This window comes from Plectropomus leopardus, chromosome 11, assembly GCF_008729295.1.
Source record: "Plectropomus leopardus isolate mb chromosome 11, YSFRI_Pleo_2.0, whole genome shotgun sequence".
Lineage (NCBI taxonomy): Eukaryota > Metazoa > Chordata > Actinopteri > Perciformes > Serranidae > Plectropomus > Plectropomus leopardus.
Window position 1 is genome coordinate 29,309,969 of NC_056473.1, and position 144,179 is coordinate 29,454,147.

Sequence of the window (144,179 nt, forward strand, 5' to 3'; positions counted from 1 at the left end):
ATAGCAGTCCTCCAACATCTGAGGACAGAGCAGGACAAACAACTTGGGGAAAACACTGGGCATGGAGATCTGGTAAAAGATAATTATTATTTATTTAGAGATGTTGAATGCATGTGCATGACCCCAGTGGGATCCAAACATTCTCTACTGAGAAGTTAATTTCTCACAGATCCAACATTACAGGCACACAATGTGTCTCTGAGCAGCAGACTAGGATGAATTACTGAAAGGGAAAAAAAAAAAAATCTTTTATGGATTATTAACATTCATAACTGTAAACTGGCTATTATACACATTGGGACCCAAAAGCCTCTATTAATGACTCATTTAAGTTTCAAGTTATTCATTATTAAATTCACAACATATATGGAAGCAGTTGTTCCCAGTGACAATTTTGAGTCTCCTTCCAACAATGCATATTAAATATTTTAAATAAGAAAACCACACAAGTAAAACCAAAATAATGATTTAAGACAAAAAAAGCAAGGCAAAATAAAGAGATAAGCAACAAGCAAGAAAAGTCTGTGGGGTTTAAAGATGTTACATTATTTAATATCTGAACTGTTCACTACTTCAAGACACACACCCTCATAAATGTTGTTTAGTTTCAGGGGTTTTAAAGGAAACAGACTGCGGCCATTATCATGAAAAAATGCTTCTGCCTGATACTGGGCTTGATGCAGAAAGTGAATCTAATTGTTGCTCTCACTGTAACTGCCTGAAATGCTATCCCCACAATCCAGCTGCTGCAAAACATCATTCAATATTGATCATTAGTGGATAAAAAGCTATTTTACTTCATCTACCATTTATATTTGATGAGCATCCTTTGGCCGTGATATGTGGTCTGACTTCATAACACTTAATGTCTTATTGTGTTGCACAGTTCACTTAAACAGGCGGCTGAATTTTCACTGCAGAGGTGCAACATGTAAGACTTCAGGTTCAACAAGTTCATTAGAAATTAAAATTAAAGGATGGAATGAGTTCTGTTACTTTAAAAACTTCTCCCCCAAGTAAAGGTTAAAGCACTCTTTTTGTGATCATGTGAGTTTGTTGAAATCCCAGCATTGATTGCCATGTGCTTTTGTTGCTTAAACATGACCACGTGCAGCATAATCCCACCGCGCACTTGTGTTGACATCACGGTAGCACCATCACAGAACAGCAGAGGCAGAAGGAATCCAAAAGCGTAATTTGTAGATGCAGAGGTCAACTACAAGGCAGCAAAATGTGACATCTTGGGATGAGAACATGTTGATAATAAGTACAATTTTTGGCAATAGATGTCCCTAAATCCTACACACTGGGCTTTTAATCAGTTGCCACTAAGGTAGATGCAACCTTATTCTTAACAGTGCCAAGGGACTATAATGCTATGTCATACCCCATAATGACATCATCCTGTATTTGATTGCATTCTTGTGCATTTTGTGTACTTGGTGAACCCAAGTCGACCCAGCTGTGTGCAATTGCTGCTGTCTTGCACCCTCTAACGTTGGCCCAGTGAGTGTTTACAATGCCTATCATTGCCAGGGTGTCAGCTGAGTGAAGTGTTACCTCTCTGCAGCCCTCCTTTGGCCGCAGACACACCAGCAGCTTTTTCTCTGCTACAGCTCATGATTTATCATTTCTATCCTGATCCAGTCTCAGTTCAGTTTGGTAGTACACACACACACACACACACACACACACACACACACACAAAAAAAAACAAACTTTGTTGCAGTAATAAGAGCAAATGTAATTCTTTACCTTCACTCCTGTATAAGTAACAGTTAACATATAGTCATGGCCTGATAAACTTTTTGCCTCTTCACTGTTATAGGACTAACAAGGCTAATACAGGACAGGTGAAAACAAATGTGAAGTGAAAACAAATGCAGACTTACTGATAAAGGCAACTTAAATAAGTCTTACACACCTAGACCAGTCCTCCCCAAAGTATGATGAAATCAAGACACAGAAGACTTGTTTTTGTTCATGCCTGGAAACACAAAAATGAACCAAACATCTTAAGATACAATGTTAGTCAAATGTACAAAAAATAGCAAATTATCAGTTTGATTATCAACCAACTAAGACACAATGTTTGAGTTTGAATCAGATCTTTTATTCTGCTGCTACCAGTATCATACTGATCATGAGTTCCCTACGACTTATATGATTATATAATCTTGTATCTCCATCTAGTGGGCTAAAACTGTTAGTACATTATCAGACTTGAGAGAGAGATTAGGGCTACAGACTGCACTTGGGAGCTGCAGTTATAATAAAAAACCTAACAAAAAAAAGCCACTGGAAAGTTGTTTCACACAAGTATTTTCATTTGTATCCTTTTACCTTTTGTCTTAGATTCATCTCTTAAAACTTGTGTTTTGTGGACACTGGCTTCACTGCTTCATTATTTGTTTTGCCGCAGACCCCAGACTAATTTTTTTCTGCATGTGTAAAAATGATAATAATTGCAAATGTATTGTCAATGTATTTTCCCCTTTTTAATTTTCTTGTCTCCCAACCTCATTAACATCTAACAGACCACTGTGTCTGCTTCTTTAAAAAGCAAAGTTTATGTTTAAAGGGTGCTTAACAATTAGTTGATCACCAACTACAAAGGTGATAAACCAATGCTAAGCACATTTTTGGGTTGTTAGAGGGGCCTGCTCTGGGTTTAAACCGAACAGAGAACTAGGGTTGATCAAAAAGAGTCAAATGACGTAATGATTATCACATTTACATTTTTTATTGTAAAGGTGATTTCTTAGAAAATAGTCACATGATACAGAGGCAAAGAAATAAAGAAAGAGGCCTGGAAACAGAAAACAGTGAAGGCAAGGAAGTAAAAAAAAATCTACAGAAAGTAGAACTTTGGTGATGACATTCTTATTAAAACTAAAAAACATAACCTGTGAAGTAATAATAAAAATAAAAAAGATGTTGCAGTTCACTCTCATTATGGCAGCACAATGAAAAGCACAATAAAAACAATCAAGAAAATAAAGTGTGTTGTAATCAAGGCCCCAGTAACAGTCTACTGCATGTTGAGCTGTCCTACATTTTTGAATACTGTAGAAACTTCTGCAGTGTTTTCCATACAAATCTCTTTTACAGCCACAACTCTGCACCAGTGCAGAACAGCACATGAGTAAGACGTGACACTTGGCTCTGTCCGTTTGTGTTTTCGGGAACCAACAAAGGCAGATACAGTCATTTAGCTATCAGTTTTAAGACAACATCTATGGCAGAGAAAGCTTAATGTCCAATCGAACATAATCTATGCACATGCTAAAAGAAGAATTGAGAGCTATCGCAGGTTTAATGCTACATCAGCTGAAACAACAGATAAACAGCATTACAGTATATAAAGACTAATTTTAACAGTATAAAACATCTCCATTTAAATGTATCTGTTTATTAGGGAAAGTGGTTTTTAGTACTTATATAGTAGTGTCATTTATAAGTGTTGGTTAGATAGTTATACAGTACATCCATAAGTCTTTAGAGACTTCCTTTAGGAGCATCTATGTCTTGCAAAAAAAAGGAGTAAGAAATCCTACATCTTCAGTTTTGTCTGTTTATGATTTTAGCTACAGCTGGCGACTTCAATTATTCCATAGGCTCCAAAATTAGTCCATTATTTTCAAATTATGAGGAACTTTTTGGGGAGGGAGCTTCCAGTGGTGTAGTGTAAGGTGGGTACATGTTCAAGTTTTGAGAGCTGGATATTGTTGAAACAGTGGACTTACTAACTAGATTACTAGAAAGAGTAACCAAGACGAGTTTTATTTTGTTTTGGTAAAGTTTAAATAAAGTGTTTTTTATGATGAGTTAATGAGGCAATTAAACCTTGTCACTCTTCCGTGACCAAGAAAACGTTGAAGGTACAGTTGTATTTCTCTGTTAAATAAGGAAAATAGGTATGAGAATATTACTTTTCCTCACATATTGTGGGTTTCTAGTGTGTATTTATTAGTCTGAAAAGCTGGAAAAAAGTAGCACACTCGATGTTGAAGCCCCAGGTTAGCCCCTCACACTTATACCACCATATAACGTGTATTCCAGAGAAAGCAAAACTACTGTAAACACATGAAATTTGCATCTATGGGAAAGCTACTGTAGTAATTTCTTTTTTTTGCAGGACACAGACATTACTCTCTAATACTTCCATTGTGGTCTAAAGTAAATGTCAGCCCTGTTAACTAAATGCCTACATTGGCTTTACTAAACAGCATATTATCACTTTCTCTTATTCTCCTCCTCCCTTCCCCTCTACTTGCCAAAACTCACATCTCCTTTTTAAGTATCAAATTAGCTCGTCATCTCACCCTCACCTCACCACCTTGTACACAAAATGTTCCTCATCATCATCTTAATCAAATAAACCCATTTTTTCATATATTTAACCTGCTGCTCCCCCCACTCTGTAGCTCAGTAGTGCCCCCTAGCAGGGATGAACGTTACAGGCACGGATCTCCTTCCTGTCCTTACAGCTGGCCATCTGATTGCCTTTGGCTCTTTTCTTCACCATCATGAAACGTTCCTGGATCCCCCCTCCGCATGGTTTGGTGCAGTCCGTCCAGTTGGTCCACGGCTGCATCCTGCAACCTGCTGGAACAAACAACGGACAGCATCTCAACTCTGCTCTCATGCAGCAGCTTTAATAATAATAATGACAATATCACAGATTATTACCACCAACCTGGCTGCTCCTCGGCCGCTGCATCTCTTCCCTGTTTACCCCGTCTCCTCCTCTTTCCTCCTCCTCCACCTCCTCCTCCTCCGCCTCCTCTCTCCTCCTTTGTTTTCGTTCGGCACTTCCTGATCTTGCATTTCTTCCTCTGGATAGTCTCGGGACAAGCGCTGCCCCCAAACTGCGGCTCCAGTTTGATCATACGGGTACGGATAGTGTGTCCTTTACCGCAGGACTTGTTGCACTCGGACCACTCGGACCACTCAGAGACCATGCAGTCAACGGCTAGAAGGTGGACCAGAGGAGGAGATCAACACAAAACATCACAAAAGGAGCCAGTGAAATAGACGCAAATGTCACAATTATAAACAAAGAACAAATATAAGCAGTAAAAACATTTTGGGGCATAGTTATTCTAATGATTGATAAACTCAAAATCCCATTCTTTAGTCTGGGATCAGTGGTGCAGGTTCAGGTTTAAACATTTTCTATAAGTTTCATAACATTTCAATGTCAAGGAAACTTGGGTTCATAAATTCAAAACCTTACTTAAGGAAAAGCCTGTTAAGTATTATGAGCAGAATATACTTATATATATAATGTTGGGTAGTTTCACCTTAAGCAATGCATCATATTCGATAGGAATCATATTTTTTTGGCGATGTCGCTGTCCTGTGGGAACCACATATCTCTAAAAAGTCAACTTTCATTATGTCAAAAAAACAGCCCTGTTTTAAACCTTAATGCACTTTGCAACTGATCTAAGAGGGTTTGTATTGAGTTTATTCAGCTTAACAAGCAGGAGAGTTTTCCAAACACATAAAGGAACATTTTATCCTTCAGTTTTCAGAAGATACATGAAGTATCTACAGATGTACCTGAATCCTTCAAAAACTGAAGCCGCCATAAATGTAGTGGAATAAAGACTAAAATACTTACCAGCCGTGACAGAGGGAATATTGCTGGTATTGTTTTTACCTTGTGAGTCTATATTTGTGTGTCATCATGGTGAAATGTGTTCCTGGAACTACCAAAGATGCCGTTTTGACGACTTTGACAGGTGTTCATATTTCTTTCCGTCTGTCCATCTGTGGACAGATTTTGTCAGTGTGATAATGCTGCAAAAATGCAGTCATAAAACATTACAGGTGTGCTGAGAGATCAAAATGAAGTCTAAAATGAAGTCTAAAATGAGTGTGGTCTGAGCAACAGGGTCAGAAGTGAGGGGTAGAAGGTAGAAAAGGCGCCACTGGTCCCCCACTTGATCTTCAAAGTCACCCTTCGTTATGATCTCAACTATATGTGTAAAATTTATGAACTGCATCTTGTACCTTTATGATCGTGTTGACAGAATCTGTCCACAGGCAGATGTGTTAACACCTGGCAAAGTACTCAAATCACCTCTGTAGTAATTCCTGCTTCAATTGGTAGTACCTAGACTATATTTCATCATGATGACACACACACACACACACACACACAAACACACACAGGCTAATGAAAAGAAAACAAAGCCAGCTTTCACAACGTTGTCACGGCTGGTAAACATTTTAGAGCTGCAGACGCCAATTAATAAACAAAAAGCCTAATGATGCACCTGAAAATGGGAACAACGAAACACGCAATAAATTAAAAGTCTTTAAAATTATGAAACATATGAAACAAAACCTTCTCAATTGTCATGACACAACGTTTATTTAAGGAAAAAGTATCAGGGCGAGCAACTTAAGCTAAAACTAAGTTAAATGCACCAGAAATGCCCATTTCTATCGTACTGAATGTACAGCACAATAAGTACAGTCGTTCAGAGTGTCTCTCTGTTTCACCTCTGTATGACAGTCAGGACAGAAAATCAGGTGTTTTGTACTTCAGGGTACTTACGGCACTCGGGCAGCATGCACTTCTCTGTCTGCTCCAGCTCCTCTGTGCACCCTGCAGGATCAGACTTCAGCATCCTCTGACGTGTCCGTACGCCTCGCCCACACGTCACACTGCACTCGCTCCAGTCAGACCAGGGTGACAGCATGCAGGGGATTGTGTCTGCAAACACACACAAGCACAAGCACACATACTACAGTTACTGCTAATTATCAGGTCAAACTCTGGGTACTTAACGTAATAAAGCTTGAACCTGATTCATCGTCATGTGCATCATCTCTTTGCTAACTCATTACAGTGAACTTAATTAAATCAAGTAAAAATGAACAAACAAATGCTAATGAAAAAAGCATGTAATAAGACAGTACCACAGAGATGAAAGGAAATGAATGTTACTTACGGCATTCTGGCATCATGCATTTCTCCACTTCGGCCACGTCAGTCTTACACATCGATCCGTCTATAGGAGGCATCTTCACCATGCGCTCACGTCTTCTCATCCCCAACCCACAGGTGACGCTGCAGGGGTCCCACTCAGCCCACTCAGTCACCACACAGCTGCTGGGTGCTGCGGAGACAGAGAAAATACCAAAAAAACACCATCAGCTGCCTCATTTCAGAGAATGGCAACCATCATTACTCTAACTTCTTTATTTTTCACACCACAGAATTAAGCATGTCAAAGAGGTTATTTTTCAAATTATGAAAATAATAATGAAATAAAGAAATTAGAGAAAGGTTATGTTCTGCCAGAAATTTCATTTAAAAATATAATAATAGATAGGTACATGAAAATGTGGTGCATATTTCAAATTACAGCAGTCTAATTATAGCAGAGGTTATGCAATTTAGGTTACTCAAAATATCATTGACCTAGAACCTGCAAAGTATTACTGTATGAAAATACAGTAATACTTTGAAAAAATGATTTACTCTTAAATTGTAACATTGCTTTTACTATTTGGTGTTATTAGAAAGGGCATTTTTTTCAAACATGTCCACTACTTGCAAACCAAAAAAGGTCCAGAAAAAGCTATAATAATGTAGTTATTGAGGTAAAATAAAAATGCACTTTACTTCTTAAACCTGTAGATGTCAACACAACACAAATGTGGAGTACAACTCATGAGAGAGTTTGATGAATCATATGTGAAAAACTGTAAGAAATTGAGGGCACTGTTCATTTGGTTACATCACTGAAATATATCAAGTCACTTACGAAACTGAAATCAAAAGGATCATTTTCATTGATTATTAAATTCTTAACAGAAACACACACATACGGTGCACGTGATAAAATAAAGAAAGGCTCACAGCATTCATCATTGACGACACACTTCTCTGTCTCCTCAGTCTGGAGCTGGCAGAGCGAGCCGTCCTCAGGATACTGTTTGACATATCGCTCTCTAGACCTCATCCCCATTCCACAGGACACGCTGCAGGCCGACCAGCTGATCCACTCTGACATCATACACGTCGATGGCTCTGTCCACAGGCAAAAGAAAAAAAAACATGCAGCAACAGATGCTATTAGAAGAACATCCTGACATCTACATCTTTTTTAATTTTCTTTTTTCATGCTTATTATTAGAAAACAGTTTGGAAATGCTCTCATGATTTGCAGGTGCACTTGCCTTGTGGCTATTCCTCATTGCAAACATTACATAAGTAGGTCCACTGCTGCAGGTTACAGTTTATTCCAATGAGTCATATAAACAAGCAAGTTTTGGTCAAATCATTTTGGCTGCCACAGCAAAATGTTCGGTGTGAATGTTTATCCATTTATTTACTTCTGGAAAGAGTATGTCCGTAACATGAATGTGATGAGGTGTGAGAGGACACCCAAGTAGGACATTTATTAATTTATGTATAAATAAATGTTTATTCATTCATTTATTTATTATCAATTGTAATATATTTTTTAAAAATTCATTTAATAATGTAGTTTTTAGTGTTTATATTTTAATGTAAATATGTATTTATCGCAGCATTTATTTATGGATACAATTTTAAAATGTATAAAAGTATTTTTTCTTCCTCCAGGCTGGATTATATTGACCCACAGACTGTAAATTTTTTTTATACTTTATATATTTTTTAATGAATTACAAAATCAATTTATTTATCCATTTAATAATTTAATCATATTATTTTTATCTTTTATCTTTTAATGTTAACATATTTATTGCAGTACTTTTAGGGATATATTTATTTGAAAATGAATAAATCGGGAGGATTATGATGGTATGATAACATGTAGGATGACATGGAAACTCCAAACAAAAGGAAATTAGTCAGCTTCAGTAACTGCTATTGTACAATGGCAAAATGCCCTTAACAGACATCCACTCTACTGCCAGGATGGATGCTGGGACTTTTAGATCTGTGAACTGAGGAGCTATTTCAGCTTCCATACTGAAGTCAACACTTCAGAAAGTAAAGGGCTTGACAGAAATACTTGAACCAAGGTCCTGTGGTTACAGGACACTCTGCCTGCACACCACACCAGAATCCTCTCTCACAGCTGCTTGGATTTCAGACTGTTAGGTCATCTCAAAGTTGAAGGTGCCATTTTCACTAAGCTCTTCCTTCGAAACGGCTTCAACTCGCTTTTAATAAGGCAAGTTGCCTGAGGGACGGTCCTATTCACAGCATGGGCCTGAGGGAGTGAAAGTCAATATGTATGACCCTGGCTTGTATCAGCTGAAAAGTGGACTGCAGCTCCTCTAGTTTAACAAGGCTCCACTCTGGTGTATTTTATCTCTATTATCCAGCATGGCACTTCAAGATCTCCCTATTCTTCACTTACAGAGAGTCACTATACAGCACAAGTCTAACTGCCCTTTACTGCCGTCTCCTTCAAACACCTCTCCTGAGAATGGAGCCCACATGCAGATAGTATATTACAAGTGAGACAGGAAGAGGTGATTATGCGAGAAGAGACCTTGTAAATAACTTTTTATTGAGAAATAATAGATTTTTCTTTGACACACAGCACTTGACTCTCTTGCACCTCCACCTTCCAACAGTCTGAGAATAGCATTGCTTACCGACTGTGGCCTAATAAAGCAGAACTAAGTGAATCATTAATAAAAGATACAAGTATCCCCTGCTTTGGACAAAGCCTCCAGAGAACCAAAGTGTTTCCCAGGAATATTAATCATCCTGGGCATCAGCCTCCGCCCTGCCCCGGCATGAACCTTACAATTATCAATCTCCCGCCGCACGCTAACGGAGCACTAAATGAAAACAAAGGAGAAGTGCTCCAGAACAAAAAGCTATCTGTGCTGCTGTCTGATATATGGATAAGAAGAGCGGTGATGGGTGGACGTGTGTGTGAGAAAGACAATCCCTCAGCCTTGAATAGTTTGAGCTTCACTCATCCGATGACTGGTAGACATCCTGAGAACGAGTGGTGAGGAGTGAGGAAGGGGGAGACAGATGCTGACTGCGCTGCCTCTCAGCATCTGTTCCAAACTGACAACTTCACCGGAAATTGGACAAACGCAAACTCCTAAGGATTTGCGCTTATGTGTGTGTGTGTGTGTGTGTTTGTTGTGGGACTGTGGGTTGCTACTCAAATTGACAATTTGGAAGGTAATCTTGGCAGTTGTATGCCTCCGCAAAACCAGACAAGATACAGTTTACATCCATGTCTTTCCAGAGTCATATGTATGTCGGTGAACAATCTTCAAATATGAATGTTGCTGCAAAGAAGGTTAATATTCTAAAACATGGATGCTTTTGTAATAATTTCTTTAGGAATTCTTGACTTTTGGCCGAAAGCATGTCCTGTAAGGTCACAGTGATATGTGACCACCAAAATTGAATCAGTTCATCCTTTAGTCCAAGTGGATGTTTGTGCCAAATTCAAAGAAATTTTCCGAAGACCTTCATGAAACTTTGCACTCATGAGAATGAGACAAATACAAGTTCACAGTGACCTTGATCTGCGACTGCCAAAATCTAATCTGTTTATACTTGTATCCAATTGGAAGTTTGTACCAAATTTTAAGAAATTCCCTCCATTGATTCTTGAGATATTGTGTTTATGAGAATGAGATAGACTAAATTGCCAAATTTAAAGAAAATCCACTCAGGCCTTCTTGACATTTTGTGTTCACATAAATGAGACAAATGCAAGGTCACCGTGGCCTTTGACCGCCAAAATCTAGTCAGTTTATTAAGTCCATGTGGAAGTTTGTGCTAAATTTGAAGAAATTCCCTCAAGGGAAGAGATATTACACTCACCAGAATGAGAAAGACATGGTCACGGTGACCTTGACCTATGACCACCAAAATGTAATCACTTCATTGTTGAGTCAAACCAGACATTTAGCCAAATTTTAAGAAATTCCTTCAAAGCATTCTTGAGTTGCGTTCATAAGAAGTCTAGGACTAACAGACAAATGAACAGATAGCACGAAAACATAATGCCCTTGTCCAAAGCTGTCACCGGCTCAGAGGCATACAAGGTTTCTCCTTTGACAACAAAAAACAAGCAATAAATAAAGAAGAGAAGTAAAGTTGACTCTAACTTGTTTAAAACACATCTTTCATCAACTTTGATACTTGGATTACCATCATCCCTGAATCTCATTTTTGTTTAATATGTTTGTGTCTTTGCATCTACTTTGTTTCTGCGTCTTAATTGGGTTCCTGAACATACACAATGCTGATGTTGTTCCTGTAATCTTTAATAACAGTGAAAGCACAGAGCGTTCATTTCTTTTAGTCAAAGATAAACACAATCAAATCCTTGTTTAAGCATCCTGAAAGCAGGACGCTCAGCCTCAACAGCTGATCCACTTAATCTTATGTTTCAGTGAGGTAATTGGGGTATTCAGTCACAGATTTTTACAGTGTGATGAAGGATTTACTTTATTTTATGACATTTCCTCTTGATGTAGCCATATAAGCTTCAGGTATGTGCACGCTTCACTGTCTTTTTACAGCCGGCTTCTGCTTCCACAGTCAGCTACTGGCTCTAAATTTCCTTTGTAATCAGGGAGCTGCCACCCATTTCCTTCTGTTTTACCTGTTTTACCTTTCCTTCACACACACTCTATGTACTCTTTGCAACAATAACCACGATAGTCGTGTAATGGCTTCGCAATTAGATCTCTGGTTAAAATAACTCCACTGGGCCGTGAAAAATATAAATGAGGCAGCAGCTTTGTGTTTCCACCACATATTCCATCAGTTTAAGCCAAAATGAAGCATCCGCAGTGACTGAGTCTCAGTCAGGATGAGATAAATACCTGAGCTTTAATCTGCTTATTATTTTGAGGGTTCACTGATCACCCCTCTTGTTGATATGACATGAATGCCATGACTCTGAAAGGATTACAGAAAAGTAAATGCAATCTTTGTTTTTTTATGCTTATTTGTGTAATGAAGTGCTGCAGAACACAATATTTTATATTTATGCAACAGAATTCATTTTTTGACTGTTTGGAGGCAAAAATTATTTAGTTTATAGTTTGTCTTTTAAAGAGTTTAATGAGTTCAGAGGATACCCTAATACAAAGCCTGTGTTAGTGTTTGTAGTGAATAGAGAGTTGGATGGCAACAAGACAATGGGGGCTTGGTGAGCCTGCCTAAAATTACTGTCAGGGGAGCAATGTTTTTCAATTTAGAGGGGTATTTACTATGATTATAGATATAAATGAGCTTAGCTACATCAGATTGGCTGAAAGTGCTGCTTAATAAGATCTGATTCCAGGCTCGTTTTTGAGGTTTTAGCAGCATGTTTTGTGTGGACAACAAAAGACAGTGTTTTCTGCTGCAAAACTTTGGCAACAAGGCAAAGGAAAGGTGTGTATATATTACAGTATATTATTTGGATAAACTGATTAAAAAATAGTATAGCAGGTTTACTAAAAGTAAGAATGCAAATGATCATTTGTTTGTCTCACCTCGTGTGACCTTGAATTTGTCAAGAAAACTGTTTTTTTAAATCTTTTTTTCTGTGTTACCATCTTGGCAATTGCTAATTAAATGCACTTTAAATAAAATTCAACTTAGGCCACTGGGAATGACAAACCAAAGTTATAGATCAATTGAAATACCAAGGTTGTTACAAGCCATCCTAAATTTAAATGTGACTTAACCAAATGTCATGGCAATTCACTCAAGTCATTATGTTCTGGACCAAAATGGTGGACAGGCTGCTGTTGCCCTAGACCATTACTGTTACTAACAAACAATATTTATGTTTCCTCCGTGTTTTGCAGAATTTTCACTTAAGTACTTCAGCTGTCACCTCGGACTGATCTCTAATACTTGTAACAAATGGCATGCCCCAGCTTTTCATGAGTGTTAATGCTCTTTAGTGAGATAATGTTTCTTTTTTTGGCTGCGTTTGGAGGGAATTAAAAAGCAGTTACATTCACTCTAATGAGGGAAATAAAGAATTACCTCCTCTCCGACTTTGGCTGTGTTACTGGAAGTGCTTAGACACAGCCAGATAAACGTTATTTATTGGAGGAAATCTGGCTGAGAATGCTTGTTCTCGTGCAAAGCCTCCTCTATTTATAGCTGCATGATTCTATAAATGAACCACTTCCCCAGTACAAGTGCAGCTGACCACTTTCATATCAACTAAAGTAAAGTGCCTTGCTCACGGACTTAACTACCAACATTTCCCAGTAAGTTAGGATACACAACTGTGGCCAGCCAACATTTGTATGTGGGGCCCATGTGTATAGTAACTGAGCTGAAATATGGGCCCTGTATGAGACTGTCCACAGGTTCCATAACGGCTCCATGCCAACAGTCCACATGGCTTGGTTGAGCTTGGACAACCTGGGTACAAAGTGGGTAGGGGCCCAAAATATGCATCTTGTCTGGGGCCCACCTGGGTAAACCCACCCATGAGACAATTGGCATGGGACCATTACAGACAATCCACTGCCCCCTCTGCAGACAGTAAAGCATGTCGTGTCGTGTCGTATCGTATCGTATCGTATTGTATTGTATCGCATCGCATCACATCGTATTGTATCGTGTCATATCGTAACCCAGTATAGGGCCCACTTTTCAGCCCATTTACTACCAACATGAGCCCCACATACATGCCCCACATATGTTGGCTGGGTGGTCCACCACTCTCCAAACTAATGTCTCACACTTCGCTGTGTGTGTGCATGTGTGTGTGTTTGTATGTGTGTGTGCGTTTACCCTCCAAACTGCATCCTGGCCCCATGCACGGCTGGAAATCTTGAGTGTGGGGACAAGGTACGCTGAGGTCCAGCTGGGCCTTCAGCATCCTCTGCCTCATCCTGCGGCCTTTTTCGCACGTGGCGCTGCTACAGGCCGACCAGGGAGACCAGCCTGAGTAGATACACGTCTCTGGTGTATCATCTGAGAGAGAAACACACGGATGTTCAGCTAATATAAACCAAAGCAAAGAAAAAGAGTATTCTTGTGGACACATTTTAAAACTTTTTCATGACTTTTCAAGGAACTTTAAAAAAAATCTACTGATCATTGTCAACATATAAAATAAACAGTAATGTATGATATACTTTTGTGCAAATGTTAGTATGAAAACTAAACAGCAACCTTTTCCAATCGCCAGAAGTTTGTTATTTTTGTTACATTACATTATGCAGTTATTCAAGGCAATTAATTTCAGTACACATGACAAAACTCCATTACTTTTACGAAACTTTCAATGATTTTTACTTATTCCATAAACTTTCTAGGCCTGCAAAATGAGATTGTGAAATTCCATGACTTTTCCAGGTTTTCCTTGACCGTGGGAACCCTGGAGTTTATTTTCATTGAAATCTTCTGCTCATGCAACGACTGACTATGATCAAATGATCATTGTTACTCATTATATTTGCTTACAAAACTCCCTCTTTTACTTTATTTTGCCACAGCAGTTTTGTCCCAGTAAGAGGAGGGGTGAGGGACGGGGGACTGGGCTGACATTGATTATTTGACATTATATCCAAAGGTGATTACTGCAAGTACCGGACCACAAGAGGCCACAAAGTGACATCTGAGGGGGAGAGGAAGGATGGAGTTGGAGAGAAAGAGAACAGTGTGATTTGTGAATGTCTTGCCCAATTATCAGTGGTAGCAGAGCTACGAGAAATAGCAGGGGTACTGGCTTCAATTAAAAATGCTCTCTGGGGGTTCAGAGAGGCAGAGAAAACGAGTGGAGAGGCGAGAGAGAATATACTGTCAGGCCTCAGGGACAAACCTGAGTGGGTCCAATTCTCTGGGATAACTTGTAATGACAGAGCAGAATGAGGGAACAAAGGAGCTGAGACGCACAGAGGAAGGTGAGAGGAGAGCCGGGCTGATGTGTAAGTGAAAGCAGTGAAGCTCCGGGCGGACCAAGGGGACCAACCTCATCTCCGTAGTGTCATCTCACACAGAGAAGAGGGGAAACGAGGGAGAACGAGAGGACAGGTAGAGTAAGAGAGGAGGAAAGAGGAGGGTGGAAAGAAGCAAATGGTCTATAACTGACTGAGGGAGACATTTATTAGGCGGCAGGAGATGCTTGTTAAGTGTCATCTTGTAACTTTAAGGTCGCAGTGCTGATCCCTGTGAGCCCCGGGTTATACTAGAAAAGAACTCACTCGTGTAATGTATTGTCTGAATATGTTGGAAATCAAAAGTGTTTATAACCTGTCCAACTGAGCACACCATGTGGTAAAAAGAGAGTGGGGAGACGTGATTTAGAGTGGTGCAGTAATGAGTCCTTAAACCTGGAACTGCGTTTGCACTTATGCACTTTTGGTTCCCTTGTCTCAAAGTCAATGTTTTTTTTTGTATGGGTTTTTGGTTAGATGTCTGAAATAAGGTCTGTGGTTAATACAGGCTTTAGAGATTGTCACCTTTGTTCAACAACATAAAATACCCACTCATGAGTTCTGGAGCTAATACATGTCTTTCCTAAGGCGGTTGCCAAAAAGTGGCGAAATACTACAGAATGGAATCACACTGAACATCACTATGCAGCCTTGTTGTTGTGGTGACGCTGAGGTAATTCGACCATGGTGTAGTTTTTTTTATAGTCTCCATCCATGCACTGTTGCCCCTCTTATCCGAGGCCGGATTCGCAACCAGGGCAGCAGGCTGAGCAAAGCACTCCAGACATCCCTCTACTCAGAAATGCTTTCCAACTCCTCCTGGGGGACCCCAAGGAGTTCCCAGGCCAGACGAGATATGTAATGCCTCCAGCGTATTCTGGATCTGCCCCGGGGCCTCTTGCCAGTTGGAAAACCTTTGGCAGAAGGCGCTCAGGAGGCACTCAGGAGGCATCCTGATTGATGCCCGAACCACCTCAAATGGCCCCTTTCGACCTGAAGGAGCAGCGGCTCCACATCGAGATCAGATCGCAGACATTTTTTATAGTCTATAGTTAGCTTTTTACTTCTGGGAATTGTATTTATGCTGTAAAATCATAAAGGGGCTGAAAAATGAAGCCAATGCAGAGGTACCAAAAACTGCTGTTCCTCCAATGGCTGCTAGAGGCTGGCTCCAAGAGTTAGTCAGTCCCCATAGACCCCCATGATAAAATGTGTTAAAATGTCCAACTTTGCAGCAGAAATAAATATCTTTACAGCCTCGTACCAAAAAACCCCCCCAAAAAAACGACAACAAAAACAAAACAGATTTGGTATCTGTATCTAATTTCACTATTCATGGCATCTGTACTGGGGTTAAAGTTTCAATATAACACAGCCATTTTATTAAGGATTAAAAGTATATATTATTAGGGGCGTGGCCAATTTGAGTGGCTACCAAGGAATAACGGCGGTAAGGTAACGTAAGCACAAGTTATGCTTTGGTTGAGAGCTGTTTAATTGTAGGGAAACGAAAATACGATCGGGAACACATGTCCTTGTTGTGTTTATAAAAACTTGAGCCAGACAGAATTATTTTTCTTACAGTTGTATAGAGACAAATTCGTTTTTATATGAATGCCATTTTTAGGTGACATGGTTTTGTTTTGTCGTGGTTTCTTTCTATATTTGTCTCCTAACCATCAAACAAATATCACAGCGAATATGTGAGCAAGAAATTGAGAAAGAAACTGAAACATTCTCTGTGGTTATTTTCTACATTACAGAAAAACTCAAAGGTGGTGGCTACAAATCAGATTTCATATGCAGTGCTGCTGAAACATCATTGTCTGGAGTGACAGGATCTGTGATGCATCACAGAATATAAAGTACGTTTGATAGGGTCAGGACTCGCTCTGCAGCAGAGTGGCGCCCACCCACTCACAGCAGGGTGGAGACAGAGCCCTGCCAGATGTGGGTTCTGACTATCTGACCTGAACCCATTTGAGACTCTACGTGAACCAGTTGCGTGTGTAATGAGCTTTGTGTGTGTCCTTGAGCATCAGAAGACACGGAGTCCCCGCAGTATCTGCTCTGTCGATTTATGGTTAAAGTGAATGTTTTGCAAACACAGTAAATTGAAGAGTTCAAAGACCGTAAAGGAATGCAATATCATGTTATGACAGGGTTTGAAATATTACTTAAACACTCCATCGAGCTCTTTAGTTGATCCATTGTTTTTTGTTTGGAGTCTTTTCCTGAAGAACTGTAATCAGGAAAGGGGGTGTTTGTGTGTGCATTTACTTCACCTTCCTCCTTCTCCTCCTGTCCAATATCAGCTACGATGTCATCTATGGTGTCTGGGACCACGTTACACTGCTCCCCCTGCACACGCAAGGAAAACACACACACAAAAATGTATGCAAAGATAGTTACAAGACAAAACAATTTTGAGCCTTAAACTTTGACTTTTATCACAGAATTATCTTACATAAACCACCACTGGCTATGCACGAGTTTTGTGTCAACATGGCTGCAACAGGGATGAACTGTCTGAGGAAAATCAATCCACTTTTCTGATGAATATTTTGGTAAATACTTTTTGATTATTTTCAATCAGTTAACCTCTACAAACATACATACATAGTTAAACAGCAATCATAAAGTTATTTTATTCGACCATGAAAACAATGAGATAGTAAGTATCTAAGAGGTTCTTCTTTCAAGTAAATAACAAACGTTTTTTTGTTTTTACTCAAAACCAAATTCAGTTTACATTTAGCACGATATTACATTAGTTACATACTTGAAATGACCCCCCCCCCCCAGGTTTTGTAAAAAAAAAAATAAATATAATAATACAATCAAAACTTGATGACTTAAGTTTCATGTAGTTAATCTACGTTAAAGGAATACTTCACCCACAAAATGAATATGTCAGTTAGTTATACTGTGACACCTTGAATTTGTAAAGAAAATGTTGTCATGAATGCCTTCATGGAAAACGTTACACATTTTGATTTCTTGATTGATTGGGAGCAACGTTTAACAAGAGCAAAACTAAATCGAAACATCAATTTACAAACTCCCACACAACTTGATTTTCACCAAAACCTTACTATTGAAAACTAAACTGAGATTGAAACATATCTATGCTCCACTCAAAGCCACATTTCAATACCAAGGTTTTAGGCGAAAATGCTTGTTCATATTAATACATTTGCAGCTTGCCATGGAGGCATGTGAGAAAAAAAAAGTTTTTGTTAGAACTTCAGTTTAACATGGCATGACTAATGGATTTACCAACGGTCTTTTTGTGGATGAAATATTTCTTTAAATAGCTGTAAGCTACATCTGAGTACATTTGCTGGTGACACTGTAAATTCTAATTAAAATTTCAGTGAATTTAACATTGGCTTTTGAAATTACAATTTCAGAATAAAACTTCAATTACCTTAGGATAAATTTAATTTACTATAAAATATGTGTAAAAATGAAGTTTTTACCTCCTACTATAATGGTGTGTTGGAGCTGTACTTCTTTTCATACATAAATTATACAGTTCTGTAGGTCACTGAAGTGATGTTTAACTGTGGGTTTGGCAAGTTAAATGTTTACAGTATGTGTAGCCCAGAAAGCTATAACGGTACTAAAAAGCAGAGTACTGAACACTTTGGCTGCTTCCATCTGTAATGTGACCAGTCTTGCAGGTCTGAGTTTTCTTTTATGAATAATCAATCCATACACATGCATACCTCCTTTTACAATGACATTGTACCTTTCTTGCAATGCGTTCCACCACCAGCCTGGCTACAGGGGTAATTGCACCTCCCTCTGGGTCATAGAATGGGCTCTGTGGGTGGTCCAAACTGGTCAGGGGTCGGATCTTCTCCTGAGGAATGGTGGGTTTGTTCGGTGACTGAAAAAATCCAAATAAAAGGGGAAGAGAGCAAATTTGAGAGTATGCAAAGGTTAATGCTACTATAATTAGTGTTTTAATATGAACGATGGATCAAATGACTCTGTGTGTATTGGAAAGGCTGTACTGATAATCTCACATTCACTTGACTCTGCAGTCTTTCAGCTCCATAGAGCGTTTTAGCGTCTGTCAGCTCATTGCTTTGGTTTTATGGTCTGCAACTTTACAGTTTTAGTTCAGTCTTAAGGCCTTTACACTCCAGTGGTGTACTGAATCAAAGACACAAATAAAGTGAAAACTTTTGCTTGTGACTATGAACTAAAAGGTTTTGATGCAAACAGCCGGCAGCAATTTGAGACAGCTAAAGGGATCTTTTTGACCCAGAGCAGCAACTGGCAGTCTGTCTGAGGTAAATTGTTGTAGAGCATGAGCTACTGTAAGCTTTTTTACAGACTTTTCTTTGAGTATAATGTTAAGAGCGCATTTGAATTCAATCTGGCAAACAGTCACATAGTGTTTAAAAAAAAAGTACTTTTGCGGCATAATATTTACATTCTGCATGAAAGTAATAGAGACAAAAACAACAGACTGAAAAAATATATTGACGTGCAAATGAATTACATGAAAAAACATCCTGGCATGTAAAGGCCATTACTGCACTCATCCACACTGTTTTTCTGCAACTGTGTGCAGCTGTTTTAGCAAACAAGCTCCCTGTACCAACTTTATGCCATGTGCTCGGCACAAAGATGAAGATGAAGTTAGCTGAGCAGATGAGGGAAAGATATTCCCACAGGAGACCATGACAAAGTAAAAAATTGAGTGCATTACAAATGTATTCACAGGTGGACACAAACACACATTTCAGATGAATGCTAATGTTTCTTCATGTCTGCCTGATGTGTAAAATATCAACTTTTTACTAACACTGTCATCATAACAGATTTATACTGAGAGGCGTCAATACATTAAAGCTGCATTTACCGCTGGTTTTATTGCAGCATCTTACATATAAATGAGCTGATGCCTCTGAACACATTAAGCCCCAAGTGACTCTGCTGGTAAATACATATATATTTCTGAGCAGAATAAGTTAATATATGCGTGGACATAAATTTAACAGCAGAGGCTACATCTGCTGTACAGAAGATATTTGAGAAAGTTTTAGCACTACTTTGACCTTTCAGTTTTCACTGTTTGCAATGTGGACATGGAGGTGAGCATGGTTTGCATTCAGCTGTAGGACAGAGAAGTGTGTGGATGACCCATGAGAGCAGTGCCAGGTTGGTAGATTAGCACAGCTGGAGCTCGTCGTCTAATCACACTCTCACTTTAAATGCAGGATGGACCTCTGATGACCTCCACATACTAGAGACAAGCAGCAAAGCCAGCTGTCAGACTTTCTTTAGTGTATGACTGAGAATTTATTTGATGAACTGTGTTGGGAGTTTTGCAGCAACTGGATTTTATGCACCACAAAAGCCTTGAACCAGAAGCAAATGGTGACAAGTTGTGCTTTAGTGTTGAAGCATGTGAGCAGTGATTAAAAAAAGAGCATTGCCTGAAAGCGGACCAGTGTGCCAGTGTTGTCCTGAGAGAACTCAAGGTGGCAGGGGAGCCATCAGGGGCTGTCGTGGTCACCCTGATTCATTTGCTGGCCACCCCAGTGCCCCCACCCCACTGACATAACTTGAGGCTGACATTACCTTCTCTGTAATTCATTACTCTTTACTCTCACAGCGCAGAGAGTACTCTCGGCACAGACGGAGTAGCAGAATTTAGGTGTAGTGAAGGTGAAACTTAACTTTTCTTTCTGCTGGGTATAAAAGTTTGCTTTCACCCACAAACAGCTGCTCCTCTCATCTATCTATCTGATCGGATCCACTGATTAATCATCCTTCCAGCAAACTCCACAATCTACTGCTGAGGAACTGTTCTATAACAATCAGGGAGATATGGACGCGGTCAAATAAGATGCTACCGGTGCAGATCAGGTCATGATTTAAAAGGGAATTATCCTCACGATCCCACATCAGCGTTGTGCAAATCATGTGCTTGGTGTTGGACTGGTTTGTGTCCTCGAGGAAAACATCTGTTCTTGTATACCAAGTATCAAATACACTGGAGAGAAGAAGTCTTAGTCCTCCACTGAGAAATGGTAAGAGTAATCAAAATTAAACAGCTAAAAATGAAGACATGGGAATTATTTGTGGGACAAGAATACTAATCCAATAGCGGCATATAGTGTCTGCATGTCTGTGAAACAGGCTTTCAAAAAGAGAGCAACATGATTTCTCTTGAGGGAGGGAACAGTGGAGCAGCAGTAATTTACTCATGCAAACTAAAATTAATAAACAGAAATAAAACTACAATAGCTGCATTGATTTTACACCCCAGTCTAACCAAAAAGGGTCAGGTAGGTCGGTGTCAGAGGCCTGAAAGAGTCACCTACAGTCACTGCTTTTTATGTAAGCCATCTGGTCCAGGGCCTCTGTCCCGTTTGATCTCACTATGCATTATTTATAACCATTTTATCATCCCTTGAATGAGAGACTCATGGCATTGTACTCAGGTGTGAGTGAAAGCACATGTGTCCAAAACTCTACAGAGAAAACATGAATCATTCCCTTTGTTCTTACAGGTTAACTCACACTATCGTTTCAAGTTTCAAACCAATTTTGGGTTTAATATATGCAGGCGTACTGAATAAGACAAAAGAAAGACATCTACAAAGAAAGTATTAGAGCGGATATGAAGTTACATTCTCATCTACAGTGCTGTAACAACAGTGTTGATGATTCTCTTTGTAGTTACAAGTTCATTAAAAGTTTCTTCTCTGACTTTTTGGTATAAATCTGGACTGGCATGAGACCAAACAGAAGACATCCATCACTTGTTGGAGACAATTACAAACTACAAATGTACTTGTAATGTCTTCAAACAGAAAGAAACTTTCATGTCATTGCTTTTTAACAAGCCGAGGATCTGGAAGACATATACTCCCATTTCTTTGTCTGTACATTATGAGATTCATGCTTTATTTTATGGTATCCTAAAAACTAGAATTACCACCTCGTGGTTATATGCCTCCCTCAACCAAGTTGCAGTTTACGTCCATGTCTGTAGAGACTCATGTAGCCATGAGAGTAGACAATGCATCAAATAAGACTGTTGCTGCAAAGAAGCTGCAAATTCTAAAATGTGAATAATTCATAAACATCTTCCCTCCTGGCAGCACAGAAGATCTATCCATACAGTCAGCACAGTTTCAAGATTAGTGTCACCAATTCAGTATCTGACCAAATGTCTCCCCTTCTGCTCCCAAGTTCTGAGGCTTTATAATGGCCAGAAAAGTTTTTGCAGAACATTATGATGTCAAAGTGAAGCTGACCTTGGACCTTTTAGACAGAAAGTGTCATCACCTAATTATTGAATCCTATTAGACATTTGACTGTAATTTTGTCATAATTAGAAAATTTGTGAGTCATGGCTAAAAATGTGTCTTGTGAGGTCACAATTAAATTTCCTGCAGGCTTTCCTGAGATATCGTGTTCATGAGAATCGGACGAACGTGAGGTCACAGTGAATTGTTTTGTTTTGACCTGAACTGTTTCATTAGATATGTGCATGATTCATTTGGATGTGCTGGGACGCATCATCAGCGATGTTATTTGTAGCCTGTTCACTGAACTCGTAAAATACTTCCGCTTTGACAGCACTGTTGGCCTAAGATTGTGATGCCCAAAGCCACCTTTCAAGTCTGCATATTACACCTCTGAACAGTATCAGATAGCAGGTGGATATAACCGGTCGCAGTGTTATCATACGCCAGCGGACGGCTGGATGACACCTGCTGCATCAGTTGAGATCATGGATGAACAGAACCTGTCCCATCAACATGAAATGCTGCTGAACAGCATCAGGTGAGATCGCAGCCAGACAGACAGGCAGGATGGCTCCAGGTGGAAACGCTGCTAATAACAACAATAAAAGGAGTGCAAGGGTGCCTATAGACCATCTAACCATGTGCCTCTTTCCTCTAATCTTAACCATCCATGTGAGATTGTGCATTTGTTAACGTTCTTAACATCCCACTATGTTGACATCATGATAGCAGCATCCCAGAACAGAGCTGACACAGAAGGATACCCAGAGCGTAATATGTAGATGCAGAAGTCCATTGCAAAGCAGAGGTATATGATGACTTGGGATAAGAACATGTTATTTCTTGTGTTTTAACATCAGGCACCCTCAGCTAGGCTACTTAGCCGGACTCAGGCCCCAACTTGCATTCCAGCTTCAACGGCCCACATATCAGCCCTCTAAATCCAAATCCACCTGGTTGCTTTCTCTGTGGCTTTGCTTATTGATTGAATGAGGCAGGTACTGCGCATGTTCTCAAGTCTTCTGGTATGGACAAAGTGATTGGCCATGAATGCAGCTAACTTCCTATTCTTTCCTCTAAATCAATGCATATAATTTATCTAATTTGTTTTTAGGAATCAACAAATTAACAACGGTCAGTAGGTAACTAGCTAATAGAGATGGAGGTTGGACTGATATTAGTCAAGCTAAAATTGCAGTTTAGAGTGTTAGAGCAGACAACACAGTTAACATTACTGAGCTAATGGCATGCTCCATTTACTCTTTTGGGTACCATTATAACCTCCATGCTTTTTCTTCTTTTTGGCAAGCAGGCCACAAGGACACCACTATTTCATCATCATTTCTCCAGCAGTCCTCCATAACGGCAACTGCAAGCTTCTACTTGATTTTACACCTCTCAGGTTTCTGTTACTGTCAACACACCTTTGAACTAACCAGTAAATTCAGGATATATTACCTCGTATGTGACACCACTGTCAGTGCCTGCATCCCAGGGGATGAGGTCTGTCTCCAGCCTCTGGACCCAGCCACACTCCTTAGTGCAGAGGTCCTCTCCTGACAGCCCGACGTTCCAGTCTGGGCTGGGCCCGAGCATGGTGAGGAAGGACATCAGGTGACGAGTTCGGTCCACAGAAAACTCTGCTGATGGAGCTGCTCGCCTGGCGACCGAGGTGAGAAAAGGAAAACCATTTTTTATAAATGTCTTCAATGTCTTACAGGACATTTAACTCCATAGCTTTGTCAATTTCTTTTTATAAAGCCTCTCCAAAACCCTTGAATTACTGGGCAGTCCCCAAAAGCAGCACGTGGCTCCATTTTCCCACAATTTCTTCAATACAATGTCAAAATCAAGGTTTCTTTCATATAGACTTAATGACTATTGATTTCTTTGTGACCGTTTCCACACAGATCTTCCCATTTACTATCTTCCTTTATACTCCAGGTTTTTTTTTCCATGAATTTAATGTATTTTTAAATACTATTTGGATGAAACAGGTCTTGTCATGATGCTGGGTTTTGGTTTGTACTGTTGTTTTTTTTGTTTTTGTTTTATGGATTCATCTGTTTAGTTTATATCTGGTTTTACTTTGAAAGTCTAGCTCCTCATGTGTCATGTCTTGTGTTACTTCCCTCCTGTTTTCTGCCTGGATCTGTTGAACTGGCTTCATGGTGCTGACTATTTGTCTCTTATGTTAAGTTTTAGATTTCGTCACCGTATTCATCCATGTGGTAGTGGTGTCATCAAGAGTGGTGTTGGTTTATTTTGTTTTTCTCTTTCTTTTGTACCTTAAGTTTTGTTGCCTGCGTTTGGGTCCTCATTTTGCACTGCTATGCAACAGCCCATAGTATGTTTTGAATATGGTCATCCAAGGAAAAACATTTTCCTATATCTCAACACTCCTCTATTGCAAATTTTAGTTAATTAGTTGCATAACTGCCAGCTCTGATGTCAAGACCTCTGACCCCTGTCACAATCTGCTAACTGCTGGGTAACTGAAGCTCTGAAATATCCAATTAGTGGCAGGAAATTAGCTCATAAAGACATATTCACTTTGAATGTCTGAAACCTATTGAAAATAATAAAACATTTGAAGATAATAATAGGGTAATTTGAAGTTTCTTTACGAAAAACATTCCTTGTTATCTTAATTATCATGCCTTACATATCCAAGACACAAGTGCAAACACATATTTTAGACCAACTTGACAACTTTGCATGCAAAATTGAACAAAATTAGGTAATATTTCATCCTCACACTGAGTGTGTGCCTGTGTGAATGTTCTCATTAGTAAAAATAATAGAGGCACAATATATCGCAAATGACAGACAACGCTAGGAGGGGTAATTAAACAGATGTTTGGAGAAAGATACAGTATATTAGTGTGCATGTGTGTGTGTGTGTGTGTGTGTGTCGCCGTTCATGCAGTGCTGAGGGCTAGAATAGTGATAAGTTTCTAATTGCTCTTGAACTAATTCCAAAGAGTGCACAGGATGCCAGACTGTGTGACTATTCGGCCTTAATAGGCTTGTATTCAGCCGGGCTTTTAAGAGCTGTATAAAGAAAGGAATCATAAAACAATTAGGAATATGTATTTTCTTTTAATGCATACATTATTGCACAACACAATAGTATCTGCTCTCAGCTATATTTTATATTTCACAGAGTAAATCAGAATTGGTAAGGTTTTCCAACTTTTATGTAAGCATCCAGCAAATTAATTTTGCCCATAATGAAGACTAGGTCTGTGTGATCCATTGAAAGGTCACATTATTTAAGATTTCTGTAACAAAGAAATTAAATTTGTGTCCCATATTGTGTCCTTGGTAATGCAGCATGTCCTAAATTATGTAGACGTAGCATTTGTAATATAATGTAATTCATGGATCACTGAGCAAGAATTGCATACATCTGTTTTTGACTTCAAACCAAAGACATTATGTTATGCTTTAGAAAAATAAACAATAATCTTGGTTTGAAGGAATGCACAGGATGCTTTTCAACAGAAAAAAAGACATATTGTTTTATATTTTGAGCCTCCAAAATATAAACTTTTCATGAGCAGAGAAAATCAGTCTTGTTTCAGCTCAGCCATCAGACTAGAACGTTTTATAGACCCAAGGTTATACAATTTCCTTAACCGACAGAGAGGCGTGTAATCCGTCAACTGAAGGTTTTCAGCCACAGAAACTTACAATATAATGAACTTTGTGAAACACAATGCTGCTGCTGAAATGGCAAAGTGTCCATTTAATTTCTTCTTTTTAGTTATCAGAATTGTGACCAAATAACAATATTAATAATAATAGTAATAATAATACCCTGGCACCTACACAAACACCAACAATACACAATGTACTAATTCCTCAGCAGAAATGGATGCTAACTCCTCAAGTTTGACCTTTGCTATTTCACAATTTCCTGTTTTTATTATTATTTTTTTAAATTACAAATCTGATTTTTCCAGTCATATCTGAAGCAGAAGTACCTGTTCCCTGTAGTGAAAGTGACACTGAGTGATACTTACAGGTTGAGCGGCTGCCATGCCGGCCACTGAGCCTTAGTTTTAATGACAGTCAGCACTTCATCCCCCTGTAAAGAGAGAGAGACAAAGAGAGAGAGAGAGAGAGAGATACATGAAGCAATTTGTCACTAAATGGATGACTACAGAGGAAAAGAAAGAAACATTGACAGAGAAAAGGCCGAAATTGACAAATTGACATGACTGAGGGTGAGTACTCTCATTCAAGGACAGCAAAGTGTGTTCCACTTTCCAAAGGCTTAAGAGCCTCTTATCAGTCTCTTATCAGGACAAAATGGCTCTGTGCTGTATGATAATAGCTGTCTGTTATTCTAGTGGGAAACAGCACTCTGCACAGCGGCCATCACGCTCTATAGTCTCTGTAGCATCACGACCATTTTATGCACTGCACAACACATTATCCATAATAATGCATCGGACGTAATTATTAAGCCAAAAGCAGGAAGACAAATGATGGATTTAGTGCGGCGCAGCAGTTGATTAGAGTGGAATTGGAAAGTCCATATGTGCCCTTTCTGGTTTAATGAGCCTTTATTGTGTTTTCTCCACTTCTCCATCTTTTTGTCTCTTTCTTTTTCAAACACACACATATGCACAGTAATCTGCAAACACACAAAAACACACAACAGCTTCAGTTGGGATATGGCAAAAAAAAAAAAAAATCCTTTTTTCTGGTTGAATGAAGGTTCCACAGTTGCCTTGAAAGCCTCCCCTCTTCCCTGGGGCACTGTGGAGAAAACAAGTGTGTGTGTGAGAGTGTGTGTCTGTTAGTGGGTGTCTGCATGTGTGGATGAAAACAAGTTTACAAGTCAGTGCCCATCCTTCTCTTCATAGCAGCCCGGGGCTCTGCGGCCTCACCGGCCTCACGCCTCACTCCACCCTCTCACAAACACACAAAAGCACACACACACACAAAGATTGATACAGGTTGACACCCATAGGCAGAAATGCATATGCATATAGACGGACAGCGGGACAGAAACACACAAACTGGCACAGAATCAATAAAGACAGACAAATATATAGACGAACCAATGAGCCACGGACTGAAATCATCACAGTGGCAGGCAGAGAGGGGCAACCCTCGAAGTTGGATTTTCTGGTTAAAGTTTCTTTTCACAAACCTCAGTTCATGATGTGATTTCACATCTTCCTTTAGACTGTGTGCTTGAGTGCTTACATGCTGCAAGCTATGGCTTTAGAACATTAGAGCAAGTGGGAGTAAAATAAGTATTTCCAAGAACTTATTCATTTATTTTATTACCGAGCTGTCGCTAGATGACAGTATTTGTCATTTGTTCAAATGTCTAAAATGACCCAGCTTCATGTTTCCATCTTAAGTTATTAAAGATTCAAAAATGTCTTAGGGAGGAGGTCAGCTGGTTCAATAAAGCATGAAACTGAGACTGTTGGCCACCTGTTTTCTGCCAGTAGTCATAGTAGTTTATATTGGATCAAAAGACACATGTCGCTCTTAATTTTGGAATTACATTTATTGTATATATTTTGGAATTGCACCTTACTGTTATTATTATCTTAGACTTCTACATTTTGTGCCCTTCCCACTAAAGGAGGCAGGTTGGGGTGATGGATTGGTCAATACTCTCCCTGGATATGTGTGTTCAGAACCGTGTGAACTTTGAGTGATTTTAAGGTACTTCCTCTCCATGTTTCTTTTGTTAAACCTAACGACAGTAACTTGCCTAAACCTAACCTCCGTATCATTCGTAGGGAGCTAGTTTGTATAATATCACTCGAACTGTTGTGCATTTATTTTCATAGGATATAATATGACAGGTTCTACGAGTATACTTCTGTTCTATTCTATGCATTTGCTGTTACACAGTAGAAACCAGGACATCAGTATCCATCAACACAACATTCCACACAACAACAAAATTAAGTAATTTTGGTGAGCATGTCAAAATACTGAATTATAGGCACAGTAAGACACTTAACCACAGCTGCTCATGTTTTTTGGACCTCGGTAGCTCAAATGCAAGAAAACCACTGATTACACATCTCCCACTTGCTAGATAAACACGTCGAAGGTAATTCTTTTCATCGTTCCCTCCACCATCTGCCATCACTAGAGAGTCTTCACACTTTGGTTCAATTTTGGCAAAAAAAGCACCCTATTCCTTTGATACAGTCCAGCACATTTTATTGCAGCCCTCAGCTGGAGTCAGGTAATACAAACTGCTTTGCGGAGGCCAGCAGGAGATGCAAATCTTTCTGTAATGGTCTTGTTTGTTCGCGGTAATTATCGTAATGGCACAAAATGACTGTGATTCACCATTGCTTAAATGCACATTACATTTTCATGAATGTTTTCAAGGAGAAGAGAAAGATTGGGGGTGGGGGCTGGAGTTAAGCAAGAACAGAAAAGAGGAGGATATACTGAAGAAAAGAAACGGCAAGCATGGGTACACAAAGACAAGGAGGAGAGGAGAGGAGAGGAGAGGGGAGGAGAGGAGAGGAGAGGAGAGGAGAGGGAGGGGAGGAGAGGAGGAGAGGGAGAGGAGAGGGAGGGGAGGGGAGGGAGAGGGGAGGAGAGAGAGAGGAGAGGAGAGGAGAGGGGAGGGGAGGGGAGGAGAGGAGAGGGGAGACAGATCAAAGTTGAAATGAAGAAATGGAGAGAGAGGAGAGAAGGGACTGAGGTGAATTGGAGAAGTAACAAGAGAGAGAAAGGGACTGAGGTGAATTGGAGAAAGTAAAAAGAGAGAGAGGAAAAAAAATGCACTGAAAGAAAAAAGTAAAATTGGAGAGAGAGAGAGAGAGAGAGAGAGAGAGAGAGAGAGAGACAACTAAAATGAGACCGTTTGACCGTTTGACACCTGCTGTCTTTTATGTTTTGTCAGACAGTACAGCAGCAGGTGAATCAGCAGTGAAAACGAAGGGGAAAGAGCCGCAAACACCTGATAAAGAAATTCCAAACATTAGTAAGTGACATTGCCGGCCAACACTCAGGCAAATGTTGCTGATTTGAAGGCCTGAGTAAAAGAGCGCTGTGACTCACTGTGCAGCATCTGAGCCGGTCAACCTGATGGTCTACGTTCTAGACCATCAGGTTGATGGAAGGAGAAATGTGTAAACGTAAGAGAGTCTAAGACAGAGGGATAGAAAGATGCAGAGACCAAAAAAAAAAAAAACAACAACAAACAGATGAAAACCAACCCGAGCGCACACAGCTGGGCTTTTAACTGATACGTTTTTGCAAATAAATTTCAAATTAATGTTCAATGGAAATGGCAAAGGCTGATTAAATATTTTTTATCATCATAGACAAAGAAACCTAGCACAGCTTATTCAACTGCTGATTAAGAAATTATGAGATAAGCAGTGATTTAAATGCTTTTGTTAAAACAAACATGAGCAAATTGGCTTGATATCTTTTTAAAAAACATGGGGAGAAGTTACAGGTTACAAGAGAATTACCTGAAATTGAGCAAAATAGAGAAAAAAAAAACCCCAAACCCCAAAATGTAAAAAATAAATATACAGACAAAATAGTTAACAATAATTGTAAAAATAGTAATTATAAATGTAGTTCTTTGTGCATTTTTTTGTATTTTTTGAAAGAATTAATTTTTTAAAAGTAATTTTCAGGTCATTTTCTTTTTCTAATTTCCTGCAATTTGTTGGGTATCTCTTGCTAAGTTTGTTATTGCCTTTTACGGTATGTTATCAAAAGAAATAAAACCAATTTTCTCAGGTTTTTCAAAGGTGTCAGAACATAATAAATAATAATAATAATAATAATAATAATAATAATAATATAATAATACTAATAATAATAATAATTCATTGTGTTTGGTGGTGATTTATGATTGCAAATGCTATATTTGCATGACAAAAGCATCCCAATGTTGCTTTGTGTGTGATATTTCTCGAATTTGGGGTACATTTTTCCTCACAGCTGGATAGAAATATACTTGCGTGAACAGGCCAGAAGAAGAAAACAAAGACGGCCTGCATCATTCCTTCCCAAATCCCCTCAATGGTCTCAGTTCTGCCCACTTATCGCTGGCTCACTTTGGAATGAAGTTTGGCCTGGAGGGACTCTACGTGCGGCAGCGTGAGGCTCTGTATTGTCCTTCCACAGTCAGTCTAATAATGGAAAATGAGCCTGGGGACTCAGGGAAAAGGTGTCTAATAAAAAAATCAACACTGCACTAATGCAATTACAATTGCATAGGGGCTGCAGAACAGACGGGCGACTGGACCACTATGTTGTTACTCATTCGGGTAAAATTCACAACTGAGATCAAATTGGAGGAACACACACAGACATACTTTATCTATGCATATGTAAATGCTCACTTACACTCGTGCAACACTGAGAACACACACGTGGTTTCATCTAAAGGTGACTACATCATAAAACCACCTGTCCTTGAGGAAATAAATTGTATTTCCCCTCATCTAGCAAGATGTCTTCAGTCATTTGTCAAATATTACTTCACAAACACACACACAACAATATCAGCTCAGCGGGTTATTTTTCAACCACCTGTGACATGGAGACGAAGCCAAGAGCCATGCTGTATCATCTGTCCAATTACGTTGTAATTTACTTGTCCCTCAAGCTAGCCGCTGTAATTGTACTGTACAAAATAACAACCTGTGTTCCCCTGTAGCAAAACCGTAAATAGATTTGAAATAAACAAAAGCCTGCATTTTCTTTCCCCTAAAGGCTTGCTAGTTGCAAAGCACAATTCAGTATCTAATGATGTAGCATTTAATGTTTTTTTCTTTTATTTTTTTTCATTCCAAGGCATCTGATTAACCCTGACATTAAAAAGCTTGTCATTTGAAATCTTTCTAATTCTTGTTCAAACTTGATAATTCAGCACTGCTTCCCCTGGGGATATGAGTGTGTTCATTCCTGTCTCCCATCATGGCTCATATTCCAGCCATTTGTGTAAAATTTTAATATGTCACATTAAACACAAACTTAGAGCTCCAGTGTTCAAAACAATGCAGCACCGCAAACCATTAGAACCAACTTTTTATTAGTCTTTGACGACTGTGTTTCCATTTGTAATGATGGCAGCAACGGCGCTGCTGGCAGAGGTAGTTGGGATATCAGGATGTAAAAACATGGTGTTTTATTGGATGTAGCCAATTAAAGTCCTGGAGGTTGTGTAGAAGAAGAATTCCCTGGTGGTATAGGATTTATAGATATCTGCTGCAACAGCAAAAAACACTGTTTTTAAAACCCAATACTCATTAAAGCCCCTGAAAACTTGTTTCTACTCTTAAGTGTTAAGTTTTTCTCCGTGGCATTAAGTATTCATAGGTTAGGGAGGAAGTGGAGGGCACAGGAGGCAGTTGACCATAAGCTGATTCATGGCCTTGGTATAGTGTGCTGGTTAGAGGGGTAGCTTTCTGAAACCTTGAGACCGCCCAAGACACTGGAAATAAAGGGACAGTGTCCACTCAGGTGCTCTTTGGGTGCACTTTTTTAAACCTCCTTAGGTGCTTACTACCTGACAAAACATTTAGGTTCACTAAATTGATGGGGAGGAGAAGCCACATAACATAGGTCACAGGTTTCCCTGCTAATCAGGAGCTATTGGATGCACCTGTGATGTTCTCCCTCAGCTGCTGGCAGTCAGCCTGGCTGGGAGACTTTTTAGGGAGGTTGTGTTTTTGCTGCTCAGTTGGTTGTGTGTCTCCAGAGACAAAACACCTTCAGTTGGCTTTCTGTGTTTTTTTTGGTTTATTTCCTTGAGTGCAAATCTGAGTTGAGTGTGTGTTGGAGGTGTGATTCTTCTTTTGGCCATTCATCTTGTTTCACCCTTAGTCAGTTTATTAAAGGTTCCACAGTCAAACACTTTTGAAGCTTATCCAGCTTGTGTGGGGTCAGACTGATCAAGTCTGTATCAAACAAGGCAAAGGCAGCATAATGGAGAGTTATTTTGTACTAGCATTGAGGGATCTCTGTGGAAAAAAATGCTTTTGATTTTCAAGTGTTGCTAAATCCAGCCGGATGTAAGGAGGTTTAGCCTGATTCAAACCACAGAGGGCCACAGACTTAACACGTGTAGAAATCATCGCTGATATCAAGCTGATTGAGAATTTTTTATTTTTTTAGGGCCTTTGAAAATCTTTTTGTGTTTTGTACACGTGTTGACATATTCCTGCAACCATTTCTTATGCATTCTGTTCGTGTTTTATGATGGTTGTCACAGCCACAATACTGTATGTGCACCTCTTTTTGTGCACCCTGCTGTCTGCGTCTCTGTGACACAATGATTTTGTGTGTGTGTGTGTGTGTGTTACCATGAGCATTTTCTCCAAGATATTATAACCTGGGGGCTTGGTAATCCATCACACCAGTGCCAGGTGTAATATGTGACACATTCACCTGAGGAAACACTGTCACATTAGTCAGCATGGATCACTGTCACGCTTCACCCTGGCAAACCTCCCTCTTCTGTTTGTTACAAAGAACCAAACAGCTGCAATTAATAACGGTGTTAGGAGGTTTTTACACCGTGGATGCATCAGGCCCAGAAGTAGTGGTGCAGGCCGTGAATATTTTTATTTATGTGAGGAAAAATCTGAGCAAAAGCACACCCACAGATCATCCCATTTTAAAGTCCTCTTGCTGATATAACTTGGTGATTTGTTTATCTGTTTACCGAGCCATTTAACTTTGAGGTAGTTTGGGAAAATGGATGACTCTACTGAGTGAGCAAAGAAGTCATTTTCATCAGTAATGTAATGTTAAAAAGAGGAAAATAGCTTATGACAGATGAGAAAACACAAGAAAAAAAATCTTTCAAGCTGAGATATGAAATTAGATGTTGTCATTAGAATGAAAATAAATCAACAGGCATGAAAGAAGTTTTTGAAAACTGAGCTTTTGATATAGAAGAAATGTGGAAGCTTCGGCAGAAAGCCTTTTGAATTGGCATTTGAAGTGGATCTGGAAATGAAGATGACGTTTTAAAGACTGCTATCCGGCAGACCGCAGCCACTCATCCAAGACACCTCAAAGGCTTTTAGACCAGGCGCTCAATTTTAAATCTGAAACATCGTTATCGTCGAGATCTTCCAGATGTTTTGAAAGAGGAGTTGGAGAGAAAAGGGAAGAAGACAGTAGGGGGTGGATAGTTTTCTTAACCTGTGTAATTTACTGCCATGTCTTGTGTAATAAGGTACTTATGCCATTAGGGGGCTTCTTGTCCAATCTGTCCATTTCTCTGCCCTGCTGTGTGTGATTTAGAGCTGGTGGTGACTGTGATTTCTTGCCATACCTCTGTAATCACTCAAGTCAGGTAGACCTTTGATTATTTGGCCCCATTGTCCAGTCGTTGTAGAAAAGAAAGGTCATGCATTTCTGTCAAGGATGCAATGTCGCCTTTACTATAGCAGACTACAGATTCTGCAGTCTGTCCTTAGCTGTAATTTGAAGGCAAAAGTCATTATGTGCTCAACTGAGAACTGATTCTTCGCCTGTGGCAGCTGAGGTAATGATTCTGAAATTGCTTCTGGCAGATCATTTTGTGTTATACTATAGTAGACAGGCTGATCGAAAAAAACCTCCATGTGAAAAAATACAAACCAAAGAAAAAGATCTGATGACTTTATGGTAAAATGGCTCTTTCATAGGGAAGCACGATATTGTTTTTTTGTTGATATCCAATATCTCGATATTTTCTGATTCATTTTGGCCGATTTCCGATATATATATACATATTTTTACAACTCACTGCTGAAAACATCAAGTTTCTCTTGTAGTGGAATTAACATATTGCTCCTAATATTCTCTGGATAAAACAAGAATGTTAAATTAAGTTACGTGTAAAACATGCTAAATTTGTTTTGATGTAAAACATTAAATCATGCCATTTTAACAGGCTTGGATGATGCTCTCCCTGAAACAATCCTGTCAATATGCAAAACCTATTTCAACTAATTAAAGTCACATAATTCAAGTGTCATAAAATATTCATATTGGGCCCATGCCGATACGGTACTTTAAAACACTGGTCATGAATCCTCCAGATCTGCTGCACTTTAAAGTTTGCCCGAAAAAGAAGGCTATTTATGCCCGTTTTAATTATAGCATATAACCTATCACAAATAAACAGTTAATTTCAATGTCTGTTCATATTATAACGTATATGCAGCCTGGTCTCATTCCAAACTTGTCAAACAGCTCTGCTCTGTCAGTGCTTTTGGCGTAAGGGCGCAACGCCAAAAGGCACCTTTTGCATCATCTGTAATGTGCTGTTATTCTACGTCGGCAAACGGCTGGATGGCACCTACCGCATCCACCCGAGACACGCCACAGGTGCATCACTTGAGAACATGCATGGAATTCATCAGGACGGTGTCAGGTTGTAATGTTACCAGTAGCAATGTAATATAAGGAACATGAAGGTACCTATAGGGCTGATTGGTCTCACAAATCCAGACTTTGATGCCAGAGTTGGGTGTTCGCTTCCCGTTTGAATGTGATGTTTTTTCCACAACTTATCATGTGCTTCCTTCCCTAATTCTAACCATCCGTGACTTTATCATTGCCCAAGTCCAAACCCTGAACCTGGTGGGTCGAGTCAGGCCAGACTGGAATTTCAACTGGGATGGTTTCACGCCAATTTCCTGTTGTTTTCTTTTCTGCTTTATGGACCTTATAGTCTGTGCCATGTCATGAATAATGTATAAGCTGTGTCACCATCAACCCATTATAACTAATGAAAGTGTTGAGATTTAGAATTAGATTAAAAGTGACGAAACATTACAATTAGGGGGTCATTTGCTCACATACCGTACACAAACTTTAGTGCTCTGCAGGAGACGCATGAAACTGGCAGTTCTCCTGCATAAATACCAAGAGTTACTTAAGAGAAAATGAGAGAGAGAGACAAGCGGGCTGCAGGGTGATTTGCTTGGCCGTGTTTGCCTCTGCTTGCCCAGCAGTGGGAGAGATGTGCGTAATATGAGCGGTGATCATCATCTGCGCGCTGCATTGCTGTGGTCCACCGTGCGTCTCAAAGATGAAGATGCACAGAGGGGCCCAGCCCGCTCTGCCAAAGCTGTCGTGTGTGAGATGCAGAGGCAGCGACAGACTCAAATAATGGAAGGAGGAGAAGTGCTGGGGGGAAACATGTCAGCCCTTAGTTTTGTAAGAGATGCTGAAAATATTTGTTGAAGAATGTTTTATAATGATGAAATTACTGTTTACGTGAATGGAATTTTGGTGGGTTGTTGCATGTTTTAATGTTTTCTGTGTGAGTGTGAGAGCATTTTGTAAACAAAATGTTTCATTTTTAGAAAGAGACATTCAGTTTAGGTCTGTGTATAAACTGTGTTTAAAAAGTAACCTAAGAGGATGGATGTGTTAAAGCAAATGAAAAAAAAAACTTCTTAAAAAAAAAAGTAAAAAAAAAACAAAAACACTGTCATTTTCTACACTTTTTGATTGGAAGCATCAGTTAGAAGTCTGGAGCAATTTCTCTTGGAATCCACCAATTTATCAATGCAACAAGGTCAGAAAACATTGACCTTCACAGAAACCAGCCTGCTTTTTTTTCTTCAAATCAGCGAGTGACTTTTTATTATTGACTGACTGACACCAGCCTGCTGCAGCTGCCCTGCTGGTGTGGAATAGAAAACTACCAACAGTCAGGGTCATACTAGAGTCTACAACTCAAGGCATGTTACACAAAACTATAAAAAAGTAATTTAAAAAACTTTCTAGAAAAAGAAAAAACGCAGCTATTTATGTAAGCAACATGCATCAGCCAAGAAGACATCGTGGAGCGAGGAAGGAAAGGCGGCTAAGGTCACAAAGTTGGAAAAAGAAAAGAGCACCAAAGAAAAACAAAAAGCACAAGTATGGGTGTCAGAGAAAAAAAAAAGTGGTGTGGTGATGTGGCAGAAGGAAGCAGGGTCAGGAGGGAGTGTGAGAAGTAGAGTTTTGTGGAGAGGAGAGCAGAGAAAAGGAAGGAGAGGGAGGTCAGGGTGGGAGTGAAAGTCCAGTAATTGCTTTGACCTTGAGCTGAGCCGAGGTGTAACTCAGTCAAAGCGAGTGATGAATTCCATGCCCTGGGCTCTGTCGCGGGAATAAAGTCACTGCTCGCAGGGATTTTTGTTTATGACCACTTGGAAAAAAACACAGAGCGAGGACAAAGAAAGTCCTGGTGGGCAGGTTTCACAGCCACCCAGGGAAACTGTTAAATGGAAAAGGTGGACTGGAGGGGATGCTTAAAGGCGAGAGAAGCAAGGGAGACTGCCGTCAAAATATCTGTAGCACATCTGGGGCAGATGGACTGTTTGACCTGTCAGACTGATGATGTTTATGACCACTGATAGACTGAACAGTGGGAAAAGACTTGAGAGAAGCACTCACACTACTCTCCTTTGTGCTCCTCTCGGGTACAGCCGCTCCGGAGTTTTCCAGCAAAGAATACATTAACAGGTTTTTCCTGCTCATTAAACTTTCATGAGGCTTATAGCCGCTACAGGAAAAATATGTCATTCTGAAATGGCTCGCACTATGACATCGTGGATGAAAAATTCTCGTTTCAGAGACTTGCTATTGTTCATACTTCTTCAGTGGTAGAAGAAGTCTGGATCCTTGAATTAAATATTTCATTGGTTAAGAGATCAATATCTCATTGGTGTTTATTCACAAGTTTAATCAAAATTGTAATTAACAAAACAAAAAAACACCACCAGTTACAATAACATAGTGTATGAAAAATGATCTTTTAAGAGCCTTGCTATTGTTCATACTTCTTCAGTGGTAGAAGAAGTCTGGATCCTTGAATTAAATATTTCATTGGTTAAGAGATCAATATCTCATTGGTGTTTATTCACAAGTTTAATCAAAATTGTAATTAACAAAACAAAAAAACACCACCAGTTACAATAACATAGTGTATGAAAAATGATCTTTTAAGAGCCTTGCTATTGTTCATACTTCTTCAGTGGTAGAAGAAGTCTGGATCCTTGAATTAAATATTTCATTGGTTAAGAGATCAATATCTCATTGGTGTTTATTCACAAGTTTAATCAAAATTGTAATTAACAAAACAAAAAAACACCACCAGTTACAATAACATAGTGTATGAAAAATGATCTTTTAAGAGCCTTGCTATTGTTCATACTTCTTCAGTGGTAGAAGAAGTCTGGATCCTTGAATTAAATATTTCATTGGTTAAGAGATCAATATCTCATTGGTGTTTATTCACAAGTTTAATCAAAATTGTAATTAACAAAACAAAAAAACACCACCAGTTACAATAACATAGTGTATGAAAAATGATCTTTTAAGAGCCTTGCTATTGTTCATACTTCTTCAGTGGTAGAAGAAGTCTGGATCCTTGAATTAAATATTTCATTGGTTAAGAGATCAATATCTCATTGGTGTTTATTCACAAGTTTAATCAAAATTGTAATTAACAAAACAAAAAAACACCACCAGTTACAATAACATAGTGTATGAAAAATGATCTTTTAAGAGCCTTGCTATTGTTCATACTTCTTCAGTGGTAGAAGAAGTCTGGATCCTTGAATTAAATATTTCATTGGTTAAGAGATCAATATCTCATTGGTGTTTATTCACAAGTTTAATCAAAATTGTAATTAACAAAACAAAAAAACACCACCAGTTACAATAACATAGTGTATGAAAAATGATCTTTTAAGAGCCTTGCTATTGTTCATACTTCTTCAGTGGTAGAAGAAGTCTGGATCCTTGAATTAAATATTTCATTGGTTAAGAGATCAATATCTCATTGGTGTTTATTCACAAGTTTAATCAAAATTGTAATTAACAAAACAAAAAAACACCACCAGTTACAATAACATAGTGTATGAAAAATGATCTTTTAAGAGCCTTGCTATTGTTCATACTTCTTCAGTGGTAGAAGAAGTCTGGATCCTTGAATTAAATATTTCATTGGTTAAGAGATCAATATCTCATTGGTGTTTATTCACAAGTTTAATCAAAATTGTAATTAACAAAACAAAAAAACACCACCAGTTACAATAACATAGTGTATGAAAAATGATCTTTTAAGAGCCTTGCTATTGTTCATACTTCTTCAGTGGTAGAAGAAGTCTGGATCCTTGAATTAAATATTTCATTGGTTAAGAGATCAATATCTCATTGGTGTTTATTCACAAGTTTAATCAAAATTGTAATTAACAAAACAAAAAAACACCACCAGTTACAATAACATAGTGTATGAAAAATGATCTTTTAAGAGCCTTGCTATTGTTCATACTTCTTCAGTGGTAGAAGAAGTCTGGATCCTTGAATTAAATATTTCATTGGTTAAGAGATCAATATCTCATTGGTGTTTATTCACAAGTTTAATCAAAATTGTAATTAACAAAACAAAAAAACACCACCAGTTACAATAACATAGTGTATGAAAAATGATCTTTTAAGAGCCTTGCTATTGTTCATACTTCTTCAGTGGTAGAAGAAGTCTGGATCCTTGAATTAAATATTTCATTGGTTAAGAGATCAATATCTCATTGGTGTTTATTCACAAGTTTAATCAAAATTGTAATTAACAAAACAAAAAAACACCACCAGTTACAATAACATAGTGTATGAAAAATGATCTTTTAAGAGCCTTGCTATTGTTCATACTTCTTCAGTGGTAGAAGAAGTCTGGATCCTTGAATTAAATATTTCATTGGTTAAGAGATCAATATCTCATTGGTGTTTATTCACAAGTTTAATCAAAATTGTAATTAACAAAACAAAAAAACACCACCAGTTACAATAACATAGTGTATGAAAAATGATCTTTTAAGAGCCTTGCTATTGTTCATACTTCTTCAGTGGTAGAAGAAGTCTGGATCCTTGAATTAAATATTTCATTGGTTAAGAGATCAATATCTCATTGGTGTTTATTCACAAGTTTAATCAAAATTGTAATTAACAAAACAAAAAAACACCACCAGTTACAATAACATAGTGTATGAAAAATGATCTTTTAAGAGCCTTGCTATTGTTCATACTTCTTCAGTGGTAGAAGAAGTCTGGATCCTTGAATTAAATATTTCATTGGTTAAGAGATCAATATCTCATTGGTGTTTATTCACAAGTTTAATCAAAATTGTAATTAACAAAACAAAAAAACACCACCAGTTACAATAACATAGTGTATGAAAAATGATCTTTTAAGAGCCTTGCTATTGTTCATACTTCTTCAGTGGTAGAAGAAGTCTGGATCCTTGAATTAAATATTTCATTGGTTAAGAGATCAATATCTCATTGGTGTTTATTCACAAGTTTAATCAAAATTGTAATTAACAAAACAAAAAAACACCACCAGTTACAATAACATAGTGTATGAAAAATGATCTTTTAAGAGCCTTGCTATTGTTCATACTTCTTCAGTGGTAGAAGAAGTCTGGATCCTTGAATTAAATATTTCATTGGTTAAGAGATCAATATCTCATTGGTGTTTATTCACAAGTTTAATCAAAATTGTAATTAACAAAACAAAAAAACACCACCAGTTACAATAACATATATCTATATATATATATATATATATATATATATATATATATAATATATATCATGGCTAACTTAATTGGCGTAACATCTGTGTGGTCATTAAAAATAGTGTTAGTGTAATGTTATTATTTCAAGGCTATAGGCCTGAGCACTCGCAGCCTTTGAGCCGGGTTGTAACAAGTGAGGGCTCGTTCGGTAACTTACGTGCACCATGTTGGTATGATGAAGTCCAGACTTTGTGCATATTTGGCCTTATTTGGTTGTGTTGCAACCTCATGTGCCAACTGAGGCCTTGTCCATTCTGTTAAGTTTTATTGTGCCTTTGTGGCAGGCACATGCCTGATTGAACCTGCTGATTCGGTGATTTGGTTCAGCTGTGCGCTAGTTTAGACGTGTCCACTGTGGTCTCTGCTTTTGCTCTGATTTGCTGGGAGACATGGATGAGTTTGGTAAGTTTGCCATTTTGGATTTATGTAAGCAGCTGTGTTGTAAAGCGAGTCACTGTTTAAACCCTGAGTGCTGTGTTTGTGTAACCAAGCTGTGTTTGCTGATGATTTGTTTGTGGCCCATTTTTCATGATCAGAGTATATCATCGCTGTTCTGTCCCAGCTAGGTCGTATGGAGTTTCCCCTTTGGGTTAGGTCATTTCTGTTTTTTGGTAGTGTTTTTGCAACATGGTTAGTGTCAGTTGCTTACAGGCAAATGCCTCTGGAGCACATCTGCAGGATTTTGTGAGGTTGCCTGCTTGTAGGTTGCTTTACAAGCCTGCTTTTCAGTAGATAAACACCTGAAGACACATGAAGACCAGGGGTGAGTTTTTGTAAGTTTTGGTCAGGCACTTAGGGGGTGGCTCTGTAATTGATGTTTTGGCTCTGAATTGGGGCTGTTTGAGCTCAGCATAAAAACTGTAATCTGATTTTGTTGTATGGTTTGGGCAGTTTATTTAAGTTTTTGTCAGTCATGGCTCGAGTGCAGGGCTTTTGAGAGTTCCAGTGGTGGATTTAAAAGAGTGCAGACGGAGGAATTAAGGGTTTTCAAAGGTTTGGTTCCCCGTGAATCAGGAGAACCTTAAGGAGGTCTGGCACTCTATGTTTGCAAGTTTGGAACAACCTAATGAACTAACGAATCATCCTGCCGCATCATGGACGCTTCACAGGTTCTATCTGGTCGGATTGGATATTACCGTAGGAGACGATTAGGACATTTAAAAAATGGTGAAATGGAATGAATTGATAATATAGTGAAAAAAATCCCAGTCCACATGTCTCTGTGTATTTGTTGACCTCACAGATCACCACAATCTACAACGCTGCCAGATTTGTTGTTGTCTGAAACTTTTGACTCCGCCCTCTAGTGCCATCTATTGGTTGAATCTATATTATCATAAGGAATGCATGGAGGTTTGAAGGCAATGACGTTTACTTTTGATTTTTTTGAAATATGTATAAATGAGCCCTTTAGTCTGAATATTTGCGAGCGCTCTTTTGAGTCTCATGCGTAGGCTACTCCTGCAGCTTGTTAAGCAATCTACAGATTCAGCGCTGCCAACACTGAAACATTTCCACCTATGCATTTCCAAAATGATCCACAGAAAAACCCTGACTAAGCTGACACAAATAGAGTTGCATTGTCCTGTCATGGTGCAACTGCAGTTACAACTTCTACTTGAGTTGTGTGGTCCTCCCCACTACACGTCTCTCTCGGGAACCAGCGGTAATTATCTTGTCACAGGGCTAGACTGGTGTGTCGAACACAACTGATTACACAGAGGCTCATTGGAGCAAAATATAACTGGCTGCAGTTCCCCTAATGAAGAGAGATGTGAGTCGGTGTCAAGCAGCTGTCACGCAGTAAATGCCAACCCACATGTCAGCGCTGACACAGGCACTGAGGCTGAGATGGGGGCCCCTGATTACACCTTATCATCCAATATCCGGCGTTTAGGTGTTAAACAACGATGGAGTGACAAGGATAACACGGAGTAGAGGAATACAAGGAGGGAATGGAGGGAGAAAGAAAGGACAGCAGGGACAGAGGGCAGCATAGACAGATAATAGGAAACTCTGTGTGTGTCTGTGTGTATTTTGTGTCTTCTGAGACTGAACACGGTGCATGCAAGCAAATGCCACTCATGTCAAGTATAGGTCTGTAAGTTGGATGGCTTCCTCATCACAGTACGGAGCTTGCCACAGTCATAATTGGTGGTTAAATTATTTTTAGCCATGCTGGGCTGAAATATCTCTCGACTAGAAAAAGTGCACAAAGAAAATCTCTGCACGGCTGCCAAGCAGCTGCTCGGGATGATCGTGGCCACTCTAAACAATTAATTCCAACAGACGGAGTGCAGTTCATTTCGTAAGCTAATAAAAGTCAAGTCTTGTCTATTTTGACAGATGCACGGCGTGCTGCACAGAGTGGATTGAGTGGATTGAGTTTTGTCTGTGCACAACATAGAACAACAAATAAAACAGACCAAAGGAAAAAAAAGAATCCCTTTTAAACTACTACAAATAATACAAATATTAACGAAAAAATTACAAAATCTGAAAGTCTATAAAATCATGCAAAATGCTCCTGGTGTAGTATGACGATGTGTGGCTGTTTCCTTACAGTCAAGATGGCGGCAAAGATAAGAAAAGCAATTGACTTATTCGTCTCGTATCATGCCTAACTTTGGCTGCTTCTAACATTCAGCAATGGAATGAATCTGCACAAGCTCCTGTTCAAAATGAAGGATTTTTTTTCTGCTCACAGTAGTCTCTGAGAAATAAATCAGCTTTTTACTTGGAGATTACTACATTTTGATCTGTTACTTTTAAACCTCCCTTAGGAGAAATAAGTAGCAAAAGAATAAATCAGCAGGAAGCTTCTCAGAGGTTTCTCAACTCTGAGAAAAAGACTTAAAAAACACCCACAAAATTTGGACAACTTTTCTTTTGGATCCTTCAGTTATCTCAAGAGCTGATTATTTACAGATAAATAAAGATAACTGCAGTGAGAGAGTAAAAAGAACATTTTTTAACATCTTTAGCTAGGATCGAGCTGAGACAAGAGGAAGGGAATTTCTCAGAAGCTGCATTTAAGGTCAAAATCTCATATTGATGTTATATTGAGCTCAGTTATGTCTGGGAGAAACAGGCTGGACAAAGAAGAGATTTGATTATGAATTTCCCTTGGAGAGAAAAAACTTTTTTTATGGATGTCAGTTTTTGAGCCAAGACAAACTGTGTCCTGTAACAAACGATAAGACTTGTTTGTTTTAAGCTGAGCCGATTTCCGGAAAACTTGCAGTCCATATTAGCCAATTAAGAGGAGTGAGGTGTCAATCGTCAATGACGTTATAAAACAGTTAATAAAATAGGTTTTTAACAATTGTGAATCATTGCCACCATGAGAGATCCTTGAGTATACAGTCAAAAATATGCACTTAAAATATTAGGCTAATTGGACCAGTAGTTTGTGGGATTGGCAGCACCTGGTTGTGATAATAAATTAACTACTATTAACTTGTCAAAGCCTTAATTATTCCAACCATTAGTCTTGCTAGCTTGTAAGTTAGACATAACTTGCATGTAACTTGATTGCAATCAACATATTGATACTAAAAACCTGTGCAGTTCTGAAAATAAAGTAAACCAGTCGTAGGTGAAGGTGTACACTCGGGTGAACACGGCTGTACATTTTTCTGACAGGTTTGGCTGAGCGACCAACACACACAGCAGCAAATGAGGTGAAGTGCAGAACTTCTCAAGCTTCACTTGGGATTTAACTCTGAACCAAGGAGAGAATAAGGAGGTTGAAAAGGTTGAAATTATGATATTGTAAACAGGGAGGGAGGCAAGAACAGCTGGGAAGGGAGGAAAGGACTGATAGCAAAAAGGAGGATATGAAAAAAATGTGCAGAAGAATGGAGCAGAAGTATTAATATCACAAAAAAGTATGAAGAATATGAATGAAATGTGCCAAAGAAGGAATGTGTGTTGGTAACAAAATAATCGCACAGTTTACCATACGTCGTGCCGCTGACGTGCTGGGGATTAAAGCTTCGGTCCACACGAAAGAAGCAGCCTCATTATCAAGCTCCCAACATATTGTTACCTAGTAGGCATGTGAGGCTAACAAGCTACTGTGCGTCCCCTATTTGCTGTCAGTCAGGAGTGTATTTCTGTGACTAACTAACTACAGGAGAACTGATCTTACCATCACTGTCTCTGTGCGCGCAAAAGCCCAAACACACCCCTTTTGATCAAAACTTAATCTTTCCTCTCCACTCTAATGAGATACAATGGAAACGAATAATTAGGATGAAAATCTATGGCGGGAAGCGTAGTAATAGCTTCAAAAAAATCTTTTCATTATCCCGAAACTGGAAGACAGACTCGGATCTCGCCTGAGGGCAGCAGCTTGGGAGATAATTGGGGATTCATGATGTGATTGTGATTATTGATGAGAGAGGAGAGGGGATGGTTGGCCGCTGTTAATCCTGACCCGCCTCCAACAGAGCTGCCGCTGACACAAACAACAGGTGTGGACTTGCATCTTAGTGTTCATCCAGGCTTTTAATGAATACAAATTCCCAATTAGGAGAGGATAGAGGCACAAATGCACAAACACACATAAACACAGGCGCTGCAGATGCATACATATAAAGTGACAGCTGGAGAAGTGAAATAGTGTTCCCTATGGAAACACTGAGGAATGTGCTGGATTAGAAAAAGAGGGAGTGAAGGTATGCAATTATTTCTCTGCAGGATCAATATTTACCACGTAAAATACAGATAATAACCATGTGGGGGTGCAGATATAATTTCAAGACTGGAGGAGACACAATGAAACTGCATGAATGCTGACATTAAACATTTGCTCTCGACCTTGGAAACACACAAAGCAATCTCACCACAGGGTCTATTTAGTATGTGCTGGAACTCTCTCTGGTATTGTTCAGTCACATGCCCTGATGTCAAGGATTTATATACATTTTTTTCTGAACATTTTAGAATGAGGGCTTTAGAAGTTTACATTGCAAGCTCATCCTACTGCTGACAAACACTTCCACCATATGCTGTATTTATATCAAATCAAGCAAATAACACATTAAGATGAACTTGGAAATTGTACTTTCTATACCGTACCATACCCTTGAGGTATCGACCAAAATAACAATAACAGTCCCAAGTAGTATTACAATATTACAATTACATTTCTAGTCAAATTATTTTAGCAGGTTCTCATCCCACTTTGTCACATGGTGCTGTTCTGTCAGTGACCTTCCTACTCGTGATGTTTTAGGTATCTTTTATATTAGTTGTTTATGGATGCCATTACAGTGATGTCAACAAATGCACATGTGATGGGATGATGCAGAATGATCCCTATGTTTACACAACAGCGTGGACTGTCGGCATGGTTAGGTTTAGGCAAGAGAGGCACATGGTGAGGTGTAGAAAACAAAACACACATTCATATGGGAAACAAACTCTGGACTCCTGCACCGGAGTCAGCGTTTTGTAGGTCCCATCCACAATCCCTCCCATCTGCCCTATAAGAGCACACACACTCCTTACATTATGTGGTTACCGGCAGCGATATTACCTGACACTGTCCACCCAAAGTGTGAACATTTTCTATGAGGGAAGGAAAAAGAAAAGCAGTAAATCCTCACATTGGTTAATGTTAATTCTATTTTTGCCAGACAAATGACTTCAATAATTAATCGATTATCAGAATAGCTCATTTCAGCTCTACTCTCCATTAAATATTAGTCCAACAAAAATGTGAAACTCTACAATAATTACTTTTTATTAATGCGCTATCCCTATTTAATCTCATTATTTGGTTGACCTGACCAGACTTTCACAATAAAAAAACCATTAAATCCACCAAACACCTGCTGCTTCTTATAAACCTTATAACTATGAGTGCACGGTGATAACTGATATCCAAAGCAATGGAATCAGGCAAGAAATGTCTCAGCTTTTCAAGAATTGCAAGGTTACAAAGCTTTTCAAAGGTATTAACACCTGAAGCAGAACACCAACGATTTAAGTGACAGCTGAGTTCACTTCATGAGCAAATGCAAGTTTGACGACTACTTTTATTCCAATGTTAAAAAACGCAGACGACAGACTTCAGGCTCCAGCTCATAGGTTTTTAACACATCTCCTTTCATTTCGGCAATGTCTTTACTATCTGACAGCCTTACTGCAGAATATGCTTTTTAAGTTTTACCGGTAAAAACGCAGTGAAGCATTAGAGTGCGCTTAGTGTCTGGCCAATTACGTGTATCTGCCACTCGCTCAGACAAGGAGAAAAATGTGTCAGGGTCTTTCTCGCTGGCAACAACCTTGAAGTTGTGCCTATGTCAGTGTAAGATTCATCAGGGCCCACACTTTCTCTACCGCTGCCTAAATCACTTTGTTTGTTCGAGTTATTGTGTGACTCTAATGAAATTTAAGTAACCCTTTTAATCCGTAGGGCCCGCTTTAATATTATACACACTCATATCACTCTGCGCTCAAAATGACAAAATGCAATGTTCAAAATCAAGCTTTTAAAAATAAACATTAATTTGATTTTCTACTTTCATTGAGTTTATTTCTTTAACCAACATCAGTCCTAAATGTAAGTATTAAATATTCATTTATTTTTCAGAAATGTAACCCTTTAAATGCCAGGTTTTGTCATGATGCAACTATGTTTTTGGATGAAAAAAATCAACAAAAAAAAAACAAAACACAAAAATTAATTTATTTTCTATATACTATATGCAAAGCAGATTTTTTTTATTTTTTATAAAAAAATTTAATTATTTTAATGATTAATTTTCATGATATGTCGATGATTTGCAGTAACATTGGTAGTACATATGCCAAATATGGTAAAAATGACATCATCAGGTGGAAAATAGTAAAAATGACAGATTCCAAGGCAAAGGCCAGAATGACACGAACAAATAATACAATGCATGCTTTTATGCTTTGATGGCTGCGGGATCAAAAATAGCTGTTTGAATGGGGTTCAGTGGGGCATTTTTGTGCAATTAACAGTATGAATGTAGCAATTTTGTTTCCACTGTGTATTTTAGACTTATTGTAAGAGCTGAGCTGGAAATTCCAAGACTAAACACAAATACACAATTCTGCCAAATGTATGCTATATGCATGAACACAGTCAAAATTCGCACAAAATGAAGAATGAAGAGCACATGAAATGTGCCAAACAGTCCCTAAGGGTCAAAACAGCCGCTCCTGTGTTCAGTGATGTTTAATCACTGTTTTCTTTAAGAATGGCTTCAGTTTGCCATCACTGTATGACATTCGTTCATTCTCTCCCCAAACCTGTCTCAGTTCAAATCACTCATCAAAAACCTGTTTAAAACTGCTTTTAACATTTGCTTAATATCATATGAATTGTAATGTTGTGTGTATTTTATTGTAATTTAATAAATTCTGTTTTACGATCTTTTTTACTTCTGTGAAGTGTCTTTGAGTTTCTTGAAATGCGCCCTATAAATAAAAATTATTATTATTATGATATGTGGTGAGGGAGTATGTGGTGCCTTGATATGTGGTGAGGGAGTATGTGGTGCCTTGATATGTGGTGAGGGAGTATGTGGTGCCTTGATATGTGGTGAGGGAGTATGTGGTGCCTTGATATGTGGTGAGGGAGTATGTGGTGCCTTGATATGTGGTGAGGGAGTATGTGGTGCCTTGATATGTGGTGAGGGAGTATGTGGTGCCTTGATATGTGGTGAGGGAGTATGTGGTGCCGTTATTATTATTGAAGAAACTCATCTACCACAGAAGCCATTATCAAAACCTGTAACTGTGGTCCACCAACTTTTTACAAAAAAGGTGGGACCCACATAAAATGTAGGCAGTTACAGTCCGCAGCCCTAACGTAACAAACAAACGCACCTTTTTTTGAGGTCACTTCATCATCAGACTAGCAACTTTTCTAAAAATTCTGTGCCCTTTGTTCTCCTTCTCTCTCGTCTTCAACTTTTTCCATTTTCTCTTTTCAGCCCAGCTTAGGCAAAATCCCCTTACCACGCTTCCCTCCTAAAAAAAGAACCAAAACCCTGACAGAGAAGTAAAATGACCAAACAAAATAAAACCAAGTAAGACATTGCCAAGGACAAGACAAGCCCCACGGTGCCGGGCAGCCTAACAAACTGTCTCGCTACAGCCTCAATCTCCTCCATTGATTTGCTGACAGGGGATCTTTAGCTGCGAGTAAAAACGATCCATTCTGGACAACACTTTCTGTCAGTACCATGCATTTTGAAATACCTTATTAAACATTTACGACTGGGCAAGAGTTATTACAACCGCAATTCTATTAATCTAATTCATCACTTATACATCACTGGTTTATCCGTTTGGCTCGGCCGTCGCGTTATCTTTACAGACAGACTTTCAATGTGGCCTTTAAAAAAAACATCAATTTATAAGATCAGTGTGGTCACATATATTCAAAAAAGAACATCATGACTGCTAATGTTTGATAATTCAACAGACAGCTGATGTGTCACGCAAACCATTAAGGAATTATAATAGAGCCAGCCGTCATCTGAACAGTGAAGAGGAGATGGCACAACAGAGACGGTGAAAGCAAAATATCCTCAGTGCATCTGAGCGTTAAGCCGAGCATAAAGTCTAACTATAAAGTGAGGAGTTAAAGTCTTTCAGCATTCGATGAAAGAAAGACAGAGGCATGAGATGTGCTGTGAGAGATGTCGTCATGCTGTAATTGAGTTGTAAACCCTCTTGGTCCACTGTTACCAACAACCTGCTGTAAAATCCTATTTGGATTACACATTAATCTGCCAAAGGGATAAATATATATTTCTCCCATGTAGTCTTATAGGATTCTGCTCTAAAATACCCTTTGGAAGCTCCATATGGCAGTAAGAGGAAACTGATAACCAACAAGTTTCAATTTCAAACCTCTGAGTGTTGATGTCTATAACTGAGCATTAATGTCTACCATCCAAGCTGATGTGTGCTGCTTTACACCAAAGGCGATGAAGGAGAAAAATATCTCATGTCAGTGAATCCAGCTGTCTCTGGAGTGCTGCTCAGCGCTGTTTACAACAGTCTGCATTCGACTTTTCAAGTTTGGATATGTTCCTTTCTCTGGGGGCAGAAAGGTCCATACCAGACACCAGATTTCAATTTGGGCAAAGAGAGAGCATGTTACAGAAAAAACAAGAGTCTACAGCCATCGTAGCGACTTGATGAGGCTGAAATTAGGCAATGTGGTGCTTTGAGTTAAATGACAACATCTGAAACAGAGGTTGACAGATTATTGGCCTGGACGATTTTTGGGACCGATATTTGGCATTTTGCCAATTATCTGTATCGGCGTTTTATTTGAATAATTGTTGCTAAAATTAATTAACTATGAAATTGAGACAGAAAGAGCAGAGCTGAATGAAAAGTTAAACAAAATATATATTAAAGATCCCAAAAAACTCAAAGGTGGAGCGGAATACAAGGCCAGAGAAAAAGAAAAAATCTCGATGTTGCACGACGTTTTAAGATGACACGTTTTTCCAAAATAACATTACCGCTGATGATGTCAGTGCCACTCAAAATCCTGCTGGCTGCTGAAGTGATAACACTGACAGTCTGCCGGACAGATGAGCAGAAGCAGGCTGACGTTCGGTGGAGAGCAGCAGTTAGACGGGGGGAGGCTGCTGCTGAGGACCAGCAACATGACAACCACGGGTTTGCAGGCACAAAAAATATTTCACAATGTCCATTTCAACTGATTTCATCATTACAATACATTTATGAAAAAAGACCATTTTAATGACGGTAAACATGTTAAATTTAAAAAGAAATCCCAAGACTCCCTTAAAAATCGAAGCATTTTGTGAGTTGTTGAGTTAGGTGGAAACTTTATAAACTTTGTGAAATGCTGTCTACAATCAGATTGTATTTAATTGTGCCTTGTAAATTTGTCAAACCCAATACATTAAGTTACTTCTTTCTTTGTGTAAAAACATTGTCACTATGTCAAAGCTTGTTACAGTATCACTGAGGATTATCAGCTGCTCAGATATGTGCCGCGCATGCAATTATTTCTTACTCGGTATAATTTGTTTCCAGCCTGTATTGCTTTCATTTTCATGCAGACGCCATGAACAGAACACAAGGTATCATCAGTGACTCCTTCAGCCGTCTTTCTTCTTATACCTTATGCATGAAAACAACAATGCGCTTCAGGCTTTTTCAAAACACTTAAGCATAATATCTCATGACCTGGTCATCATGATGTGATTACAGTCATTAAAATTGGGCCCTTTGTAAGAAAAGCTACATTTCTGCTCCCACAATCACTGCTCCTTCTGTATATTCTGTGTGGTTGAGATACATATGAATCAATTTCGAGTCATTGTGCTGTTGCCTTTGGTGTTTCTGTACTGTAACTCCCGTGGAGATAAAGGTGAATGTATGTCTGGGTTAATATTCGGTTGGCATTAATTGTACACATATTTTTAAAGCTTATTTTAATGTATTGTTTTTTTTGTATTGTCCCTTTTTTCTTTGCAAAAAAATGCTTATTACTAAAAAGCAAGACCAATTTTCTCAGTGCTTCATTCATTCATTACGAAAGGTCTTTAAATCCATAACTCTAATCCCTCTTGCTTTTCACCGCACAGCAGGCAGCCTCCACACCACTTTTACATTTGCTTCGTTCTCCCATTAAAGTAGCTATCAAATGTCCAATAACTGCAACGCAACACAATAAATGTTTGCTATTACTATTATGTCAGACACCTTCAGAAACGCACAGCATTGATGGTGGTGTCAGATCAAGGATGCTGTGTGTTTACTTAATGACCAGTTGAAAAATTGCAATTCTCTTAAAGAAAAAAACAAACAAACAAAAAAAACCCAAAAGACTTTCTACCTTACAAAGAAGCCATATGGAGAGAGTTCAGTCTGTGTCAACACATTAACACACCTACACATTTGCTGGATTCAGTTTGCTTCCATTTGAAGTGGAGAATTCAGCAAAAACAAAAGTCATATTTTTCTGCTTCTAATTAACCAGCAGGGCCATGAGATGTTTGTGTCTTCAGTCTTATAAACGCACTTAGTTACACAACAATATAGAGATCTGTGATAGCAACAATTTCTGTATTGAGTAACCTCCTTCATTTTTCATTTCACACAATTTTCATTTTCATGCAAAATACATGGGCTTGAGAAGCTGCTATGTCGCACTTGACCCTCACTCACCATGTCAAGTCTCCTTAGTGACGGAAAATAACAAAATATAAGCCAAACTCCTTTGGCAATGAAAGTGAGCGGTACAAATGTGACGCAGTGGGGCTGATTACCGGTTACTCATTTGCTCATAGATGTCAGATGTTGGTATTTCTTTTATATAAGACAGTAATTCTGGTCATTAAGGATGTGAATTATCTCCCATAGCACAAATTTGAAAGTCTGATTTTTGAAGAACAACTTGAGCGGCAGTGCCCACTAGTCACAGGATATTGTTATAAACCGAACCTTTGGGAAAAGATGATTTAACCTGAAGTGGTCCTTCAAGAAAAAAAAGTCAACGTGTTAGCTTGTTAGAAAAAGCACTTTTTTTACTTCCTGAGGGTAGGTGGAAGGGGGTGGTATCTGGTCAGAAACGGGCTTTCAGATCTCGAGTATCTTTCTGAGAGGCTTATCAAACGTGAAAGCAGCAGAACAAAAATTGGTAAAATTGGACTTGCTCGACAGAACAAACAAAGCTACCCAAATAGACAGCATGTTCCAATGGGGAACTGAACTGTGTAACTGAAAGTTGAAAGGAAAAGTGGTGAAAGAAACACCACAAACACAAGACAACAATTCCTCTCCCCCCATGATAATGTAACACTATGGTGATATTTTCCCGGTAATGGAATCGTTGTTCCATTGATTTGCCAGTTCAAACAGAGAGACTGAAAGGAAATGAGACAAAGTTGACGGATGTGGTGCCTTTAAGAGAACTTACAGAGCTAAACAAAGTTCAGAAGGCCACTATCTGGCCTTAGTTGTCATGCACAGGGCTTTATAGAGAGGGACCAAAGGATTAAACATGTCACTTGCTAGGTTGGCAACATGCTCATTGCTAACCGAGATCAGAAAAACAAATATATAAGTATGGGCTAGACTCGACAAAACAAGAACAAAACCATAGCCCATTTGCACACTGGTCCAGAGAAATGTAATTTCACTCCACAGTGTGTGTTTTTACAGATGTGAATGAAATGACAATTAATAGACTTGAACTTGAAAGCCAAATCCAAAATCTCAAAGTAAAAGATAATAGCCTTCGATAGGGCATCAATTTCCACACTTAATTGCCATAAATGTCCCTGAAATCAAGGTGTTTTGAGCTTTCGTCTTTAAATCTTTATGAATTTAATTTTAGCTATTTTTTTTTTTTACATACATTTTCATGTGCTTTACTTATCGGCATGATGCTTGGACAAAAGGTCTTCACCTCAGTTTATGCTACTTATACTCGAAATGAGTGTTCCCATCATCTTTCCATTGACGGCAGATGCAATTGTGCTAAAAATCCCGTTTACACATTTTTCCCAGTGACATGGCAGAGGATGATAAAATATCAAAAAATGCAGTCATTAATTGGTACTAGAAAGCGAAGGTGCAGAGCGCAAATAAAATAGAATAATCTATCAAACTAAAGAGGACGTATCTTGGCTGTCACTGTCTTCATCGTCCGCTTCATTCGTCCAGTTGTCTCCTCCTGAAACTTTCAGCCAATTAGAGCTAGTTGTGAAGCGCTGTCCGTCTGTCAGCCGCCAAAAGCTTTCAGAAAATCCCCCAGGACTGACTCTGTGAGCGTGATGTATCTGTGTGTGTGTGTGTGTGTGCATGCCCTATTGTCATCAGCTGCTCTCTGACTCAACTACCTCTCACTCTTTCACAGCGAGAACTCAAGATAGCACTACATATTACTACTCCCACGTGTGCACAAATCACAAAGATACACAGAGGAAAAGACACACGCACACACTCAGACACACACACAAAGCCAGCGCCGGGCTGAGCTGTCTCTCATTTTACACCCACCTCTCGCTCTTTCCGAGACAAGTGAAGTTACGTCCAAATATAGTGCAGCTGACAGCACCCTTCATTACAACCTGCTGTATGACCAGCTTGACAAATGCTGTCAAATCCCTGCGAGGCCCAATGAAGTGTATGCATAGCACAGACATACATGGGTGTGAAATACATAAAATGTGCAAAATAAAAATGTGCGAACTATATAAATAAACAAGCAAAGCATCTAGAGAGCAGCAGGATTGGGGTTAAAAGGGTAATATATTCCACTTGGTTTTTATCAAAGATGATATGTATCTGATTAAAAAGAAGATGCCTTGAGGCAGGGAGAAGTGCGAGGCATCAGGTTTGTGTAAGGCAACAGCACGAATTCATCAAGACAACCAAAAGATATTAGGATGAGAGTCTATTTCTGTTTTTATGATGAATAACAAGGACGTAATAAAAATAAAATTACTCCCCATGTTTCCATCAAAAAACGCTGTTGGCATCAGTGACGTTATTTATAAAGGCTTGCCAAGCTGCCTATCACTTCATATTTCCCAAAGGGATAATGTGATGTGACACACATGCTGCACACTCACAACATATAATTCTGTCCAACTCTGTCCGATTCTGTGTTCATAGTAGAGATTAACATGACAAGAACTGAAATAAAAAGTAACCTAAAAACACTCTATAATGGGACACACTTTAATTTTCATTGAAGAATCAGAACTAAACAATCATGTGAAAGATGAAGAAATGGAGAAACGATTCATGATTAATGTTGCAGTGCAGTCTTATTAGATGCCTCTGTGGAAGCACACATTGTATATTCTTGATTGGTCAAACAGTATCCTCTGCCTCAAGTTATGTCTTGGCAATTGGTGATGTCTGCTTGAGTTGTTGCACTGATCAACATTTTAGTGATTTCATGCATCTGCCCATAATTTTAGATGATGTTTATAGTTCTTGAAAGAAAGAAAAATAGCAAATTCAATGACTGAATGTATTCGAAATCCTTGTGAAAACGAAATTTTCTCATTTTTTTTTCAGAAATGTAAGCTTACCATAAAGTATCATTATCAAAAACTGCAAATGAAGTGCTGTGGTGTGCTTATGACAGACCTGAAGTGAACATTTGTACAATGCAATTACGTACAAATTCAATGCAATGATGCAAATGATGCAATATGATGGTCTGACTTAAATAAATGTATATTTTCACTGAACCACTAAAACTAAATCAAGTATATTTAAGAGTAAGAATTTGCATATATGTGTATATCATCTGGTCAAAAAATGGAAATGTATCACATTTTAAATAGTGTTATTGTTTGCAGGCATTTTTCGTGGTGTAAATAAAAACTTAAGATTTCTGGAACAGCAGGAGGAGATGAAAAGAGTTTAACTCAGAGTGTAAAATGCAGATAAAGAGAGAAAAGGAGCTGTGTGGGGCCGAGTACTTCTCCCGTTCACTGCATACACGTCAAACAGCGACGCCGGCTAACTACCAAACCGAAGGAGAGAAAACTTCCCCGCTGAGGCATTTGGAGCAGAGCCACAAATGCATTTCTCTTTTGGACGAGTGTAGATGCTGTGACGGCTTGACAAAACATCTCTGGTAGCAGCGGCGGTTTGTGAACATGCACACAGAGACACACTAAGAGAGAAAGAAAGTAAATCAATTAGCATTACTTCCTTTGCTCTTAAGCTGACAGGTGTCATCCGTGTGAAAGGAATGGGAGGGAGACTTTGGAACGCCCTCGCAGCGCCAGTGTTTTCTTTCCCTCTTCAGTGGTGCGATCCGGACCTCCACGACAAGCAATAAAGATGTAGGGAATGGTTTATGTGTGTGTGTGTGTGTGTGTGTGTTTGCCTGTCTGTCTTTCTGTCTATCTGCAGCAATTTCCTGTGAAGTGTTTTGAGTAGAAAGATGAAAGTGAAGGATAGCTCTCTCTCCTTCGTCTCGTCCTCCACCCTTCTTAGACAATCTGTCTGAAATAAGGGCTTTCAAAACAGGGGAAAAAATAATAAAAACACAATAAGAGCAAAAAGAAAAAAGAGAGAAAGAATAGGAGAGGAAGAAAAATGAGACCGTCGAGAAAAGAGAAAAACTTATACGCACTTACAAGGGCATGAGCAAAAAAAAAATACATTTTGAGTATTTGTGAAAGCGATGTCAATTAGTAAGTCAGCGAGGTGTTTGGAGGAAACACAGTGATGGAAGAGGAAGGATGGACAAGAGCAATGCAGACAAAGAAGGAAAGAAAGGGTGAAGAAAGTTGACTAACGTTCTTAAAAAGTTAAAATTTAACAGATTTATGGATTCAATTCATGGAAGGATGAAAGAGAGGAAATGAATCAAATGAAAGAAGCATGAAATAAAACGGATGCCAGGAAGGAGGAAGGTGAGAAGGGTGGAAAGAAAAGGAGGAAGATGGGTGGCCTATGTTTGCTATCAGAAGGAAATATACATCATCTTAAGAGCAAGATGCAAAAAAGTTATACACAGAAAAAAATAGGTAGGAAGAAGGGGGGCATTAGTAAAGAGCAATAATACTGTAAGAAAACAGGGATGCAACGACTGTGAAAATCTGGGCTGATATCAGCAGGATGAGGGTTTCTGGAACAACTTCATTAAGGTGAAGAAGGGAGATAAATCAAGGGCGTAGAAACTCCAGCAACACTTGTAGTATTTAGAAGAACTTTATTGCAAGACCTTTGGCTTGTTACATTTATCGGGGTCCCTGAAACGTGTCGTTCTTGCACTAAAGTGTTGCTGGAGTTTCCAGTGTTTGAAAATTATAATTTGCCCAAAGCTGAAACCAATAGTTTTTTGTTTTTTTTTGGTTTATTTTGTTTATAATGCTATTTATTCCCCCTTTCTGACACAAAGATTAAGACAAAAACATCAGCCACTGCCATCCTCAATGCCATCTCATTTGCTGATAGCTGTCAACAAGGCGAATATCGGCCTATACTGATGTTCAGACGATAAATCGGTGCATCTGTTATTTATTTATTTTATTTTTTTATTTTATCTTTATTTAACCAGGTTGTTCACACTGAGATTAAGAACCGCTTTTCCAAGGGGGACATGGCCAAAAAAAACATCTCTGGAAGAGAAGACTGAATAAATTTGACTGTAGAAACTAAACTGTAAAAAGCAGATGCACTTCCTGCCATCACCAATCTCCCCACTCACAGAGAAGGTCACAGTGACACATTTCTCCCAGTCAAACTTTTTGTCAAACTGAGACTTTGTAACAGAAAGAGGAGTCGCTTTGTACAGAGGAAAATATCAGCTGCAGCTTTTCCCCAGAGAGGCCTGATAGGTACTCGCCCAGGGCAATATATGGTCAGGCCTGCGGCTCAGGGCAATGTTTGGAAGAAAAAATCCACAGCTGTGTGTCCACCTGTCTTTATACTCCTGCCTCCTTTGTCTCCCTGCTTTAAAAGGAAAAGGTGAGCTACTGACTGACTGCTCCCTACAGTGCTAAAAGCTGAGCCAGTTGTTAAACCTCCACACAAAAGATCCCAGGTAAAATGGCTTTTCATAACAGCTGTAGCCATGACAGGCAGTACCCCGAGACCCTGCTGAGCGACGCATGTGGCAAGAAGAGGAACCAAATTTACAAATCCTTTTGGAGGTGACTAACAGTGCACCGAGGAGCGAGCAAGCTGCGGTAGACCTTGAGATTTTGGATGCAGAAATAATTATGCAGGCAGAGAATTGCATTAACTTCATTAAAATGGAACTGACTGGGCCTGTGATCACACTTCACCCCTTTAAAGTTAATAGAGATGTCGCGCTGGTCAGGAGCTCTTGACATTTCCCCGTCTGTGTGATCACACCTGGCTGAGAGCATGTGGCATTTCAGAGGGACTAATAATAATTTAGCTACACACATTTTTTGTCCCATTTCAGTGTGCTGTGGCATCTTAAGAGTCGTGGATTTACTCCTTGGTCAGAATCTCTTCAAATGTTCCAACCTGCACTCGTACGCTCCACTGCACATGGCATTTCCAAACAACCAGAAATTTGATGTGCTGTATAATTTTGATTCTTGAGCAAGAGAGTGGCGACATTAAAAATATACTTTTAGTTCCTCTGGGCAAAAGGACGCAACTCTCTTCTTAACCAACTGACACACTCAAAATGAACTCAGGCAAACTTTTTTTTGGCTTGATAAAGGCTAGACGTGTTGTGTGTAGATATTCCAAAATCTGAAATCACACAAGCTGGAACACGCTGTATGACAACAATACATCATGAGCTTTTCTATAAACATATCAGTTAAGAGTTATTTGCGATGAATCGTTTCTGAGGAAGGATCGTGAATGGCTTGCAACACACTCACTGGGCCTCGTGCAAGAACTTGCGCAAACAGATTTGTTATTAAGTTGCAAGAACAACAGATTTCAGAAAAGTTGTTGGCTTCACCACTTTCTTGTGTTTATTGTTAAATTCACAGTGCGCCAGGCCTAGCTTTTATAGCTTTTGTGGCTCCATCGGGAGCTGTTCAAAAACTGCCTCATTTTATGTCTTGGATGTCATTTGGGCTAACATTGAGCACTGTCGGTTGGGTATGACGACTACAAGTTTGAAAAAACGAAAAAAAAAAATCTGGAGTGTGAAGTTTCACAAACATAGTGCTTCCAGACCTCTGTTTCACACTCCTTATCTCTGCTTGAGGCTAGCAGCTTAGGTTACAATCGCCACTAATAGCATCATTGATTCACACCAGAATCTTTCACCAAAATGTTGGCAGCTGACTTGCATTGTGGGTAATGTAGATGCCAGGTTTCAATCAAGTCTCAAAGAACAGTGCTAGGCCTGAAAGGCCATTAAAAATAATGGTCAAACCATGGAAATACAACTTCCAGGTCAGTCACACAATGCATTGGGCCCAAGAAGACTTTTCCTCATAGACTTTGTGAAAAAGATGTCTGTAAATCAGTGGATACATTTTATGAGCACAGCAACTGCTGTGAAATGACTCGTTTCACTATTGGGATTTGATCCATTTCATCCAGTGACATTTGGAAAGTCTGGAAGAACCACAAGATTAAATCATATTATCCCAATTCAAGTAAGCGGAGAGCCATTTGCATTGTCATGTTTTTGCATCGACCACCGAAGTTCTCATACACGCCTGGCACACGGGAGTCGTCTTAGTTTGTTCGATCTACAACCTCATTCCTCAAAGCCACTCGATCCTACACACTAGACCTTTAAGATTTTTAACTACTCGGATGTTTTTGTCACAGAAACTGGCTCACAATTTGAGGCCATCAGTTCTGCTACTAATTAATTATAAGCAATGTGTACCTGTACAGATCAATCAAAATTAAGTTGAAACTAACACTTTTCAGTGTAGTCTTCACCACTGCAGCTCGTCTGGTCTATAAAGAAGGTGCACCTTATTCTGACAGCTTCAGTGAACTGACAAAAGCAACTTAGGATTTCTTGGCACGTTTAAACCTGTTGCTGAATGCTCCTTAGTCAGTAGTTCCAGCATTTAGAGAGATTTACAAAGAAGTCGGAGCTGTGGCTCTCAGCTGGTGTGCAGCAACGTGCAGTGCGTGCTGCAGTATGAACTGATATGTGCCTGAAGCCTTTCAAAATGAGCTTATCATACATATTTTCGACAAGCTCATGCACGTTGGGCCCTGTCCAGCAGGCCTCTATGCTCACATGCAGGGAGAATTTGATGGACGACATGATGGCCAAGTTAAACAAACAAGCAGGAGACGTTAGATTTTGGTCATGATTATGCAAAGTGATGCATGCGGCACCAATTCGACAAACACCTCAACTTTGACTGCAGTTTTCTCTGTGTTTACACTGGTATGATGGAGCAGGCAGTTGTGTCAATACAATATTTGCTTACAGAAAATACCCGTGAGTACTTCAGTGGTTATTAAATGCTGCCTCAAGACTATGTGAACAATATGACGTCCTGTTCTGCGGCTCTGACAAGTTTGAAGAAGCCCCTCTCTGACAGAGATGTTCTGGCTTGTACTCACATCATTGAGAGCTCTCAGGCCTCGTCTTCTCTGCCTGTCTGTCTGCGTCTCTGTCTGCCTGTCTTGTGCCAGGCTTAGGCCTGTGTTAGTTAGGGGAGCCCAGGTCGGCGCTGGGCTGGAGAGGTTGGTCTTAAGGCTTTGTCCACACATCACCACAGCTGATTGCTCCTCTGGATGGTTGGGATTCTCAGCTAAGACAGGGATTACTGACCCATGTCGGCTTCCCACCTTTACAGCAACCACTTCGATGTTCACCCTGTCTGAACTTAGACACCCTGGAGAATTGAAAAGCTGTGAATGTGTATGTGTGTGCTACAGTTTGCTTGTGTCTAAAACCTTGAAAAGATAACTTCAATATCTCTTTCAGCAACCATAGAAAACTGTTTTATCTGCAAGGTAAAGTGTGTGCACGAGGACACACAAAAACTCCGGCTTGAACTTGAAGGATTCTGTAATGCTGACGAAAACACATCAAGTTTGCTTCCATTTAAGGGACAAAATTCTTTGAGTTATCACCTTAGACGCAGGCTGCTGATGTTTTGAAGAAAATTTAACTCCCACAGGCCATCTGGCACAATGTCGCTTAGTTTTGCACTGGTGATTTATCACACAGTTACACCTCAACTAGAATATTTTCAGAAATTCAATGCTCTCATGGGACTTAACAATCAGAAGTTAGAGCACATTAATTCAATACTTATTCACTTATGCTCATTCTTATACTTAAAGCTCAAACATAGCCCGCTGAAGAACAGCACATTGATGATACATTTGGATTTTGTACGGATTAATCAAACTAAATACGATGTGTTACTTTAGATGCATTTCCATTCACTTCTTTTAATACACGTTCTAAATTATAAAATAATAATTTAAAAAAAGACATGAGTGGAAACACCAAAAAATAAGGGGCAGCAGAAAGGTTGGTATATCCATAAAAGATATGCAATTAAGTGCAAACCAAACAGATTCAGCCAAAAAATGATGGCATAGGTAATTGCAACCTCTCTATTTCATTGCTGAATGGCTTTTAACACACTTGTATGTTACCAGAACTTGTTCAAGAGCACAGAGCTGCAATGGAGGTTGCTGGTTGCTCAGAACTCTCTATTTCCATTTTCCACTGCGCTCTATGTTATTATAGATCCAATGTTTTCCTTAAGGAGAATTAGTGAGACTTTAGTAATTTCAATTACCGGCCTCTAGTGCAGAAATTATTAGTTGTTTCATCACATAGTTAAGTGATGAACAATTTAGAATAATGATAAATCATTTATGTCAGAAAATTGAAAAAGCCAATTATTCACCTGTTCCTGCTTCTCAATTGTGATAATATGCTGACGATGTTCTTTTTTTATATCATTTAAAATTCAGTTTTCTATTGTAGGTCAGATATAGTGAGAAATTGAGATTGACATTTTATAACATCTATGAGCTATATCAGGAGTAGGCAACCTTTTTGGCATGAAGTACCATTTTAAAATGTCTGCTAAGCAGTGTGTCAGCGTTAAGGTTAACATTATTATGACACAACATCAAAATTTAAATAAACTGGTCTGCAACTTTATTCCATCCATATAGGCGACATTAAAAGCATTATCTAAAAAAATGCATAGGAGGACACCATACACTGCAATCTTTACGGAAACATCCAGTTAAAATCACAACCCTACAGACCTTACACAAATCTTGTTCGTCAGCATTTTATTCCTATTTTTTATTTATTTGTATTTTTTTTTTTTTTACTTGTCTTTTATTCTTGGTCCATATTGCTTCACAGATGGAATATATTATACCAGCTCACTATTTTGCCAGTTATAGTTTTAAGTAAAGGCACATTTCTCATGTTAAAACAAGAGGCACATTGTGTGATCTATATTTTGCCATATGAATGGCACATTGCACAAGACAGAAAACCTTTTTGATTCATGGATAAAAAAGGAAAAACGTTTAAAGACTCCCCATTACAAAGTCCAATAACTCAATAGCTGACATTCCAGCGTACAGTGTACAATCGAGCTGTTTCATTATATAGCTCAATAGCTGACATTCCAGTCTACAGTACACAATCAAGCCATCTCATCCCGCTATGAAACAGGCTGAAGTTTCCATTGTGTCAGGGTAGTTATTAGCCCCAGAGACAGACAGAGCCAGCCAAGAGAGGAGTTAGGGCTGTCCGTCAGCCTCTAATGTCTCCACACAACAGCCCAAACCTAAACTGACAGGCACACACCACACTGACAGCCCACTAACAACACACTATTGTTCCCTCGCAAATGGCCAGGACACACCTTTCAGAACCAACAGAGAGAGAGAGAGGGTGGCAGAGAGAGGACGCACAGAGACAGCTAGATAGTATGGGTCTTCGGCAGCAACATACATGTAACACATAAATGCTAATGTCTTTGTATGAGAAATTGAAATACCTGACATTTTAAGCATTGATGTAAAATTCCCGTGAATCCGATACCATAAATCAGTCCTGCTCAGTGGTATACAACACTACCTCCACTGGCCTATAACAAAGAGACATTAAACAGTAATTTAACACTAATTCCATTCATTATGTGTACAGCTATAGTTCAGTAGGGTCACTCATTAATCACAGGATTGGCAATTACATCCCCACAATCTCCTGTCTATTAGAGTACCGTGGGGTTAAAACTGAGAGGGAATGGCTGAAATGCATGCTATGAATAGGATTTTATTGTCTCACAGTACACAATACCCAGTCCTACAAGGATGTGAATAGACATACCGACCCATTCTCATTCCGAAATGTCTTCACAGCCATCCAACAAACATCAAAATTTCAGGCAGGAGTCTGGTATTTGCTTCCTGTATGAATGTTTTTCTTTACACCTAACCATGTGTCTTTTTTTCCTAAACCTAACCATTGTTGCCAGCAACTGTGTTTGTTGATATCCTGGCATTGGTTGCCATGTGCTTTTGTTGTCTAAATATAACTATGTGCAGCATAATCCCACCATGTGCTTGTGTTGACATCACAGCAGGAGCATCCCGAAATGTCAACAGCAGACGCAGAAGGACACCTAGAACATAACATGTAGTCACGGAAGTCCACTGCAAAGTGGCAATATGATGATTTGAAATGAGAAATTGTTGTACATACACACAAGCACACCCACGTACATCTTTCAACTGTGTCCTCTCATGCACACTTCCCTGTCAGTGCTATGTTTCAATTTTTCGACACACACAAACTAACATACATAAAGAACCAAGACAGCAGCAGAAGGCATCCACTGGATAGCACCCTGCCTCTCGGGGTGCTATCCAGTGGATGCCTTCCAAAAATATCTAATCCCCTAAAGGCACACTTCCCTCAAAAGAAGACTGCTGATGTTTTCTTAAGTAATCTGATTTCAAGCAGAATTCCACACCACACACTGTCAATGTGCATCTAGTTTAATAAGGAGGATAATGAGAGGGTGAGAGTATGAAGACGCCCTGTGTCTCTATGTAAACGCTCAGCCTGATGTGGAAATGAGAATTTCATGATATTGCACATTCATCAACTGCCATTTTGACACTGTGTGTGTGTGTGTGTGTGTGTGTGTCATTTTGGATTCTTATTGCCTCAGCCTGTCATTAACCTCTCAGTATGTTGTAATAGCCCCTAAGAAATGGCAGGGGGGGCCGAGCACATATAATGATGATGATACACTCTATATTCACAGATGAAGGTTGGAGGCTGAATTTCTTTCCTTTTGTTATGCATTCATTTTTTTCGCCGCTTGCACTTGGTTTTAGTCCAACATGAGGGTCAGATAACATTTATAAAGACATGGTACATGATACCCTACCTTCTGTCGAATCTCTTCTTCCATCTTTATCGGTGAGCCGAACTCAGCGACCTGACGGACGCCCTCACTGGCATAGCCTCCGTACTCCCATAGCACGTAGCTTCTGGAGTGAGAAGCACCAATAAGAGCCGACCAGTGGTTTGCTCTCCCTGGAAGACATTTTTTTGTTTGAGTTTAGTCAAGAAGGGAGAGACAACTTGCTGAGTAGCTAGCTGGGTGCCTGACATGCCTTAACAATGTTTTAAAATAGTGAGGATAAACTGAACTTTTTCAGACAATCAGTCAGCATTTTTCTTTTGCTAGGAGCAGTTAAGTTGTGGTTTTGCATTTGCGAGTCTAATGCTGGGCTCCATGTACCCGGCCACTTCTCATTCCAAAGTCATCAAATAGAACCACTTTTGCAGTGCTTTCAGCATAAGATCCAGATGACAAAATCCATCTTTTATGTCCACACGATACGCCATCAGCTGAGAATGTGACAGAACTGTCTGCAGTGTTATTGTATGTCGCTGAACCTGCTGCAGCAGCATGATACGTGAATGTCGGCATTAGTTGAGAGCATAGCTGGCTGAAACTGGTCACATACGCATGATACGCCGCAAAACAGTGTAAAGTTGAAATGCTGCTGGTAACAGCATAATATAAGGAGTACAAGTTATTTTGTGTTAATTTAAGCACAGATTTGTATGTACGCACGTTTGTGAATGAGGCCCATTGTCTTTGTTCACATGTGTGACGTTTGCTACATCACACATGCAAAAGCAGTTACACGGTGCTAGACAGAACAAAAATAGATGCATATTTTTACATCCGTTTTTGTTCTGTCTAGCGCCATGTAACTGCTTTTGGATGTGCGCGCTGCTAGATGTTTTTCTACCTTTCCCTCATTTACCATCTACACGCCTGCCCTGCATCAGCCTCGTTAGTCCTTCCCTGCTCCTCAGTTTCTCCCAGCCATTCAGCATTCAACCTGCATGCTCTTCTGCTTCATCACCTTATTCCCCTCACCTGAGATTCTTCGCCCTTTATCTCCAGCTGCACTTCATCCCCTCGTCAGCCATTTGTGTATAAGTCCTGGTTTTTAGTTCAGTCTTTGTTGGATCCTTGATTTGTTTGTGTGATGTTCAGTTTCTGTCTCCTTGGAATAAAAACTGATCTTTTGAGCTCTGTTTGGCTGCCGTCTCCTGCATTTGGGTCTACCTGCTCCGCATCTCATGACACTTTTGCCTCTCAGATTTAAAACTGAATTGAAACTATACGCTAAAGTCCAGTTCACTCATCAAAGAGTTGGTCTGAATCAAACTAATGCCCCCCCTCTGACCAGCCAGACAGCCAAACATCATTCAGGATAGTGTGGCGGCCAATCAGATGTCAGGTGTGGACACCTGGACCCACCCCTGTTATATCAGCCATCATGCATTAGTGCATGCCCATGGTTTGAACTCACTTGGGTAGTCTTTGGGATGCACTTTCTCTGACCAGTTGCCGTAGAAGGTGAGCCTGTACTTGGCTGTTCCGCAGGCGCAGCACTCGATAGCAGGAGCTTCTGTGGCTTCACCGAACACACGCTCTGCAGGGTGACAGGACGTGGACATGTCAACACACTCATACAGTATGTTAAGATTTAAGGGTAGAAAAGATGCACATGCCAAATAAAAGCAGTTCAAAAGCTAACTAAGAAACTGCTGTTGAAAAGCTTTGACACAGATGCACACCTGCATAAATTACCAGATAACTGACGACGATTTAGACCCAGTGAGAATGTCACAAAATTACATCCCTGGAAAAAACTGGTATTTAAATGACACATTAGCCTTGACGCAGACTCATAAATATTCAAATATTGGCCTGGACTAGTGTTTTGCAAAGATAGGTCAAGGGGAGTACTTGAATATTTATGAGTCACCAAATTATTCGGAAGAAAATCCTCACTTGACATCTAAGTTATAGCAAGATGAGTCAAACATCGGAGGCGCCTAACTTATGTCAGCAAATTGAAACAGGGCAGCTTGATTGGCTTGCATAATAGCCTGGAAAATTAGATTTTGGTGAGAAGAGGAAGATTTTATGAAGGTAAAATTCCCCTGAGATGAAGTTTGAAAAAAACCATTAGTCTCTGGCTCTGGTTTTTATTGTACAATAAACGTGTGCATCGGAGCTAAAAGAGTCCTGTCTTCTCGCTGTCACACAACTATTTACTTGGGGAGCGGACAGCTTTCCAAATCTGGTGTGGCACTTTTTCTTTGCTTTGAAATCACAGGTAACATAAAAGCTTTGGCGCTGCTCTGTGGCAAAATACAAAGGATTATTTAAATTCCACACAGACTCCCAGGAGATCCATGGTGCGTTGTCTTCACAGATTTCCCTGCTGCCTCTGTTGGCCGCATATTTTTTAAACATGGTATGAAAGAGCTGTTTCAAAAAGAGGGGGGGAAAATGACAGAAAAAGGGGATAATGGCAGCATGATGGGCGGTCAAGGATGAAAAGATAAGCAGCCAACGAGGGAGAGATAGAGATGATGGGCAGCTGTCATTACCTCTCTCACAAAGTCGAATCGTAAGAGAACCTTCATCCTGGAAATAAATGATTCTCTTCTGGACAATACTGGCCCTGGAGAGACACAGAGAGAAAAATCGAGTAATTATGAGAGAGAAAAGTGAGCGAAAGTTGGACAGTAAGACGGCTGCAAAAAACTGCATTAGACGGATAATACTGTGGTTTTTTTCCCTCAATATCTGATCCATGTAATCCTCAGTGAGAGGGGAAGGTAATGGGTTCCCTGATGTTTCACAGTGGACACAGAGTGCACATCCTTTCTCAAAAACAGTGCTGTGTTCTCAGGACCTCATGACACAATCACAGCGCTGCAATAAGAAATGTAACAGAGCAATCATGCCCACGGACATGAAGAAGAGAGAGCTGGAATTACACTCGGAAGCAGGAATATAGATCTTTACCTAGACTGCGGACAGAGCCGAATTCTAACTTATGAGCTCATATTTGCTGGAAATGAAACTGTCCCAATGAAAATAGGTTGTTTTACCAAAAGCAGTTACACGCCTCTTCAGTAAAAATGAAATGTGTGCCTCATATTGCGCAGATAGAGCTGTAAAACTTTGTGTGATGCCGTTCCTATGGAAATTTGGAGGAGACAAAGAAGGTATAAAAACTGATGAAGGAAGAAAACGTTGGCCTCGCAAGACTTTTGCAGTCGTTTTACATTCAGTTGCAATAGAGTTGCATACGCTCACAGCACTTTTACACTCGCTTTGAATAGCTGTGTCAGTCTGCACCTGCAGTTTTCTCAGGTAAAAAAAAAAAAAACATAAATTGATGAAAATGGTGTGACATTTTAGCTGTTTGTATATATTTTCAAAAATCCAAAATAACACAGAAACTGAGCAATTTATCACTACTGCCTGACAGAAATCTGTTTTTTTTCCTCTACATCAGGTTCTTCAACTTTTTTAACTTGGGAGACAAAATTGAAAATAAGTACACCGCAGGGACCCAAGCTCATGTATGCATAATTTTTGCATTATCCTAAAAATATTCATTAAAATAATGACATTTATTTAACACTAAATCATATCTGAAGTTGAAAACCATGTTTTACATTTGTTGAATTCACATTAGGGACTGGGGTTGCTTCTGAATAAAAAAGGCACCTATAACAACTTTTCTACCATCTTTCAAATGTTCTGCCTCAGTTTAGCAGAGTTCAAGTTCAGTGCCTTGTGTGCCATTTATTGCTTTAAACTCTTGTCTCATAGCCTACATATGCAGAATCTGATTAAAGAGATTTACAACACAAAATTGTCACAGTATTGACATTGGGGTATTTATTCAAAAAGAAAAAAAAAGATATTAAATTTTTTTCTTTTCGCCCAGCCCTAGCCACAACCCAGCTGTTTACTACACAATAGATAGTTGTGTTTTGAAATATATAATAATTATACTACTATTTCTTTGTTAGCAGGTCTTTGTGTTGCAACAGCAAAGTCTCCATAGTGTCTCTTAGAGACATAAAAGTTGGATATAAAAGTGAGCTCAACAACAGAGACAGAGGAGGGACTAGCGACATTAAGTAGGAGTTATCGGTTATATTGCTCCTATAAATCTTACACAGACCGAATGCTGCAATATACCCTGCAACATGGGTTGACTGCTTGGGCATGAAATTGAAAAACAAAAGTGAAATACACATATTGAGCTGTCCTGGACAGCTTTTTTTAAGTCAATTATGTAAGTTTTAATGAAGCAAATGGTTAATTGGTTCATTTATCAAAAAAAAATCACTTAATCCTACAATCAATCTAGTGATTTGGAAATAATATTCAAGCCTTTCCAGTGTGAGCTCTCAGATACACACCTACAGTATACTGTTGCACCTGCTGCCTGTTTTTATTTTAGATATCTGTTCAATTTGTGTATCAGTCCAATCAGCTCTGTTTTGAAAATGTGACAATTTAAGGCCACCGCACCTCAGGGAGGACAGACAGAAATAGAAATGTGTGTAGGAGGAAACAAGTTTTAACGCTGCTGCATGCTCTAGTCCCAAAGGGGTTATAGATTACTAACGTGTCTTAATATATCTCGCAATAAAGTTAGAGTTGTGAAAAAGTGTCGACCTCACATCTACCTTGAAATCGTGCAACTACTGCTGAGTTCCTAACTCACATTATTTCCACTTCTGTTATCATTTTTAATTAACTACACTCAAAGCCATAACAAAGCCTGTGTCAGAGCTCTAAATCTATCCACGGGTGTTTTAACTTCTACTAAATATTTCTAACAAGTCCTGAATAACCCTGAATTTCCATTTTTCATTAAGAAATTGGGATTCAGCACCAGGCTTCTCTCTTTATATCTCGACCCTCACGCTGGATAGGAAGCTTTTCTCTGGAGATGTCCCCTCTCTGCAGCTGTTCTGTCATGTAGCACATCCACAGAGCTGCTATGGCAACATGCCTCTGACACCTGCTGATATGTTGTAAATGTTTTTTTAGCAAAATGTAAAGCAGACAACCTATAAGATAGCATTTTACTCTGCATAAAAAAACAACCAACCATGCAACTTTTGCCTACAGCAGAAGAGAAAATTGGCCTTGGTGACAGGCCCATCTTGCAACACTTTATACAAAAAATATTAATGCTTCCATATCTACTTATCTCTGTTTCTGACTTTCCATACTGCTGTTGACAAATGCGTTTTTTACCCCCTGTACTCCCCCGCATGTTTAGGTTTCTTATTAAAGGCAATTCCATTAGCATCTCCTTCCTCATGCATTATATATATTCCACATCTCAGCGACATCTCTGCTGACTTCTCTGTGTACCCTGGAGGCTTGGACGGCGCTCCCTGCTGAATCTCCAGCATGCTGTTTGGATTCATGCGAAGAGCTCTCCAGAGAGAAGCACCGACACATGCAGCTGTGTGACAGTTCATACAATAACACTTTCAATCTATGACAAGTGCTCCTGACTGCAATAATAAACAACACAGACTTAAGAAGGGGAAACCCACTTCAAGTTACTTTACAAAAACAAACAGGCTTATCCTGTTTTCTTGCATTGTGTATAATCATTTGTAAATATTTAACAATGTCCATGTGGAGATGATAAAACAAAACCATAACACAGATTGATATTTGATAGGTAACGATGAGGAAAAAATTGAGAAATTGAGTGCATAAAGTCTATTTAACATGAGCTTTAGGATTTGATGGGTAAATGCCAAAATGAGTAAGTTATAAGAAGGATATATTCAGCATGTCTTATCGAGTATGGTTGATATTTGATAAATATGTCCAAATTAATTACAATTTGTCATCTTCAGAGAGCAGCTAAAACATGCCCTCCTAACGCTCACATTGCAGCAAAACCTGCCAGCATCCACTGTCTGATTATCTGCTGCCTTAAACTTGTTGAGCAGCCTGTTCATTAGTTCAGAAGGAACATTTTGACTTTACAGCAGTGGAGAACCTCAGAGAGCCTAAAATCAATCAAAAGCAAATTTTGGGTAAAGTATTTCCTCTGATCTTATATTAATTATACTGAAAATTATTGACCAAAACGGTCCAAATGAACTTTTCCATCACTCCTGCAAATTGGGTAAGACGTGCAACGGGGCTCTATAATTAGTGATCCCATTTTAATTTTGACTGCCTTGCTATAACAACAAACAAAGCCTTTCTGAATCAATATTAAACCTAGTCAATCACCTCTCACCTCTAAAGGTAAATTAGATACAATAGCACAAACTGCAGTTAAGACTCATTTCGGCTTTTTGACTCAAACTCATGAATATACAAGAAGTAAAGGCACAAAGGTTGTCCACTTAACTATCAGATGCCTTTAAAATAGCAAGCATAATGCAAGTTTGGAAAGAAAGAGCAATCTGTACTGCAGGAGGTTTTGTTTTTAATCCACACTTTCCATGGCAGACACAGACGGATGCAGAGACGGACACAGAGATGGTCTTGATTGTCCATGTGATCGATATTGAAGCTAATCTTCTCCATCGTTTCTGCAAAGTTTACTGCTGCTTACAAAGTTTACTGCTGCTTACATTTTAAAAACTCAACCTGGCGAGTTGATTTCCCGATTCCCGATCTCGGCCACATCCCATCAACGTCCAAAGCCAATCACGAATACCATCACCAACACTTGCAAAATAGACATAAGAGCCTAAACTTATCGCAGAGGTAGCACAAATTTAGCTAAGCTGAAGCAAAGGTGACTGGAAATGCCCATCCAGACATCAAAACCAAACACACTCATCTTAGTTTATCGTAGCTTGTAAGCATGCTATGGCCAATTACAAATATACAAGAAGTATGACAATAAAGACAAGGTCTTAAGTTTTTCAGGTATCTGGTCATAAAGTAATGTTTAGGACCAAATTAAAATGTTGAACTGATGATGGTGCTAGATAAAAAAAAGGTATTGCAATCATTACAGAGTTCTTATAATTAATCCTGGGGGCAAAATTAATGTGTAATAATGATGCTAGATGAAAAGTCAGGAAAAAAAGTCATTAGGATTTATCCTCCAAGGACCATTAATGTCTGCAGTAACGGCTTTGGCATCAGGTCAGTGGTTGGCGAGGTAACAAAGTGTCAAACTAACAGACTTTCTGCCCCACTGCCAGCAAAAACAATAAGCAATGCAGAGTGAGTCAGTTCATTTCTGCTTAAATTCATCTCTGTATTTATTATTCATTGGACTTTGCAGTCAACATTAAGGAGCAGCAAATACCCAGGCAGCAGCGGTTTCTGACAGCTGAGCATACTTGAAATAATCCAGTCCTGTGATCAATAAAAAAGGCTCGTCTGTCTGTGACTGCGTCGAGACAGAAGAGTTTAGATCCCGCTGTCAAGCAGCTTCCCAGAGTCTCAGAGTTTAACTTGTGTTGTCACTGAGTGAGCAGACGACTGGTGGCCTCTTCCTCCTCCCAGAGTCCTCCCAGTAACAACAGCAGAATACTGATGGAAAGATGGAGCAGAAGGTCGATGTGAGGTGAAAATGTGATGAACAGACAGCCGGAGGGCAGTGACGAAGCAAGAGGAGAAATGTAAGTGTAAACTTGATAACAAGATGAGAGGTGATCAACAGGACAGCAAATCTTAGATAGGAAAACAGTCTACCTCACCTTCCTTCTGCACACACAAACACACATACACACACTTTTCTCTCATCTCCCTCTCTGTCTGTCTCTTTTAGCTCCGGGTAAAAAAACGTTTCCAGACACTGAAAGACTTTTCAGGAGTTTCTGGAGATTAAAGAACAGATTTGGGCTGAGCTCATCAGAACTACCAGAAGGACCTTGGTGACCTGGGGTGGAAATCATGCAAACACATAATCTCTCTCACACTCACACACACACAATCGCAGATGTACATACACACCCCATCACACCCCAAGGAGCTAGCGTATACATGTCAAAGAGAAAAAGTCAAAACAAGGCGGAAATACAAAAACCCTTCAGCTGAGAATCCCCCTCCTAGCATGCAGCAGTTGAAAGAGGTTGATGCTTTGAAGATGGAGAAAGGAGGGAAATCGTGTGGGTGACTCACCATTATTAAAGCAGTCTGCAGATTTGACAGCTTCCCCCATGAAAAGGAAGTGTAATCAACTTGTTTTTACTATATAGTCTCGAGATATAAACAAAACTTTCTGGCGCCGACTGTTTCATCTACGGAGGTTATCAAACCTGAGGTTGGAAGATTATTTCAGAGATCTACGTGTGAGTGTTTGTGAGTTTTCTTTTGAAACTGAAAATCTCTGTGTTGGGCAGAATCCCAAATCAGCATTTCCATCCAAGCAAATTCTTTTCTTTTGCTTCAAAAACAAAGCTGATTATCACTAAAAGAAGTAATCATTCTTAAAGTTGCACTAATCAGTTACTAACGAAAGAAAAGTGTCGGTCTTACTGACAAACCGAGAGAGAATTTTCAGTTTCTCTCAGCTCTAAGAGGCATCTTTTAGCACAACTTTACTGTTGCAATTAAGTCTTACTGTTCTCATCAAGCTCATTTACAGCTACTAAGCGGCTGTTTTCAACTGCTGTAAAAACTCCAATGCAATGATCAGATGCTACCACCCAGTACCAAAGGACACCAGTGAACAAAGCAGAGCATTTAGCTGCTAAAGAGACTAAAATTTGAATGAATATCTGACTTACAGTCATTAAGAAGAAACTCAACCTCAAAAACAGAACTTGAATGTCTGCTGAATTTGTTGAAAACTGCTAAAATGTTAGTCATAACAACTTTATAAGGTAATAATATGTTTTTAAAGCTGCTGCCACCAAGTGGCAAATCAAATGGTAAATGTAAATGTCAGACAGGATGTCCATTAACCACAAACATGAAATCTGTTACGTTCATAAACTGGATAAAAATATTGAATGTAGTCAATGTGACATCCCCCACTGGTTTCTTCACTCAGATTTCAAAACCTAAAGTTCTGCATTTTCGCCATCTTGTATTTTTGCAGCTGACTCACAATCAGATTTCGCAAAAGGTCTACTACTAAAAGTGCCATGCTCTTAATTATGCGTAACTTTAAGCTTTAAGAACAGGTGAGCTCTATAAAAATTCACCTCCCTTGAGATGTCATGAACAAGACAAAAAAAAGGCAATAAAGGGTCAAGAATCTTGCCCAATGGTACTTCAGCATGTGGACTGGAGGAGTTGCAGAAACTGCCAATCCGATTAGAGGATAACCCGCTCTATGTCCTGAGCCACAGCCACCCCATAACTGTAAAAAACTAATAAAAATAGCTACAGAGACCAAAACCATTTCTTGTTGGCCATAAACATGTTTTAACATATCCCTGGGAACAGACTTGCTTTTAGAGCCATGTTGTTTGCTTAATTAATTCAGCCATGGAGGTTGCCACTTGGTAATGTGTACTTAAAAAAAAAATGTTTCTGCTTTTATTTTGGGTACAGTTCCCATTTGGAAAAAAAAACTGTTTTCAAAAAGCTCCAATGCTAACAACCCTCTTATTGAACACCCCCGTCATTTGTAGTGGTAAAAAGCAATGTTGGACAACATTCAGGTAACATTGGCAGGCTACTCATTTTTAGCCGAAGCTAATCAATGCTTTCACAGGTTGAACCAACAAATTATTGGTGCCAAATGTCCATTTTTTGGATCAAGTATGAAAAATAAAGTGCAGAATGTCACTCAGATACACCTGTTATTCTGTGTCTGACTCTTATCTAGTCAACATTTTGTATCAGCTCCATTCAATTTCACATTGAATTTGCAAACTGTGAACAATAATAAGGCTGTCAAAAAGTGGTTAGGTTCCTTCCTGATCATACAGCTAACTCTTAGCAGATCTAAATTGAATCTCTGAGTTAAAATTATTATAAATGTAGTTAACTGTGCATGTTGAAAGCCAAAACTTCACTGATTTTAACAAGGGAGTTGACTTTTAGAGCAGATTTTGTACTGGATTCATATTCAATAAAAAGCAAACCCTGATGGTGAAATCAACTTTATCCTGGGTTGAACTGACTTCAAACACACTTTACTGCATTTTACTCAGATATGACACATTATTGTTTGGAATAAGTTACATACATGATCAGTTTGTGGTTATTTGTAATGTTGCATCTATCAATTCCTGTTTGCCTGTTGAACCAAAATGAAAGTAGATCTTTAGAGCAGCGAGAATGGAAGAAAGCAGTATTAAAAATAAATACAGAGAAGCTATATATGTGGCAGGTTAAAAACATGGTCAACGCAAGTGTGGAACTCTTCAGTGCCTGTGGAGGCTTTGCAGTTGTTGGTTCCCTCGGCCCCGGGCTACATGCTGTTTGGAGGGAGACGGCTCCGCAGGATGAATGACAAAAGTTGGGGCGAAAGCTTGACCAACTGAGGAGGAGGAGGGCAGGCCTGACGGTACACTTCCTGCCTCAAGGAGAAAAGTTACACATTGCATCTAGTGCCAGTAATGGCTGAGACGAGCAGAGATAGCGCGTGATAGAGAGTGCTATTTCAATACTGCTGACATGCTCTGCTTGCCAAGAAACGGATGAGCGTGTTTTAACATCTGACTTCTTTCAGGTGTTCAGCTTGCACATCACTTAACTGTGGGTGAACTGAAAGAAACAAATAACTGTTGTCCCCAGAGCTTCACTTTATGTGATTATAAAAGAGATGCATCTCAAAATGGCTGCAACTAAAAGTTATTTCCATCATCAATAAATTTGCAGATTACGGTTTGTTTGTTCGAGAAAAAGAATAATGAAATATGCCCATCAAAATTCAAAGTCAAAAGTCAAAGTCCACATAATGAAATTGCTTGGTTTACTGGTCAACAGTTCAAAACCTACAGATATCCAGATTACTGTAATATAGGTGAAAAATGCCTGCAAATATTAAATTTTAAGATTCTGGAACGAGTTAATTTTTGGCATTTGTGCAACCACATTCTCAGCTCTTAACAATTAACTTGGTGAGGTCAAAGTAATCATAATAGAACAATGTTCAGAACTCAAATAAATCACTGCGTGTTTATATTAGTAGTCTGAGTATAGAAGTATGATCTTGAAGTATCCTGTTTATGTCTTTGAGCGTGTGAAAATCTAACACTCATCCCAAGTTGTCACATATTGCCGCTTTGCCGTGGACTTCTGCGTCTACATAGACCGTTCTATGTATCCTTCTCTGTCAGCTGCTGGTTTTCAAGGATGCTGCTACTGTGGTGTCAACAGATGCACAAGGTCGGGTGATGCTGGTTATGTTTAGACAACCCAAGCACATGGCAACCACATAATGTCAGCAAAAGCACATGCTGGCACAGACGGTCAGGAAGGAGGCATATGTTAAGGTGTAGAAAAAAACAAGAACATTGCATTCAGATGAGAAGCAAACACTAGACTCCCACATGAAAGTCCAGGTTTTTTTAGATCCATCCACTGCTTCTTCTGCCTGCTGTATAGGGATTGTGCTGCTTATATTATATCATTACCAGCAGTGTTTCAACTTGACTGTCAAAGGGCGTGTTGTGCAACGCAGACAGGTTCTGTCCGGCCATATTCTCAACTGTTGCCAACTGTTCGCGCATCACGCCAACAGAGCAGATATGCCATCTGGCCTCCTCCATCGTATAATAACACCACAAATGGTTCTGTCCAGTTGCGGTCACACCTGACGCCATCCAGCCGCATATCATGTGAACACGAAAGCTGGCGTTTGGCATCAGGATCTTACGCCAAAAGAACTGCAGAAACAGTGGTATTTGACGACTTTGGAATGACAACAAGCTTTGTCACCCCTTCTCCTAAAAAGTATAATTGTATTGATATTGAAATAGCAAATGTAGAAGTTGCCATCAAGTAAAGAAACAAAAAACAAACAAACAAAAGAAAACAATCCTGGAGGCCTTCTTCAAGATTGAAAGAATCAAGGATTTCTACAGCGAGGTAAAAGTGATGGAGAACTCCTAACTGTGAGGAGTTGTATCTGAGGATTTCTGGAATGAGCTGAGAGACGTGTTTGATGTCCTGAACTGGCAACATATAGTCTATAACAGACTGGAGAAGAGAAACAGACTGGGTGAGACAGAGATGGGAAGAAAGAGCTGTGGCGATACTGCGATGACTCCGCATGATGAAGGATGTAAATGAAAATGTGCAGCTTTGATGTGAAGTTTCTTTCCTTTAGTAAGACAGAGACATGATTCACAGGAGACATTTGCTAATGTTGCCCACTGGAAAGATGTTTTATAGTAGACCCACTGCAAAGCTTCTCCTTCCTGACTGACATGAATTTGCCTCTGAAGACTGCACCAGTAGCACCATGGGCAAAAAAAAAAACCCAAACGTCCCCAACAAAGCTTAAGTGAAAAGCAGGTTACAACAACTGAGAGAGGACAGTTAAGGAAGAAGACAGAGTGTGACAGAAAAGCGTACACGTTAGATGAGGTAATTCTAAATCTCCATCTCACCGCTGACAGACAAAAGTGACAGTAATACGAGGTGAATTTGCATAGCAGATGTTCCCCTATGCAGGGCTAGATTTATTGGACTAGCAAACACTGCGATGGCTACATGCCATCTGTCATACAGCAGCAGCAGATAAATTAAAAGTAACAGCTGTGAGTATACTGTGGAGGTAAGGGCAAGTTATAGCATCTCGCTCAGAGGAGGAAGAGATGCGTGTCAGGGAGGTTATTCCCTTCGGGAAGTCGGATGAGGAGATGGAAACGAGAGTGAGGGAGAAAAGCAGAAGTGTGGAGAAAGAGGGAGGGCAGCAGACACAGGGAGATGTTCTCTCCCAGTTATAGACTGTTTATCATTTTTGTCAGTGGCTAGCAGCTACATCTTCCCCTAACTTACTTTACCTGTGTGAGTCCATATATTCTTTTTACTTGCAGAGATTACACTTTACATCTCATCATGTATTCACTGTAACAGCTATTTGTTATCAGACAATAATTTCTAGAAGTATGAATTGGAGCCACTGTGAGCAAAAATCAATCCCCTTTTTCTTTCACTCCAGTCAGACTTGTGCATGCTTGTTCTCTTTGGCTTTCTTTCAAATGATTTTCTCTTAATCCAACAACAGCCTGCAGCCCTTGTAGGAACAACATTAAGAATTAATGCGTTCATCATGACATGAGCATCAAAGTATTGTACTCCAGGGGCTAAACACAGAGTTTATTACATTCCACTGTTTAATCTGATTCAAACTTTTTTTCTCCAGAGAAGCTGAGGTGATGGTGCATGGACTAAACAGAGGTATGCAACTCTGGATGCAAGTATAACTACTATAAATAAACAACTTGTTCTCATTTTCATTGGATTTCTGCGTCTACATATTTCGCTCTTGGTATCCATCTGCATGGTTATGTTTAGGAAACCAAAGCACATGGTAACCAAAATTGGGATGTTGACAAATGCACATGCTGGTACAGATGCTTAGGTTTTTAGCAAAAGGGCAGGGTAAGGTATAAATAAACTCCATCTCATTCGCAGAGACTCCCAAATGAAAGTCCAGTGTTTTCTGGAATCATCCACCACCCCTCCCGCCAGCCCTTTAGGAACCTTCTTCCTCCTTATATGACGCTGTGACCTGCAGCATTTCAACCTGTTGTCATCCAGCAGCGTATCATGCTGACGTAACAGGTTCCATCCAGCCATATTGTCAACGCACACAAACTGTCTGCCTGTCATGCTGCGGCAGGTGCCGTCTAGAGGCGTATAATTAAACCGCACAAGGTTCTGTCCTGCCAAATTATCAGCTGGCAGCTACCAGATGCGTATCACGCAGACATGAAAGGTGACGTTTGGCAAAAGCGACAACTTCGGAATGAGAACAGGCTGAAATAAATCACTACACCCAAACTGCAGCACTGATAACTTTTAATAATAAATAACTGTGGATATGTCCTCGTGATTCAGAGAACAAATCAGGATCACATAAAAACTGGATCCATTATGTAATTTGGCAACACTTAGTAGGTCACCACAGCCCGTTCTCTTCCAGATCGTCACACATCTCAGCATGTGAAATCCAAAGGCACCCTTTGGCGTCTCTAAAGGACACACCAGGCTTTCAGCTTACTGCTATGTAAACCAGCAGTGGTGGATGGTTCAAACAGAGAGAGGAGACAGCTGTTTGTCATTTATATAAACATTTCTCTGGGGAGAGATCCCCCTCTGACCTCCCTGGAGTGTGGAATTACAGAAGACATACATTGATTATTGTCCCCCCATTGTTAAATGGGTGATAATTAGGCTTGCAAATGGTATTATGGTATAGCATGGTATTTATAAATCCTGAAGCTATGTTTTTCAATACTGTCATAAATACAGGTGATCCTCTTTCTATTTAACTCTTTGTATGCAGTGCAAAGCACGCACCACCAGAGCTAAGTCTCTGGTCTCTACTGGTGGAACAGGTAGCTGAGCTGAAAGACCACGACACCTAGTAATGGAGGGATAAGTTACAGGACTGTAAACTGCCGGCCACCAGCAATGGCGCATATAACTTGGTGAATTAAGGATTTCTTTTGATTGTTGGAACAGTGGACTTACTAACTAGATCACTAGCAAGAGTAACCAAGACAGTTTGGGTGAGTTATATTTTGATTCTATTGAGTTTGAATGAAGTGTGTTTTATGATGAGTTCACAAGGTTTTTCAGTCTTCTCTGGCTTACAGACAGTTGAATTCAAAAAGTGTACAGTTGTATTTCTCTGTTTAATAAGGGAAAATTGGTGTGAGAATATTACTTTTCTGAACAGTTTATGGGTTTCTTTTGTGTAATTATTAGTCTGAAAAGCTGAAAGTAAGCAGCTGACAGTCAGGGGGAGGGGAGGTTTAGTGCCATACATTTACAGTGTCATATACCGTATACCCTGGTGGAATTTGAGGAAGGTATGAAGGTATGAAATATTACAAGCCTAGTGATTATGGTCCTAGTGTATTGGATATTTTTCAACAATTCAGTCTGAGACTATTCTTGGAGTTGTTGCTGCCAATTCGTACAGCCACATAAAACTAAGGTCACACACACACACACACACACACACACACACACACACACACACACAGACACGCACACACACTCATACCTCTTGAAATAACAGTGCAGACTTAGAGTCACACCTGCTTCCAACTACAAATTGCCCCCCGTAACCATCATCTGTCTCTTTGTTGTAAAGCCACAGTGTGTCTTGGTCTCTGAAGAAACACCTGGCATTAGCCTTCTTAATGTGTTGCCTATAACCAATAATGACTATCTTTAAAAACAACAACGACCGTGTGAGAGTACAGTATTCACTGAGACTGAAGTCGTCCAGATTTCTGCTTTGTGGAGTAAAAACGGTGAAACGGAAATAAAGTGCTCCTGCTGTTGTGGAATTATATAACTTGATGGATCATACTGGTGGTTTTTAATTTTACCTATAAAATGCTTTCCATGAGTACTCTCCATTATCCACAGCACACCATATGCTCTTTAGACTGATTTCCTGTCTTTAAGGCAGCCTCTGACTTTCATTAATTTGGTCACAGCATGAAAATCAGCTTGCAGAGACTTGAAACTTGCTTGAGTGAAGTCATTTATCACACCTTTATTTTGTCAAGACACCATTATCAGTGAACAGGGCCTCATTTTAACTCCGTTGTTGCTATCAGGTCTCGACATCTGAGACTTCAAAGTCGACTCCTGAACAGCCTTTAAATTCCAAAAACACATTAGCATGATTATTTTTGCTTTGCTGTTTCTTCTATGAAAGTTGTTTTTGCTGAATTGGAAATTTTGTATTCTGGAGCTTTAGAGAGTTTTTTAAACTGGCCGTTTGCAAGTGCATTACCATGTAAGTTGACTTATTGAATAAAAAACAAAAAGGAGAAACATTCACCTTAATATCTCGATTTTTAAGTCTCTGCAAGCTGATTTTGATATTGTATATTTTACTCTCCATTAACAGCATCATAACAAAGGCCATTCAAAAGTGTATTTTTATTCAAAGGTACGAGCATAATGAGAAAAAATGAGACTCACTTCAGTATAACACAGCCAGACCCAGTAGGAGGCGCTGTCCAGAAGACCTGTATCCTGGTACGTCTGCGCGGTGTGCTCTCCGTCACTGCAGGGGCACAGTTTGTCATGAACTGTGTGTCCTCCTCATCGATGATCTAGAAACATAAGAAGGAAAGATTTATGATGCGTTCCGACTGAACTGGGAAGTCTGAATTTTTGATTAACCTGCATGGGTGTAATGACACATCCATCTGGACCTTATTCAATCATCAACGATCCAAAATCAATGATACAAAGTAAAAATATCAATACGTATTATCTTCTTGCTTCTGCTTTTTATCTTCTAACTGCTTTGATGACATTAACAAGTCTGTCTTTTTGTCCACTGAATCACAAGTGACACCAGCTCGAGCCAAAGGCAAAGTTATGTGTAAGAGGATAATTCTCAAAGTCCCTGAGTGAAGCTTTGGATAATAACAGTCTTGTGTATTCAAAACGTGTCTAGCCCAGTCCCTTTGGTACTTGGACCTTGTCAAACATTTTAAAGACTAAACACACACAGAAACAGACATACAAATACACACATGGCCTATGACCTTGTAGCTAGTGTTCCCCAGCTGCCTCAGCTCAACAATAACCATGACCTAACACCATGTCCCAAACTCCTGATAGGACATTTAGATGGAGACAAAAGTCAAAGACACAAACTCCCCCTTCTATTCTGCAAGAGGAGACACTGGAATGAACACAGACCTGGAAAAACACATGAATATAGAGCAACAAACACATAAATACTTATATGTATTCCCGTGTTGACTTCCTCATACCTTACACACAGTTTGGTTTAGTTGTTGTCACTTTTGTCAGTCAAGAGCAGACACAAACAACTGGCTAAAAGGCATAAGAAAAAGAGGCAGAGAGTGGGGAGTAGGACATAAAAGAGATAAGGAGAGAAAGAGAAACATAAAGGAAAAGGAAGACAAGCTTAAGGAAAAGACAGACAGTTTTATAAGACAGGAAAGGAATGTGGATATACTGTAGATTAGGGCTACAACATAATAATATGAAAGAGAAACTGCACAAGGATAATACGTAGATAAAAAGCTGCTGTCTAGACATGAGAAAAGTACATCTTGTTTGGTGTACTGAAGCTGTCGGCTCAGATGTTTTATATGTCCACACTTAACATCCAAAGCGATAGCACAAGACTGACAGAGTGCATGAATAGGACAATCGTCCATCACTCGGTTTAATAATACAATTAAAACAGTCAAGTCTTGAATCAAAACCAGAGGTATGGCAGTTCTATCCCCTGTAATGTCCTAAGTTAAGACAGACACATGAAGTCTAAATTCAAGACAGACATGTTTGAGTGTATGACAGTCAAGGTCCTGAGTCAATCAAATAAAATTTCAAGTCAAAAAAGGTTAGGTCCAACGTCCAAAACACTAGGTTCCTTGTCCAAATGGCAAAGTTCAAACTGAAGACAAGGCGCAAGTCAAGACCATCAAGTCCAAATGTAAGACAGGCAAGCCACAAGTAAGCACAGTCAAATCCAGAGTCACATTTCAAGTAAAGATAGTGAAAACCCAAGTCCAAATACAAGTTCAACATCTTGACAGGTGAGTTTTACCTTCTCCAAGTCTTAAACTATCTGAGTCATGGTCCCTCCATTTTTTTTCTCTTTTGCCTTCATATACAGTATCTTTTCAAAATTGAAACCAATTCAAGAAACACAAATCTTAAGTCAAGTCTGAAACCGAGCCAAATTAAAGACACATTACTCAAGACAAGTATGTTTGAACTCAAGACACAGTCAAGTCACAGTCAAACTCAGTCAAAATCCAAGTCAAGACAGTCAGTTCCCATGTTAAGACAGGTAAGTCCCAAGTTGAGCACCAGGTCAAGACGATGAAATTTTAACCAAGTTTCCAGGTCAGGTCCAGGTTGGCTTAACTTTTGTCCAGTCAGTGCGTTAGATTGTTGCCGTTCCATATACATGTTATATAGAAATTACTGGCTCAAGATTACATGGGATATGTACACATTTTGGCACATTAGCCTACTTTTCCCAGGAAAACATACAAATAGTGCTTTAGAACAACAAGAATTGAAATAACTATTTCAACAGAACATACAGAATTACTGCCCATCTCTTATTACCGGTTTGCATGTAAGATCCACACAAAGTCAACGTAAATTACACAAAGAAACTAGAAGCAGTTTCAAACCATATTGTTCTGTCACTGGATACAGAGGATATGTGAAAGATAGAAGGACAGACGGAAAAAGGGACAGACAAAGAGAGGAAGAGAGGGAGTGTGGGAAGACTGGCAAAGGAGCGTTTGTTTTCATTGCAGAGGTTGGCATGTCTGTGTGTGTCCACGGTTTGTCTATCTCAATCTCTCTCTCTCAATCTCTCGCTCTCTGTTGAGACGGTAAACACAGATGCTTCAGAGTGCCTGCACAAGCAAACGCAGAGCCCTGTTCAAACACGCACACGCACGCACGCGCACGCACACACACACACACACACACACACACACACACACACACACACACACACAAACACAAAGAGACAGAGAGAGGGAGACAGACAATGCAAACCCAGGCTTGAACAGACACCCAGGATCCCTGGAGAAAACTGACAATAAGAGTGATATTAGTGTGTGTGTGTGTGTGTGTGTGTGTGTGTGTGTGTGTGTGTGTGTGTGTGTGTGTGTGTGTGTGTGTGCGTGCATTTGTTTGTTTGTCGGTTGGTGTGTGCTGAAGGTTTGTAATTAAATGCAAAGCAGTTACAAAGGAGTGAATACAGTTAAAACCTCTGGGACCTGAGTGCAGAGATGAAACTTTTTGGGGAGAAAAAACACAGGCAGACAGACTCAGATTGAAATGTCACTTCAACATTTGAAGATGAGCTTATTTCAGTGAGTAACAAAGATCTCTTGCTCGATGAAGACCTCGAAGGCGCCGACATTTTGCCTTGAGCTTTCCATCAATCAAAGCCGTACTATTACTGCACAATACCGCTGAGATCTTGGGGCTATCACAAATATTGCATCATATAAATTTTGTATCTGAGCCACCCAACCAAGGCAGCAGTATCCACATATCCAAACAAAACTCGGTAAAAAAAAATGTCTGTAGGTTTATTTCGTAGCAAATGGAGCCAATTCTGTGGCTTGTTGTGCTCAATTAAGCAAAACAGCATTAGAGAAGCAACAACACCAGGAGTGTATTGCCTGTTAAAGACAAAAAACGACCCCAAAGCTCTTTAAAGAATCCACTTTTTAACATTTTATATTTACAATTTGGTGCTATTATGCTTTGTAGGGGTCAATTTAAGAGAAAATGTCTATGAGTTGTATTGCTGCAACAGCCATCAAACTAAGGACTGTTTGAGTCTTGTTTGTGTTTACAGACTAAATGCATAAATGGACTCTTTCTATTCTTCTTGAAGAGACAGCTAAAATGATTTCCTTCCTGCCTTTCTTTAAGTCTGTCGTGTCCTTTTCTCATCTCTGTTTTTCTTGTGTGAAAGCTGTGACGTTATCAAGGCTTCGGTGTGAAAAGCTCTGACAAAAACAGACAAGTCTGTCACCTTGACTAAAGAGCACACTTTGTGAGCTGACTACGACACACAAAGACATACAAATTCAATGTGGTGAAGTGAAAGACTTTCTATGACATTATGCCAAAGCTTTACAAAGAATGAGACCTCAACTATTAATCTGAACTCTATTTTCAGCTGATGTGTTACTGAATCTTAATGGCATGGACATATATTGACCCCTTTTGCTATCTGCAAAAAACAAACAAAAGTACATTTGAATTCATGAAAAGATGAATTTCCAACTCGTATTATTTCTTCCCCTTAAAATAAAGGCTAAGCCGTGTTTAACTGACAGCTCTTTTGAGTTTTACAGCTAGAATATATCCAATATCATGATCCATGTATTGTGTGACCCTGCATGAGAGGTACTGCACACCACTTTGGGTGTGTTTTGTTCTCTCTCTCTGCGGCTCTTCCCTCTTCTGGTGGAGCACCTGGAAGATTTTCTTCCAGAACCAAGTTAAGAAGTATTTCACCTGGAAACTTTAAGATAATCTTTTCGTAAAACTGAGCTGTCTATGCAGTAGGAAGACGTAAATACTTTACACAACTATGAAACCTACAACTACCAGGATTCATTGCGATGCACCGGACCAATAAGGCATGTTTTGTAACATAATGTGAACTAATCTGTTTTGACACAGAAGAAAATAATCTAGAATTAATTTCTTATTACAGCTTAAGTTAAATGTGTTTCTGGAAGCATTTTAGGCATTTTAGGCAACACAGGAACAGAATCGTGGTTCATTTTTGAACAGTGCTGCTTAGTTTTACCATTTGATTTCAGTTTTTTCAGCCGCCCTTTTTACAATTACGAACAGTATTGTGCCCACCCGCTATTCATAAATTCTCGTATTAAAGCCAAACAGTCCACTAAAATATGTCTCTAAAGACAATTTAGTTGAGAAGTAGGCATACAGTAACATAATCTCGTGTTATATTTGCTCAGAACTGTCTGAGTCTTTGATTAAAGTTTGTCTGTGTTTGAGAGACAGGAGGGAAGGGGTCTGACTCTCAGTTTTACTTCCAGACTCTTTGTGTTCGTGATGGATGACAATGTCGAAGTACAATCTGTACTTTAAGCAACAGCTCCAGAGGCACCGCCTTTTGAGCTGGGTGATACAGGCACTAAGATAGAGGGAAGTTTACCACAGTTAACCTACACAGACCGCCCACATTTTAAAGATTGAAAGCTGGTTAAAATTCGCCAAAGGATCCCTGCAAGTACAAAACAGAAGTTGAATTTTTTTACATAAGCAAATGAGTTAGTCCTGACAAAAAGACAAAAACGGGGTGCCCAGTAGCTTAGTTGGTAGAGCTGGCGCCCCACGTACAAAGGCTGTCTTGTCTTGTATGTCCTTGCTGCAGTGGCCGTGGGTTTGATTCCGGCCTGGGACCTTTGCTGCATGTCATCCCCTCTCTCTCCCCCTTTCACACTTGTACTGTCCCACCATAATAAAGGTAAAAGCCCCCCAAAAAATATTAAATACAATCTTCTGGCACCCCAGTGTTAAAAAGAACTGTGTTGAATCAGAAAGAAATAATTTGAAGCTAAATCATTTTATTTTGCCTGGGTCGAGACCTTGAGATCTATCCATTACAGAGTTGACAGACTGTGAGGCATTGTGACATAAGACATTGATTTCTCTGAAAAATAACCAATGAGCACAACAGAGGGTCTAACATTCAGCCAATAAGTGGTTAGGACTAACACTGATGTCAAGCATTGTCAAGCATTGTCAAGCATTGTCAAGCGTTGTCAAGCAGCGCACTGTAGCCAATCAAGAATAATAACAACAATTATGAGCTATCGAGTCTGTTCAAATTCGACATGCCTTCACAATATTTCCTGTCGTAGTTTGTTTCTTGACTAAAACCCTGGCAAAACCAGCTTGGGTTTAAAATAATGTTAGATTCAGGCATATATGTTGGTGATTGGTTAGGGCAAATCAAATCCCCCTCCCCATGGAAGTCACAATGGATGTAATATCAGGCTGAAGATGGAAACAAAGTGTAACAAGTTGACAATTCTGTCTTAATATCAGGCAAAAATTTCATGAATAAATGTCTGGTTTCTTTGTAGCAACGTGGAACATCACTCCGAAGGTATCATGGGTTCATGTTAACGATTTTACCCAAAACCAATACAATAAAGTGTGGGGCCATATTTACTATGAAGAAGTGAATTTAGCCATTGCATACGTGTGTGTCTGTGTGTATGGATAGGACTGTTTGTGTGTGCCTACTTGTGTCTGTTCTCCAGCCTTGCCCACTCAGTTTGTTTAGCCTATTGTCATTGAGAAACAGCATGAATAAACTAGACAGGCCTCTGCTCAGACCAAGGCTGAGTCACAGAGCTGTTGACACTATACAGCATCCTCAATCGCTTTCGGCCTCCAAACACTAAAAGTGGTGACATTTTTATGACACTAAACAGTGGCACTTGGTTTATTTTTTTGAGTCACTTGGCTCGACAAAAATATGCAGCATTGCATGTCTCGCTATAATTTCACAAAATACAGTTTAGTTCAGCTTTTCTCTGGCAAAATACATGATGATTTTGTATTCACTGATGGAAAATCTTAGGTCCATATCTAGTCTGGTGATACATTGCCATCATTTTGGTATTTTTCAACACAACTTTCCAAAGATCAACTGTTAATCAAACGGTGCATGTAGTTATGAGAGGTCACAATTCCCAGAGAACTTTACATGCACAAAATAGTCCAGTTTGTAATATCCCTACTAAGCTGTTTAGATGGCTAATGAAAATTAATATTCCCTAACACTCCTGTTTACATGCAGCCATGCATACTCCGATAACATGCCCAATTATGTTGTTTATCCCGCCAAAATGTGGAAATGTAGAACAGCTGGAGCTGCTTGTTATTTTGCATCTTTGCATGAAAATAACATTTTTTTACAGTTTCCTTTGGGTGGAAGACTTGTTGGACCATGTGAGCTCAGCCTTCCTCTTTTATTCCTTCAACCACCTTCTTGAAAAGGTTGGTGTTGCGATATTTATTCATATCCAAAAACCTTATCAAAGTCTTCCATAATCTTTAAAAACCAGGTATGTTTCTCACTCTGACTGGAAATGTGGGCTTCTCTGCTTGCATTTCCACACCAAAGCTTTGAAAACTGTTGGTGAGTTGGTTTGTGTATAACTTTTCTATGACAACGCAAAGAGCTGCCTGTAAACAGACAACAGGCTGTGTGTCAAAAACTGCATTAAAAACCCCAATTGAGACGCATATGCCAAATTAGCTGATTACATCCCTAAATACTGCTCTTAAAACCTGAATAATACCGGTATATCCCACGTTTTGATTGGAAATACTATATGCAGAAAATGCAGATTATTCCAGAAAGGGGTCACTGTTGCTGCACTGCTTAACTCCGACTGGTTGGCTGAGAGGAAGTTGCTTGAAGAGGTTTGGAGATGTCCATGTTAACAAACTAGCAATCAAACAACAACTGTTTGCTGCTGTTGGAACTTTAACATGATGGTGTTAAGAAGCCCAAAGGCTTGCTCTTTTGGGAGGGGGTGTCACAAGGTAAAGAGGTGGGTGTCCTTTTTCATGCCTGTTTCCTGTGTCTTTTTTTGTGTGCCTCTTCAGGTGCCACCCTCCCATCCTCCTCACTGTGCACACTGATTGAGCACACCTGTGCTTAATCTGCTGATTAGGAGCATGCAGTGTATAAGGACTGGAGAAGTGAAATGTTTGAATGAGTGGGTCAGTGCTGCAGTGTGGGTTCTGTGTTGTAGTGCACCAGAATTGGTGATCTTTGCTCCCTTTTGGAGGGAGGGTGTTAAACCTTTGGTTCAGTGGTTTATTTAAAAACACTTCAGTGTTAATTGTTAAATTTAGTGTTGCTTTCTTTGTTTTTAAAGAAAGTAGTTTTTTGTTAGCATTTTGGAAGACCTTTCTTGTACACTTTCATTGTCTTGATTTTGCAAATAAATCACAGCTTTTGTTAATACAGCCACTTCAGCTTGCCTTTTTCCCCAGTTTCATTTATACTGTTACTCCCCTCATCCCCTGAGCCTGACTGGGAAATGTAACAACTGTTTTTGCACCATCCTTTCCACAGATCGACTGTCAATGAAACAGTGTGAGCAGTTATACTGTACGTATGAGAGACAGAGGGGCAGACCCAGGGTTCAGTTCCTGGTGTTGTTGTCTCTGGCTCTGTTTGTGTCAGAAAATTAAAGTTCATGAGTGGGAAGTCAGTGGGAAATCAGGTCCTTGTTGCTGCATTTGTGACTTCTACTTGTTGTCTGGGATCACTATATGGTGGTTGTGGGACCTATGGTGCTATACTATTGTTCTGAAGGCCTAAAATCCCAAAGCCCCATTAGTCCAAAAAATGTTCCAGTGGACCCAAAAGCCTATATCACTGACACCCTGTTATCTCAAAAACAAACATCCATTGCTCCAATACACCATTTTTCTAAAAATACACTCTCCCTGCAGTTACTAACAGTCTCCCAGCTCTGTGTGAGCCTCCAATTGTGGTGATTTTACCAACCCTTTGCGACGTCTTCCAGTGGCCTTTGAGCCACCAAACCTGGGGGGGGATTTCGTCAACCTGTCCCTTCTTTTCCATCGACTTTTGTGCCACCAACCTTCAGTGTTTAAAGCCAAAACATGATTTTTTTCATAACCATAACTATGTGGTTTTTATGCATCAACTTAACCACATATTCACCACAGCATTGTTAACAAATCTCGTAGTCTGAGGTTTACAGAGATGTACAGGGAGTGTATATGTTCAGAGAAATGGGACTTTGGAACAATGGGCATCTTTGGGATATTGAACTGTAGGAGAGAAAGGGGTTACAGTACAATGGCATAGCACCATAAGTCCTGTCACTTCCATGTAGTCATCCAAAACAAAAATTGACTTGCCTACAAAAAGGGAGTGTGTATTTTCAGACAGATGGGCTCCTCGGAACAATGAGCATTTATTTTTTTGTAAATAAACGGCTGACTGACTCCAAAAAACGTAATTGTCACGTCTTTGTGCAAACTAATTTTCTTAGACACTTTAAGAGCCACAACTGTATCCCGAATCATATAGTGCAGTAAGTATGAAACAGTATCGTCACGCTTCAACCAACACTCATAGTCTTGATGCATGATGTGTTTTAATAAGTCATCAACATTATTTATGGAAACTTCAAGCATCTGAACCAACCAGCTTGTCAGGCATAATAAAAATTGATGTGTGTCTTCTGGAGGTTCCTTGAAGTACTTGTAAACAAGCACATAGTTGTCCTTGTAAACTCCTGTTAATCAGAAAACAGGGACACTTGGGCTCCTGCGTGTATCTTTGTAAGACGCAATTATTCCTTTAGGATCACTTCTGAGCGTGATTATGCTACATATCGGATCACCATCAAACCATCTCTACACACATCCTTCTCATCCTTTTCTTTACAGCCCTCTAAGCTCTGCTTGGCTTATGTAATTGCCTCTGTCTGAAACCTATGACTTAGCTGTGGCACTTTAAACTGATTGGGTTTGTTTACCCCCAGCTAAACTCAGAACCCTAGATAATCTGTGCAGGAAAAAAGAAGATAATATCTTGTGTCTGCTCATCTCTCCCCTTATCCAAACAAGCTCTGTTTGTCTCCCTGAGCAATAACACGTTGCTGGCCTAGATAAATATGACCCACGTCCCACACTAACGCAAGAAGGGCTGGGAAAAACACACATCCAGCCCCGCACGTATACCCGCATGCCCATTCGGTGCATATATAAGCACAAAGACACACATCTCGGAGCACACAATGGCTGCAGCCTCAGTAGGAGACAGACAAACTCTTTCAGGTCTGACACATTGAGACAGAAGTCTTTTAATGGTAGTAATGGGGACAAAGAGCAGATTATTGCTTAAGGAAAAAACAATGAGCAGCAACTCTCAGTTGTGGTGTTTTAGTGAAACAGCAGGCGGGCACATTCCAGGACAGCTGCCAGAAACAACCGAGTACCAGAGAGCAGGGAGAGAGAGCCGTATGGGGAACCACAACTGCGCTCATTTGGCTCCTCTTCCACTGCACAATAACAATCATGACATTGCAAAACTAGCCGCATAATTAACTTGCGGAGAATAAACTGTCAGGAATATTAATTGTTGTATAGACTTCATTTTACACAAGTATTATGATGTAAACCTCTCTGATAAAGAGAAGCTGAGTTTGATGGATTGAGGTCATTTAGATAAAAAGCCAGTCTCGCTGTCATGCTGCATCTTCTCTTATCGACCCGCTAATAAAACTGGAACACAAAGGGCGACAAATTTAATAAATGAAATCATTGTAAAAGTAATTTCTGCTATTACATTTATCCAAAGATGCCACTGATACAGCGAAGTGTCAGCAACATCTTGTTTCACACAGCCAACTTCTCAGAATCTACATATTTTCTTTAGAAACCTGACTGTGTTTTGACAGCAGCTTTTCTCTTGAGGCCTTAATCATTTTCCGCATGTGGATAAAAGCATCAATTACACAACAGAAAATGTCTGATGGATTTGCCAATATGTATTAAATAGTTTGCAAAGTCAGATTGTCAACTGTTAATTTTGTTCAAACTGTTCCAGTTTCTGCTCATTGCCTTCTCCCTGGTCTCAGCCTCACTGCAGACTCTGCTGGGACTCCGAGGTTGAGACTGTGAGGTATTTATTGTGCAGGGAGCCGAAATCAAACAGAGCAGAGTGAGCGGAGGTGTTTGAGTTTAAACTGTTTAAACCAAAATCCAAGCGAGTGAGTGCAGCCTCACACCAAATCACTTTTCAAGCAATTTCACTGCTTCAGACAAATTTCCGATGTTGTAATTAAAACGTGAGAGTTTTACCTCAGTAGGTGACCTCTCCCACACAAGAGCAAGACTCACAAACTTTATAGTTTAGCCCCTTTTTGTAGCTGTTTTGCTTCTCTTTGTGGTCTTTCAGCGTCTCTCTGTAGTTTTGTGTCTCTTCGTAGTTACTTTTTGTACTTTTTTGTGTCTCATTTTAGTCTTTTGTAGTGACGCTGAGTCTCTTTGTAGTAGCTTTGCCTGTTTTTTGTGTCTTATTGTGGTGATTTGGGGTCTATTTAAAGTTTTTTGTTCTCTCTGTAGTCATTGTGTGTCTCTTTGTAGTCATGTGTCTCTTTGTAGTTTCTATGTCTTCTGTAGTCATTTTGAGTCTCTTTATAGTTGCTTTGCCTCTTTTCGTGTCTCTTTGAGGTTGTTTTGCCCCTTTTTGTTGTTGTGCACCTCTTTCTCTGCAGCTATTTTGAATCTCTTAACAGTTGTTTTGTGTCCTTCTGTAGTCATTTTATGTTTTTTGTGGTCATTTTGAGTCCTTTTGCATGTGAATCTGATACTGGGCCGATGGGGCTGTGCCCAATAGGCCCATTCAGTAATCCATCCATGAGTGAGGTGGTCATAAAGTCAGTCTGAGCTGTCTTCAGTCATTCTTTTTCTCATCTTGGTTCATGAAAATACTTAGTTTCAAGGTCACAAACTTTGTCAACAACCAATACGTGCACTCTCTCCAACAAGAAAGAGCAGGCCGGGTAGACACTAAACAAAATCCAAAATGTAAACTTTATATGCAAATTCAGTTTTTCTTTGTAGATTACACTGATGCCAGTTTGACAATAATACTGTCAGCATATGACGCCCTTTATCTTTTGTTTCCAGAGTTATGTGGTTTTGCACTAAGGATTTTTTAGTATTTCATATGTCTTAGTGGGGAGTTTGTCATAATGTCTTTTTCGAGGAGCAGGATAGGAAATAATCTCAAAAAGAGTCTTGCTGCAGTCTTGCAAACACTGATCCTGAAAGTGTTTGCAAACTCTTATAATGTGCGACTAAAAATTCACATCGTCTTTAAATGTGAGAAAGTTTCAGACTTTTTAAAGTCCTCTAAGTGTGTGACAACACAGAGTGGTTGTCTCAAAATTACTTCAGTCTCAATTTAGACAAAACTTTGTCGACTGTGAGCTGCAAAACTAGGTGATTAAACTGTTTTCTTCCTACGAGCTGATTTGTGAGAAGTGAAAAGAAGGACCACATTGTTCTGAGCATCAAACTCCGACTAAAAAAACAAACAAACAAAAAAAACACATCAATCCAGACTTCACAACTTTATCCTGCTTGGCAAGTGCACACAAAATCACTCTCAACTTTAAAATTTAGGAAAACAATTATACAAACTAGTACACAGTCAGTTTCAGTTGTTGGTGTTTTCTATGCCGTGTCATTTCTTAAAAACACAATGCCTTTTTTTTTCCATCTACCTAGCTGTTTAATCAAATGGAAAGCAGGGTGTAAACTTGCAAAGAATTTTCATTAAAATTTAGTGGCTTTAAAAGTTGGAGAGTAAACCCAGAGGAAAGGGGGGCAAGGGGAATGAATGAATGAACAAATAAAGCAACTAATAAGTGTTGACACATTCTCAAAAAGACATTCAGTTTCACTGTCAAAAAACAGAGCTCCCAGGGACACGATTGACGGGGAATAAATAAATAATCTTGAAAGCAGTCAGTGAGCTAATAAGTCTGCCAAGACTTCACAATTGTGCGTTTTAGTTGGTTTTTTTTGCACACATGGTGGTATATGAGTATTCAAAATTTCCCATTTTGCAAGTAAAGAAATCCAATGAAAACTGCACATGCACTAATCTTAAAGCCCATGGCTGAATTTTCCACTAAATGTTTTTAAAATTGCTCATCTGTACACTAGCTGACTACAAAACAACTGAATTGGAAACAAGTAGAAGAAGAAAAAGTTATACTTTACTGATCGGGGGGGGGGGGTCATTCGTTCATTCTGTTGTTATTTATACACATTTACACACACCCACACACACATGCACAAACAGGACTTATACACTTGCTTTAATGGAGAGATGTCAGAAAAAGAGCACGAACATGGCCAAGATGTGGGCAAAGCTCACCACAGATTTTCGTGGTTTAGCTCCCTTAGTTACAATTAAGAAATAGAAGGATATTTTTGACAAGAGTGTGCAACTTTGTGGCAGCCTTTTGTGGCCCTCTCCTGTTTAACATGATAATGACGCTGTGTACAAAGCCAAGTCCCTGAAGAAATGTTTGGTGGAACCAAGCCATATCACCCAGCATCAGTGGATGCCCTTACCAATGCAAATTTCTGCATCCAGGTTCCAAAACCTTACGGAAACCATTCACAGAGAAGTGGAGGCTGTTGTGCCAGCAGATGCCTCTGAGTTTTGGAATAAGTGTAATGTTGAGGTGTGCCCTGACTTCACCCTGCTGTCCACAGACTTGTGGCCACATTCTGTCATCGCTATCACCTGATTGCCACACCCACCTGCACACCTGCTTCCACCTCCCTTATCCACGCCACCTGGCCGTCCACACCCACCTCCTCATCTGTATCGCCAAGTCTCCCACCGTCCTCTCATTCCCGCCGAGATCCAGCTGCACAAATACCAGCCTTGAGGCCTGTCCTGTGAAGCCACTTCAATATACCAAGGATATTTTTTTCATTATCTGGCTTCACTAACCCTAACATTTGCTGTCTGGATCACATGAAGATGATGAAGAAACTACTCTAAAAATGTCACATTAAAAAAGTTAAAAGTGATGACAGACTGTTTCTGCTAATGGAGCAAAGAGTGGGAAAGTACTGAAATGTTGCATTTATAATCACGGGAGCCAATTAACAGTGAGTGGATTATTTTTCAAATAAAATGAATATCTTGTGTTTTTATTTCCAGTTCTCATCACGCAGGTGTCTCATGTCATTCTGAGCTGCAGTGATGGAATCAGAGTATAAAATTAGTCACACTTTCAGCTGCCACTCTGGGGACAAAATCAACTTTGCACAATTAAAATGAAGCTAAAATCATCAGCATGCGTTTGGTGTTTTTAATGATCTTTTGGTTTGTTAAAAGCTCAGTTTTAAAACCAGAGTGGACACAGAAAACCTGAAATAAAAATATTATTCTACTAATCTATAACAATATATACTCTTTAGGTTTGTTTTACCTGTCACTCCAAACTTTTGTCTGTGTTGGGATTTTTATTTTCAGATTGGTCAGTGGTTGGGTGTTCACAGACTGAAATCCAGTCCTCTGATGTTAATCTGCTCCAGAGCAGGTTAACTACTCAGCTTACATTATCCAGCCTAGTTACCAGAAGAAAATCTCGATATTGGTAACCACAAATACATTATATTTGCACATTTCATGAATGTTATATCAACATTTCTAAAGTAACGTAGTATAAGAGCTGACTTTGTCTTCTAGTGGTGAAGGAGATGGTGGATGACGTGAATATGCCTGCCAAGCTGCAGGCCACTGTTTGAGATCAACAAACAACAATATCTAAAGTGATTTAGCAAGGCATTGTTCTCAGTGGCTCTTTTTAGGCAGCAAACGTGGGTGTTTTGTATTGACCTGTTGCTGTTATTCCAGCAGGGATATTGCCACAAGCAGTTGCTTTTTACAGAGAAATTGTTGCTTTTCCAGCAGCCATTGTGTAATCAAACCGGGTGTTTTAAGCTGAAACACAATCTTTTTCTAACCATTACCAACTGGCTTTTGTGCCTAAACCTAACCACACGTCAACCACAGCGTTGCTGAAATGTAAAGTTTGAACAGATCCATTACATAATATCTGCAAATGTAAGTTACAATGCCAGGATTTGCTCTGCCGATTGGGTTAGTCACTGAAGTGATTTTTCCCAGTAAAAATGAGCCAGCTTCATAGCACTGAAAACCCAGGGTACCCCAAACTGACTTCCCAAATCCTGCTTTGTTATTTGTTCATTTCTCATATAGACTGTATATATAATGGTATGAAAATGAAGCCCAAATATCTCGGATATGGCTGGATATTCATCATCTCATTCTGCTGGAAATTTGTGTGAAATTCTGTCATGATTTGCATAACAATTCTTTAGGTTATGGCCAATTTTTTTTGTGAAGTCACAGTGACCTTTGACCATCTACCACCAAATTCTCATCAGTTCATTCTTGACTCAGTGTGGATGTTTATGCCAAATTTGAGGATGTTTCTGGTAGGCCTTCTTGAGATATCATGTTCAAGAAAATTAGATGAATATGACTCAGTGTGGACGTTTGTGCCAATTTCAAAGAAATTCTCTCAAGGTGTTTTTGAGATATCACATTCACTAGAATGAGACGGATGCTAGGTCACAGTGACCTTGACCTTTGACAACCACATTAATCAGTTTATTGTTGAGTCCAAGTGGACGTTTTTGCAAAATTTGAAGAAATTCCCTTGAGGCGTTGTTGAGATATTGTGTTCACAAGAATGCGACGAGCTCGTGGACAGACAGACGTATGGACAACTCGAAATCTATCTGTTGGAAGAACTTATCAGACATGTACTTTGAGCTTTAGTTTGGCCCTATGTCCTGTTCATAAACATGGAGGGTGTTGGGGTTTATGGATATAATGCGGCCAGCCACCAGGGGGCGATCGAGCTGTTATGGCTTCCATCTTTATATTCAGTCTATGGTTTGTTATTATTACAATTCGGGTTTCCTGTTCCCTTCCTTCTTTCAGTTACCTGCCTGCTTCCTGTTACCCTTCTGCCAAACCTACCACGCAACTTAGGCTTTTTATACCTGAACACTTTTGAAATATACCACTGAATTCATCCTGCTGCCTTTTCACCCATTTGCATTTGGGTCCAATCCCCATCCTGCATAACCCATTGTGACAATGCAATTATGGTACATGTCAAGAGCTTGAGGAAGCCTCTTTATGACTGGCTGTTAATCCACATACCAGGCATTGATCACTGTAGTTTATTTCACTCCATCATCAATACAAACCCAAACTGTTTAGCGCAGAAGTGCCAGCAAACACAAATGTTGCCAACATGATGAAAAGGAATGTCACAGCGCATAAACATTAAATACCTTACACTCACTGTTCTGTGTGCATGTAGCAAAATAAGCATTCCTGTAAAATCTCAACAAACATGAATATTTGTCTCAAAGTCGGTGGCGGAAACAAGAAGCAAAATCTTCTCACTGTTGGCTACATGAAAGCAGCCTCCTGCTCTGTTTGGTAAGAGTCTGGTTAGGATCAGTGTGTGGAAACACAGCTACAGATGTGTGTTCCTGTTTACACTGAGCGGGAGGTAATTGAGGAAGTCTGGCTCTCTCCTCAGGAGCTCACTGCTGCTCAGTGGGAGCCGTGTTACCACTGAACCAAACATCTCCCATCTCTCTCCTGCTTTCTCTCTAACTCTCTCTGTTTATCTTTTTTCTCTGTCCTCACATGCCTCTGCTTGTCTATCCTCCTCCTGCCTTCCTCCTTCCCTCTCTCCTTCTTCCGCTGGGGGAAATATTTGCTACTTAGTGGGAAAGATGCCATGTCACCCAAAAGGAGCCGCACCAAAGAGGCAGCTCGATTCTCCTTTCTTCTGCACCTCAGCAGGAGAGCTCAGTTTTCTAGCTTCATCCAGGGGAGCTGTGTTTGTGTCTGTCAGCAGCACCTCCTTTAACCTCCATATCAGAGGACGGAGGGGAGCAACTAAATCAACTCCCGTGTGCATGCAAATGAGTGCATCTTTTAAAAACTTTCCCAGAAAACGCATTCAGTATTATTGCTTTCCACTCAGCACCTGCTCATTCTTACCTGGAACTGGCCGGTGTAGTCGTCGTCTGTCGTGCCCTCTCTGCCCTCCTTCAGCGCGATGAGGGTGAAACCTCTGAAATAAGCAGGACTGGTTGCCAGGAGGACCACTGTTGAAGAAGAAAAAGAGAGTTAATTTACACCACAGAGACGCTGAGCAGCTAAGACATACATGGACACAATAGGGTCATGATGCGGGGGTGACTCTGGATGATGCCCCAGAAACACTCAGCATTTCTGTGGGCATCAGTGTGATGTGGAAGAGTGAGAGTTGTAAATAGAGGGTTGAAATAAAGTTTATAAAGTGCCTATAAATTTCATGCAGGGACAGTGGAGCAGGGAACGGGAGCCACAAGATGAAATGTGGGTGGAATTTTATCACTCTTGTGTCCTAACCTTGCTTTTTCATACCAGCCCGTCTATCTTAAAATTAGCTCCGGGTGCTGAGAAAGAGGATGTCAATATTTTCAATCTTATCCAGTTTTTAAAAAGTGAACTTATTTGCTACTTAAAGGCTGTGAAAACTTGGGGAATAACTTTTCTTCTGCCTTGGGTGGTGTCCTTCACAGGTCCCTGATAGCTGATTAGAATTTAGCCCTGGTTTGCTGAATTTGGCATTGCAGCCAAAAAGTTGCATGATACGGAGTATGACGTCAGTGGAAACTTGAAGACAAGACTCTTGTTTTAGAGGCTTATGTCAAAACTTAAGCCTGCTAGGTCTTAGAGAATCTCCCCATTGTAGCACTAAAGTTATTTTGGTTGTTGTGAATACAGTTTGGATTAACAGAGAGAGTTAAACAGTTTTATTTTTTTACGGAGATAGAAAAGTTAAACTAAGTTATGACATTGAAAATATAATGTTTTAATGAAATTGATAAAGGAAATATAGGAAATGAGAAAAGCACCATGCATGTCAGAGTTTCCCACGTTTCCACACGTTCTTTATTTGTGGTGGCATTCACGATTTAAACATCTGATGCCACATTTTGTATTGTATATATATATATATATATAGATATATATATATATATATAATATGCATACAGTTTGGTTATTCATTGTCCCGCACTCTTGGAGTGCAGAGCTCTGGACACATTGCAGCAGAACATCAGGTACAGTGAAAATGAAATGAAACATAACTGTTCATACTGTGGTGTTCATTCAGTACGATCAATACATCAGTTATACATCCCCCGGTCACAAACTGTTGCTGAGGAAAAAAATAACTCATTGAGAGCTCTGTCTGTGCTGCGTTCATGGACACGCACGAACAAATTCCTCGTATTGTGTTAACTATACCTGGCAATAAATCTTTTTCTGATTCTGATTCTGAAAAACTCTGATTATAGAGAGGGGACACAGAATAATACAAAGAGACACGCACACATTTGAAATAGAAAAAAAAAACCAAAAGTTTGCAGTCATCGCCCTGCCTCTAAGTATGCAGAATACATGTACACTGCTGTCACTGCCCCTCCCATCAAGCACCTCCTATCAATGTATATCAAAAGAGTGACAGGAAAAAAAAGTGACAAAATAATGTAAAAATAAAAGAAAATACTTTTTAATGACCATGTTTTATTTTTCAGAGGAACTTTTTTTTCAGTAGCAATTCTTACTTTTTCAAAGCCAAATTTTATTTTGACACCATAACTTACTGTCACTGTTATAGCTGCCTATATATTGATAGTTTTTGGTTGTTGAGAACTTCTAAACTCACCTAGAACCTTTAGGGGTCAGCAGCTTAATTGGAGCCAGATCAGTATGTCTCTTTCTCTGTGGCTGTTTGTGCGTGTATGTGCATGTGTATGTGTATGTGTTTTGCATGTGTGTCCCCTTGCCTGCAGGAAGAGGAGAGGAAGTGAATATAGGTCAGACATTATTACACTAAGTAGCCTTATCAAACCACAACTCTCCCTGCAGGAGCCAGAGGAAACGGACTGACCAGTTTGGAAATTGTGTCCCCCAAGCTGCAATTTATAGTAACATTTTACTATACTGATTACTATGGCTAATGCGTGCAATGTAAGGTGGTTGGACATACTCAAGTTTGCTGGAAATATAATAAAATACAGATTATTGTGAATTTTGGGCTGCATGTTCCCTGTTTTCCAACTTGATCAACAGTTAATTTAGCACATGTTTACGCGCTGATTGCGCAGACAGACTGAAAAACTCTACCTCTGTAGGTGCTTCCCGGCTGATAGGTTTCCGGGTCCCCCTCCACTCTGAGTCTGAACTCATGGTGCCCATCCCTCCGGGTCCCCTGGGTCTGCGCCCGGAGGATCCTCCCGCAGTACCCGTCCGACCTGCCTCCGGCGGGCTCCTCCACGAAAGCGATGGCGTTGCACACGAAACTCGAGACGAAATAGTACTGCAAAAACAGCAGATGTAAATACATTCCCATTTCGGATCCCGGATATGAGTGCACAACGATAGTTCAATCACAAATTAAAAAAAAAAAAAAAAAAACAACAGCGGAAAGGCGAAACAGCGGTCAGAGGTTCAGTTCCAGCCCCTTCCCCAGGAACTCCCACCAAACTACAGCAGCGTCACAGTCAGTGGGAAAGGTGAAGAGAAGGAGACGAGTCCATCCTGAACTGAAGAGAGCGCGTCAGGGGCGCACCACGTTGAAGAGGTGCTGAGCGAGGAGAGAGGAGCTGCTGCTACTGCTGTTCCCGGATCAGTGAGCGGTGTTGATAGAGAGCCTGGGAAGCAGCGGGGGGCCGCCAAATAACCGAGCGCGGGTGCACGCGGCTGTCTCCTTGACTTGAGGCGAGGGAAGGTCCAAACTGGAGCTCCGCACTTTAATAAGAGCCAGCCCTCCCCTAATACACAAACATAGTTACACACGCGCGCGTACAGCACCCTAAACGCGCTGCCTGTCTGTGTGTGTTCAGATCTGACACGCGGAGCTGCCTCTAATACACATATTGTGCCATCTGTTCAAAAGCAAAGCAAATTTTAGATTATCTGTACACTGCGGAATAAAAGAACTGGGTTACATGTGACACTGCACACTCAAAAGTAAGCAGTCACATTTAAAGTGAGCAATCTGCATTAATCCGCATCTCCTGTGCGCATTTTTGCTCCACAACAAAAGTTCCATGGACAAATAAACTTTGATCGTTTAATTTGTGTGCTCGAAATACACTAGGGCTTCAGGAGACTTGAAAGATACTAGGAAGTTAGATAATGTCATTTTAACCTCAACAGATACAAGAATGGTTGCACTAAAGTTAATTTTGTTCCTGTGCGTAATTGCGCATTATCGGTGTCTCCTGATTTATAAACAAATCACCTTTTTATATCACTCAATTACAACAACAGAGTGCTAATTGATGCCTTAGAAAGCAAGTCCACCTGATCAAAGGCACCAGAATACAGTCTGAGCTGCGTGCCAATCCGGAAAAAGCAAACTTCAGCTGATTAAATTAAACACTCCACACTGAGTCTAAATTAATTTAATTATAATAAATCTGTGTGTGTGTGTGTGTGTGTGTGTGTGTGAACACGAGCTGTATTGTAAGATTTTGCTATTTTACTTGATAGTTTCTTTTCTCAATGGAAATCTGTGTACGCCCTCAGTTTTCCTCACAACAACTTCTCACGCGCTGACTTTAACAAACACTTTTACAACACATACGAGCATTTACAACAGGAGGCTGTGTTTTGGCCAGTAGGCGTCACCAGAGTATCTTTGCACCTTTGGGTACCCTGGAGCTGCTGAGTAAATTTGTCATTCTCCTCATTACTGCACCCTTTACTCCAACATCTCTTCAAGTTTTATCATATTGTAGAGAAAACTATGAGGGATTATGGAAATGTAGGGTTTAAGGTTTCATGTATTAATTGTGTAGTTTTGACTCAGCTGAAGGAGTAAGTTGAAGTTGGGTAATATTCTGATCCATTTCCTTTTTTATCAGTTATTTTGTTCCTTTATGACATTTCATAATCCTTCTTTAGTCTGTCTGAATTACAAACATGCACAACTTCTCTTAACTTTATCTTTGACTTTTCTTGCATATTTAAAGTACTACAATCATATAATCAATGTCTATTTTTAAGTGCCAAATGTGTGTGAGGAAGTGTGTATGAATAATAAAATGTCAAGGAACTGAGCTAGATCAAATAAACTTGCACTAAACTAATTTGCTCATGTTTTTGTGGATTTTTGTCCACATGCCAAACGTGTGTGAGTCTTCGTGCCTGTGTGTGTGTGTGTGTGTGTGTGTGTTTGTGTGTGTGTGTCGAAACGTGGGGAGTGTTACTTTACTGAAAGCAGTCCTCAGAGCTGGAGATGGTTAAACTAAACAGCATCAGCCTGGATGTCTGTGTGTGATTGAACCCATCTGGAGTGACTCTGCACTATAAACTGTCTGACGGATGGCTGACGTCTGGAGCGCACCCTTGACCGAGAAGTGCAGTCAAAAACAACCCGCTGACCTTTCAGAATGAAAACAATGTGTTTGTACACCAGCCAGTAACATTCCTGCATTCAAACATCCAATTCTTTTATTCAGTTTGAGGAAATCCATGTGAAACACAGTGGCTGCCCTCCAGTCTCCCTCCAGGTGACCCTGGTGAGTAAAAGGAGTCCACTAACTGTGCTGACGCTGTCTTCAAACAAAGCTAACAGTGACAGCATAGTTAACAGTATTAAAGGTGGCACAATGTTTTCACAGCATTGAGTAATTGTCAAATGAGTCGTCCAGCGCTGCTAGCTAGCTCCCACTATGCCTGATCAGTGTCCAGTAAACTAGAGAGTAGCAAAATCACCCCATAGACCTGCAGAATCGGTCAAAAATAGATCTTTTACATAGCAGGCTATGGCATCATTAGCAGACATTAACTGAGCCCGGCGTAGTCGCCGGCGACTAAAATATGTCCCACTTTATGAAAAGTGTCTAACTGCGACCGTGGGGTCGGATGTCTTACTTTTTTCGGCGGTGTTTAGCTCCCCCTGCTGTGCCTTTTAGAAGCCTCTCTGTTCAGCCCTGGAAATCGAGGACGTTTTTACGGGACTTTGTTCAGTAAATTCGTGATGATATATCCGATATGGGGTGTCTTCCGTCCATATTTTAATCATATTTCGGTGATAAGAGTATTAGCATCGATGCTAAACGCCATATTGGTTTCCCAGAGTTCCTTTGGAGAGAGGTCAGAGGTTTGTTTTGGTCTTGTCGTCCAATCGGAAGACAGACAGACGCTTTGTATCCGCCTTCACTGCCATACGTCATCTGGAGCAAACTGCACTGTGATTGGTCTAATCCTGCTGTAGCTATCGCTCTGTTATTAGCGCCTCCTGCATTAGGATAAACGCTGGTAGTCCCTATACTAATACTAATACTAATACTAATACTAATACTAATACTAATACTAATACTGATAATAATAATAATAATAATAATAATAATGAGACAAGGGTAAATCAAGAGACAGTGTAACAAGCAGCAGGGCCTCATATGGATGTAAACTCTGTGTTGACTGCAGGCAGAGCAGGCAGGAGGATCGGGGCCCTCTCTGAAGTGTCAGGAGTGTGATGTGGCCCTCTGCAGCATCACAAGAGGAGCTGCTTTGCAGAATAGCACAGATAATGGGACACACAAACAACTGCAAAACAAGAAACGAAGGGACTTTTTTTTTAAAAGTGTGTCCATTTTTTGAACTATAATAGTTTAAATGTTTATTTTTTCACTTTCTGATTCCCAGGACTTATCACTAAAGATCTGTACAATTCAATTTCCGTCTTGTTTTTTCTTTTGTCTTTATGGTCTCATAACTATTTGTACATTCAAGTGACACCACTACAGCCTAAATATTCTGATAGCCCAGGTTGTCCTGAAAAAAAAAGTATATAACTTCATCGTGCATTGACAGACTGAGGTTTTAAGTGCATTATTACACAAAAAGTCCAAACGGCTTAGGGCTCAGAGGGTTAATGTAAAAAAAAAAAAAAAAGAATTCAGCAGGGTAACAATACAGCACCATTATTTAATGTTAAGAACAAAAAAGCCATTAAACATTTAGATGATTAAACAATTATATTATGAAGCATGTAACACAATACATGGCCTTATGAAATGCTGCTGTCATTTTTGTTTGTTTGTTAGCTTTTGAGTTTTTGTCCTCTCTTTGTTGTCTCTGTAGTTGTTTGTAATATTGTTAAATGAACTTGTGTACAACAAAGAAATTGAAAAAAAATCTAAATATTAGTATTAAATATATGTTTGCATGGATAGATGTAAAATACAGTCACCTTAATAAAATTTACATTTGTCTTTAGTCAACTTGCCTGCTTAAAGACTTTCATGACGGTAATAAGGTTCTGATGCAGGAAGCTTGGGCCAAAAGGGTGTATTAAATATGAAAATTGCACTGATCTTAGTGTGTGGAAGTCATTTCCTCTAATGGACTATAAGGGTCCTGAAAAAGCCCTCAATATTGTGCTCAAGTGTGTAATAGAATTTCCAATCCTTTTACAAAGCTTTTTTTACTCTGCTCACAGGATGAATTTGCTTCATTTAGTTCCTTATTTATGTTGCAAGTGATGAAAATGAATTGAATGCATTGAATTGTATTGGCTAAGTGCATATTGTTAAACAAACATATTCCTCACTTTGTCTTGCGTTTCCATAAATGGTGATGGAGATATTTTACTGAAGTGGAAGTGCCACCACTTTATATTAATTTCATTTAAGTGAGACTGCCTGTTTACAAATTAAACATAATTGAGGATTCAGTTAAGTGTTTAAAGGCCCATCGGCCACTTGTGTGGCAAGATGACTGATTGAAAAAAGCAACCAAATCACCAGAAATTTTACATTTATGTACATTATTAAGTGGCAGACACATTGAAACATTATATTATAATAACAGTGATAAACATGTGTTTAGGGTTAAGGCACAAAAGCACTTGGTTATGGTCAGACATGGATCATGATTTGGCTTAAAATACCAGGTTTTAAGGGCATAATCTCCACTAAAAACATAGTGATGTCTGCGTAAAAACAAAGATGTTTTTGGTCTCGAATGATGGTTTGCAGCTTGGCGGGCGTCACGCCTAAGTGGCACCTAATATATCATTTCCTTAACCTCCTGATGATAAAGACAGCTCATATACTATGTTATTTTATAAATGTGCAAATGCAACATTTTCATAGTTTGGAGAAATGTACAATATCAACCTTTTACGTCTTGCAACTAGGCTTAAAAAGGTCCAGTCAGATGTCAGATGTCCAAGCATGGAGGCTAGAGCTCCCTTGATGTGCTGAGTGTGGAAATAGAATGGACATTCCTGTTCATATCAACTTAGACACATTTTCAGAGTGGCAGCAATTTCAATGTGTGCCATTGCCATTGTGATCGTTAGTGGGATCACTTCCATATAAACTCCACATAAACAAACCAACTTGCGACTAGTCATAAACTCACAGAGGTGGGATTTTCCAGTCACGACGAAAATGCCGTTCTCAAAGCAGTCACTGTGACTGTGAAATCTAACAAAATCTAACAGCTCTTACCTGCAAGTCTTGGCAAAATTGTACTTAAAAACTTAGATGGATTCATTTTATTGAAGTGTAGCAGTAATTGTATTGTGTATACTACTTCACTCACAAAGAATATCTAATTTTACAGAGCCCCCTTAAATGTTTAGTATACACACCATAGTGTGTCCACATGTATCATGTCAGAAAAGGTCAACTTTTAGTGTTTTCATGAGAAAATAACAGACATTTTACATCTGCAGTGTTCAGCAGATGTGCAAGAATCACTTTAGATAACACTTGATTATTCATTGATTATTACCAATTTCTGAATATGGTGTCATGTTTAAGCACATATTGGGCCAAACTCATAAGTCATGTCAGTCGTCACTGACCAGTCAAAACCATCCAATTGCATATTTGTTGATTGTTTATTTATTTATCTATTTTTTTGAGTTGCTCTTTTACAATCTAATGAAAATGTTTGGATGTCTTATGTTGGGGGGAAAATGCAGATTTTTGTCATGAAAAGTTGACATTTCAGAGATACATGACATTTATTAGATGACAGTGTAGGATCTGAAGTACTTAGTCATCATGTCTTAATATAAAATCTAGTCACATTCAGGAAGTAGGTAGCTTTTAAAGTACTGTGGGGAGCTGGTTGCTCTTTGAACTTGAGTTTTATAATGACTTTCCCCGCTGTAATAAAGGATATAGGCTCTCTGCGTTATCCATTTAACAGTGGAAGGCTCACAGACAGAAAGCCATAAGAGACAAATGAGATCTATATATTAAATTAAAGCACTTGATGAAATCCACTGTATCTAATACTGAAAGCAAATTGGTCAAAGCTGAATTAAGTGGAAGAAAGAGAAAGCATAGGAAGGTGTTGGTATTTAGACTCGAGGCCAAGCAGCAAACTGTACAAAATGTTCTCATCCCAGGTCATCACATATTGCAGCTTTGCAGTGGACTTCTGCATCCAAACATTACCTTTTAGATATCCTTCTGCATCTACTCTTGATGCTCCTGAATATTGCTACCATGATGCTAACAAATGCACATGGAGGGATGACGCTGCATGTGGTTCTGTTTAGGCAACACAAGCACATGGAAACCAACACCAGGATGTCAACAAACGCGCATGCTGACACAGACGGTTAGGATTAGGCGACAAAGTTACAGATGGTTAGGATTAGGGGAAGCAGACACATGGTTAGGTGTAAAAAAAAAACCCATCACATTCTAACGGGAAGCAATCGGTCTCCCACATCAAAGTCTGGGTTTGTTTGACCCATCCACCTCCCACCCACTCTATAGGTGCCCTCCCTCTCCTTATATTACATCGTTACTGGCAACCTGACACCATCCATCATGCACACGTGACACCTACTATCTGTGTATCATGCTGCCATGGCAGGTACTGTCGCCGACATATAATTACACCACGTGCAGTTCTGTCCGGCCACATTTTCAGCTGACGACATCCAGCAGTGTATCATACAGACTCAAAAGATGGCTTTTGGTGTTAGGATCTTACACCAAAAGCACTGCAAAAGCGACAGTATTTGACAACTTAGGAATGAGAAAAGGCTGTCTACTATCTGTTTAGCGATACCATCAGAGGCCATTTGCCCACTGTAAGCTACATCACCAAAATAAAATCGTAACTTAAAGCTTCAGTGTAGTTTACTACTACCAACACTAATACAGTTCAATCATTGGTAATTTAACAGCATCTTTCAGCTCTGTAAGCCGCAGTTCAAATCACCGGTGCCTTGACACATCTTTCCTCCCTGGCCTTCGTTTAAGATGAAAATGTTTTTATCCCAACAGATTTTACTGTTTTCCTTGACATTGCCAATAATTTTGATATTGTTTTAGGTTGTGTGATGTATTCTATTTTGCCTTTTTACCCTGTAAAGCACTTTGGTCAACATGGCTGTTTTAAATGTGCTATATAAATAAAGTTGACTTGACTTGACAACTGCAAATAAATCTAATATATCAAAGGGCACAATTGGTGCCTTGCAAAGCTGTATCAATAAAGAAGACTCACAAGCTATATATACATATATATATATGTGTGTGTGTGTGTGTGTGTGTGTGTAACTTCTGTGGAGGAAATAAATACTGAACATCAGCATGTACACTAATTTGGCACACTTAGAGCAATGTGTGCACTGCTGTTTTACTATATGTATGACTCGAGGGGCTGCACAAACTTTGATGCAGTGCACTGAATGATAAGCTTCATAAATAAGACGGATAGAAATGAGATGGAAATGATTTGGAATTGCAAACAAGATTGATTCCTGAGATTCATTTGGAATCGTCAAAGATGAAATGCCAATGAAATACCGGTCTGTTCCACTGAAAAGACGAGATGCACATAGTCCCACATTAGAGTCAGTTTCTTTTCTATTGGCTGTCTCTTCTCACTGGAGCGCAGCTCTGGTCCGGTGAAAATCACCATCCCGAAACGTCTGATGGCCATGCAACAGTGTGTCTGCCAACAAATTATAGGGATTGAACATCCATTACAAAATGTCAGTCTGCCGCACTTATCCAAAACTATTTTGAAGCATGAAGCATAATTTACATGCACTCATACCTCCGGAAGCTAAATGAATCATTCATGACAAATTGGTGGAGATATAACGCCGTGAAAGCACGTGTATGGATATTACTTTCATGCAGTCCCCATGCATGGACATCTCTGTTCCATTTCCAAACCCCCACTGCCCTGACACTCACCACAAATATCAGGCTCTGTCAATCAAATTTAACAAGCTATAGATGGAGGGAGGCAGTGTTGGGGTGGTGGTGGTGGTGGTGGGGGTAGATGAAGCCCTCAGAACCAGACAGAAAAAAGACTGAAAGTAAAGAGATTCAGAGGAATGACAGAAAATTGAATTAAAGCAACAGCAGGTAGAGCAGTGTATAATGACACCAATCTGTGTATACTGTGTGTCTGTGGAGCCAAGGGTTTCACTTCAGGTTGTCAAAGTCTTCTGATTACCAATTAAGGACCACCAGGAGCAAAATACAACACAATTGAGTCGCTTTATAGTTTTGGAATAAATGTTAAGTCGAGGTGGGAAAAATAATCTCCCTGCTCACAGTTCTAATGAGAAGAAAACTCAATGTTTCAAACATAGTTCGACTTTATCAAATCTTGAAACAGCATGAGCCCTGAATATCCATAGCAGGATGGAATAATTGAGCTGACATTTGGAGAGGAAGCAGGCAATCAGCTCTTCTGTGTTTTGACTGCTGCACCTTTACCTCCAACTCATCTACACTCATATTAATGTATTCTGACTGCATGAGATTCTCTCTTTTTCTGTACCGCCTGCTTTCACATCCTCTTCCTCGTCTCACCCCACACTTCTCTTAAAATGCTCTTATCAGACACACCAGCAGTGTGGAAGAATGTATGGAAATGTTGGACGCTGAGCTAATCTGTCCACCACTTTGTTTCAGACTGAAATATCACAACAACTTTGGGTTTCTCACACATTAATTATTTTTGGTTGCCCGTTACTAATTTAAAAAACTTCAGTCAGAAATAGATTTTCTAATTTTAGAGCAGGACTGCTCATTAAGGTTACTATTGAAATACACATACTGTTTGGCTATTCATTGTATCACACTCTCGGAGCACAGAGTGTAATCTGGGCATCTGGAGCAGTAGAACCTCAGAAAATAAAACTATTGTTTATTCTGCTGGATCCAAAGTTTGCATTCACTTGCAACTGCTGCTCCCTTTCATCCACCAATCTCATCTAATCAGCTCTGAATGTATCGACAGATCAATTATCCATTATCACAAACTACTGCTGAGGAAAAAATGAACTCATGGAGAGCTTGACCTGCGAACAAACAGAGGTACACTCTAATTCTGTGGGACATAATGCAACTATTAGATGGACTCTCAAAGCATTTAGTGATTAATGGCCCAAGACGATGAATCTTGATAACTGGTCATCTAGCACAGCCTACATGTGCAAGGGTGTAAGCTTTGTTTCAACACTGGGCAGAACATATATGAAACAGGGGGCTTAGTGAACCTTCACCAGAAAATTTCCTGCATTGTGGCATTTTTATGAACCATTTTGTTTCTCTTCTTTATCAATTTACGGTGCAAATGTCTTTTATTTTGTCAGAAGAAGACGAAAAGTCCTTTGCTACTTTTCATGTATGTTTTTTATTTATAACTGTTTATCTGCAAAACTAACCTCAGCTGTACTTTGTTAACAATGACAATGCAAACATGCTGATATTAAGGAGGCGTACAGCTTGCAAGGTTCACCATCTCCATCTTGCCTGTTAACATGCAAGTATTTGCCAACTGGCACTTAACCCAAAATGGAGCTGAGGATAATGGAAACTGTGTAAGTTTTGCAGGTATTGAGTAATAAACCAAAATATTGGACAAATTGGAAAGAATTTGACCTCATGGTATTAGTAGACAATTAGTTACATCAGAGTTAATGACAGTAATCACCTAAGTCAGTAGGATTCATGCTCTGGGGATCTTGGATGTCTGTTCAAAATTTTAAGGTAATCCATTTAAAAAGAGTTGAGATATTTCAGGCTTGACCAAAATGGTGGGCAGAATGACTGACCAATATTGCCCTCCCTGGAGCCATTTTGTTAGCATGGCTAAAAAAAAAAAAGGGAAAAAAAAAAAAGATAACAGATGTAAAATCATGCTTGAATATAAGAGCAGTGCAAATGTCAGTGCACATACTTTTAGATGAGATGACATTTTGAAGAAGCTACTCTCTGGAAGTAATGGTGGCCTCCTAACAGCTCGACTCCTCTTTAGGTCAGGCAGGAGTGGCACATGTTCTGTCTGACTGTGAAAATTACATCACCTCATTGACAAATGTCCTTATTGTTACTTTCTGCAGCGTTGGGTATCACTGACGTCATTGCTGCTCAGTTCTGAACAAATTCTTTTCCTTGATTTTTCCATTCAGCGATTCTGGTAAGAACAGAAAGTCAGTTGGATGAATCAGTGGCCATGAAAACATACTTTTGCTTACTTTGATCCTTTTTTTTCTAACTCTCGACTTCTTTCTCATCCTCCTTTCAGCACCTCGCTTCCCAAAAAGGCATCTTTTTTTACCTTGATAGCTGGAGCTAATGAGATTGTATTCAATATTTTTTGGAAAAAAACTAGAAAAAAACTACATGCATCGAGTCAGCCTTCACAACAGAGAGTTGGGAAAGGCATCACTCCAAACAAAATGCTACAAATTTATGCCACTTGAAAAAAATGAATCTGAGATGTAGTTTGAAAATTTGATTCAGAATTCAGTAGTTCAGCTAAACGCTGTTTACAGGGAGCTCTGGATTACCCCAAATACCCGGGACAGTGATGCTGGAGCCAGGAATCTAAAAAAAAAAAAAAAAAAAAAAACAACCCACATTATTTGCATGACCACATACCACTGAGGGGAAGTGAGAAAATATTTGATAATTTGGCTGAACTGACCCTTTAAGAAATGTAACTTTGTAACATTTTCTTGACTCAAATTGTCATGGCCCAGGCAAAAAAGAGCTGTCAATCTGTCATGTAAATTATAATGTGGCAGACCTCGTAATTACTTTTCAAGAGCCAGAGGGAGCTTCAAATGACTGTAGAAATGATGATACCACATCTGCATATCAAGCAGCCCTATGTGGTGTTCCTGCCCATAACGATGAGAAACTATGACCTACAGTAAATGCTGCATGTTTGTCTGGAGATTTAAAGGATTTAAAACAACTTTATTTTTGTGACAATATTTTTCTTACATTTTGTGTTGTTATTTTGGTTCTATTACTATTGTTTTGATTCAGATGCATTGTAAGCATGAGGGCTGGAGGTTCACTGCCAGGAAATAGTTTTTTTCTTGCATTCTGGTTAATATTTATGCACCAAATTATGGTAGGAATGGCTTTTTTATGTAAAGGGGAAAAAACAGGTGGCAGGTGACAATTCAAAATCTGAAAATATAAGGACATATAATACAGTAACTGTGTTAAAATTCATTTAACCTACTGACTAGCATATGCACAATTTAAAACAGTAGGCTGTATGGGTACCTTTTTGCTTACATTTCTTTTTTTTTTTGGACAATGTAAATTTGTTTCTGTTATAGTTTCATTGTATCCTTTGTTGTCCTATGCAAATAAGCCTTGCTCAAATCTCGCTAAGTTGAGGGTAAAACTTTCTTGGTACAAGCTATTTTTGGAACATTTTAAGAAATTATGCTTTCAAAAAGTGATGGGGAAAAAATACGCCATTTCATTGGGTACATGTTTCCAGCCACCCCAATGTAAATGACACCTGTAAATTTCATTGCACAGCACAATGCCACAGATGTTGCAAGTTTGGTGAGCGTGCCATTAGCATGCTGACTACAGGATTGTGCACTGGAGCTGTTGTTCTTAGATTGAATGCTAATTTCACTACCATAAACTGTCCACAATATCCGTTCCTAGAATTTGACAGTACATCCAACCAGTCTAGTTAACTTGCAGTTTGTGCAATTTTCTTTGGTTATGCTAGCCAACTGTTTCCTCAGCTGTCAGGTGGCAGGTCTCAGGCGATTGTGCAAGTGAAGAGGCTGGATGTGGAGGTTTTGGGTTGGTATGATAACATATGATCTGTGGTTGTAAGGCTGGTTGGATGTACTGCCGAACTCTCAGAAACAACACTGGAGAAAGCTTATGATAATGAAATGAACATTCAATTCGTGAGAAACATCTCTGGTGAACAGTCCTGCAGTCAGTGGCAGTCAATACCACAGTCTCTCAAAATTTGCAACATCTGTGGCTTTGTGTTTCACATTTTAGAGTGGCTTTTCATTGTGAGCATCTCAAGGCACACCTGTTTAATTATCCCGCTGTTCAATCAGCATCTTGATATGCAACACCTGTCAGGTGGATAGATTATGGATTATGTTGTCAAAGTGCTCACTAACACAGATTGAAACTAAATTCTGATCAAAATTGAGAACTAAGCCTTATTTGTGCAATAAAAGCACTTTATTTCAGCATTCATTTTATATTTTTGTTCTTTTTTTAACTGATTATGATGCAAGAAATGATGGACTGCAATTTGAAACAATGGCATAAGTGACTGAAAATGGTCAGAGGTCAAATGAAGCTGTTTAAACGGTGGGTCAGTGTCTCTGGAGTTCTTTCGGCTGTGGGTTTGTCTATGTAGCAAAGTGCTGCTGAGTCCATCCAGAGGGAGCTGACATGAATATATAAATGGAAAAGTTCATGACACCATATTGTAAGTCCAGAGAAACTGGTGCACACCTCATCAGCAGAACAATAACACACACACACACACACTAATACACACATACAGAACCAGAAGTGGCACTCACATTTATAACACCTATTCTCTCCCTCTCTCTCTCGCTCTCTCTCTCTCTCTTTCTCACACACACACACACACACGCATACACACACACAGAAACACTTTTAGATTTACAGTTCCTGTTCCTGTTCCATTTCTCACCTAAAAATTGAATGCCAGGTTGCATTTCTTTCTGCTTGGTCATGATTTTATAATCTACATTTCCTGCAAGAATTAATGTAAAGATTTTGCAACTAACAGCACATAATAGGTTTATAGGATTCCAGGTAATGTTTGTCACAGCTAAGTTTAAAGTTTCACAATCTACTGTTGCAGGAGTAAGAACAATTTCCTCAACCATGCTGCGATCATTGCATGATGAACAGGAAAAATACTTTTTAGAAACAAAAGGTTGCTAACACATAGAAGCAGAAACTTTGTCGACAACATTGTCGGAGGGTGTCTCTGAAGGACATACTGCAAATATGCCGCAGTTGTATTTTGTAGTCCACGAGAGGCACTGTGTGTCACAAAACAATAAATTTGTCCTCTTCTCATTGTGGATTATTGTGTGTTATCGACAAAACTAAGCTGCTACAGATGTCTACTTTAATATTTCTTGATTTGGCAGCCGGGCTGAGCCTCTTTATCAGACGAACATTGCAGCAGCAGCATCCCGAGGGGGACAGGTTCTGGAGAGCCATGCTCGAAAATAATTTGAAAAAAAGGACTGGGTCAGCAATCTGTGTAAGAGGAAGTAAACTTTCCTCAAGCTGGCTTTTTCTGCCTTACCCCATTAGAGAAAAACACCAACTGAAAAGCAGCAGTAAGAGCTAAGTGGCAGAGGCACCGTAAGGTCGGTGGGTCAGCATAAGCCATCTATTTCACGTTAAGTACATCGGTTCACAAGATGGGCTAAATTATTACTTTTGGAAAATTTAGTTTGGCCTGCACAGTGGGTTGGCACTGTGTTATAAGTATAACTGTATATGTGCATTACAGCATAAATCATATCAGTTTGTACCAGGATCACATTTTGTTTGTTTGATTACTAGATTACACCCCACAATGATGATGATGCTTGTGTAGCAGATTTTTTTGTTTTGACTGGAGGGTTTTAGGTATTATTTCATTCAATCTGATAAATATCTTCTGCTCAAGGAAATCCCTGGGAATTTTGTCCATGCTGGACAATGCCCTATCTTGCAATTTACAATATATCCAATGTTCAGCATCAGTGTTAGGAATAGTGTGTGCCCTTTCTGAAGCAAGGCGTAATGTGAAATCAGGGTGCAGGACGGCATGGAGTGCGTCTACATTTTGTGACCTGAGACCTGAATACCCATCTTGTTACACACCACCAATTAACAATCACAGAGCCTAACTGTTGTTGTGGTCACCATGCAAAGATCATGTGTACTTTTTTGGTCAAACAAACTAAAAAAAACAACACAAAAAAAAAACAGCAGATAGTCACTCAATTTATTTAAGTACATTTGTGCTCCGCAGAGGATGTTAAGTTTTGACATTCTGTAGATGGTGATATCATCCCGCCTTTGTGAAAGATATCTTATAATGATGTGTTACTATGAAATTTACAGAGCACATCCTTGTTCCCACATGAAAACGTCCCCATGGTTTTAATGACCCCATGATCTCGTCAAAAATAAAAGAGAAAACTTCTATGTATGTTGTTTGTTCACTTCTTTTTGTTCTCTGTAATGAACATTACAGTTTCTATGAGCTGGTGGCTGGTTTATAACCTTCTCTCCCTGTTAGACCAGCTGTTGCCCCTCTTGCTGCTGGCCATTCTAGTCTCACAAGACTATTAATTGGCAGTCCTTCACCTTGATTAAAGGACAACTGTTTGCCACTGACAGCCCTCATTGCCTACAGGTGACGTGCTTGTAATGGCAGCAGATGGTGGCATGCGTTGGCTTTGCTCCAGCTGTTGTCTTGGCTAATGAATTGCTCATGTCAGCTTATTGTAGAGGGAAACCAAACCTGTGCTAACATATTAATCAACTTCACCACAAGCCCGGTAGAAAAGCACTATAAAATCAACTTTGAACATTTTCATTATAAACTTTTTTCCCCATAAACATATTTCAGCGGTACATGTTAAAGCCTTTTTTTGCTTGATCTTTTCAGTGATTTTTCAAAGATAAGAGCAAAATACAATGACTGTTATGTCCAACAAATAGCATGTACTCTCAGCTTTCCACCCATCCACCTTCAACCTCTGGTACATAAACAAAGACATACACATGAAATAATAATAAGTAAATAAATAAATAAAGGGGGGACATAACAACAAGACATTGTGTCATGCTTCTGTGTCAGGGTTTTGTTAATTTCTTCATTTGGTCAATTTGTTGTTTTATTTTGAAAATCTCTGCCTCATGTCATTTCAGGTCCCCACTTCCTGTCAACTTTCCCTCCTGTGATTACCTGCCCTCCCCTAATGTGTTTCACCTGTGTCTGACTGCCACACCTGTGTCTTATCTTACTCTCCCCTTGTGTATATAAGCTGTGTGTTCCCTTGCTTCTGTTTCATGTTAGCCTTCTCCCGCCTGTTATTGGACTGTTTTGACTCTGCCTCTGCCTAGCCCTTTTTGGATTTGTTTGACTGATCATTTGAGTACCACACCTGTTTTTTTGTGTTTGTGATTAGAGCTGAATTGCCTAATCAGCCTCTAAATCATGCATTTTGAGTCTATTCTAATCCGTATATTTGTCCAATATTTTGGACAAGATGTACAACCACAGATTGCTTTGGAATTTGGCACAGATATCCATGGTGCCCCGAGACTGATTTTTAGAGATTTTGGTGATTCCCCCAAGTTTTCTTGTAGTGCCAAATTTTCAAATTGTTCACTTCAACAGTGAAATAACTTACTATCTAATAAAATGGATTGGTGCACAATTTTGATGACAAGTTCTCATTACTCCATTTTGGCTTAGTACAGCCTACTACTGGCACTTTTTTTCTTTAGTATATCTACTTATAACTTATTTAGTCTCATTTTCAAACCTAGTGCTGACTAATTTTGAATGTTGCAGCACTGCTTGGACAGAAATGGACAGAATTTGTGGTTGTGCTCCATTACATTGCACCAGAAAAGAGGCATGTCCACTCGTGTCATATTTACATTACTGTCGATTGTAACCGATCTGAGCTGGACCTGATACATACTCATGAAAACTGCCGAATCATTTGTCCTAGGAATGAATGCTGATTGTAATATTTCCTGTCAAAGACAAAAGCCAGACGTCAGTGCTTTTTTTTTTTTTTTTTTTTTTTTGTCTAACGGGAAAGGGTCTTGAGTCATGATTAAGTAAAATAAAAATAGTTTGCTGAACCATGATTCATTCACCACAGACAGATGTTGAATAAAAACCAGTGAAACTTTTGCATCCGTTCATACAATCATTATCTGGAAATGAGCCATGTTGTTTAGGTGGACTGTAATCCTGCAGCAGTTTCATGCTGGTTTAATTCTGAACTGATGTCCTAGCTCTTGTAAACACTTCTCAAGGGAGCCGAACCTTTAGCATATCCCTTAAAAAGTATACATCCTTTTATTCCCTTTTGTATTTTTTTTATTTATTTTTGCTAAATCATTTAGCAGCGGCTGAACCTGAGAAATGCAACAGATAAAATCTTCCATTTTTGGGATGATTTGTTTTAGACCCCAAGGTGCCGGATACTAATGTTTTTAAAGTTTAGTGGAGGATGTTAAAGTCCTTGAAGATCCCATTTAAATCCTCACAATACCACAAGTAAATGTGTGTATTGGTGTGTGCAAGTGATGCTTTAAGAGTTGCAGCCTTTCCTGGAGCACATACTGGCTGTCCTTTATTACCTCTGTAAAGGGCCTCAGGCCTTCCAGACTTACAGCAGTTACAAAAGCTCTACAGCCCTAAATTGCCTGGCGACGTCCCTGAGCAAACTCATCCGTTTTGCTGCATTTATTATCATATTTCTAAATCCACCTGATACACTTTTGGAACTAATTGACCACTTTCTGTGGAAATAAAGCATCAAGGACAAACCGGGACCCCCTCATCTAATTTCCGTGAACATTTTCGGTATGGCCCGCAAGAGCACGCACACACACACGCGCGCACACACACACACACACACACACACACACACACACACACACACACACCTGCCTTATGGAGTTTAAAACTCAAATCTTCTGAATTCTCTGGTGAGCAGACTTCCCTCATATGTATGTTAATGAATCACTGTCTCAGCAAAACACACCCTCAGCAGCAGGGGAGTTTAAAGACCAGAGGCTTTAAGTGAACCTCACTGTCCCAGAAGACTCCCGTTCTGAGAAATGTCTCCCCTTTCTGTACCGTTCTGACATTTTTTTAAGACAGTTTTTGTCATTCCTCAAGTCAGCATTTGCAACAACAGGCTTTGACCACGGTAACCGCCCGAGGCAATGTGTAGCTGTTTTTTTGTGTGTGACTGTTTGAATAAATACTGATAAACGTGTGATTGTTGGTGTGTGAGCTTTGTCTTCAACGTGATTGACACCTGACACCGTGAGCAGCAGATTCTGCATAATGCTGGCTAAGCACATCGTCATCTTACCATTCACTAAGGAAGTTTGGGGAAAACTTGTTACTGACAGGGATGGAGCACCGGCTTTGTTATTTCACACATTCAAATGGATGCAAACATAATGTGATGCTTTTTAATAGCATCCTCCAGCTACCGACTGCAGCTCCTCCTATTGTCCTGGCCTCCCTGTATATAGCCCCAACACACAGAATTGTTTTCGTAAAGTGACTCAAACTTTTGTCCTTCAGGGACAGCTGGTGTAAATAAACTTAAAGCTCTGGTGCAATTCCTTTTAAACTGAACATGGTCTCTAATTAAGCCATTATCTAAACTTAACTTTAATTGACTCAATCATTTTGTACAATATATGAAATGTGACAGTAGTCAGTGTTACACATCGTGTTCAAAGGCCATAACGGGGGATTGTCTGTGAAAAGAGTTGCTTATACTGATGAATCTGCAAGAATTATGTTTGGAATCTGCGTCTCGGCTTAACACAGCTTAATAATGTCTTTTAGCTTATTTTTTAGTTTTCCACCCCACAACTGCGGTGTCAGTGAAACATGAATGCTCCACTCAAATCTTCCCCCAGCAGCACAGAAGATCTATACAATCAGCACTGTTTCAAGATTACTGTCAATACTTCAGTATTTGACCAAATATCTCCCCTTATGACATTGAATACTGGCCAGAAAAGTGTTTCTGCAGAACAATATAATGTCACAATGAAGCTGACCTTTGACTTTTTGAGTATAAAATGTCATCAGTTTATCATTTTAGAGGCATTTTAGTGACATTTTGTCATAAGAAGTGCATCAATTCTTGAGTTATGGCCAAAAACACATGTACTAGGTTGCAATGACCTTGAGTTTTGACCTTCGTCCACCAAATACTGATCAGTTTACTGATGAGTCAAAGTGGAGATTTGTGCCAAATTTAAATAAATTTCCCTAAGGTGATCTTGAGTTACGGCATTAATAAGAATGAGACAGACAAGGTCACAGTGACTTTAAATCTTGACCTATGACCCACCAAAGTCAAAGCAGTTTATTGTTGTGTGAAAGTGGACGTTTGGGCCAAACTTAAAGAAATCCTCTCTAGATGTTCTCGAGATATTGCATTCACAAGAATGGGAATGATACCCACAGTGAGACAGCTAAACTGTGGCCTTACTTACACCCTGTGATTGTCTGTCTGTTTGTGTTCCAGCTACATTGTAGTGGAGTTCCCAGATCTCATATTTGCAACCACAAAAATACAACCCCTATTCTAATAAACAACTAATCCTTAAAGATTAGTGGAATATGTGATTACACAGCAATCCCTCTGAGGTATGAGATGAATTTAGGAGATTTTAGTTTTAAATGCATGAGCTTTTAAATTGCAATGATTTCTTTTTAATTAGTGACAAACGCAGCAGGAGGAAAGGTGGTGGTGGGGGGTGTTGGCAAGAAAAAAAACGAGGCAGGAAATTGAATCAGCTTGAGTAAGTGATTGTTTATAAATGACCAGAACCATTAAGAAGAATGTTATTTTCGCCCACAATCCCTTTTAAATAGCTTGTTTTTACACATTGCTTCATATCCTGCTGCAAAGCTGTTGTTTGTTTTCACAGTTTCAAAAAACAAAAGATTAGGCAAGTGTGTGTTGGACTAAGATTTGGATATCCATTACTACAGATGGATGTCTTTTGATGTGCATTCCCACTATCTAAAGATGAAAGACTTGATTTCAATATTACTTCATTGTTGTTTGTCTTCTCTATGCATTTTTGCTACCACACTCATCTTCCAATATAGAGGGTCAGTGTCAAGACGTTTTATTAATGGCATTAAAGGTCGGTCTGACATTAGAACATCTCCTGGTCTTCCTCTGTTCCCTCACCGTCCACCACAATTTAATCTGGGCGGGAACTATTGATGGAGAATCTTTGTCTTTTGTAGAAACAACTGATGTTGTGGATATCAGGGAGTGAGAACATGTCAGTACCCCATTATGGTATGTTTAGAATACCTGTTTTATGAAGTAAAAAAAGGGTCCCTTCATGTGCAATTCTGTTTTTTCCTTCTATCAGACTGTAATGTTTTGGGTTTTTTTTTCTACAACTTTCAGTGTGCCTCCTTTCCCAATTTCCTAACCATCCATGCCAGCATTTGCTTTTGTTGACATCCCGGCGCTGGTTTCCATGTGTTTTTGTTGCCTAAACATAACCACATGCAGCGTGATCCCACCATGTGCTTGTGTTGACATCACAATAGCAGCATCCTGGATTGTAAACAACAGACACAGAAGGATACACAAAGTGTAAAATGTAGACATGAAAGTCCACTGCAATGTGGCAATATGGGACAACTTGGGATGAGTTCAAACAAAAGACATGGCGTGCTCACTGAACACTGAAGAAAGCCTAGGGCTGAAACGCATCTGTTTCTGTCTGCTGCTGTGCATTAATAAACAGTATTAAATACTTATCAGTGAGTGCGGATGACTTCTTTTACAAACTTGGGATGACAACTGGTTGCTGGTGACATAGGACCCTGGTAGCAGAGGGGCCTTCTGAGCTTAGAAACTGAGAAAATGCATTTGATTCATGCATTTCCAGTTTTTTAAAAAAAATTTTATTGCGAGACAGTGTTCTCTCCCGAGATTTTCTTTTGTTATTCTGAGATCTTCGCTTGTTTATTATGACACAAGGTGTCTAATTACTTTTTCTTTTGTGAATGCAATGCGTTTTTATAGGTCTCTGTGTACTCAAACCTATGTTCAATCACCAGCTTCCGAAGTAGCCTACTCCAGTAGATTAAATATTGTCGGTATTCTAGCCTGTCAGTCTGTTCTGCTGTTATACTGCATGTATAAACACACTGAAAACAAAACAAATATACCTTTGGCAAACTTTCAAAAATGTCACTACAAACCACAGACAACGTAGCATAGCGCAATGACCCGATAGAGTGACCATCCGGGGGGACTTAATTAAAAAGAGGAAGGTTGAGGAAATATACATTGATGTTAGTAGTGTAGAAGTAATGCAACAATCTCAACAGCAACATCCCCTCAATGCAGGACACAGAGAAGATGAGACACTTAGATTACAGAGGGAGGAAAAGTGAGGGTGATACACCATCAGCAATTTCTGTATCTTAAACGATGTGAAAAGTCCTGTTTTTAATTGGAGCCATTCAGTAAGTGAACAGTAGCATACACCTGCATGTGTAAAAATGACAGCAGGTCACTCCAATTATCTCGATATCAGATGTGGAAAAAGTTCCCGCAGAGACAAGGTATTTATGTAACCTTAGTGCCTGACATTTGAGGGTGAAATGTGGGTGGTTTTGTGTATGTATATGTGTGTTCGTACAAGTATATGATGTCTTCTCTGCCCTTGAATCCCTATAATGTGAGGGATCACAATGACAGTCTTAGCTACAGTGACCTGAGGCATATTCATGTTATTTTCCTTCCAGACAGACATATTGTTGAGAGTGTGAAAGAACACAGCATGCCGCAGATAACCTCCAAACAGCAGTGAAATAAATTAGATCTTGTAGAGAAAAACGCAGAAAAACATTTATTAGAAAAACTTTAGTGCTATAATATTCCATATAAAGTACCTGACGAATGCATAAAAGCAAGAAAGCAGTCTGGCATCACTGAAGACAACAAAAACACTACTGTTTGTCATTGTCTCGTACCTGACCCGCAGTGCATATTCCTATCAAAGTAAAGCAAAAAGCTATTACAGCTGCAATTATTTTTGTTTCTCATAAAAAGCAGCCATGAAAATATGCGCAAACACACACACACACACACGCACACACACACACACACACACACGCACACACACACACACACACAGAGACTAACATAAATCTAATCCCCAATCAACGCTCTGTCAATTTAATAAGACACACTGAAACACAGTGCATGTGTGCCAGCCTCCCATCCAGTTTTATTTTTTCCATTCTGTAATGATGTTTTTTAGTGTGCAGCAGAAACACAATATGCCGGCTATGCAGGCTGTAAGCAATTTGGCTAGGCTTGTTAGTCCAGATTAATTGTGTTAGGATGAGGCAGTGTTTTATTGCACTGTTGCCTACTGCTATTGCCTTGGTTTAAAAAGAACTTTGTTTTTCTCAGTATGTGGCTTCTATATGGAGAACCCCGGGAATGACTCCGAAAACCCGCAAATAAGTTAGCATTTCGGCACCTCCAGTTCCCTTGTCTCGAAGACGATGGGTTTTTTGAATGGGTTTTTGGTGAGAAGCCTGAAATAAGATATATGGTTAAAACAAGCTTAAGAGACTTTTACGTTTTGTTCTACATCATAAAATACTTCTGTAAATACCCTATTTGTGAACTTTGAAACTTTTATGTGTATCAAAACAGGTGGCTAAATGAGACTACAAGAACACACATGGTTTTTACTTTTGGCGACTGCATTTAGGCTTCAAAAATCCTAAAAGTTGTGTTTATTTAACTACTTTGCTGACCAAAACATTTAAGTACCAAAAACATTTGTTTACCGCAGAGCTTATTAGGGACAAGCAAACAAAAATGCATCTCGCCAAGTGCGATCGCTCCACAAACGCCTTGGAAACGCGTTGGGAAAAACAGCTGGGAGTGTCTGTGGAGTGGGGTGGGGGATGAGGGGTGTACTTTAAGCAGAAAAATTGAAAATAGGGGAACTCAATGGCTTTACTGGCGAAGCTTCTCTAGTGACACATCTCAGTGTGATCAGCCCCACAGGCTTTTTGACAAGGGAACCAAGGCGAAGCTGACTTCTATGTCGGCCTACAAAAAAACGTCATCCCTCTAATGGTTTTTCATATAAGATGGTCTCTGTGGCAGTGGGCTTTGCAAGTGAAGCTGGTGTCAAAGCAGTCACTCAACTCCTGAATACTTGACAAAATGATTGTGTAGCTTGAATGTCTTTATGAATGCGTGATCTTGTCGGCTATCATCCTACTCCTCTCGGTTTTTGAAACTCTCACTGTACATTCAAAAAACCTCAGATGGGAATCTGGCAACGTTTCAAAGCCCTAAACAATTCTCACTGAACAGCAATGGACCAAGCAAGGTGTTGCTAGGTTACAGCGCTGAAATGCTGGGAGTTAAGTGGACATCCAGTGGTCACTTTTCATAAAGGGTCTGTCACATCAAAATTCTATAACTCTGGAGATATGCTAATAGGAATGTATAAATGTGTGGGATGGGAGCTCCAGTCCATGTACACACAGTTGCTGTAGTTACTGTAGACTAAAATAGGAGCTCAATCATCAAACATCCCTTAGCAACTGGTGTTACTGAGTGTGGATTTCCACATCCATTATGTCGATCCAACTGCCAAAATAGATTTTTCAATAAACCTTTTGTTCATTTGTTTCATTTTCTTTTTCAGCTTCTCTCATTTCATCTAACAATAACATTATGAACATTCATGTGAGGCTCTGCAAATGAACAGTTCACCTGCTGCTCAGCAACAGACTGACTGTACTCTATAATTCTGATAATAAAGTGTCAAAGTAATTAGTTTTCTTATAAGATCTGCAAATTAGACAATAGCAGCGCAAACAATTAATCTACTGTGTCATGTTGTTTCTGCAGCCACCATCTGGCCAAATAAAAAAAAAGATTATTGCAGCTTTAAAAGTGACCAAAAATGCAGCCTCTTCTTATTCCAAAGTCGTCAAATACTGTTGCTTTTAGAGCTTTCAGTGTAAGATCCTGACGTCAAAAGCATGATGCATCGCTGCACGGTATCAGGTGAGAACATGGCCGTACAGAACCATTCATGGTGTTATTATATGCCTGGCAGACAGCTGGACGGCATCTGTCAGGGTAGCATGATACGCTGATGGACGCCGCTGAGTGGCGTCATGTTGAAAAAGTGGCAGTAACAACGTTATATAAGGAACACAAAGGTCCCCTTTAGGGTGGACAGGAGGTGCGGTGGGTGGATCCAACAAAACCCAGACTTTCATGTGGATCTCCTGTGTTTGCTTTAGGTCTGAATGTAATGTTTTTTTCTCTAGACCTGAGCATCTGCCCTTTTGCATAAACCTAACCATCCTTGCCAGCATGTTATTTACGACATCTATTGCACGTCTGTATGTCCTGGAAGAGGGATCTCTCCTCAGCCGCTCTTCTTGAGGTTTCTTCAATTTTTTTCCCCTGTTCAGGGTTTTTTGGGGGAAATTCTCAGGCAATGTGAGGTTCTAAGGACAGAGGGATGTCGTATGCTGTAAAGCCCTCTGAGGCAAACTGTGTTTTGTGATAATGGGACTTAAAAAATATAAAACTATATATACACATAAAACTGACTTGACTTGTTGACGTCTCAGCGCTGGTTACCATGTGCTTTTGTTGCCTAAACATGACCATGGGCAGCGTGATCCCACCATGTGCTTATGTTGAAATCATGGTAGTGCAATCCTGGAAGATCAAGAGCAGATGCAGAAGGATACCTAACGCGTAATATGTAGACGTGGAAATCCACTGGAAAGCAGAAATATGTGACAACTTGGGATGAGAAGGTGTTGGATTGTGGTCTTTCTCTCTGTTTGTGTATGCATATGAATACAACCCATTTACTTAATATATATGGACATTAAGGTTTACGTTATTCTCACTAATGAAGCTAGAGTGACTATAGAACAGATAAACTTATTTTAAAAATGGATGATGAATATTTGAACACAGTTTAGATTTCTACGTTTCAAGTGCCTAAAGCATACGTGCAATAATACACTCCAAGTTGTCTTTATATTATCTTCTGTTTGAAGTCATCACTTATGGGCAAATAAAAATGGTAAAGCATACATATGGAGCAGTTTGTTTTCAAACTTTGTGAGGATTCCTAGTCCACTTTCAGGGAGTTATCAGGACACTAAATCTGACAAAAATTCTGTCTTAAAAGTGTTTTATTTCATCACAAAACAGTATGCGTGGAGCGCTGCTCGTGTATTTTATTTCATATCAGCTCCCCAAACGGCAAATTTCATGCCTAGTTACAGCCTCCGTTAACAAGTTTTCGTGCTTTGTCTCCGTCTCTACACTCTTCCAGGCCTCAAGTAGTGTATCTGTCCCGCTTCATCCACATTAATGAGCTCCTCCTGCTGTAAGCTCTGATTTATACACCACGCTGCTTAGAGCTGAGGCAGCACAATTCTTGCCCATCTCCACCGTTTCTGCTCAATAAAACAAGAATAACACTACAAATATTCATCCCAACAGTATTTTATCCATTATGGAAAAAGAGGGAGAGGAAAAGAAAGACAGAAGATGGGAGCGGGACAGTGAAAGAGAGATAAATGGGAGAGTTCATTATCCATTATGAATGACTACCTCAGTGCTCCCCTCTATTCAAAATGATTTTTATAGCATCACAGAGTGCTGATGCAGTAAAAGTGCATTGTGTGTCTTGAATGAACAGGGCCAGTCTTTTGAGGTGGTGATGTCCTTTGTGTACGTGTTGTAAGTCCACTGAGCAGACGTTTCCAATTGGTGCAGCAGGAGCAAACAGCACCTTTAGAGTCCAAAACAAAAGAGGCGTTTAGGAGAGACTTGTTTTTGCATGGCGAGCACAGGTTGGAATGAGAAGCATAATGAATCGTGTTAATATTACACACTTTTTTCTCACAGATGGGCAAATAAACACATGCACATATTCATCTCATGAGGGTGGCAGCCTGTGCTCTAACCACAGGGAGAGGAATGATGATCCTTCAAGATAATGAACCATGTATGACAGTAGCCAGCGGCCTCAGTGGGAACACTGCCATACTGTGCGTGCGTGTGTGTGTGTGTGTTTCCTTGTTAAGAATTTCTTAAGGATAAAAAGATTCACGAGTAGAGTTTGTACATTTAAGAATTTAAGGTAAACTTTTTTGTTTAACCCTTTACTATCGAACATTTCCACATTTACAAATATCTTAATTTTACACATTGTAATCTGTGATGAGATATATCTGATGATGCAAATAAGGAGTTGAAGAGGGTATAATGTTGCAATTTGGGCTGAGAAGCCAAATGTCATGTGGCACAATGCCAGAAAGCAGAAATAGATAATGAGAATGAAATGTGAGTGAAATTAGATAATGACAGACGTAAAAGAAAATCACATCTCCATGGGCGCACTATGACATAGCTGTAGTCAGCACATTTTTTGATTTTTTTTCCTCCCATCATGCAGATAATGGAAGGACTTATGTAACACAAGCAACAACATTAAACTGTGATTACTGAGTTAAAACACTCAAGTGTTACATAATTGTTACAGGAAAATGTAATGTGATTACAGTAAAGCCTTACTCTGCATTTGCTCCACCATTCTTTCTGCGCTGAATGTCTATGGATGTGCGTGCCGGTCTATTGATAGCACAATTTAGGGTCCATGTCAGCCTCCAGCGATAAAAGGAAGGGCTGGTAGGTTATCATCCTCCCACTGCTAACATTAGGTTCAAGTAAAACTAAGAAGATGCTGCTGGGTCTGGTGTGAATGTCAAATATCCAAGTTAAAAATAACTTCACTGTGATTAGGCAGCTGGCTTGACTGCAATGCTTTTTGTTGTTTCAACTCAACACTTCAAAATAAAAGCCTTCTGACAGTGTTTCTGTGGATAGCAGCAGCAGACAGCTCTGCAGCAGCGCCAAAGCGAAAACGCCATTCAGCGAGGGAGCCAGAGTTCTCACGCAGGTATGGGTGTGGCATAGGTATTTGATAATGGTGGCTTTCTTTTCAGTGACATACAAAATCTAGATAGTTTGCAGTAAATAGGGAAGTGGACTGTGGACACTTCTCTAGTGAGAAACTTTGCATGGATACTAGTCAATTTAATCAATGTCAGACACTTCAGCCGACAAAGTGATGGGAGACTTTAAGGAAAGCTGCATGAAGTGTCCAAACTACTGCCGTGCCTATACTGATTCCAAGATCTTTCCTAAAGACTGACAAAAGTAAGATTTTTGCATCAAAGATGAGGGGTGTGTGTTATGCTGGAAGTAGTGATTTGCATTTTACTGAGGAGGAGTAATCTGATTTCATGGTTGACACTGGTGATGCATGTTAATGCCAGGTGTAAATCAGACATAGATGATGCTTATGTGCATTAAAAAATCTGTGTGCAGGAGATGCAAGGTAACACTCAGTCCTTCATGAACCCCTCAGGTTTTTGTTTTTTTCTCGGCATTGTGTTGTTCCAGTCAGGGATTGCTACAAGACTTGACATATTGTACATCAGCACACACTCATGCTCACACAGAGATACAGGGACAAGAGACAAATTGGAAACTTCAGTCATGCATCTTCTATTTGCCAGCAGGTTGTCATTCTCACCCTCCCTGGCTACTGCTGATATGTTGACAGGGAGCAAACTGCCTCTCAGGCAACCACAGATACTTGCTGCTCTTCAGATTTCGAATAAGGAGGGCTGCAAAAGAAAGAGTCACAGTCCTATAAACAAGGCATTTCCTGGGACTTGATTTACATTTGCAGGTTCAAATGCTTTAGTCGCCAATGTCACCGTAATTTATGACTCTTGTCGGTCAGTAGCAAAGGCGGAAGTAGCTTGACATTGTCAGGGCTGCAGATTGTCTCAAGGGAGAGGGGAGGCTGGATGTCGTCATCCCATTTCCAACCAGCAGTCAGTGTTGATTTGTTATAACCATGATTGTTTCACCAGGAATAACAAAAAACACAAAACATTGATCAGCCCCCGCCATTAGAAAGATGGATACACCGAGTATCTCATTTCCCATGTAGACGTCTTATCTATATTATGATGTTTAAAAATCTCAGCCATTGAACACTGAAGCGGAAAAATGTTTTTCTTTCTAAAGTAAAAACAGAAAGGCTGAGAATAATTGAAACACTGCTGTTAAAAGAACAAAAACAACAATCAATTCATCCCACCACTACAGTCCCTACTGTTTTAATTCAGTAAGTCTGACTTCAGTTTTCATAAAAACACGAGGGAAGAAAACTTTCTTTGTGCTTACCCCACGCCACTGAGAGCAGGTGCTGAGGTGATTTGTTCAATTTTTCAATGTGTTTATTCAGCTGGCATGTTGCAATATGGAGGCACATAAATGTAATTAACGAAGATGAAAATACCCAATGCAGGTGCTCATGTTGTCAGAGAGAAGGCAGGTGTTAGCTGAGCTTAGAATCACTTCTTTTCTGTTTGATCGACAAATGTATTTGTGGGGCCTGTCATCAGCGTTGATGTTATCACTGTTATAAAGAACTTTTTTTTGCTGTAATTGTCATAGCTTTTCCCTGTAGCATTTGGTTTAAATGATTTTTTGTATTTTGGCATTTGTTCCCAACATGCCAAATTAGTTTAAATATATTCAAGAAAAATAACTTGCAGCATTTCTTGTTTCACACAGTAGCTTGGTTTGCTACAATGTTAGTTCTTCGTCAGTAGGCTGTGGATCATCAAACTGCAGACTCTTTCTGAAAGAGTCACTGCATTCACATCCTAAAGGCCTGAAATTGTTCTACAACACTGATCATACTCTGAGAGGCAAGAATGAAGATACCAGCTGCCCCTGGCCTGACATGACATCTCGTATAATGTGGTCTGCATATTAAAGTGGAAATAGACACACTTTTGCATTGAATTATCATTATGAAGTAAGAGTTGGTTGCACAATGTAATGGCTAAGGAATAATGACAGCATTTGTTTAGATTAGTTCCCTTTAACCCTCACTTTCACTATGCAATTTTGTCTGCCACCGGATAAAATCTCCTGGGAAAAATTAAGGCTACATTTTCACCCTCAAAGCAAATGCAGCAACCACTGTGTAACCAATACCAGAAGAGGATTGTGCCTTTCGCTTAAACCTGTAGCTATTGGTAGCTATCAATAGCTATCCACTGCTACCAAAACAGTATTAATGTAAGTTCTTTGCAGTTACTATACCCAGTAACAGAAATGGCAGATCATGGAAAGTGATCCAGCCTAGTGGTGTGTTCATACCAAACTTGAAGCAATTTTTCTCAATGGGTCACTCACGCAAATACGGCCACTGGAGTGTTTTTTGGAGTATTTTGCAGCTGGGAAATATTTGCCCATAACAACGGTGCTAACAGCTGATTGGAGGGCAGCTAACTTGGTTCATAGTATAGTACAAGTGATAGCCAGAATCGAGCAGTGGCCAAACAGTTAATTACTCCGTCATGTGATGCTCTGTGGCCCAAAAGACTTCTTCCTACATCAGTATGTCAGTGGAGATTTTTTTAGTGTCACAATCCCTGTGAAATGATCCATTTTACAATTGGATTTTATCCATTTCACAAGTCTAGGAAAGTAGATTTAGAAGGAAAGTAGATTTAGAATTTTTTTTTTCCCAATTTAGGTTAACAGAGCACAAATCAGAAGTAGCCAAGTGCAGTGCTCTATGGGCCACACAGTGCGGAAACAGTAACAATCATCCATGTCAATTTATAGGTGGCAGTTTAACCAGCTGAGCAGCTTTAATAGGAATGAACGGTACCATGCCACCAACGTTGTGTCCAGGTGTCTTTTTACACAGACAACCATAATAGTAGTTTGTCCTCCATTTGTGAATCTCAGTAAGGTCACCTGAAGACCTGAGTTTCAACTTGCATGAACACTCAAATAGGGGGATTTTTGCATCATTGTTTCATTTTTCATCATTTGTGTCATCTTGTACAATTTCTCATCCATTTGCATCTTCAGATCGACTTTCTATGTAATCTCACCAAGCGAAATGCTTGCTTTGGTTGCGATGTGAACACATACATGTGGAAATGGTGGCAGTTGTTAGGCTCTGAGGAAAGTGATAAAAAATCCAGTTTTGCAACAGCAGCACCAACAATATAACCACTTGGTAATGCTTAGGGGTAAAAGTAATCTGTTTCAGCTTCAACCGCTGATTAATCACTGCCTGATGGCCATCCAGGTGTTACGTTGGTAGTTCCATATTAGGTGTCAGATTTCCAAGGAATTATCCCTTAATTAAAAAGATTTGAAACAAAGAGATTACTTAACTAAAACATAAAACAGATGTAGATACAACATTTTTCCTGGTAAACAATAATTGTACCCGTGATTGATTGCATTATTTGAAAAAATAATTCATGTTATTTTTTAAGAGTGGTGACTAGAGAATATTTATTTATTTTTGAGTAACAGAAAAAAAAGATGGGGTGTTATGTTTATTTAGTCGACAATGAGAGAAGGCTTTTGAAACACAATAGCTTGTCAGTGATTTCAGTAATTACATTTTTCACAGGCAGGACTTGACCACATACCCTACAATTATAGGTAAGAGCTCCATCAGTCTGCATGGTCTTAAGCATGAATGCTGCTTAATATAGCTGTCACATTTCGATTTATGTGCCAAAGTTTTAATGTAATGAAAACATGCACAGAATGTGCTCATGGCCTTGCAGAAAAAAAAATTACCTCTATGTCTTCCCTGACAGTAGGTTTTTTAAGCTTAGAAACCAATAGGCCTTTTCAACTTTTTTTTATGTACCAGTAGCTTTTTACTGAGCTGAGGATCAATGGCATGAAAATTCCCCTGGGTTCAAAGCAAGTCGCAGCCTAAATGTTTAACTAAATCCCTCTGTCTGTGTTTGTGCCAGTGGATTTAAAAACCCATACACATGCTGTGACTCCTGAGAACGAGCAGAGCCTAAACTGATAATGAATATCATGCTGCTTGGACGTCATCCTACTTGGATGCATTAAATCAGAGATTTGGAAGTAGACTGGGATAGTTGATGGAACATGTCTTGGTCCTAATCCATCAATCAGCTGTCTCCTTCTGATTTCCCTACAGAGCACATGCTAATTGATTTAAATCTCTCATCTCCAATCCTCCTCTCAGAACCACTTTAAATCAATCACTCCTCTTCCTTTCTTTCCTCTGACTTTCCACAAACATGCACTCAATGCATTTCTAAATGAATCTGCTATAACATGATCCTAGGTAGGGAGCAGCTCTTATCCTTCTCTCTAATGCCAAATAAAGGTCTTGGTTGATGTACAATTCTCTCTTAAAAGCCTCGTCAGCTTTGGAAACTAGAGACCAAAGAACATCTCTCTGCAGTAAATGTGAAAGATGTTACCTTTTTTTCAACAGTTAGAAGCCCATCAAGTAACGTTTATTCTTTTTTTCAAATACAGAAATAAAATAATATCTGCAAGTAAAAAATGGGATCAAAACAAATTTGAGACGAGTATGTGCAGGCAGGTTTTAGGCTTTGATCTGCTAAGGTAATAGAGCTCACAAAGTCTCATTAAAGAGAAACCAGCATTTTATCTGACAGGTGTGGGGAAAGAGTTGAGGTACAACACTTACAGCAGAGGTACATTGTTGAGATGTGAGGAAGGTAGAAACACTGCTGCCTCGATATTTATTGGATGAGTAAATTATAATCCATAAAGCTGCATAAATCAGTGACTTTGGTAATGTGAAAGGGTTCATTTGTAGTAATAATCTGACAAAAACGTATTACGCCACTCTGCTGATCTCGCTTTATGTAGCATTTGTATCTCTCACCTCTCAACTTTACTGTTTGGTTCAGCTGGCAGCTATTAATAGCAAAAACGGCTCTGACTACCCCATTGTACATGACCTGCCCAAGACCAAACACAGTTAGCAACTAGCTAGTAAAGTGGAACTACTCATTGTTCCAACGGCCCATTTTTCTAAAACCCTAATAATCTGAAAAATGGCCCAAATGGACTGGATGCCCAATTTTTTGACAGCTTGTTATCCCCAAAACAAATGACCAGTGCTTGAAAGGCCCTTTGCTCCGAAATCTCAGTCTCGCAAACAGATCATCAGACCTTCCAGGGTGCCACTTTTTCCCCCTACAATGGAAAATGCATGACCTTCCCAACCATGCCTCTGACTGGCTTGTACTTGTTGCCTTCATTGGTTGGATTAATAAGATTTAGGCATGAGGAAGAACATCAGGGTTGGCCAATCAAAGGCAGAGAGGGGCGGGTCATGCCTTCTCCATGAAAAATGGCATGGACCATGGTAAAAATGGTGGAGCATTAACTGGCTAAAAAGCCCCCAGTAATTAATCAATGTCAAAAAAGAGCTAAAATGAGAGAGAATATCTGACTAGCATTCATTAGGTTGCCAGAAACATGAATCAAAATAAAGTATTATGTTGCTCACTGGGCATGTGTAAATGGCTTGCACAGTCGTCAAAGAAAGCCAATGTCCGAATATCACCTAAGGGGTAGCCTCTGTTCCTTTAGCTAATGAGTAATTCAGTAGGGTAAATCATTGGCATTCTTTCAAGGTTTTTGCCAATCAAAGCTTTGTTTGTTCCCGGGAATTAAACAATGATTAATTAAATAGCATAAAATTACTTCTCTCATGAAAAATTTCAATTCTCTTCACAGTTACTTTGCAGTCTTTTTTATGTGAGGCATTTATTAGATTTAGATCAGCCCATTCTCATTCTGAAGTCGCGATGAGAATTAAGTAGGGAGAACACGGATGAAACGCTGCCAGTAAGAACAAAATATAAAGAGTGTGAAGGTCCCTATAGGGCGGATGGAAGGGGGGGTACATGGGTCCAACAAACCCCAGACTTTCTTCTGGGAGTTTTTTCTTCCCTTCTGAATGTGATGTTTTATTTTCCAAACCTACCCATGCGCCCTTTTTGCCGAATCCAAACCATCCGTGCCAGCATGTGCTTTTGTTGATGTCCAGACGTTGGTTGCCATGTACTTTTGTTGCCTAAACATAACCAGATGCAGCGTAATCCCACCATGTCCTTGTGTTGACATCAGAGTAGTGGTATCCTGAAACATCATCAGCAGATGTGGAAGGATACCTAGAGCATAATATGTAGATACTGAAGGTCACTGCAAAGAGGCAATATGTGACGACCTGTGGTGAGAACATGTTGTTCACATTTAGGTGTTTAAACACCCTGGAAAAAAGACAACAGGCAGTTGGATGAAAGGCCAAAACACATGAAACAAGCAACATTTTCAAATGTACCTATGTACACATGGATTAGGCCTATAGAGTTTTGTGCAAAATGACATGCAAGTTGACCACTGGAGCAGCAAACTTGCCTTGAGAGGCTGCTTTTTAAGAAATGCAACAGGAACAGACACATGTGAATCCATTTACCATACACCCAAACAAAACCTCAACTGATATTTATAAAGACTTTTCAACATTTTTGTTTGGCAAAGTAAAACTTAACTCCTGATCAAATGTTGTCTACCAAAATATTTGACATATGCGGCTTTTGTCTTTCTGGTCAAAGAACTCAGACAAACATGTTACATGATGGTGGAAACCACAAACAGCAAAGTAAACTTATTTCAAAGGGATCCAATATCAGTACACAAAGCACTCCATTTTAATCCCGTTCCCTACTTTGCTGCAAACTGCTGTGGGAAAAGTAATTTTGGATAGAGCATGCATAAGCTCGTTGTAGCAGATCAATACAAATTATGGCGCAGGGCGTCGCCTTCTAATAGGCTTTCTTTTTTATCAATGACCTAATTAATTGGGTACAGTACTGTAAGGAGTTTACAGGAAACAGTCAGCAGATTGTTACAGGTTGATTTCTTGCTCAGCGTCTCTCTATGACATTAGTATTACATCCCAACCTATTATGCATGCCATTACCCAACTGCTCCAGTATGACCTAAATTTATTGTTGATTGTATACAATCCACACATGCATGCATGTGGACATACATTGATACACACACACACACACACACACACACACACACACACACACACAGACTACATGCACTTGTGCGTTCACACACTCCAGGGTCGATTTATAATCTCCAAGATGACTTTCGTATAGTCCAGTGCGCCGGGTATTGCCCTTCCATGTAATTTGATTTCAGGGAAATTAAAAACTGATTGCACTGGGGTTTTGCTCCAGCCTACCAATGCTGCAACACACACACACACACACACACACACACACACACACACACACACACACAGACACACACACACACACACACGCACACACACACACACACTCACCAGTGAAATGTAATCAGTTCAGCAGATGATATGAAGGGATATTTCTGTTCCCATCTCATCAATTGATGATGCCATGTTGTAGATTAAGCTGTCTAGTAAAGAAGTACAGATGAAAATCAGTAAGGGACTTAAAGGTGCCATGTTTGCTTATTTCATGAGCTTGACACTGTATATTAATGACCTGTAAAGTACTTTCCTCATCTTGCACTTATTTTGAAATAACTCCTGACTCAGGCTCGATAACACAGCAGCAGTAAAGTTTCCTCACGTGGAAATGACATGTGGGGAAAAACAAAGTCTTTAAGCGTGTCTCAACTTTTTGTTTTCGTAGTTCTCACGGAGAAGTTAACTATTGACAGGCATAAAATAAAACAGCTGTTAGAACATGAACATTAGATGTCAAACCACACTTGAATAATACCTTCAAACATGCACAGAAAATGTGTAGTGTATTTGTTCAAATGTCAGTTTTTCCTTCTTTTCTTCCTTCTAAACAGATGTCCCGCTGACTTCAAAAGCCTTGCAATTTTAAACAATTTGTGTGTATTTGTGTGTTGTTGTGTTCTGCTACTACATGATTGTGTGCATGGGATATAGCATCCAAACTGGAAGAAATAAAAAATCTAAGATGTCATAAATAATTCATGTAGCAGAGAACTTGTTGATTTTTCCCCCCTGAACAGACTGCACGTTATGTTTCTAGACAATTAATGCTCATCTGTTAGGAACCTTTTCTTTATTTCCCCAAGTATTCTGAGGACATCCACTGAATGGAAATCATAAATTCTTTGTTTGAAATTACTGGATTGGCCAGATGTTTGTGATGATGGGGTAATGGTGCAAAGCACAATTAGATCTTTAATTTGATCAAAATGTGTCTCAGCTTGTTAATGTTTATCTCCAGCACAAAGTAAAGTAGTTGCATGATTTAAAGGTCTAGTCTGACACTGTTGTGCAACAATCTTTCAGTTCCTCTTGTCACATCCTTATATATGCATGTATCAGGATCAACAAGTTCTCATCTCAAGCCGTCACATATTGCTGCTTTGCTTTGCAGTTTCTACATACTAAACTCTAAGTATCCTTCTGTGTCTCCTCCCTATGTTCCAGAATGCTGATATTGTGATGTCAACACACGCACATGATGGGATTACGCTGCATGTGCTTATGTTTAAGCAACAGCAGCACATGGCAATCAACACCGGGACGTCAACAAATGCGCATGCTGGTACTGATGGTTAGGATTAGACACCAAGTTCAACTTGACGCCTTCCTGCCACGTGTCATGCGGATGTGGTTCTTTCCAGCCACATTTTCAACTGGAGCCTCTGTCATTGTGTCATGCAGATGCAGCAGGTGTCCTTCAGCCATCCGCCAGTGTGTAATAACACTGCGGCGAGTTCTGTTATGCCACATTCTCACCTGACACCATCCAGCAACATTTCATGCAGATGCAAAAGATGGCTTTTGGTGTTGCGAACTTACACCAAAAGCACCATCAAATCTGTGCTTTTTTACATGTTTGGAATGAGAGAGGACAGACTATTTATTAAATGTTAAAATTGAATGTTGACTACTTGCTTACCTGGTACTGCAGCCCAGTCACTAGAAGAAAATGTTGGCATGTTCGCTCTGCAAACCATGGATACGTTACATTTACACGATTCATCATATAGACCACTGTTGGAGACCAACAAACAACAAAAACAGTGTGTAATATACCAAAATTTATCCTGGCAATTGTCTTAAGTACTGTACTCATTTCGGGAACTGTATTAAAAGTTATCCTGTGAAATTTCCGAAAACAAGATGTGTAATGGAGCAAATGTTTGGATGAGTTGATCAGTATCCTGTTTGTATGTTGTGCACATGCCCAAGTTCATAGCGAAGAGATATATTTATAAAATGTACAAAAAAAGTACATATTTTATGAGGAACAAGTTATGCAGAGTACCTGACTTGAATCTTATGAATTCATAAGTGAGTATTTGGAATGTTAATTAGGAAATAAAAATGAGCTAAAAAAAATGCATTTATTATTATCTTCACTGTAGTTATATTACACACCTGATTTCTCATCATTTTTTCTCTTTCTATTATCTGAAGCGTAATTATGATCCTGTTGGATGCACTGGGGCATAAAATTGGGGTGAGGTTTAATCCAGCCTCCTCCTTTTAAAACCCAAGTACAGTATTTTATAGCAAAAAGCGATAAAACCTGAAAGTGATGAGCCTGGAACACATCACAAGATTTAAATGTACCGTCAGTCATAATTCGCTCTTGGAGACAGATATCTTTAAAACAGCAGGCAGACACTTGGAAAAACAGTAGTGTCTTGTTCATGGGCACTTCAGCTGGGTGGATAGATAAAGTGAGATCCTAGATGCTCAGGTGAAAGGAAGTCCTGTGTCCTACAGTCTATGTAAATAAGTCTTCATATTCCACTATCTTCTCGTTCAAATGTTACCATAATGTTACATTACACCACCTTTTCGTCTCCCTGGCTCAGACATTTGTTTCTATTATGAAAGCTGATTGTGGTATCTGACTGAATGTTTGCATCAGATAAAATCAGTCTGGTGGTTTAATAAAAGCAGTGGTAAAAAAAAAAAAAAAATCAGCTATTTCTGATCCTTCTCTTGTTTGTTTACCTCCTGTGTCTTACTTTTTTTTTTTTGCACCCTCACATTATATAGTGATTGCATCTGTGAAAAAAACAGGTTTTTATCTATGATAATGTATATCTAAGTTTACTTAATACATGCAAAGTTATGGGTACATGGCTTGGAGTGCAGCAGAGTCAAACTTCTCTACTCCTTAAGACTTAATCATCTCCACAGATAGCATTGGTAACCTGGGGATTTCATTAGTTCTCACCTTAACCACTAAAATGTTTTTAATTCAGTCACATAGTGTAGACACAATTTAATGAACAGAACATAAAGTAACAATGTTGAATGTGTATATTTGGTTGGGTAAATTTACCTTTAATGCACGCTCAATAGTTGCTCCTTTGTGTGACCATTATACTGTAATGAAATCTGCTAAAGCCGCTGGTCTCTCATCAGGAAGGCTGGGTCACAGTAGTGAGACTATCCAAGGGAGAAAGCAGTGAATTACGGTCATCCCTTTTGCTGTAATTGTGAAGGTGTTTCTTGCACCTAATGTCAAGGCCCAGAGGGAGTGTAACAAATCACTTGCCTAAAGATTGAGGGCTTTTTTTTTTTTTTTTTAAACCCCAAGATGGAAGTTTAGAATCTTTTGTTGCTAGATTGTACAACTTTGGGAAGTTAATCACAGCTGAGCAGTCATATTCTGCTCCATCTTGATGCTTATGTAAGCAGCTAATAAGCCCAACCAGCACGCTGTCATCCCAACTCGTCACATGTTGCCGCTTAGTCAGTGGACTTCTGAGGTATCCTTCTGCATCTGCAAATTTCATGCTGGGATGCCACTACCGTCATGATCTGTCTACATGTTTACATGGACGCACAATATATGTACACACAAAGCCTGCTGTGAAATTACCAATTCGAGTTATGCTTTTTAAAACAATTACAACTATGATCTGAGTGAACCTTACTGAGCAGGTTGTGTTTATGTAACTTGCTTCATTGTTTGTTGTTGGACTTTTGTTTTTCTCCAACTACTCAGTTAAACACATTGGTGTAAATGCAGCTTTTATCTGGGTTTATTACAACAAAAAAAAGCCTTCTGTGTTGAAAAGTAATATATTGGGGGCTTTGCTGAGAACATCAGGAGCCTTAGCCCTGTAAGCCTGCCCCAGGCCATCCTATGGCTCACTGTCAATGAGGTTGAAAGCTCAAAAAAGCTTGTTTTTTCTTCAGAGAAACTCTTTTAGTGGACCTTTGAGTTGAGATTATTTTGTCACAGTACAGCTGGTACAAGTGTGTAGTGTTGGAGTGTAATCACCAGAGCAGAACTGAGCTGGTGGTGTCAGCAAGAACACTGTTGTCACAATTGAAAACTGATCCTACGGTGTCATCTCATTCTCTCGGGTTTGACTCCCAAGTTGAAATTGCAAAGTTTAAACTCCAAAGTACATGATTCTGAACTGAGCAGACTTTGAATTGAGAAAGGTGTGTTTCGGAAAATGCAAACCGCTGTAGAAATTTTCAAATGTAATTTTTTGACACCCTCTCCTCTTCATAATACTGGGGCCGAGGCATAAATCTCAGTAAGGAATAAGTGCATGAACAAATAAATGCAAAACTACTAACGTTATTTATGTACAGCTCATTCTCAGAATCGTTTGTTCATGATCTGACAAAAAAAGCTAAAACTACTTACTCTTATATTAAAGACATACTGAAGCCTATTGTGAAAGGTTTTCGTCCCTTTTTTTTTACATGCCAGATTCCCAGCATTTCCTACATCGATCACTGTCATCAGGTTTAAACAGGCCACCTGTGCGCTGTTACACACAGGGTGGAGCCATCACTGACTGCAGTAGAGTTGCTGTTGAAGGCAGCTTGTGGTGAATTTGTGTTATTTAAGTTACTTTTTAAATTATTTGCTTTTTGTTAAAAAATCCTTTCACTTTCTTTTCTCTTTTGTTGTATTGTGAAAGTCATTAAAATGTCCTAAAATCCTACAAACGTATTGATGACAGGACCCTGGCCTTCTGTCATTTTGAAAATCTTGGCCCTAAAGCAAAGCAAGGTCAATATCCCTGAGCGAGACGATCTGGGAAAGATTGAGTGTAGCTTACGTTGTAATTCTAGTTCCTGTCTCCTGATTGACCAAATACGGCCTTTTTTCTAGCTAGCTGGCCAAGCTGTGTGAAGCCCAGCAGGTCTTATCACAATCCCAGCTGGGAAATTACAATGACCTGTCCAGCTGGAATTAATTGGTTTCACATCATGCAAGCACACACAGCCTTAATAGACCTTTCTCACGGTAGATATTTTGACATGTCATGGCAGGGAAAGCAAATCTGTAAGCCACTAATGTTGATGATGGCTCTGTTCCATTAAGGTGTGCCAGTCAGCCGTGGCAGGGAGCCAGCATGCTCAATAACAGGACCCCGGCACAGAGTACCTAAATAGAATCCAGTAATGATTAATTTTATTAGTTACACCTGTGTCTGGAAAGCCCAGATGTGTTCAGGCAAAAAAGGTCAGTGATGGAGACATGCTTTGGTTCATAAATGAGGGCAAATACACAAACTGTACAAATGTGCACATTGGCAAGTACATATGGCATATGATGTTCTAGGATGCCCCTTCTGTGATGTCAACACAAGCACACGGTGGGATTATGATAAATGCGATTAGGTTAAAGCAACAAAAACACATGGCAACCAATGCCAGGATGTCAACGAACGCACACGCTGGCACTGATGGTTAGGATTTGCCTGAACTGGATGGAACCAGTCGCATTCACAAGGAGGGCATCAGGCAATACAGCCCGTTCTCACTCCGAACTCATCCAATTGTGCTGCTCTGTCAGTGCTTTCGGTGAACGAGCATGACGCCAAAAGTCACCTTCAGCATCCAACCAGAACGTCATGAGTAGACACAGAAGGTCCTGACCTGATGAGAATATGTTGGATAAGGCAAAAAAGGCACATGGTAACGTGTAGAAAAAAAAAGATTGGATTCAGATGCAAATCCTACACTACATTAAAGTCCAGGGTTTGTTGGATCCATCCACTTCCTCTCCCTCTCACCCTATAGGGACCTTCATGCTCCTTATCTTAAGATGTTACCAGCAGCATATCAACTTGATATCGTCCAGAAGTGTATCATACGAACGCAGCAGTTTCTGACTGCCGACAGGCCTGCTGCTGCAGCAGGTGCCGTCCAGCGCCATCCAATAACTCTGCAAATGGTTATGTCCAGCAGTGCTCTCAGCTGACAATGTCCACAGTCTCTTACAAATACACGTCTCCACACAGTGACAGTGATGAGATTCCTTCCCCTCATCACAGACAACCTACATCTTCAGTTATTTGCTAGACTGCAGTGCTGTGTTTAACCTCTCTGTGGAATGTAGAGGAGAGCATTATACTTTCACATACAGGTGAGAAAGAGCCTAATACTTCGCAACTTGACAACCAGGCAGGCAATGCCAAATACAGCCGTTCAGTGAAAATGGCCCTTACATCATCTACAGCTGCATCTTCTCTATTTTAATTTTGCATCATTTTACTGTTATTGACTGCATATTGAATGTTAGACCAATTAGCAAACAAAAAGGATCGCTTGTCTTTCCAAGTATTGCTGCTCTCTCACCATTTCTCTCAATCTCTACTTAAAAGTAGCAGCAAAATAATAATTTGTTTGTTACGTAAAGCTGCTTACAAGAGGAAAAACTTTCCGTGTGCAAGGTAAGAGGGAAAAAAAGCTTCCCAAGGCCTTTTGGGAGAGAGACAGAACATCTCCAAAAAGTAGTCAGCTACAGTGTGAATCATTGCACATAAATATAACCCACTCGCAGAAACTTTGAGTATGTTTCAGTGGTACATTTCATGGCCTTTTGGGAGACTTTGGATCTTCTCCAAACAGTAGTCAGGGTGCAGATGTGTGAATCGTGAGGTGCAACACATTACCTTTGAGCATTCTAGTAACCTGCAAAGAGAGGCGGGAATGATGGATAGAAACACACAGAGGGATAAAGGAGGAGGTAGGTGTGAGATGATAAGAAGAGATACTGCATGAATGCAGACATATGGTGAACACAATGCATGTTTACAGCTGTGTTTTAGACAGAAATCTCTTTTCTTCAGGGCAGCGTGGTACAGGTTGGATTTATTTGGCATTACGTCCACGCTGCCTTTCTCGTAACAGTGAGGAAAGTTTAGTGATGAATCACATGGTTAGTCATTTGCGGAAAGTTATGCTTCTTTAATTAAGTTTTTTAAAGATATTTGTCCTCCATTTCAACCCCTCAAGAGAATCAAAGGCTGTGATTCATTTCTAAAGGCTGGATTTTACTGGCGTTCTGGCACCAAAATGAAATAACTTTGCAAAGAAAGTAGCAATCTTTTTTTTTTAAAAAACAGTGTTGATGTTTTGATTGCACAATGATTGATTTTGTTTAAAAAAAATAAAATAAAAAATGAGGCAATGTTTGAGGGATTTATCATCCCAATCAAATGCTGAGGGAAAACAATCCCACATAAATAATGTTTCCACTCACATCACATCACAAATTACTACCTGTACGTGCAACTTATGATCTGATTTCAGCATCAAAGCTAAACTACAGTTTAAAGGCTACAGATAGGCGACCACTAAACATAAGTTCAAGGAGGAAAGAGACACAAGCAGTCATTCTTTTTCCAGATTACTACAATCCTATTTTACTCTGCTCTGGTTCCATTTTATAATCAAGTGCCTCATATTGTTCATAAAGACTTCCTCAATCTGTTTTTGAAAATAGACCAAGAGAAAGTCGTGGACAGAAGAGAAACCCTCAGTTTGAGATCCAGGAGATTTAACCACTTCACTATCTCTGGACAGAAATAAACATCAGCATTTAATCAGTGTGTTAGCCCACCACTACCCAAACTTTGAATATCTCATCTTGGATTTAAATCTTATCTGTGATTGGGACAAAAATTGATTGTCTTTCTGTTGCAGTGAGGGCTGCCCTTTTTAAACTTTCGATCCACAGTGATCCAGATAAGGTCTGCTCAGTGGGAGACTGTTATCATCTCTTGACATATTGGATGCTAGAAAAAGCAGACTGATCAAACATGCTTGGAATCAGCATTGACAGCTCACGACAAAACTGCTGATTTAAAATGAAATGGCATCAGCACATGAAATCCATGCATGCACGTGGTCCTGCATATTTTCAAATGACACCTTTTACATTAACTCCTTACTGTCATTGTACTATTGATCTAACCTTTAAAGGACCTGGAAATTTATTTATTTTAGTATGTAGGGAGGACATTTTAGCCATACCAAAAGCTCAAGCTGTTCTCACGTGCCATTCATACGTATATCTATAAAGAGAAATGCACTACTATTCGTGTATAACCCACTAAGTAATGAGCCAGAAATTTGTGCATAACCCACATAATCAGTAAAGCTACAGTTAGTGTTTAAAAAAAAAAACGTAAAAAAAAAAAGAAAAACTAAAATTCATTTTGCATCGATTTCAACTTGAATTTTCACCATCAACCAAGGTGGAGGGAACAGACAACAGGTGGGTCCATGTGAGCCCAACTATGAAGGAGGATTTGAAATCACACACACAATTTGAAAATCACAATAAAGTCACAGATTAAAGCCAGACAGTTAGGTCTCTTCATATTGATATCCCTCCTCTATCTGTTGAGGTTCAAGTCACCTGTTTGGTTTTATGTTTAGATTTTTGGGACTTGGTTGATCAGCTCTGACTATCTTAATGCAGCAATCATTTTGCAATAAGAGACATCTTTATGAAGCAGTCCTTTAATAAATATGTTTCATTTAAATCTCTCTCAAACTTGTTAATCTATGAGAAAAAAAGTCACAAACACATCTTTCATATCAGTGAGTATTGGCCATGTTTCGTGCTGTCTAGAGACAAGAAGACAAATTCAATGCAAATGGGAATATCTTGGAAATGATGACAGCTGATACAGCTGATCAGTCATGTGAGTTAAATGTTTTGTGATATTCTGACAGATTTATGTTCATGTGTTTGTGTACAGTTCCTGTTTTATTTTGAAATTTGCTCCTCATAGTGTTTAGTGTTACTTTTACTTTCTGAGTTTTCCCGACATTGGTCACCTGTTTCACTCGCCTGTATGTAGTTACTAATCAGCCCTCATGTATTTACAGCCCAGTGTTTCCTCCATTCAGTTAGCAGATTGTTCTTGTTGCCAAAATGTGTTCATGCTCTCCAGTCTTTTTCTTGCATTTGATTCCCTGGTTTTTGACCTGATGTTGCCCTCACTCACATTGTATTTTGTTGAGATTACACACTCAGCAGTCACTGAAAAACTTGCATGGAAGTTGCTGCCAAAAAGGATGACAGACCAAACCCAACATGGGAAAGCATGCCACTGTGAGTCGACTGTCACTATCAAAACAGCAACACACCCGTGCAGAAAAATGAACAGCTTGTTTTGACATTCATTGCATTGGTTGTGGTGTTCACTTGTGATAAAGCTTTGGGGAGTAGGAAATAGATTGTAATTGGATGTTGTTAGCTGTCACAGTTCCTGAAATGATAAATAATGTTTCTTTTTCTTCACTTTGAAATGGGAATAATTCAACTGAATATGTGCCACTGACTGAAATTAAAGAAGCCATTTTATGCGGTCAACAATTGTATGCCATTAACCCTTTAATATTCAAACATATATGTAGATCTACATTTAGGTGCTGATGTTCCAAATCAGCTTTGTTTAAAAAACCCAGTGTTTGATTTTTTAATGTGAGGTTTCTGGCTTTTTCCGTGTGTATGAACTATTTATCAAAAATGCAATACATATTTACATCTAAACATTTTTTGCCTCTATATAAGGCCATGCTGTTGAAGGGGAAATCATTCTACATAGAGTAGGTTATTGTTGTTGTAGGTATTGTTTAAAAATGTGAATGTGGCGAAAGTGCAGTTAACAATAGTATAGTACAAAGCAATAACTATTTTCAATCAGGTTTTGAACAAGTTCAACTTTCCCAGTCATTGCTCATTCAGATCATCCTGCTTTATGTTCTAATCTAATGATCTAAGTGTCTCAACTCAGTTAAAACATTTCTCCCTCTATGCAACATCTCCTTTGAGTTGACTTTACAAAGAAGAGGGGGAGCAAATAGTCTGCAAGTTCTGATAAAGAACACACAGCCACTGCATTTATCAGCGCTCAATAAGGAGGAGATTTGCACTGACATGCTCATACATCTATTGCAACTCACTGCACCCTGATATGAACAGACAGAACATATGACATCCAAAGTGCAAGCGCACACACATGGTTGTATGATGAGCCATTAAAGCGCAGTCGATCGTATCAGTCATGTTATTAGACTTTTCTCCCCTCTGGCTCTGTGTGCCTCTCTGCTTGTTGTTGCCTGCAGATGTTAAATAGTCTACAAACACAGGCTGTCACAATGGAGCTGCAAGTTTTCCACTGACAGTTTGGGACTCTCGGGAGGTGTTTGTAAGATTATTTTGGCTTATTCGCAGAAAATAAAGTCATACATGTGATGTTCATATAGTAACTGAAATATACTTGGAGAGAAAATAGAAAGAAATACTGACTGGAAACATCACAAACTGGCATGGTTCGTGCACGGCCCAGGACAGGAAGGCTCTACAGCGGGTGATTAAAACTGCCCAGAACATCACTGGTTCCCATCTACAGAGCATCAGTGACCTCGGTGAAGTGAGGTGTCTGCACAGAGCCCAAAGGATACTGAAACACAGCAGCCACCCGAGCCACAGTCTGTTCACCCCGCTGCCATCTGGAAAAAAGATACAGAAGTATCTGCTGTCGTGCCACCAGACCACGGAGCGGCTTAATTCCCCAGGCTGTGAGACTCATCAACTCCTGCTTCGACTCCAAAAGATGTAGCAGGATTTAAGAACACATTTTAATTTCATTTATTTAAACTACATTTAAAGAAATTAACAACATTTTTAAAATGACTAATAAGTCTACCTTTTAGCTTAAGGTCGTTTTTATCTTTTGTCTTTTTTAAGTTTTGTATCAAACATTTTAAAATGGGTAATATGATCCAGTTATTATCCAGTTATATTATCACCAATACTAGTCTCACTAGTTAGTGGCTACTGCTTGGCCCAATTGTCTGTGTTTTGTGCTGTGAAAATAGCATAAAATTAGATGAGAGTAGCAAAAAACAGTAATGCTACAGTTAAACTACTGTAAAAATGTTTCACATAAACAGACATTTGATAAATTTATTGAAATTATGAAAATATGAAATTATTTAGTGCACCTTTATGGACTGGCAAAGCAGCTTAAGCTTGTTCTACCTTGTAAAATTACTGTTGGATTTTAAATTAAATTACAGTTAACTAAATGGCTGTCAATAGATGCATCATATGACCATCGCAACTTACGCACATTTCCACCTCTAATTTGTGCCAGCTAATAAATCTTAACAATAGTTGATCCTTTTTCCCAACAGGGGTGCATTTTTTTTTTTATTATTACAGTTAATCTCCTAAAACTACACCCCCACCATCACACTTTGTCATGTCTTGTTATGTAGGAATCATCTGTATGTAATGGATTTGTTGCTGCCAGTCATTACCAAAGTAAGCCCTCACAAAAAAAAAATCTCTTTCCCTCCGGAGAAAATGTCTTATTATTTTCGAACAGAAGTGTCATTCTGATGCACAACCCAACCCCAAGCTAAACTCTAAATGACATGACCAAATGAATTTGTATTGAACTGGCCCTGTAGGCAATAAGGACCGCGTAAAAGCTGCTTATATCTGAGCTGATACAAAGCCCACACAGAAAAGTAATAGTCAAACTCACACAGTGAACTAAATGGGTAAACACATCAGCACCTGCCCCGGGGGTTAAAAGATTGTTTCTTCACCTTCTGCAAGTTTCCTCTCAGCTTTTAAAGAAAGTCACTAGATAGTATCTATTAAAACAGAAGAAAAAGCTATTGCAACCACATATAAACTTTAACAAATGTATCCTCATGTTGGGGCAAAAAGTGCACTTTGTATATTGCTAAAATCCCAGCAACACAAACACCATGAATTATGCATGATTGCTACACTGGGATTTGGCTACAACCATTTTTCAACATTTCTCAGCCTGCAGCCACTAACACGTCGTTATCTATTAATATGAAGAGTATGAACACTTTGCTGCAGTCACTGAACAATTGACATAATTATTGTGGTTATTATGGAGGCCCCAGAAGCTTACCAGCTCCTTTTTCATGCAAAACTGCTGAAACTGAGTGAGTAGCCAGCCAGAGACCAGCCAGCATTACTAATACTGCTCTGTTAGTGTGAGAGAGTGAGCCAACTGAGATAAGGTAGCGCTGACACAGAGCACAGATGCTCTGAACACTCTCAGACACTTTGACAAGGCTGAAACGTAACTGATATCACAGCTGTTGTCAAATTACTTCAGTGACAGAAGAAGCAATGGGTGTGCTTTAGGTGGGGTGGTGACGCGAACTGATCTGATCTGTTGATCCTTCTGATGATTCGGTCCAGAGAAACAGAGCCTATCTCAACATGAGCTGGCCAGATTTTTCATTTGATTTCATAATATCATTAAGACAACAATTTTGCTGCAAAAGTTTCCCAGATATGATATAATATGAAACACTGTAGAAATAATGGATATAGCTACCTAACGTCAACCACTGTTTTGTCAGCTCCTGTTTTAAAGCCTTGACTTTGCCATTGTAACCTTCAGCATCTTGTTTGTTTCTTTGGAGCCAAACGTATTGGAGCCATATCTGGGTAAGAAGTTGGAGCTGTAAAGCAGCCCGTTCTTATTCCAAACTCGGAAAATACTGCCAAAAGCTTTGACAGTGCTTTTGGCGTAAGATCACAATGCCAAGAGACACCTTTCGTGTGAACCATTGCAGTGTTATTATTAGGAAACGGGACAGGATGACATCAGGTTGAAATGCTGCTGGTAACTATAAGCACTATCCCGAAATGTCAACAGTAGGCTTAAAGGATATCTAAAATGTAATATGTAGACACAGAAGTCCACTGCAAAGCGGTAACATGTGACAACTTGGCATAACAACGTGTTAGGCTGAGACACTATTGGCAAACAGCCTGTCATTCAAAGCTGCCTGCTCTTAATCATGCATAACTTTATGCTTTAATAAAATTTAAATGGGTAAGTTATATAAAAATTCTGCCTCCATACAGTTTTCATGAATGTTGAAATAAACTGTAAAGACCAAAAAAACTTTTCTGTACCAGGCTGTTAACATGTTTATTTCTGCTGTTAAGTTGGTCATTTTAACATGGGGGTCTATTGAGACTGACTGGCCATTTAAAGAACTACAAGTTGGTTTCAAATTACCTTGGTAAAGACATAGTAGGGGTGTCACAATTTTCCAAATCTATGATCTAGTTTATTCAATTTGGTTTTCGATTAAGAAGTCACCATCCAATAGGATAGATATGCCAATGTTAGACTTGTGGTGGAGTGCTCCCTTATTTCAGTTCGTCAGTGCAATCATGCAGGTGTTGTTGAATGCAGCCTTAGGCCTGACTCCTCCCCCAACCACTCCCCTAATCAGGGACTGATTACATAAGGGCCCTGTTAGTTAATGCTTCTGGCTCCTATGTTTTGGACCCATTGTGGCCTGTTGTTTGATGAAGCAGTTTTGACCTCCATACCTTTTGATTCAGGATTAAACATTGTCTTCATTGAGAGTAGAAGCTCTTCCTGAGCCTCTTAGTGCTGGCCCGGTGTAACTGATGCCTTCTTTGAGATCTCAACAGGGTAAGAAGCCAGTTAACTGGGTGGCTGAGATCAGTAGCAATACTCCAGGTCTTATTTTTGCATTGTCTGGTTAAACAACCTTTATGCAGAGTAGAGCAGCATATATGGTGCCATGGTTCTGTTAAATGCTGTTTCCATCATTAATATGGCAACAGTGTGCTCCGTGGACTCTCATGCAATTGTTTCAGATTTGCTTCTTCTTCACTGAGAATTGCAGTGGCTATCAACAAAAAGACGGGGCTTTACAAAATGTTAATTTGTGTCAACCCCTGACCTTAACACTAACACCATCATCAGGTCAAATTTCCATTTGTTGAATACTTTTTGTTCATCAACACATACTTGCAAAACTAAAAGCATGCC

General features: G+C 39.4%; 1 protein-coding gene across 2 annotated transcripts; it reads right to left on the reverse strand.

The window, feature by feature from the left end:
- Nucleotides 1-2,721: 2,721 nt before the first annotated feature.
- On the reverse strand, nt 2,722-97,756 carry LOC121950004 (spondin-1-like). Of its 2 annotated transcripts, none has more exons than XM_042495900.1 (16): nt 97,103-97,756; nt 94,925-95,031; nt 78,682-78,815; nt 65,184-65,257; nt 64,094-64,216; nt 62,647-62,795; nt 26,207-26,271; nt 23,637-23,838; nt 18,653-18,793; nt 17,184-17,259; nt 13,751-13,933; nt 7,883-8,053; nt 6,969-7,136; nt 6,572-6,730; nt 4,700-4,975; nt 2,722-4,605 (listed from the first exon to the last, which is right to left on the reverse strand). In XM_042495900.1, the coding sequence occupies exons 1-16, from the start codon at nt 97,326-97,328 to the stop codon at nt 4,442-4,444; spliced, it is 2,418 nt and encodes an 805-aa protein (XP_042351834.1). In that variant the 5' UTR covers nt 97,329-97,756; the 3' UTR covers nt 2,722-4,441. The 2 variants fall into 2 exon arrangements, with proteins under 2 accessions (XP_042351834.1, XP_042351833.1); XM_042495899.1 differs by having other exon boundaries at nt 2,722-4,608; nt 97,103-97,755.
- Nucleotides 97,757-144,179: the final 46,423 nt, after the last annotated feature.

Excerpts from the sequence above, each read along its gene's own strand:
- LOC121950004 (XM_042495899.1), bottom strand. The coding sequence starts at position 97,328 with ATGGGAATGTATTTACATCTGCTGTTTTTGCAGTACTATTTCGTCTCG. Across the intron at positions 64,217-65,183 it reads GATTCGACTTTGTGAGAGAG|AGCGTGTGTTCGGTGAAGCC; the intron begins GTAATGACAGCT and ends GTCACCCTGCAG. Across the intron at positions 17,260-18,652 it reads TGGAACGCATTGCAAGAAAG|GGGGAGCAGTGTAACGTGGT; the intron begins GTACAATGTCAT and ends TTGCGTGTGCAG.